General features: G+C 42.6%; 3 protein-coding genes across 6 annotated transcripts; 1 reads left to right on the forward strand and 2 right to left on the reverse strand.

The window, feature by feature from the left end:
- Positions 1–8,085: 8,085 nt before the first annotated feature.
- Positions 8,086–28,072, reverse strand: LOC132894693 (pantothenate kinase 1-like). Its single transcript, XM_060934835.1, has 7 exons — positions 28,020–28,072; positions 17,155–17,504; positions 16,818–17,071; positions 16,109–16,285; positions 15,834–15,957; positions 8,749–8,874; positions 8,086–8,181 (listed from the first exon to the last, which is right to left on the reverse strand). The coding sequence occupies exons 1-7, from the start codon at positions 28,045–28,047 to the stop codon at positions 8,086–8,088; spliced, it is 1,155 nt and encodes a 384-aa protein (XP_060790818.1). The 5' UTR covers positions 28,048–28,072.
- Positions 28,073–39,069: 10,997 nt separating this feature from the next.
- Positions 39,070–45,042, forward strand: LOC132893742 (5-hydroxytryptamine receptor 7-like). Its single transcript, XM_060932860.1, has 2 exons — positions 39,070–39,602; positions 44,268–45,042. Exons 1-2 carry the CDS (start codon positions 39,070–39,072, stop codon positions 45,040–45,042), a joined length of 1,308 nt encoding a protein of 435 aa, XP_060788843.1.
- Positions 45,043–63,554: 18,512 nt separating this feature from the next.
- kif20ba (kinesin family member 20Ba) lies at positions 63,555–110,237 on the reverse strand. Of its 4 annotated transcripts, none has more exons than XM_060933299.1 (35): positions 110,099–110,237; positions 109,744–109,855; positions 108,388–108,477; positions 108,087–108,206; positions 105,754–105,892; positions 105,378–105,562; positions 96,736–96,787; positions 96,419–96,628; positions 94,590–94,701; positions 93,764–93,835; positions 93,425–93,571; positions 93,136–93,295; positions 92,778–93,032; positions 92,532–92,671; positions 90,437–90,566; positions 89,977–90,202; positions 87,989–88,038; positions 83,921–84,025; positions 80,398–80,536; positions 79,616–79,690; positions 78,640–79,492; positions 75,293–75,431; positions 75,056–75,190; positions 74,920–74,980; positions 74,468–74,593; positions 74,223–74,353; positions 72,600–72,755; positions 72,319–72,495; positions 71,856–71,972; positions 71,498–71,590; positions 70,692–70,910; positions 65,895–65,972; positions 65,017–65,143; positions 64,039–64,160; positions 63,555–63,950 (listed from the first exon to the last, which is right to left on the reverse strand). In XM_060933299.1, the coding sequence occupies exons 2-35, from the start codon at positions 109,849–109,851 to the stop codon at positions 63,873–63,875; spliced, it is 5,127 nt and encodes a 1,708-aa protein (XP_060789282.1). In that variant the 5' UTR covers positions 109,852–109,855; positions 110,099–110,237; the 3' UTR covers positions 63,555–63,872. The 4 variants fall into 4 exon arrangements, with proteins under 4 accessions (XP_060789282.1, XP_060789285.1, XP_060789283.1 ...); XM_060933302.1 differs by having other exon boundaries at positions 63,556–63,950; positions 89,995–90,202; positions 93,136–93,292; positions 110,099–110,236; XM_060933300.1 differs by having other exon boundaries at positions 63,556–63,950; positions 93,136–93,292; positions 110,099–110,236.
- Between the last annotated feature and the right edge of the window lie 6,254 nt (positions 110,238–116,491).

Raw genomic sequence — 116,491 nt, forward strand, 5'->3', positions numbered from 1 at the left:
AGCCTGCTTTGACTTAGCCTGGGCCCGCCCATCCTAAGCGTGACGCAACACAAGGGCCTGTTGCAAGCTTAGTCTGGCCAAGCAAGCTATCTACAGCTCTTCCAAGCTCCCGAAAAATCGGGAGCCAATCAGCTTTGAGCATCTCCAACGGCCCTGGGTAGAGGCGTGTTCAAGGCACTGATGTAGTAGAACTGCGACCGGAAGCCATAGATTGTTTACAGAATCTATGCCGGAAGCGCTTCATTCACTAGAAACATTACGAACATGGAGCAAGTTCTCATTGAAAACGGAGCAAAGAGCAGCCCTGGAGGTATTTATTGAAAGGAAGGACGTTTTCGCCTTGCTCCCGACCGGCTTCGGTAAGAGTTTAATCTACCAGTTAGCCCCGTCGCGTCACATACGTCAGAGGAAAGAGTGATGTGATTGGTTTAAGCTTCGTCACAGCCTTTTCTGGCTTCGACCAGTAGCAAACTGAGGCATTTCAGGGAGGCGGGTCAACCACGCACTTTGGGAAACGGTTGGGCTTAATATCTTTGCCAGACCAAATGCTCGCAGAGCTTTGAAGTCGCGTTAGCCAGACTAGCTTTGACTGCACTGATTGGAGTGTTTTTGAGGCTGCAGCCTCAGACCTGCATGAACTGACTCAGTCAGTGCGTTTACATGCACATAGAGAGAATCGAATTTCTGCCGTTGCTCGACTGAAATCGAAGTTCAAAATGCCATGTATACACCTTAATTCGGCTGAAATTGAACCGAACTTGATTTCTCGGAATCGAGCTACACGACCTAGATTATGCGATTTCTGCCGAGCTACTTAGTGCATGTATACCCTATTGAGCTACGGAGTCGAGGTACTTACTTCAGCACTGCCCCTTCCGGAAGTGACGAGTGACGAGACCACAAGCGGGAAACACAACAGCCTCGGTCGGCATGACAACGAATCATGACAACGGCATGAATCTTTTCTTTTTGTGGCATTGTTTGCACTGTTAAAATTTAGCTCACTTACTGTATCACCAAATACATCTGTACAGCTGTTGCATAGCTGTGAATTGTGTACATAAACAAGGCATTGTATTTGTATGTGTGTGTGTGTGTGTGTCCAACATCTGAAGAATGTCAATAAAAACAAAACAATTGAACTTTTTGTGTGTTTATTAAGACATAAGTTAAATTGTAAGCAAAAAAAAAAAAAATTTTGTAAGCAAAAAATAGACTTTAGAAAAATATACAATTGTGCAAAATAAGTTGTCTTACAAAACAGTGGTCTGCGCAGGACAGTTTGTAGCCATACAGTCTGTTAGAGCAAGCCTAACAGCTTGAGCACGGAACTTGTGAGCACGGAACTTGTGAACACGGAACTGCCAGTGTTGCCAGATTGGGCGGTTTTAAGTGCATTTTGGTGGATTTGAACATGTTTTGGGCTGGAAAACGTCAGCAGTATCTGGCAACACTGCTGATAACTTTGTTTATACTCTTGAATAGCTCTTCTTCATGACGACAACTGGAAGTGTACCAACACGATGGGGCGTGTAGCGCCACCTGTGGCTCGGGTGCACAATGTACCTCACATAATAGCTCGATTTCCTTGTGTGCATGTAGGATTGGATTTCTCTGGCACCCCTGCTGGGACCCTTAGCTTGATTACCGACAGTAGTTCGATTTGGATGTGCATGTAAACGCACTGACTGATACTGTGACATCTTACATCAGTTTTTGTGAGGATGTGTGTGTGCCCACCAAGACCTTCCACACATACAATAACAACAAACCCTGGTTCGCCGCAAAACTCGACAGCTTCGCCAGGCCAAGGAGGAGGCCTACAGAAGTGGGGGCAGAGTCCTGTACAAACAGGCCAGAAACACACTGACAAAAGAGGTGTAATCAGCTAAGAGGAGCTACGCTGAAAGGATCAAAAACAGCCTTTCAGCCAACGATCTGGCATCAGTGTGGACAGGCCTGAAGAATATCACTAACTACAGGAGACCATCCCCCTACACTGCAGTGAACCATCAACTGGCTGACGAGTTGAATGTGTTCTACTCCAGATTCGACAAATTCACACCTCTCCCCCCCTCAGACATTAAAGACCCATTTACACCCCCTGCTATTCTGCCTCCTCTCGCCTCTGACCCCACACCAGCACTCAAGATCTGTGAAGATGATGTTTGTCAGCTTTTTCACAGACAGAAGATCAGGAAGGCACCTGGCCCGGATGGTGTGCCACCCTCCTGTCTGAAGGTCTGTGCTGATCAGCTGGCTCCCATCTTCACCCAGATCTTCAATAGATCCCTGGAGATGTGTGAAGTCCCCTTATGCTTCAAACGCTCCACAATAATCCCGGTTCCCAAGAAAACCACCATCACAGGACTGAATGACTATAGGCCTGTCGCTCTCACATCTGTAGTCATGAAGTCCTTCAAGAGACTGGTGTTATCACACCTGAAGGACATCACAGACCCCCTGCTGGACCCCCTGCAGTTTGCCTACTGGGCAAACAGGTCAGCGGATGATGCAATCAATATGGGACTGCACTACATCCTGCAACACCTTGACTCTGCAGGGACGTATGCCAGGATTCTGTTTGTGGACTTCAGTTCGGCATTCAGCACCATTGTTCCAGACACACTCCACACCAAGCTCACCCAGCTCACTGTGCACTCCTCCACCTGTCAGTGGATTACAAACTTCCTGACTGACAGGAAGCAGCAGGTGAGGATGGGGAGCATCATATCCAGCACTCGGACTATCAGCACTGGCACCCCCCAAGGGTGTGTGCTCTCCCCACTGCTCTTCTCCCTTTATACCAATGACTGCACCTCAAGAGACCCGTCTGTTAAACTCCTGAAATTTGCAGACGATACAACGGTCATCGGCCTCATCTGGGATGGTGACAAGTCTGCATACAGACGGAAGGTTGAACGGCTGGTCTGGTGGTGTGGTCAGAACAATCTGGAGCTGAACATGCTCAAAACTGTGGAGATGACAGTGGACTTTAGGAGGAACCCCCCCCACTATGCTGCCCATCACCATCACCAACAACACTGTGACTGCTGTTGAAAGCTTCAGGTTTCTGGGTTCCACAATCTCTCAGAACTTGAAGTGGGAGACCAACACAGTCACTATCATCAAAAAGGCTCAGCAGAGGTTGTACTTTCTGTGCCAGCTCAGGAAGCTCAACCTGCCTAAGGAGCTGCTGACACAATTCTACTCTGCCATCATTCAGTCTGTTCTTTGCTCTTCCATCACTGTTTGGTTTGGATCAGTCACCAAACAGGAGAAGAACAGACTGCAACGGACAATAAGGTCTGCAGAGAAAATCATTGGTGTCAACCTGCCCTCCATCCAAGACTTATACTTGTCCAGAGTCAGGAAACGGGCAGGTAACATCTCTGCGGACCCATCACACCCTGGTCACAATCTTTTTAATCTTCTCCCCTCAGGGAGGCGATATAGATCACTGTATGCAAAAACAACCAGACACAAGAACAGTTTCTTCCCTCAGGCTGTCTCTGTGATGAACAGCTAAAATCCACATTCATATCAGTAATATCACTTGCAAAATATCTGCACACTCATACTGTCATTCTGTGCTCACTGTTCCTTATTATATTTATACTTATTTAAATTTACTATTTCATCTTTGCACTATGCACCATATTGCACCAAAAGGGAAATCCTTTCTGTGATGAACAGCTAAAATCCAGATTCATATATCAGTAATATCACTTGTAAAATATCTGAACACTTATACCGTCATTCTGTGCACACTGTATACTTTATATTTATCTATTTCATGCTTGACTTACCTGGATTACTTTGCACTATGCACCTATTTTTGTTGTTTTGCTTGCTTGTTTGTTTTGTGTATACACTTTTTTTTTTAATCTGTTTTTGTACTATGAGAGCTAAGTGAACCGGAGTCAAATTCCTCGTGTGTGTCCACATACCTGGCAATAAAAGTGTTTCTGATTCTGATATTTCATGATATTACAACAGAATTGAACCAAATGTATTTAAATAAGAGGAATATTGAAACTAAACTCAGTAGTGTAAAAGTATTAATGTGTAAACAGAGTTTTAATGTCCCTTAAAAAGAAACAGAAGAGAGACGTTTTCTCAAAGTTACATAACGTTAATACTATTCACATTTATTAATGATAAACAAATTAGGAATTTTTTTCATTTTTTTATTGACTTCTAAGTGAAGTTTAAATTCAGAGAAAAATCTTGACACAGTCCTTTACTCACCTGTCGATTCTCTTCCGTGTCGCTAAACACGTGAAATGCCATAAAATAATAAAAAAATCATAAAATAATAAACTGACTTCTCTGGAACTCAGACTGTTTGTTGTTCATGATGCAGCATTTTTTTCCAAAGAGGAAAAACATAGACGTTCTGAAAAGCTGCATCAATTTATTCACCTTCTGTTATAATCTGAATAAAAGCTAATCAGGTATCGATTAAAACACACCACGTGGCAACAGTTAATTTTTTTTTTTTACTTAAATTTTGCTCCAGGGGTCACATTGTTGTGTGACTATTACACGTTTCATGGTTTAATTCACAAAATATTAACTGGAACCAAAAATATATTTGAAGAAAAAATCAATAAGGAAATTATACCCATGTGAAATGTTAAAAAGAAAAGTAATTAAAAAAACCCCCAGAAATGTCAGAAAAAAATCTGATGCAAAAAATGAGTTTTATTAATTTTGGGATCAACTGTGGAGATCTGTGAAAAGAAATAATTCAGGATTTTTAAATTATTTAAAATGTCATTTTTATAACAACACTACTATTACGAATAATAATAAATGTGGGGTATTTTTAATAACAGCAACGTAAATTTATCTGAATTTTTTTGGCTGGTTTTTTTGGGCTTTTTTTTGTCAAATGGTAAATCCTGTCGCTGATCAACAGAATTTTGTACAATTTTTGAAGAATTTTTCCAATAATTTGCCAAGTTCAGTTTTTAATCAGTTAGCAAATAAAAAATAAAGCTCATACTTTGAATATGAGATTTTAAAATGAATTTTCAGAGTTCTAGTTTTTTAAAAGGTAGACTGCCTTTCATTTAAGTGTAGGTCATAAAAATAATTTCTGACACCCAGTTATTTTTGTTTAGTGCTAAACAAAAGCTATTGAATTCGAATCACAGAATTCCAATTTTGATTTTTTTAAAAATAGAACAATTAATGAATTTATTTCCCCATGACCCGAAATTCTCCGCTATTTTTTCCTGCTTCACCGTGACCCAATTCAAGATACTACGTCATGCATGAGGTGGTGAGCTTTCCCCGTTCATGCTAGGCATTGTGGGATACAAATTTGAAACAGGAGAGAAAAATGGAGGATGAGTGTGTGAATGAAACGTGAAAGAGCAACTACAGTAATGGAAAGAAAGCAAAAAGAAAAGACGTTATGTTCTATACGAAGGAAAGGAAACGCAGGACCAAACTAATAAATATCGGTGCTCAGCGAGCACCTCGGTGTGATCAGCTGTTCGTTTAGCGACAGAATGATGGAACTGTCAGTGCACGCTCAAAGGGAAACCTGTAGATGGCAGTAATGCAACACTGTGGATGCCAGCTGCCGTAAAACCCAAAAGAAGAAGGTAAACCTGCGCATGCGCACACGGACTTCCTCTGTCTGCTCGACTGCACCAAGCGAGCGATTTCATGCACATTATTTGCTTTAATCCGCTCAAATTAAATAACTTCCCAGCCACGGAATAGCCTGATATTTTGTGAGATATTACAGAAATAAACAGATATCACAATGACAACATTTCAGAGCAAACTAAATTTCACCAATTTTATGAAATCGAAAGGCCGTCTAGCTTTAAGAAATGCAGCAAAAAAAAAAAGATACAACATTGTCAATAAAATGAAAAGATGAAATGCACACAATTTTATTCCACTACGTAATCAGATCCACTGTTTCCATGACAACAAAATATTTTTTCATTGTTCAGTCAAATATCACGGATCAGCGATCATACAAACAAACAAAGCATGAAAAACATTAAGATATTACAAAAACACAGGGGGCGGCGTGGTGGTGCAGTGGTTAGTGCTGTCACCTCACAGCAAGAAGGTCCGGGTTCGAGCCCCGTGGCCGGCGAGGGCCTTTCTGTGTGGAGTTTGCATGTTCTCCCCGTGTCCGCGTGGGTTTCCTCCAGGTGCTCCGGTTTCCCCCACAGTCCAAAGACATGCAGGTTAGGTTAACTGGTGACTCTAAATTGACCGTAGGTGTGAATGTGAATGGTTGTCTGTGTCTATGGTGGGGTTTACATTAGACCGTATCAGCGGATCATCAGATTAACATTTTTAAAACGATTAGTGTGCACACAGCAACGCCAATACACGATTCACCTGCACACAGCAACGCCAATACACGGATACGCTCGGCTCCGCAGGCATCCTGTGCTCCAAATCACTCCGCCCTGAACAGCGAGTTCCCTCTGGAGGGTGCGCACTCCGGCCCTGCGCAGCTCACAGAGCGCGCGAGTGAAGTGCACGAGCAGTGATTCGGGACTGAGCCGCTGTGTGTGTGATCTCAGTGCATGTCGGGCATGCGCGTCACTTACCACTTGCAAGTGGAAGGATGGCGAGCCTAAAGACAATCATAACTACACAATGGGCAGTATTTGCATCAGTATTTGCAGTATTTTCACACTTTTATACTCTTTAATGAAAGGTGATACAAGGCGGAAGTCCGCGCTGTTTTTCAGCAGTTGCGTCACATGACCAACGCCAGCGAATCAGGAAGGTGGATGTCACAGTGACATTGTCCAATGAGACGCCAGCTAGAGCTCAGCGTGGACGCTGGCGGATTCCCGTTTCCCGGCGTTTTAATGTAAACGGACAGTGCATCCGCGAAGAAAACGAGACAGATACGGTCTAATGTAAACTTGGCCTATGTGTCAGCCCTGTGATGACCTGGCGACTTGTCCAGGGTGTACCCCGCCTTTCGCCCGTAGTCAGCTGGGATAGGATCCAGCTCGCCTGCGACCCTGTAGAACAGGATAAAGCGGCTACAGATAATGAGACAAAAACACAGATATGAACAGCAAGACTTGCAAATATATTTCTTCCTAAAAGTGATATTTTATTCCTCCAGTTTTCACTTCAAAAAAGCTGAAAAAATCCTCGTCAAATAATTTACAATCTTACATTACAAAAAATAAAAATACATTTGGTGAGAAAATAACTTCCTGATTATGTCATGGAAAGTATACAGCATTTACAGTACACCTTTTTAAAAGGGAAAAAACAAACAGGAATAAAAAAAAAAATCATATTACAAGCTTCACTTTCAGATTCTGTACATAAAGTTTCAGAGTTTATATTATATATATATTTTTTAAATATTCAAATTTATAAAACTAAAAGATACACAGTGGACGTCTCATTTGTACATGAAGTAATTCAAAAGATGTTTTCAGATTTTTTTCCATGTCTAAACATGTTTTCTCTTAAACCATAGGAAAAAAAAAATTTATTGAAATTTTTTTTTACAATTTATTTTGTTCTTGTCCACCACACTTTCCAAACTTTTGAAGGTTTTAAGCTCCGCCCACTCCCCCCCACAAATATTCAAGAGCAAAAACTTCAGTTTGTAGATGAACTAAAACTGATCAAAATATTGTCCAAAAATTTATGGATTTAATATTAGATATTATACTGAAAAATGACAAAATAATTTAAATTGTTAAAATCTTCAGTGACATTAATTCTAGACATTTTTTGTTTTGTTTGATCAAGTATACAATTTTACGCAGTGAAATTTAATGAAAAACAAAGCCTCATTTGCATACATTTTGTTGTAAATTGCACGAATATCGGCGATAAACGGCACACATGGTGATACAATGTGATCTTTATGTTTTTTTATAAACATGGTCATCTGTAGTGTCCTTAAAAATACATTTAAAAAAAAATTTTTTTTTCTTCCTCAACAATAAACACACCCTTTATACAGGTTACAAAAACACTGTGTCAAAATTCTCACTCAGTCCGAGTGAGTTAGTGATTTTTAAAAAATGCATCTTTATCTTACATTAATAAAAGGTGTAAAGTTTACATGTTTACATCAGGCAGAGACGCGAGGCGTGTCTCAGGGTCCTCGGACGACTTTAAGAGCTCAAGGAAAGCACCGACTGCTCCGAAGTATCCCTACACACACACACACACACACACACACACATCACTCAGTATATCAGTATATTATGATGTCATATTTAGAAAGCTTGATCAAATGTCACTTAAGCTCCGCCCCTTTTGACACCATATATCCAGCATTATCAATAATAAATATGCTGCTCACACCACATTGACAGGTTTGTTGTGGGCGTGGCCTGTCCATCCAGTGTTCCATTTCTGATGAGAAAAGCTAGCAGCCAAATTGCATGCAGCAGCGCACGGCTTCTTTAAAATACTGCTATATTTTAATATTTCTAATATTTCCATTAAAACCTGGCTGGTTGATATGCGTCCTATACATGCCAAGCTATGCATTAGCTTCGCTAGCAGATTAGCAGCGCAAGCTAACTTTTGCTATGTATACTCGGACATCAATGACTCTGCTACGCTGTAACTCACTAAATTCTGGTGTGGGTCATGTGACAGTGCCTCCTAAAGGACATTCCGATTTCTAACGACATGCAGAACTTTACAAAATGGCTGTCTTTCCAAAAGTCGTATTCTAGGACATTTTACGTAAGACGAGTGAGACATTTTTACCTCGTGCTCGAGGAAAAGAGCCTTCAGTTGCCCTTGTGACCAGAAGTCCATGGCGTGGGCGAGCAGCTTCATCGACAGCGTGTTGATCCGCAAGAAATTCCCGACAAACACCACCCTGTCGATTTTCTGTTAAAAATAAATAAAAACAAAAATTCTTTATATTCCCTGAACCTTAGATACAGGCTCTGGAAGAACATTACACTCAATTAAAAGCGATTTTTCTTTACAATGTCACATAATCAAAGATATTTCAAGATATATATTATATAGTATTTAATTATTATTATTATTATTATTATTATAAAATACCTTGGACCCACAGCAATCGGTGAACGCTGTTGCAGTTACCCTGCCATACATATATCTATTTTTTTCTCCCTTCTTTAACTTGTAAAGATTTTTTTTTACTTATTTTGTTAATTTTAGGATTGATGGTGAAGCTAATAAAATAAAAAATTAAAAAAAGTATTTTTCTTGTGTGAAACCATCAGATCAGTTTTAACATTTTATAACGGTTTACACTGTATTAAGCGAGATAAATGCGTAGCTCAGTAAGCTAATAAATGTTCACATTCCTACTGAACACATGTACAAGCAAACATCAGTGACTTAACACGATTCAACACATTTTACACAAATACTTACACATTCAACATACACAAGTTCTTTACTTTCAGACTGGACGCTAATGTAGATAACCAAAAACACGTCGAATTCCAAATTTCCCTGTACAATAACTTCATAAATACACAACACACGCATGTAAATCACATTCATCTACAGTAATTTACTTTATGTGAGACTAATTTCCGTGCGTCAAAATAAAATTTTCATTTTTGCTTCTCAAAGTCTAAAAACCATCAGGTGGTGCAACTGTCAGACCCCACATGCAGATTAAACTCGAACTAATACACACTCGTGATTCTAAGGAGTGGAACCCAAATGTGCTCTTCTTTCTCCTGTTGCATGCTGAGATGCTTTTCTGCTCACCACAGATGTAAAGAGTGATTATATGAGTTACTATATCCTTCCTGGGGGGCTTGAACCACAAATCTGTCCATTTTCCTCTGATCTCTCTTATCAACAAGGTGTTTGTTTCCATCTATGGTACCCTTATCAAAAAGAAGTATACTTAAATAAAGTTAAATTATATTTCCTTAAGTACACTTTTGTGTACCAAGTATACTGATATCAATGTACTTACACTATACTTGTACATAAACTAATCAATACTTCTTGGGACTAAATTGGCCCACTTTTAGTTTATAAAAAGTATACTTTAAGTCTAAGAGAAGTAAACTTTGAGTATACAACTAGGATTTTTTATTATGTACTGCAAGTATACCACAAGTAAACTTATGCCGCTTTTCCACTACCAACGTGGCTGAGTTGGGCTGAGCCGTGCTGAGTTGGGCTGAGTCGGGCTGAGCGGGGCTGTTGGAGTTGCATTTCGACTACAACCGCGCTGAACCGTGCTGGCTGGAAGTGGGTGGACACATTGGGTGGAGTTAGCGAAAGTGGGTGGACGTCAGGTGATGTCGTTAGGTGGCGCAAACAGTGACATCAGTGACCTTTTAAGCGGTAGTCTCACGACCCGGATAGTAAACAATAAACATGGAGGACATGGAGTCGTTAGTGTTGCTGGTCTTGGTGCTGTGGCTTGTTGTCGCCGACAACGCCAACAGATACTGGCAAGAGCGTATAGATGAGGCGAGGCGCATAAGGCTTCATAATTCTCGTAATTCTCCTTCTTCCGGGTTTACGGTGTTTACAGATCCCAGCGTGCTCGCGGGGCGTGTGTGGGCGTGTGAGGACACTCCTCCTCACCAATCAGTGCACAGGGGAGTGTCTGCTCACGCCCCCAGCCTCACTCGGCTCGGTTTGGCTCGCTTCAGCCCCACTCCAAAACCGTGCGAGTTTTGGGGGCTGAGCAGGGCTGAAGCGAGCTGAGTCGTGCTGTTCTTAGATAGTCGAAACGCGAGCCGTGTCGGGCTGAAGTGAGCTGAAGCGAGCTGAAAAAGGGTAGTGGAAAAGGGCCATTATATACTAATAGTTTACTAGCTCTAGACTTGTAGTCCACTCTTTAGTTTACAAAAGCATACTTCATAGTATACTGGAAATATACTATGAGTTTACTTGTTTTATACTTCTAGTCCACGTTTTAGTTTATAAAATTATACTTTCTAGCTTATTGGAAATATAGTATTAGTTACTGGTTATATACATCTAGTCCACTTTTTAGTTTTGAAGTTTACTGCAATTACCCTTCTAGGTATACTATTAGTTTTCGAGCCCGAACCCTTACCTCATGCACACTACCAGGAGACAACTTAAGTGTTTTGTACTTGAAGTTACAATCAAGTTATAAAGGTAAGAATTCACAAAATAAGAACATATTCTCATCTCATCTCATTATCTGTAGCCGCTTTATCCTGTTCTACAGGGTCGCAGGCAAGCTGGAGCCTATCCCAGCTGACTACGGGCGAAAGGCGGGGTTCACCCTGGACAAGTCGCCAGGTCATCACAGGGCTGACACATAGACACAGACAACCATTCACACTCACATTCACACCTACGCTCAATTTAGAGTCACCAGTTAACCTAACCTGCATGTCTTTGGACTGTGGGGGAAACCGGAGCACCCGGAGGAAACCCACGCGGACACGGGGAGAACATGCAAACTCCGCACAGAAAGGCCCTCGCCGGCCACGGGGCTCGAACCCGGACCTTCTTGCTGTGAGGCGACAGCGCTAACCACTACACCACCGTGCCGCCCCCAAGTATATCTCTGATAAGTAAAATAAAAAGTAAACTGAAAGCATACTCTTATTTTTAGTTTAAAAAAAAAAGTACACTAGAAGCACACTTGAATAAACTTTTTTATAAGGGTACAGAACTATCGCTCACTCACTCAGTGTTTTTTGTTTTTCGCACCATTCTGTATAAACTCTAGAGACTGTTTGTGTGAAAACCCCAGGAAGGAGATCAGCAGGTTCTGAAATACTCAAACCAGCACCCGTACCACAGTGAAAGAAAGTCACACTTCACTGTGAGATCACAATTTTTCCCAGTTTGATGTACGAACATTAACTGAAGCTCTTGATTTATACCTGCGTGATTTTATGCTGTCAAGGGACTGACATCAAACAGCAGGTGGAAGGATGGGTGTTCCTAATAAAGTGGCCAGGGAGTGTATAATATATTTGGTCACTGTTTAAAAGCGGAGCTCCCAATGAGTGTAAGGTTTGTGTGCGTAAGTGGCGATCAGAGCTGTTAGTCATTAATTATTCATGTTGTGGGCGGAGCGGTCAGCCCAGGAAGCTGTATTTGTTCTCTAACAGACTCTCACTGCGGTGTTTATCTTCCCCATGTGCTGCAGTCGGAGGTTTAGCGCGGTGTGTTATAAAGCTTTGCTGAATATGTCGTTCATGTGTGCGCTGCTTATATTCGGTGCATTGGTTGAACTGTGGTTTAGGATGAGACTTTGAGCGCAGAGGCTAATGGGACACGTTTGGACCCTCGGTTGAGTGGAGTGAGGTGTGTAACGTTCAGAGCAGAGTCTGTAAACATCACTCTGCAAAACTGTATTTGTTTACAAGTATGCTACGTTAATTATTTTCGCTTTGTTTTCTTGTCACGGTGCTTGGTGTTTGATGTCTGGTGTTCGATGCTATACTCGTGTTCAAGAGGAATAAAACACATCTGCACCCGTCAGACTCTCCGCTATTGTTCTTAATGCCGAGGGTTGCTCCAGCATTAGTAAATAATCCCACATTATTTTTTAAAAATAAAAAGCAAATTAAAAGGAGAACTGAAGTCAATTTTAAACTTGCTTTATTTCTTAACATGTTATTCAATTACGTTTTCGGTTTTAGTAACCTTATATCGTGACTCGTATTGACAACTAATTGCAATTAAATATTATACTTATCGGCCTGTTCGGTTTTTATCCATGTTGAATTTAGTTCGTTTGGTCCACGGCAGGCGTCGCTTATCCGCGCGATCTTCACGAGACTTGTGCGAGACTTCAAAATGTGAAGTGTCAGCCAGGTGTCAGTGCCGCCATTTTTAAAACTGTTTTCCAAACGAAGTATTGCACAAAAACGAGTTTAAATGACGATTACTGCCTACTTTTTTCAAACTTTCCTGATTGCTATCAAAACAAACAAAACTTCCAGCTTAATTACATCAGCATTCGAAAGAGGGCGTGCGCGTCTTTTGACAACGTTGGCAGATGTTGGTTGCTTTGATTTCCGCTGTACGTTTTACTTCCGTCCTACGATGTCTCGCACAGGTCTCAACGAATCTCGTTTACGCCCATTGCTTTGACATACGGACTGATACATTACAGAGCATATTTCAAACACTCATAACTTGCTATAGCAGCGACAAAATAGCGATCAAAAATGCATTCCGATATTTAATAAAATGAGATAAATAGAATTTTTATAATGAAAAATTTGCCTTCAGTTCCCTTTAAAAATAAGCACTGGATAAAAACCCATCTATCTTATGGAACTAAAGATACAGATTTCATTGTCTGGTGGTCAAGTGTTTATGAGATACGTCACCTTGCATTATGGTCGAGTTCTCCGATCACAAAAGCCATCAAAAATCAGGCCGATACTTTACCATATTCTCTTAAGTATGGAGCTTCACATTCACCGCTATTAAAAAAGGCTCATTTAATCACATAAAACCTAAAATAAAATAGTCTGGCTTGACTCACCTCCATAAAATGTCGCAAAATAGGACAGCGCTAAAATTATTCAACTCATCAAAAAATATGTTTCTATAAATTCTGATTCCTTTAAACATTGCAGACGATTTTACACAAAATGTTTAAATAAAAACACCGGTCATTTTCGTGTCATGACTAGTCTGGTTCAGTTTACCGTGTCAGGTGAGACGACTGCAAGAAAACCATTCAAATGTGTTTATCATAACTATCTTTTTTTTTTTTAATTTTGTAATTTTCCATATAACTTATTTCAAGCACAAAGATTTATATGGGGGTCCAAGTAGATGTCTGTTTAATTAAAAAAAAAAAAAAAAAAGTGGTACAACGCTGAGTCAGATGGTGCGACCAGAAAAAGACACGAATCCAAAAACAGACAAATTTTATAATTAAAAAAAAAAATCTTGCAGTTAGATAAGAATTCATATACATGTTTGTGTTTTATATAATTTTTCTGCCATTTAATGAAAAACTCATTGTTGAAAATGGTTGAAATGTTGATGTTCAGTTCTGTCCAAAAGTCTTAAGCACATGTAAAGAAATGCTGTCGACCAAAAATGGCTTAAAAATAATGAAATAATGTTTCAACATTGAAAAAAAAAATACTATAAAAACCGTAAGCAGAAAGCCATAATAAATCAAAATAACAAAATCAATATTTGGTGTGAGATGAAATTTTTTTTTTGCTTTAAAAAAAAAATCCATCTCAGGTCCAGTGAGTGCAGTTTTATGTGGAAATGATCTGTAGGTTTTACTGAGCGTCTTACAGAACCAGCCACGGTTCTTCTGGACACTTTGACCGTCACACTCGCTTCTTCATTTTGCAGAAAAAAAGGTAGCCTTCATTATGTTTTCTTTTTTAATCTGAAAAGTGCTCTCTTATTACAACTCAATTTTGTATCACTGCTATGCGGATGACACCCAAATTTATTTTGCTCTATCACCTAATGATTATGCCCCCCTTGAATGTCTCTACCAGTGTATCGACCAAATCAACAACTGGATGTCACAAAATTTTCTTCAGCTGAACACAGATAAAACAGAAATAATTCTATTTGGGAAAAAAGATGAAAGACTCAGGATTACCACTATTCTTGACACAAAGGGGATTAAAACAAAAGACATGGTTAAAAATCTTGGTGTTTTCATTGACAGCGAGCTAAACTTTGACAGTCACATGAAAGCAATCACTAAATCGGCATTTTATCACCTAAAAAACATTTCCAAACTAAGAGGACTTATGTCAAAAAATGATCTGGAAAAACATACATGCCTTCATCTCTAGTAGGGTTGATTACTGCAATGGCCTTTTCACAGGCCTGCCAAAAAAGACCATCAAACGACTTCAGCTGGTTCAAAATGCAGCGGCGAGGGTTCTCACACGAACAAAAAGAACAGAGCACATTACTCCAATTCTAAGGTCCCTTCACTGGCTTCCAGTAAGCTACAGAACTGACTTTAAGGCATTGCTGCTGGTGTACAAATCTCTAAATGGTACAGGGCCCAATTACCTCTCTGATATGTTGCAGCGGCCTAACCCAATCAGATCTACCAGATCGCAGCAGCAAAATGTACTGGTAAACCTGTTGTTAAAACAAAGTGTGGTGAAGCAGCTTTTAGCTCCTCTGCAGTACAGCTATGGAACCAACTGCCAGAGGACATTAAAAACGCTCCTGCTGTTGGCAGCTTCAAATCTAGACTAAAGACCAAGCTGTTCTCAGATGCTTTCTGCTAACTGATAAATATCGTCATCTTTACGTTTTAAACTTTACTTAACTTTTACAGTCTTTGCATGTTTTACACTTTACTTAACTGTTATTCCATTTTATTCTGCCGTTTTTACTGAACTTTTACTTCATTTTATTATTGTATTTCTACTATCGTTTAATTCTTATTATTTTTTTCTCTCTTCCTCCCCCTTTATTTTATGTAATTTTATTTTCTATTGTTTACTGTTTTGCTTTTACCTCTGTAAAGCACATTGAACTGCCACCGTGTATGAAATGCGCTATAGAAATAAACTTGCCTTGCCTATGGAATATGCTGCTCAGATACAAACAACCTTTTTTCCTGTAACGTTTAATTTTGTGCTGGGGAAAAAAAAAAAAAAAAAACTTTTGGAACTCTAAAATATTTTTGTCACGTTTTGACTCGATAATGCAGAAGTTATAAAACAGAAATCTATAAAGTTTGTATGAAAAGAAATATAGGGGGCTAAGACTTTTGCACAGTACGGTACATGAAATTATTAAATAAGGTGTGCAATGTAGAGAATACAGAGAGTCGTTTAAACACATTTTTGTGATGTTCAATAACCCCACACACACACACACACCCCCGTACACACCTCGTTGACGGCACACATGCGTGCGATGGAGCCGATGTTGTTGGTGATGGTGAGCAGTGTGGCTCTGGCCAGGTCTTCTTTCGAGATGCTGTCCCTTTTCTCCTTACTCATCATGTGTCCAAAACTACACACACACACACACACACAAACTTTTAAAACTATTTCATATTAAAAGAGTGTAATCACACACGTTATAATTAATAATAACATAAAATTGCTATAACACATTTGCCATAATCTCTCTCTCTCTCTCTCTCTCTCTCACACTCACACACCTGGATGCCACAGTGGAGCCCTGCAGGCTGAAGCGTTGATAATCTCCTCCGTAAATATCCTTCACCAGTTTGTCTACATTGTTGCTGTCTCCTTTACTTGCCATCTCCAACGCTTCCTCAAACGTCTCGCAGCCCGTCAGCAAACAGCACAGACCCAGAAACGTCCCCCCGCCCAGACTGGAACACAAACCCATTACTGGTAATTAACAACAAGAAATAAAGGGTGGGAACTTATCAGGAAATTAATGAGCAGCAGATACTCAGACATCAGCAAGAATTAAAAAACAAAACAAAGCTTCATCTCATTATCTCTAGCCGCTTTATCCTGTTCTACAGGGTCACAGGCGAGCTGGAGCCTATCCCAGCTGAGTACGGGTGAAAGGCGGGGTACACCCTGGACAAGTCGCCAGGTCATCACAGGGCTGACACATAGACACAGACAACCATTCACACTCACATTCACACCTACGCTCAATTTAGAGTCACCAGTTAGCCTAACCTGCATGTCTTTGGACTGTGGGGGAAACCGGAACACCCGGAGGAAACCCACGCAGACACAGGGAGAACATGCAAACTCCACATAGAAAGGCCCTCGCCGGCCACGGGGCTCGAACCCGGACCTTCTTGCTGTGAGGCGATAGTGCTAACCACTACACCACCGTGCCGCCCATGCAAATAATCATGAAAACTTTTTTTTTTGCTAACTAACCTGGTACCAGTGATGCGTTTGTATTTCTTCTCGGAGTAAACGGCGAGGACGCTGACCCCCGACCCGATGTTGACCAGCAGCATGGGGAATGGGTTCTCCAAACAACATGGCTGCTTCACACAGTGTTGCGTATCGGTCGGGTTCTCAAAATAATAACACTCCGGTTTTCCGTTAAACCCAACCGAGTCCAAATAGAGCAATCCGCGGATCAGGCAGTCCAACTCATCCAGCTTCTCCAACTCCACACCCAACATCTACAGACAGACAGTGACACAGACAAACACGCTAGAACACCAACGGACATATGTGAATATCATAGATCATCTTTTCATCTCACCATCCTGAAGTCGTTCTCAAACTTGTATGCCCCGCCCCCGGTGGCGCAGATCATCCTGTGGAGTTTGCTGGTCGTTTTCTCTTGCACAGCAGTGAGGAATGGCGGGACATCGGCTGTTTGGAAGCGAATGAAGTGCAGCGTTCCGACTTGTCCACACACGCTCAGGTCACGTAGCTCCAGCTGAATGTCCTGGGCTGCGCACTTCCTGTACAGCGTGTTGGATCTGAGGTATGAGCAGATTGTCTGTAATCTTCCCAGCTCCTCTTCCTCCTCTGTCGTCATGTCATTTGGCTCGAAGTACACCAGCTTCACCAGAGAGCCTCCGATATCCAGACCAAACCAAGGGAATGCTGGGGGAAGCAGGACAGGGAAAGAGGGGTCAGACATGAACAGTGGTTCCTCAGCAGTTGAATCTTGGAAGCTTTGTAGGTTTACTGTTTATAAGAAGGGATGCCATGGCCTAATGGTGAGAGAAGCAGCTTTGGGACCAAAAGGTCACTGGTTTGATTCACTGGACCAACAAGATCCCTTGAGCAAGGCACCTAACCACCACCTGCTCCACAGGCTGCTCTAGGTATGTTGTCCGTTGCTCTGGATAAGAGCACCTGCTAAATGCCGGTAATGTAATGTAATGTTATGAAGGTCAGACAGTACGTTCTTCAATGAAGGTTCTTCAAGGGTTCCTAAAGAGCTATTGGATAGTTAAGGGTTCGAATAGGGAAACCTTTAAGCATCCCCTCAGATACCCCCTTTCAACCAATGTGGACTAGATGCTCGCGCTGGTTCAGAGTTGGTTCAACTTGCAAACCTTCTAAAAACCGGTTTGCTTTTCCACAGACCCACATCATGAAGTCACTGTACACATCTCCCATTTCTCAACAGTGCTAGTGTCAAGCACAACAAAAACCACAGTGGACTACAGGATTAGACAGACGAGATGATACAATCGGTCTTTTCTTTTAAATGGTGGTCACAAAGTTTTAGCTGGACCTGTTGTTTATGATCATCCAGTCCCTAGCCCCTGACATAAGCAGTTCTTGATTCTAGATCAGAAAAGCGTTGGAACCAGTTTTGCCAGTCCTTTAGTGGTTGAAACATAAAAAACTGGTTGGAGATTCGACTCCCGACTGGCGCTCAAACTGCCTCGATGGAAAAGACGTAAGACTGATGCATGGTCCAGTCTACAGATCTTCCAATGGAGAAAACAAAACAATCAGTTCTTTCCAAACAAAATTTAAATCTACAAGAAAACATTCTACTTATTGAACCTAATAGGTTCTTCATCCTGGATTTATATACACAGCCACACAAAACAAGCTTTTTTTTCCTCGTGTGTTTAGGTGCACGTGTTCAGATAAACGTCTTAAAGGAACAGTCCACCGTATTTCCATAATGAAATATGCTCTTATCTGAATTGAGACGAGCTGCTCCGTACCTATCCGAGCTTTGCGCGACCTCCCAGTCAGTCAGACGCAGTCAGACGCGCGGTCACTCCTGTTAGCAATGTAGCTAGGCTCAGTATGGCCAATGGTATTTTTTGGGGCTGTAGTTAGATGCGACCAAACTCTTCCGCGTTTTTCCTGTTTACATAGGTTTATATGACCAGTGATATGAAACAAGTTCAGTTACACAAATTGAAACGTAGCGATTTTCTATGCTATGGAAAGTCCGCACTATAATGACAGGCGTACTAACACCTTCTGCGCGCTTCGGCAGCGCATTGATATCTGAGCTCCGTATCAATGCGCTGCCGAAGCGCGCAGAAGGTGTTAGTACGCCTGTCATTATAGTGCGGACTTTCCATAGCATAGAAAATCGCTACGTTTCAATTTGTGTAACTGAACTTGTTTCATATCACTGGTCATATAAACCTATGTAAACAGGAAAAACGCGGAAGAGTTTGGTCGCATCTAACTACAGCCCCAAAAAATACCGTTGGCCATACTGAGCCTAGCTACAGTACATTGCTAACAGGAGTGACAGCGCGTCTGACTGCGTCTGACTGACTGGGAGGTCGCGCAAAGCTTGGATAGGTACGGAGCAGCTCGTCTCAATTCAGATAAGAGCATATTTCATTATGGAAATACGGTGGACTGTTCCTTTAAAGATGCAGGGAGCGTTTTCAAGCATCCTCATGGCAGCAGGAGGCGTAGTTTAGCAGCACTTTGTAACTGGAGAAAGGAATGAGTGATTTAATTAATTTAATAAGCATCAGGGACAGATCTACCCCAAGAATCTGACAGATGCACATTTACAGAAATATTTTCACAAATTTTATCAGATTGATATGAATTTTCACCGGGGCGTAGAGCACGCCAAGCCCTTTCCGAAGAGGGCAGCCATGGCCCACTACAACCATGGCTCGGCCCGCTATTCGCCCCCAAAGCACCGTGCAAGCGTGGCTTGATGAAAATAATATGAGCCCTGGCTCCAGCCACACGCGCACGCAGTGATTTAAAAATTCATAACTTGGCCACCAAAAGTCCTAGCCCTGCCAAACTTCACAGGCAGCTCCCCGACACCTTCCAAAATAGCCCAGGCACGGCCTGCTATGACCACGGCAAATTTCAAATTTCGGCCTCTTTCTGAAGCATTTTATTGGTTTGACCTAGATTCTTTGTGTCAGGTCACACTATACAAAGCGTCGTGGGAATACAGGAAATTAGGTCAGGTAAGCATCACTGCTGAGCACAGGTGGTCGGATCCTGAACCATTGGTCTGTTGGTTGAGCGTGGCTATAGCCCATGTAGCCAGCTAGCAGTAAAGTAAACAAACACCCCATGACCGATGCCAAATGTCATCTCATTATCTCTAGTCACTTTATCCTGTCCTACAGGGTTGCAGGCGAGCTGGAGCCTATCCCAGCTGACTATGGGCGAAAGGCAGGGTACACCCTGGACAAGTCGCCAGGTCATCACAGGGCTGACACATAGACACAGACAACCATTCACACTCACATTCACACCTACGCTCAATTTAGAGTCACCAGTTAACCTAACCTGCATGTCTTTGGACTGTGGGGGAAACCGGAGCACCCGGAGGAAACCCACGCGGACACAGGGAGAACATGCAAACTCTGCACAGAAAGGCCCTCGCCGGCCACGGGGCTTGAACCAGGACCTTCTTGCTGTGAGGCGACAGCGCTAACCACTATACCACCGTGCCGCCCCAATGTCAAATGGTGCACATATATTTCTGACCGATGCATGTGCATTGGTCTAGATCTGTCCCTGAGCATCCCCTGTATGTAATTAATCCGTATGAGAGCATGCTGAAAAGAAAAAGGTATTCTGTTTAAATGTAAGAATATTACAGTCCAGAAGCCTGTGCTGAAAAGCTGAGTGGGAAGTAATCCTCAAAAATAAGTTAACACCACTCTCTTTCACGCCTGCCTCCTGAGTCACCCGTTCTCTCAACCCCATCAGGGTGCCGAAAGCTGTGAAATCGGGCTTGATGCACTGCAATGGAGTCCTTGCAGAAATCATAACATTCCTAAAATCGGTTCCCTGGAGCAGAGGGGGTCAAGGGGATTTGAACCCAGATCCTTAACCACTGAGCCACTCATGGAGCCAAACACCAGTTAATAAACTTACCTTTATGCTGACTGTTTGTATGATGAGTTTCTGCTCAGGTGGCACGGTGGTATAGTGGTTCACACTGTTGCCTCACAGCAAGAAGGTCCTGGGTTCAAGCCCAGCGGTCAACAAGGGCCTTTCTGTGTGGAGTTTGCATGTTCTCCCCGTGTCTGTGTGGATTTCCTCCGGGTGCTCCGGTTTCCCCCACAGTCCAAAGACATGCAGGTTAGGCTAATTGGTGGCTCTAAATTGAGCGTAGGTGTGAATGTGAGTGTGAATGGTTGTCTGTGTCTATGTGTCAGCCCTGTGATGACCTGGTGACTTGTTCAGGGTGTACCCCGCCTCTCGCCCACAGTCAGCTGGGATAGGCTCCAGCTTGCCTGTGACCCTGTAGAAGGATAAAGCGGCTACAGATAATGGATGGATGGAGTTTCTGCTCAGACTCACTTCTACAAAATCTGCCTCACTGTTAAGTCCTCAAACAGTGTGATGATTTTCTAACTTGTTTTTCTAAGGTCAGAAGCATCTGGAAGTCTCTTTGACCTTCTTTTGGTTTACTGCATGATTTAATAGCTGAGAAGGCTGAAGAGTAGAAAAGTTGAAGGGAGAAAGATCCTCAGTTCTGGCATTTAATAAATGAATGTGAAATATGTATACAGTATAAAGGTCACTTGATGATGCAAGCAGTGTTACACAAGATGACAGACGTGGCTGTATTCAGACAAGGATGAAGAGAAGCAAAGTTCAAGCTAGACCTAAACCAGATGACCTGAAATAACCTCGCCATTATGCAGTTGCAATTTCATCAGTGTGGTGAAGTATATTACTCCAAGTTCATTCTTCATGTATACAAGTCCAGTAGACAAAATCACAGAGAACACTCATACTACTGAACTTTACACTTGCACGAGTGCATCTCAGACAATTAGAATATCATGAAAAAGTTGGATATTTTCCATCAGTTATTTAAGAAAAAAAGTTTAATATTTCTAGATTCAGTACACATGAACTAAAATGTTTCAAGCATTTTTCTACTTTAATTTTGATAATTATGACCTACGGTGCAAAGTAAAACAGTATAAATACCATGTATCTTTCAATATAATTCAGTACACGCAACTACAATCATGAGGAAGACTGCTGCCTTGACAGTTGTCCAGAAGATGATCATCGACACCCTCCACAAGAAGGGTAAGCCACAGAAGGTCATTGCTGAAAAAGGCTGGCTGGAAAAGGTGCACAAGCAACAGGGATGAGTGCAGCCTTGAGAGGATTGTCAAGGAAAGTCGATTCAAGAACTTAGGAGAGCTTCACAAGGAGTGGACCAAGGCTGGTGTCAGCGCATGAAGAGCCACCACACACAGACGTCTTCAGGAAAGGGGCTACAACTGTCACAGTCCTAATATCAAGCCACTCCTGAACCAGAGACAACATCAAAAGTGTCTCAGCTGGGCTAAGGAGAGAAAGAACTGGACTGTTGCTCAGGTGGTCCAAAGTCCTCTTTTCAGTAAATTTTGTGTTTCATTTGCAAATCGAGGTCCTAGAGTCTGGAGGAAGAGTGGAGAGGCACAGAATCTAAGGGGTTTGAAGTCCAGTGTGAAGTTTCCGCAGTCGGTGATGATTTGGGGTGCCATGTCATCTGCTGGTGTTGGTCCACTGTGTTTTATCAAGTCCAAAGTCAATGCAGGAGATTTTAGAGCACTTCATGCTTCCATCTGCTGACGGACTTTATGGAGATGCTGATTTCCTTTTCCAGCAGGACTTAGCACCTGCCCACAGTGACAAAATAAAACCAAATGGTTTCCTGTCCATGGTATTACTGTGCTTGATTGGCCAGCCAACTCGCGTGACCTGAACCCCAGACAGAAGCTATGGGCTGTTGTCAAGAGGAAGATGAGAAACACCCGACCCAAAAATACAGGCGAGCTGAAGGCCAACATCAAAGCAACCTGGGCTTCAGTAAGACCTCAACAATGCCACGGGCTGATCGCCTCCACACCACGCCCCACTGATGCAGTAATTCATGGTAAAGGAGCCACAACCAAGTACTGAGTGTATAAATGAACATACTTTTCAGAAATTGGACATTTCTGTATTGTAAATCCTTTTTTGATTGATCTTAAGAAGTATTCTAATAATTTGAGATACTGGATTTCTGATTTTCATGAACTATAAGCCATAATTATCAAAATTAAAACAAAAAAAGGCTTGAAATATTTCACTTTACACGTAATGAATATAGAAAACATGAAAGTTTATCTTTTTGAAATAAGTTATGAAAAAAAAAAACTTTCACGATTTTCTAATTGTTTGAAATGCACTAATAGTATTTTTTCCTTATAAATATGTTCTAATAAGTAGATTTACAACAATACTCATACTGGTATTAGATTTCGATCCGGTATTGTGATCATTTACACATACTCCCAAAACACATTCTCAGAAGCCAACTGATCTGATACGAGGTGAGCCTACATATTTCAATCCTAGTAGATCTCATAACGTCACAATATTAGCAGGAACTACAGTACCTGCCGACCTGAGTGGGTGTGGTCAGTAAAAATGAGTGCACAGTGCCCAGAATCGTGCGAGAGTACAGAGTAGCTGTCGCACATGACAGCGAGCACTTCACTTCAGCGAGCACGGATCCTGCATTTGCCATTGTCTAGAATTTCATGGCATGATTCACGGAACCTTTTAATGCCCAGGCTTGGTGCTATCGCTCTGTACACTCAGATCGGCCATCCACACGCTCGCCATTTTAAACACTGTAACATCGTAAAGATAAAACTCAGTATGACAAGTCCATCGCTAGCAGCATGTTTGAAAACAACCAACCAATCAAATTTTCCTCTATTTTCTGTTTCCGTTCCTTCTCACAACACTTAAAAGATGTTTATGGACTGAAGACACAAAGTGATGAAGTGTTTCAGGTGTCATTTTGTCCCGTTCTTCCTGTAAACAGGTCTTAAGGTGTGTAACAGCACGGGGTCATCACTGTCAATTTTCATTTCTAAATTCTCCACCCATTCTCTATTGGGGACAGAGGGGACACACCCTCTTCTTCCACAGCTATGCCACTGTAATGTGTCCAGAATGTGGTTTTGCATTGTCTTGTTGAAATCTCCCTGGAAAAGTTGTCATCTTGAAGGCAGCATATGTTGCTCCAAAAGCACAGTGTACTTTTCTGCAGAAGTGTAAGTAAGGCACAGTGTCCATTTCTTCCAAAAAAACACCTGGAGTACTGATTCGTCTGACCACAATACATGTTTCCACTGTGATGGTCCATCCCAGATGCCTCCAAGACCATAGAAGTCGACAGCGCTTCTGGACACCGTTAACATAAGGCTTCCTTTTTGGACAGTAAAGTTTTAACTGGTGTTTGTGGATGTAACTCTGTGTTGTAGCTTGATAAAGGTTTGTCAAAGTAATCCCAAGCCCATCAGCTATAGATGAATGACGGTTCTTGATGCAGTGAGGGATCGGAGATCACAGGGGTTCAGATTAGGCTTGAGCCCTATGCCCTTGACACACTGAAATTCCTCCAGGTTCCTTGAATCATTTAAATGATATTACGCACCGTAGAGGGTGAAATATCTAAACTGCTTCTTATCTTTCTTTGAAGAACATTGTTTTTTAAACATTTCAATCATTTTCTTGTTGACAAACTGAAGATCCTCAGCCCATCTTTGCTCCTCAAAGATTAGGCCTTTCCTGGATACTGATTTTGTCCCAAATCATGATTAGTCACCTGTTGACATCACTTGTTTCAAATCACATCATTATTTAATAGTTTTACGGTCATTATTCGCCCTAACTTGCCCCGTCCCAACTTTTTTTGGAATGTGTTGCAGGTCTGAAACGCAGGAATGGATGGATATTAAAGGGCATATCACGGGTAAATTCAGGAGCAAGATCAATGTAATTCTCCTATTTTATATTAAACTTTGGTCAGATATCTGTAACATTCTGCATTCTCTGCAATTTTTTTTTACCTTGCGCAATACCAGAAAAATTCAGTTGAAATCAAGTTATTTGAGGCGAATTGGTCCGCCTCTGAAAATTTTGCATTTGGATTTCCCGGGAAATATTGATTTTCGTGACGTCACGTGCGGGACGCCTCCTTCTGAATCCTACGTCAGCGCTGGTTTGTTTATAAGAAAACAACCTGGTAGTTTTCTGCAAATTTCTTCAACATTCTCGCGTAATTATTAAAATGGTTAACAGATGTATCGTAGGAGGGTGTAGCAACACCAATCTTGATGGGATTAGTACTCATCGTTTCCCAAAAGACCGGACAGTCACTACGTTTACATGCACATAGAGAGAATCGAATTTCTGCCGTTGCTCGACTGAAATCGAAGTTCAAAATGCCATGTATACACCTTAATTCGGCTGAAATTGAACCGAACTTGATTTCTCGGAATCGAGCTACACAACCTAGTTTATGCGATTTCTGCCGAGCTATTTTACGCATGTAAACCCTATCGAGCTAGTTGTCGAGCTACTTCCGGAAGTGACGAGACCACAAGCGGGAAACACAACAGCCTCGGTCGGCATGACAACGAATCATGACAACGGCATGAATCTTTTCTTTTTGTGGCATTGTTTGCACTTAAAATTTAGCTCACTTACTGTATCACCAAATACATCTGTACAGCTGTTGCATAGCTGTGAATTGTGTACATAAACAAGTCATTGTATTTGTGTGTATATATATATATATATATATATATATATATATATATATATATATATATATATATATATATATATATATATATATATATATACATATATATATATACATATATACATACACACACACACACACACACACACATATACACACACACATATATACACAACATCTGAAGAATGTCAATAAAAACAAAACAACTGAACTTTGTGTGTTTATTAAGATACAAATTAAATTGTAAGCAAAAAAAAAATATTTTTTTGTAAGCAAAAAATGGACTTTAGAAAAATATTATTGTGCAAAATAAGTTGTCTTACAAAACAGTGGTCTGCGCCAGACAGTTTGTAGCCATAGTCTGTTAGAGCAAGCCTAACAGCTTGAACACGGAACTGCTAGTGTTGCCAGATTGGGTGTTTTAAGTGCATTTTAGCGGATTTGAACACATTTTGGGCTGGAATACGTCAGCAGTATCTGGCAACACTATAGCTCTTCTTCATGACGACAACCGGAAGTGTACCAACACGATGGGGCGTGTAGCACCACGTGTGGCTCGGGTGCACAATGCACCTTGCACAATAGCCCGATTTCACTTGTGCATGTAGGATTGGATTTCTCTGGCACCCCTGCTGGGACCCTTTGCTCGATTACCAACAGCAGCTCGATTTGGACGTGCATGTAAACGTAGTCAGTAAGAGAGAAATGGGAGCGCTTGGTCTACACAGGCTGTGCACTGAAACCGTGCAAAGCTCTCGCAGCCTGCTGGTGCTTCCGCAGGTAACGTCACGAATCTGGCTCCAGACTCCCTTGGGATTTTTCCAGATACGTTTTGTTATTTTATTTTTCTGCTGTAGACAGATGGCCTTGTGCAAAATTACCCTTCTAGACGAGTATGTAAAGGGACAGATTTTCATACACTACCGTTCAAAAGTTTGGGGTCACTTTGAAATGTCCTTATTTTTGAAAGAAAAGCACTGTTCTTTTCAATGAAGATCACTTTAAACCAATCAGAAATCCACTCTATACATTGCTAATGTGGTAAATGACTATTCTAGCTGCAAATGTCTGGTTTTTGGTGCAATATCTCCATAGGTGTATAGAGGCCCATTTCCAGCAACTCTCACTCCAGTGTTCTAATGGTACAATGTGTTTGCTCATTGCCTCAGAAGGCTAATGGATGATTAGAAAACCCTTGTACAATCATGTTAGCACAGCTGAAAACAGTTGAGCTCTTTAGAGAAGCTATAAAACTGACCTTCCTTTGAGCAGATTGAGTTTCTGGAGCATCACATTTGTGGGGTCGATTAAATCCTCAAAATGGCCAGAAAAATGTCTCGACTATATTTTCTATTCATTTTACAACTTATGGTGGTAAATAAAAGTGTGACTTTTAATGGAAAACACAAAATTGTCTGGGTGACCCCAAACTTTTGAACGGTAGTGTAACGTCACGAATCTGGCTCCAGACTCCCTTGGGATTTTTCCAGACGCGTTTTATTTTATTTTTTTCTGCTGTAGACAGATGGCCTTGTGCAAAATTACCCTTCTGGAGGAGTGTGTAAAGGGACATTCTTTCATATTAAAAAAAAAAAACGAAATTGGTCCAGAATACACCCTTTAATAAATGAAATGAAGTTGACCAACAGAACATGAAATATCTTGGGTTCATTCTGCTTGCAATGAAACGCAAGTCAAAGTACATTTAGAAATCACTGCTTTCTTTCTTTCTTTCTCCATCTCGTCTCAACTTTTTCTGATTCAGGGTTGTAGAAATCTCATCTCATTATCTGTAGCCGCTTTATCCTTCTACAGGGTCGCAGGCAAGCTGGAGCCTATCCCAGCTGACTACGGGTGAAAGGCGGGGTACACCCTGGACAAGTCGCCAGGTCATCACAGGGCTGACACATAGACACAGACAACCATTCACACTCACATTCACACCTACGCTCAATTTAGAGTCACCAGTTAACCTAACCTGCATGTCTTTGGACTGTGGGGGAAACCGGAGCACCCGGAGGAAACCCACACGGACACGGGGAGAACATGCAAACTCCACACAGAAAGGCCCTCGCCGGCCACGGGGCTCGAACCCGGACCTTCTTGCTGTGAGGCGACAGCACTAACCACTACACCACCGTGCCGCCCAGACGGTTGTAGAAATATTCTGCCTATTGTTCAGATTTATTTTTGTATTTAATTACACACAGAGTGACATCCAAATTAAAAAAAGAAAGAAAAGAGAAGACCTTGATCTGATGATCACTCAAAGTTTCACTCAGTTAATCTATAACCACATAAAACCAATCTGAGATATTAATAAATAACACACACAGGCGAGGAGATATTATATACCTTTATATAAAGACACAAAACTGTTAAGTTTTTGTTAATCGTTAAATCTGAGCAACAACAACAAGTGTCATTAATTCAGGTATCACCATTCCTGTCTACTTCATTATATGAAATATAAATATACAGTATGTAGTGAATGTTTATATTGTCTGCATGTTACAAATAATATCTATAGTTATTTAGTAAATAAACATGAAAGATTAAAGGTGTTAGTGATACTTTGCGTCCCTCCTCCTCCTTACCTGCCTTCTTATTATTCTTCAGCTTCATCTTCCTGCTCGAATCTGGATTAAAAGAAAGCGATGACGGTGAGAAAGCGAAATTTTTCTCTTATTAAAACTTCACAAAACCCTGCGCGGAGTCTTTAACGGAGGACCCGCTGTGCTGTGGACATGCATACAGACACAGACGCCGGCCCTTTAAACACCTCGTGCGTACAAACCTCAACAGCTGATTGGTCCGACGTGTAGCCGTTTTGCATATTAGGAGGAGCGTGCGCACCAGACTCGAGCGCTGATTGGTCCAACTCGGGGCATTCAATGAGGAGAGAACCGGCAGCCTCGTGAACGGCAGAGTCGACGCTGATTGGTCATTTGAGTCAGGCGCGGCTTCCACGCACCGCCTGACTACACGCTGACCAATCAGAGCACAGAGACCTGACCAACCAATCGGCGCGCAGAGAGGCGGCTCGCGCTCAGGTCGTGAAGTTCAGTCAGTGGCAGAAGCAGCTCTTCAGATGATTACCTCAGGACAAGAATACACGCTCTTTAACATTCCACTTTATTTGTCTTATTTTATACACTACCGTTCAAAAGTTTGGGGTCACCCAGACAATTTTGTGTTTTCCATGAAAAGTCACACTTTTATTTACCACCATAAGTTGTAAAATGAATAGAAAATATAGTCAAGACATTTTTCTGGCCATTTTGAGCATTTAATCGACCCCACAAATGTGATGCTCCAGAAACTCAATTAGCCCAGGAGTAAAAGGGTTATTGAGGTATTTCACCTGACGTCACAGGGTCACGTGACGCCCCGGTGTCCGCCATTTTGGACGGCAAGCTAGCTAATGTCAACATCATAGTACCTAGTATGTTGCTGTAGCAATGTTTACGTTCAGACATTTGGATGACTGTTAAAACCTTTCAGTCTCAAGTTTTTCCTTTGCTGTATTTACTAGTTTACTGAGCCAGCCAGCCCCGGAGCGCTAGCTAGCGCCGGCCAGCCCCGGAGCGCTAGCTAGCCCCAGAGCGCTAGCTAGCGCCGGCCAGCCCCGGAGCGCTAGCTAGCGCCGGCCAGCCCCGGAGCGCCAGCTAGCCCCGGAGCGCTAGCTAGCGCCGGCCAGCCCCGGAGCGCTAGCTAGCGCCGGCCAGCCCCGGAGCGCTAGCTAGCCCCAGAGCGCTAGCTAGCGCCGGCCAGCCCCGGAGCGCTAGCTAGCGCCGGCCAGCCCCGGAGCGCTAGCTAGCCCTGGCCAGCCCCGGAGCGCTAGCTAGCCCTGGCCAGCCCCGGAGCGCTAGCTAGCTAGCCCGCCCCGGCCAGCCCCGGAGCGCGCTCAGTAAACTAGTAAATACAGTAAAGGAAAAACTTATAACGGGCCATGTCTCAACAGACTAAGAAGCTATTTCAGTGACATTTAATAACATTTTGTTTATCCTGAGGACCGAAAGTAAATGAAAATGTGAACAAATCTTAGCTGTCAGTGAACAGTCCTGGTGGAAGCAGGTAAACGTCGTTCTCTAAGCCTGCTAACCTCAATTTTTGCAAATACCTCTCCCTCTGCTCGCCCTGTAAATGCCCTACGTCGCTGGATAGTGAAGGTGTTTTCTGCATCTCGCTCCTTTTTCTTTTATGTTTTTCGTTTGTCGCCTTCCTCGCATTCAAACTGATTCGAGCCGTGCCGTCCAAAATGGCAGCATCACATGACTTGGTCACGTGAGTGAAATACCTCAATACCCGGAACAAATTAGTAACAAGCTGAAAATTTCAGAATATGTTCAGAATACCTTTAGGAATAACATACTAAAAGTCCCCGGAAATCCCCCTTGTGCTCTCTGAGAAATTCAAGATGGCGTCCAAAATGGCCACCAAATGGAGATCTGCCCATATCTCAGGCCCAAAACAAAATATTAATGCAATTAAAAGGTCAGAATATATGTTTTGTAGGGTAGGAGAGTAAATTCCAACATGTGTGTATTAATTACATTGTGTATTAACATTATATAATAACAATGTACACATTATTATAACAGTATATTTGTGTATAGTGTGGATCCATTGGTTACTCGTTCACTCCGTATCATCCTATTCTGTTCACAAAACAACAAACACAATTACTAGGGGTTGGAGCACTTATTTTCATTAATATTAAAGTAAACTGGTGGTGTAAAATGAAAAATGGCATGTTAAAAGGTCATGCTGAGTTCAGTCATTTTTAAAAGGTCATGCTGAGTTTAGTCATTTTTTGTCCGAACACACTGGCATTGCTAGTAGTAAAGACTGGCGCTAGAAACTCAAAGATTAATTTTTTTCCACCCTTAAACAAGCTTGAATAAATTCCCTACTTCATTGATGGTACAACAAAGGTCCAAGCATTACAACTGAGGCACTGAGAAGTGTTTAAGTCTACTCATTGTTTATAAGCAAGAGCTTTTATTGAGGCAGACCTTTTTGTCATGAAAGTCGCCGGAATGTTGAAGAAGTGTACTGAAACAGCTTGCCATTGTAGTTTTAGAAGATAGAGTTCTCAAATTTAATTTCCCTTTAATATTTTATCAAAGCTTAAAGATGCACTAAATATTAAGGAAATTGATGTCTAATTGTTGTCTTATATTATGTTCATGTATGTAGGTAGCCTACTAAGCTAATCTGTCAGTCATGTCAACCATCAAATTCCATGTAATTTCCACATTAATGACCTTGTAATCTTGGTTAATTTTAATTTTAACAGTGTGACATCGGTGAATTTGCATTGCTTGTATGAGAGAACATATAATTTAACATTTTAATTGCATTTATATTATGTTTTATCCCTGAGATATTGAAAAATCTCCAATCGGTGGCCATTTTGGATGCCATCTTGAATTTCTCAGACAGCACAAGGTGGATTCCCGGGGACTTTTCGTATGTTATTACTAAGGGTATTCTGAACATATTCTGAAAAATTCAGCTTGTTACTAATTTGTTCCGGGTTGAGCTAATGCTCTTGGGCTAAATCTGCTCAAAGGAAGGTCAGTTTTATAGCTTCTCTAAAGAGCTCAACTGTTTTCAGCTGTGCTAACATGATTGTACAAGGGTTTTCTAATCATCCATTAGCCTTCTGAGGCAATGAGCAAACACATTGTACCATTAGAACACTGGAGTGATAGTTGCTGGAAATGGGCCTCTATACACCTATGGAGATATTGCACCAAAAACCAGATATTTGCAGCTAGAATAGTCATTTACCACATTAGCAATGTATAGAGTGTATTTCTGATTAGTTTAAAGTGATCTTCATTGAAAAGAACAGTGCTTTTCTTTCAAAAATAAGGACATTTCAAAGTGACCCCAAACTTTTGAACGGTAGTGTACTTACTCATATTTCAACCTCAGTGTTTTTGTTCTGTCAGCATTATGAATGTCATTACATCACTCTTACACATAAAGCAGGGCTGCCAACTTTTCAAAATTCCTTGGAGTGAGATTTGTTTTTTTTGGGGGGGGGGGGGGGGGGGGGGGGGTCGACGACAAAATTTTTCTGCACACCATGCAGTAAGTGGGAATTTTGTATTCAGTTTGATATTCACTTGTCCCCCTGCATTCTGGTGTTTTGTTTGTGGGTCGTCCAGCTGGAGATGGACAATGGGGGGGGGGGGGGGGGGGGGTGAGATTTTGGATTTAGTAGATGTTCCTGCATTCTGGTGGATGTTTGGAGTGGCCTGCTGTGCCATACCTACATTCTTACACACCCTGACTTGCCAGGCCTTCAGCTTGTGGCCAACAAAAGCACCAAGTTTTGGCTTAAAAGCCCCCACACTAGAAAACTACAGATGACTGCCAATGTTCCTGTAGCCCTATAGACCTGCTCTTCTGTCTGCCCTGTTTGTTGCTCTTCTGTCTGTTGTTCTGTCTGTCCTGTCTGCCTTTTCTGGCTTGGCTGGACTGTCAAAATAAAATATTCCGCTTTTGTCCTGCCAGTGGTCTTACCCTTCGGGACATCTTACCTTTGAAAGAATTCAAATAGTCATGTTGGTTTAATAAATCTACGCAGTCACAACAACATGCCTTTTCCTGGAGGACAAGTTTCTTGTGTTTATTCTGAATCTTACCTGCTCTGAGTGGTAGGCAGGCCTATAGCAAAACGGTCAAGTTCTTTGATATTACAGGTGACCATGCTTTATTTACTTTAACTGAGCAATTACATACATCATAAGTAATTAAAAATAAATACCCTGTAAATAAACAATAGGTATAGTGGCTAATGGCTCTTCTTGCATTTGTAATATTGTCTCTTACTTGCTTTATTTTACAACATTTCCAGTATGGCTTCAAATAAAGTCATAAAGTATGATAACATACAGTAAACAAACTAAAAATGCGCCTTAATAAACGTGTGCTAAGGAATTGCTCTCCCGTGCTGCTTGTTGGGGAAGATAGAGGCTGTGGCACGGCACGAGGCCTCTAATGATTTAGCATGCCTAGTACACAGCTCTCGATATGGCATTAAATATTCTCACAATACACATAGGCTAAAACGATTCAGAAACTTTATATAAGTTCATAATTACGCCAGTAACGCCACACATTGGCGTGCATATGTACAAACCTGTCTGAGACACTCGTCTTCAACTCGGACACCTTCTTCTCCCTCCTCTTCCTCTAAATTGACGGTAGGCAATTATCCAACTTCTGGCGAGTGCAGCATCATTAGATGCGCCACCTACCATAGGGGAGTGTGTACAGAGGGAACACCTCTCTGCCTGTTTAGCCGTGCGTAAGGCGTAATTGATTAATCGCAAGTGGTTGGCGCGACGCAATGGGTAGCCTAGATCAGATAGATAAACTAGATTTTTTTCTTGCGTGAGAAATCGGAGGTATGGCATGTGAGCGTGTGAAGACAGTCAAATGCATGTGTCTCACGCTCACTGCGTGAGAGTTGGCAGCCCAGCATAAAGCCACATTATTCCAGTAATATCAGTGTTTATTAAAAGATTAGCTGTGTTCAAGTCCACACTTTTCCACACACTTTAAAGGGGCACTATGTAGAATTTAGTTGGATCCGTGAGCAGAAATGGAAGATAGTATTCATAAATTAGGGTTTCATTAGTTTAAAAATGACCTGTAACTACGAATCATTGCTGTCAGCCCTGCGATGACCTGGCGACTTGTCCAGGCCTATCGCCCGTAGTCAGCTGGGATAGGCTCCAGCTTGCCTGCGACCCTGTAGAACAAGATAAGCAGTTACAGATAATGGATGGATATGAATCATTGCGTTTTTGTAAAGTTAGAACAGGCCCTTTATATCTACACAGGGTGCGAGTCCACTTCCACCGAACCGCCATGTTATGCCACTACAGTAGCCCAGAACGGACAATCCTCTAAAGAATGCCTTCCATGTTTCATGTTTTTACAAGCGGCAGCATGAATCTGGAAGGAAGACAAAGAAGAAATAAAGGAAGAAGAGGAATCAGTGTTTGATGGTGCTCGCTAACAAGATTGAGAACCCAAATTTTGTAAAATGGAGGTTCATACTTATTAATTAGCAGACACTCTCAGAAAACAAAGTACATTATTGTACCTTTAGGTGTACAGTGGCTTGTCACTGGGACAGTACCCTCGAAATACTGCTTGGACCACGAGTTGGCCTTGTGGCTAGCGTGTCCACCTCTCGACTGGGAGATCATGAGTTCTACTTGCGGTTGGGTCATACCAAAGACCATCATAAAAATGGTACCTACTGCCATCTGGCAAGGCACACTGCAATACAGATGCAAGTAGGGAAGTCAAACTCTCACGGTTACCAAAGGACCAGCCCCCCACTGTAACCCTAGCTGTATAGGCGAGAGGCCGAGGGCTATGGAAAGGGAGATCGGCGCCGCACCCATACACCTCAAAAGAGCTGGTTAGTACTGGGACAAGAGACTGCCTGGGCAAACCAGATCCTTATGTGGAAGGGACTTTGACTTGATATACTGCTTGGGACCATATATGTACCTTTTTGGCCCTAAAAAGGTACACATAGTTAGCTTGAGGTATAATAAGGAGTTGTAAGGGGTACATTAGTGTAGATTGTACCTTGGGGGACAGAAATGGACTCCTACTGTACCCCTATTTCTGACAGTGCAGGAAAAAGCAAGGGAGAGTAATTGTAAGTATTAGCAGTATGCTACAGGCACCTGATGGCCACCATATGCGCTTGGAAAGGGAGGCATTGTTAGATTTTTCTCCTGTTGCTGTTGCTCTGTACTGATTGCATGAGTCGACTAAATGATGACAAAGTTAAGTCCTGATTGGCTGGATGCTCCACCACGCATCCATATTGGATTTTTTTTCCAGTTCAAAGAACTTCACAGCTTGTCACATTACCAAGGAACCATAAAGAAGTACAAACTCCTCTGTCCTGAAGATGTCAGAAAACTTACTTACAGCTTCACTTGTTCAAACTTTGTCGTTTCTTTAAAGTGTATATATCTACTTTGTGTTACTTTCATAGTTGCAGTATTCTTGACTAAAACACAGTTATATCAAATCAATAAGATGTGTTTTAGTGCTTTATTTTTACTCCGTTAAATTCTCACAAAACTACTACCATGACTACACCTAGAAGCACAGTAACACATCCGGCCGCTAGGAGGCGCGCGCGTGACTCTGCTGGGCTTCATGTTCTTTCCTGATATATATTCTATATTAGGATGCTATATTCCTGAAACATCAGTACACTTATTCCTGAAACATCCTGAAACATCAGTACACTTATTCCTGAAACATCCTGAAAGATCAGTACATTTATTCCTGAAACATCCTGAAACATCAGTACACTTATTCCTGAAAAATCAGTACAATTATTCCTGTAACATCCTGAAACATCAGTACACTTATTCCTGAAACATCCTGAAAGATCAGTACATTTATTCCTGAAACATCCTGAAACATCAGTACACTTATTCCTGAAACATCAGTACAATTATTCCTGTAACATCCAGAAACATCAGTACATTTATTCTTGAAACATCCTGAAACATCAGTACACTTATTCCTGAAACATTAGTACAATTATTCTTGAAACATCCTGAAAGATCAGTACATTTATTCCTGAAACATCAGTACAATTATTCCTGAAACATCAGTACAATTATTCCTGAAACATCCTGAAAAATCAGTACACTTATTCCTGAAACATCCTGAAAGATCAGTACATTTATTCCTGAAACATCCTGAAACATCAGTACACTTATTCCTGAAACATCAGTACAATTATTCCTGTAACATCCTGAAACATCAGTACACTTATTCCTGAAACATCCTGAAAGATCAGTACGTTTATTCCTGAAACATCCTGAAACATCAGTACACTTATTCCTGAAACATCAGTACAATTATTCCTGTAACATCCAGAAACATCAGTACATTTATTCTTGAAACATTAGTACAATTATTCTTGAAACATCCTGAAAGATCAGTACATTTATTCCTGAAACATCAGTACAATTATTCCTGAAACATCAGTACAATTATTCCTGAAACATCCTGAAAAATCAGTACACTTTTTCCTGAAACATCAGTACACTTATTCCTGAAACATCCTGAAACATCAGTACAATTATTCCTGAAACATCAGTACAATTATTCCTGTAACATCCAGAAACATCAGTACACTTATTCCTGAAACATCCTGAAACATCAGTGCATTTATTCTTGAAACATCCTGAAACATCAGTACACTTATTTCTGAAACATTAGTACAATTATTCTTGAAACATCCTGAAAGATCAGTACATTTATTCCTGAAACATCTCATCTCATTATCTCTAGCCGCTTTATCCTGTTCTACAGGGTCGCAGGCAAGCTGGAGCCTATCCCAGCTGACTATGGGCGAAAGGCGGGGTAGACCCTGGACAAGTCGCCAGGTCATCACAGGGCTGACACATAGACACAGACAACCACAACATCCTGAAACATCAGTACAATTATTCCTGAAACATCCTGAAACATCAGTACACTTATTCCTGAAACATCAGTACACTTATTCCTGAAACATCCTTAAACATCTCATCTCATCTCATCTCATTATCTCTAGCCGCTTTATCCTTCTACAGGGTCACAGGCAAGCTGGAGCCTATCCCAGCTGACTACGGGCGAAAGGCGGGGTACACCCTGGACAAGTCACCAGGTCATCACAGGGCTGACACATAGACACAGACAACCACAACATCCTGAAACATCAGTACAATTATTCCTGAAACATCCTGAAACATCTCATCTCATCTCATCATCTCTAGCCGCTTTATCCTTCTACAGGGTCGCAGGCAAGCTGGAGCCTATCCCAGCTGACTACGTTCTGTGCGGAGTTTGCATGTTCTCCCCGTGTCCGCGTGGGTTTCCTCTGGGTGCTCCGGTTTCCCCCACAGTCCAAAGACATGCAGGTTAGGTTAACTGGTGACTCTAAATTGAGCGTAGGTGTGAATGTGAGTGTGAATGGTTGTCTGTGTCTATGTGTCAGCCCTGTGATGACCTGGCGACATCCTGAAACATCAATACACTTATTCTTGAAACATCCTGAAACATCAGTACACTTATTCCTGAAACATCCTTAAACATCAGTACACTTATTCCTGAAACATCAGTACACTTATTCCTGAAACATCAGTACACTTATTCCTGAAACATCAGTACACTTATTCCTGAAACATCAGTACACTTATTCCTGAAACATCAGTACACTTATTCCTGAAACATCAGTACACTTATTCCTGAAACATCCTGAAACATCAGTACACTTATTCCTGAAACATCAGTACACTTATTCCTGAAACATCAGTACACTTATTCCTGAAACATCCTGAAACATCAGTACACTTATTCCTGAAACATCAGTACACTTATTCCTGAAACATCAGTACACTTATTCCTGAAACATCAGTACACTTATTCCTGAAACATCAGTACACTTATTCCTGAAACATCCTGAAACATCAGTACACTTATTCCTGAAACATCAGTACACTTATTCCTGAAACATCCTGAAACATCAGTACACTTATTCCTGAAACATCCTTAAACATCAGTACACTTATTCCTGAAACATCAGTACACTTATTCCTGAAACATCCTTAAACATCAGTACACTTATTTCTGAAACATCAGTACACTTATTCCTGAAACATCAGTGCACTTATTCCTGAAACATCCTGAAACATCAGTACACTTATTCCTGAAACATCAGTACACTTATTCCTGAAACATCAGTACACTTATTCCTGAAACATCAGTACACTTATTCCTGAAACATCAGTACACTTATTCCTGAAACATCAGTACACTTATTCCTGAAACATCAGTACAATTATTCCTGTAACATCCTGAAATATCAGTACACTTATTCCTGAAACATCAGTACACTTATTCCTGAAACATCAGTAGTACACTTATTCCTGAAACATCCTGACACATCAGTACATTTATTCCTGTAACATCCTGAAACATCAGTACACTTATTCCTGTAACATCCTGAAACATCAGTACACTTATTCCTGAAACATCCTGAAACGTCAGTAAATTTATTCCTGAAACATCAGTACATTTATTCCTGAAACATCAGAACACTTATTCTTGAAACATCCTGAAACATCAGTACATTTATTCCTGAAACATCAGTACACTTATTCTTGAAACATCCTGAAACATCAGTACATTTAGTCCTGAAACATCAGTACACTTATTCTTGAAACATCCTGAAACATCAGTACATTTATTCCTGAAACATCAGTACACTTATTCTTGAAACATCAGTACACGTATTCCTGAAACATCCTGAAACATCAGTACACTTATTCCTGAAACATCAATACAATTATTCTTGAAACATCCTTGTGGCAGCGGGGGCGTGGTCAATCGTCGGTCTGTGAATGGAGGGCGGAGTCAGGGAAGGTAAGTGGCAGAATCACTGCACCTGACTCCGCCCTCCATTCACAGACAGACACTTGACCACGCCACCGCTGCCACAATCCTGAAACATCAGTACACTTATTCTGGCTCTGCTGCTTCTCTGAAATATTCTGGTCAGATCTCATCACATTATTATGCACCAGCTTTCATTATAACTTAGATTTTTCCTTTAAACATGTTTTATTTGGCTTCCATCACTTCAAAAAGATATCGTCTATAACATCAATTTATTTTTTATTCACAATATGCTTTCTGCGCCAATGCCAGTATAATAATATCAGGCCCTTCTCTCTGTTCCTCAACCGTGTAAAGAACACAGTTCACACCTCAACAAACCCTAAAGCTCTAAACCGCTCCTCCTCCTAAACCCCTCCCACTCGGGCACTCACCTTCTGTGTCCGTCCGTCCGTGCTTTCTTTCTTTCTTTCTTTCTTTTTATTCCTATAAAAACTCCACGTTAACCCACCGGCACCGCGCTCTAAAAATAGCCCGGAGAACCCGGTCGGCCCCGCCTCTTCCCCCTGCGCGTGCGCTGTAGTGTCCGGTGAAGTTCTCGGATAAAAGGCGCGCGGGATGATGAAGAGACGGAGCCGCGCGCGACCGGAGCCGCGCGCCACACCGGATTTACGCATTGTTTTTCTTTTCCTTTACAGAAATTTACTTTTATTTCTCTTCAGTCAATTACACTAAAAAAATATATATATATATTAGTTTCTGTTTATTATTTTGTTGTTTTGTTATATTAGGATTTTTCCCTTAAATAATTTGTAATATTTGTTTCTCTATTACAGCAGCGTGCACGTGCATCATTAAACAGTCATTTATTATTATTATTATTATTATTATTATTATTATTATTACATATTTAATTTCACGATTTTATAATGGTCAGTCATTTAAATGTAATTTAAATAATAATATTCCGTTCACTGACATTACATTATTTATTTATTCATTTATTTATTACATAATATTTATTTGCGTTTTATGTCTATATTTTAGTTTAGTAGACTATTTTATAAAACTGTTCTTATTTGATATTTTATTTCTTCTTCCCGAATGCAAACTGTAACTCTAATGTGTTCTTTTTATAATTAATAATAATAATAATAATAATAATAATAATAATAATTAGTTTAACGCGTTCTGATGGTTGAGGCGCGCGCGGCGGGGCTGGACACCGGTGCTGCGTTGCTGCTCGCGCGGCTCTTCAGCGTGGCGCGTGACACGGGAGACACGAGCGTAGCGGGCTCGGGGTCCGAGTCCTGGGCGATGATGATGATGACGCAGCCCCCGCCTCCGTCCACCGGCCCACGGATTCCGCCCGAGGCGGGGAACCGGACGCGCTGCGCAGCGCACGTGCAGAGCTACGGCGGCGCGGAGCGCGCGCTGATCGGCGGCGTCCTGACGGCGCTGACGCTCGTGACGGCGTGCGGGAACCTGCTGGTGGTGGTGTCCGTGTGCTCGGTGAAGAAGCTGCGGCAGCCCTCCAACTACCTGATCGTGTCGCTCGCGCTAGCCGACCTGTCCGTGGCGCTCGCCGTCATGCCGTTCGTCAGCGTCACTGACCTCATCGGTGGCCGCTGGATCTTCGGCCAGTTCTTCTGCAACGTCTTTATCGCCATGGACGTCATGTGCTGCACGGCGTCCATCATGACCCTCTGCGTCATCAGCATCGACAGGTGAGCGCACGTGACGGCGCGCGGGACGTGTGCTGACTCTTTTCAGGGGCGAGCGTAGGAAATGCACGCGCAGAAAGAATACAAAGTCATCATCATCACCATCACATCCTCATCATCATCGCATCCTCATCATCACCATCCTCATCACCATCATCATCAAGACCACCATCACCATCCTCACCCCATCATCATCACCACCATCCCCATCATCATCACCACCATCACATCCTCATCATCACCACCACATCCTCACCATCCTCATCGCAACCATCACCACCATCATCATCCCCATCATCACCACCATCACATCACCATCAACACCACCATCATCACCATTGACACCACCATCATCATCACCACCAACACATCCTCATCACCATCATCATTATCAGCATCAACACCACAATCATCATCATCACCACCAACACATCATCATCAACATCCTCATCATCACCACCACCATCATCACCATCCTCACCCCATCATCATCACCACCATCACCATCACAACCTCATCATCACCATCACATCCTCACCATCCTCATCGCCACCATCACCACCATCATCATCCCCATCATCACCACCATCACATCACCATCAACACTACCATCATCACCATCGACACCACCATCATCAACACCATCATATCCTCATCGTCACCATCAACACCATCATCATAACCACCAACACACCCTCATCACCATCATCACCACCAACACATCCTCATCATCAACATCCTCATCATCACCACCACCATCATCACCATCACATCCTCATCATCACCATCCTCATCACCACCATCACATGTTCATCATCACATCACCAACATCACCACCATCATCATCACCATCCTCATCATCATCACATCCTCATCATCAACATCCTCATCACCATCATCATCATCACCATCACATTCTCATCACCATCCTCATCATCACCATCACATCCTCACCATACTCATCGCCATCATCACCTCATCATCACTATCACCATCATCACCATCACATCCTCATCATCACCATCATCACATCACCATCATCACCACCATCACATCCTCATCATCACCATCATCATCATCACAATCCTCATCACCACCATCACCATCCTCATTATCATCCTCATCACCATCACATCCTCACCATCCTCATTGCCATCATCACCCCATCATCATCACCACCATCACCACACCATCACATCCTCATCATCACCATCCTAATCACCATCACCTCCTCACCATCCTCACCCCATCATCCTCATCACCATCACATCATTACCATCATCACCCCATCATCATCGCCATCACATCCTCATCATCACCATCCTCATTGCCATCACATCCTCACCATCCTCATTGCCACCATCACCACCATTATCATCACCATCATCACCACCATCATATACTCACCATCCTCATCGCTACCATTGCCACCATCGCATCCTCACCATCCTCATCGCCACCATCACCACCATCATCATCACCATCATCACCACCAACACATCCTCATCATCACCATCAACACCACAATCATCACCACCATCACCACCAACACATCCTCATCATAACCATCCTCATCATCATCACCATCAACTCCACAATCATCATCACCACCATCACCACCAACACATCATCATTACCATCCTCATCATCATCATGATCAACACCACAATCATCACCATCATCACTACCAACTCATCATCATCACCATCATCACAACCAACACATCCTCATCAACATCCTCATCATCATCACATCATCATTATCATCACCACCATCATCATCATCACCATCACATCCTCATCATCACCAACATCACATCACCACCATCCTCATCATCATCACCATCATCACATCCTCATCATCACCATCCTCATCAATATCACCATCCTCACACCATCATCACCACCATCACCACACCATCACATCCTCATCATCACCACCACATCACCATCCTCATCATCACCACCATCACATCCTCATCACCATCACTTCATTACCATCATCACCCCATCATCATCGCCATCATCACCACCATCACTACCATCATATCCTCATCATCACCATCCTCATCACCATCATTTCCTCCCCATCATCATTGCCATCATCACCACCATCACATCCTCATCATCACCAACATCACCATCACCACCATCCTCATCATCACCATCATCACATCCTCATCATCACCATCCTCATCACCATCCTCATCCCATCATCATCACCACCATCACCATCATCACCACCATCATCACCACCATCATATCCTCACCATCCTCATCGCTACCATCACCACCATCACATCCTCACCATCCTCATTGCCACCATCACCACCATTATCATCACCATCATCACCACCAACACATCCTCATCATCACCATCAACACCACAATCATCATCACCACCAACACATCCTCATCATCACCATCCTCATCATCATCACCATCAACACCACAATCATCATCACCACCATCACCACCAACACATCCTCATCACCATCCTCCTCCTCCTTCTCCTCCTCATCACCATCATCACCACCAACACATCCTCATCATTACCATCATCATCACCATCATCATGACAACACATCCTCATCACCATCCTCATCATCATCACCATCATCACCATCCACACCATCATCATCATCATCATCATCATCACCATCACATCCTCATCATCACCATCCTCATCGCTATCATCACCACCATCACATCCTCATCATTACCATCCTCATCATCATGATCAACACCACAAGCATCACCATCATCACTACCATCACATCTTCATCATCAACATCCTCATCATCACCATCACCATCCTCACCCCATCATCATCACCACCATCACCATCATCACCATCCTCACCCCATCATCATCACCATCATCACCACCATCATATCCTCATCATCACCATCACATCCTCACCATCCTCATCGCCACCATCACCACCATCATCATCCCCATCATCACCACCATCACATCATCATCACCATCACCACCACCATCATCATCACCATCGACACCACCATCATCACCACCAACACATCCTCATCATCACCATCACCATCATCATCACCATCATCACCACCAACACATCCTCATCATCACATCAACATCATCATCACCATCATCACCACCAACACATCCTCATCATCAACATCCTTATCACAAGCCAAAGTTGAAGAAGAGCTAGACTCGAGTTTTAAAATAAGTAAAGCTCGACTACGTGAGATAACAAAGACCCCTCCTATTAAGGAAGTCTATTACGAACAACAACTTAAATATACTGGACACATTTGTAGAATGGATAATAGTGAACTGCTTAAACAAACTTCGTTTGACATCAGATAGACGTCACAGGTGATGTGGAAGAGGTTTGAGAATCAGTTGGGAGAAGACGCCCAAAAGATCAGAAGTATGACGTCTAAATCAGAATTCTGAATTTCAGACAGTAGCTCCCCAGGATACAAGTGATCAAAGTGGGGAAAACGATGGTGATGATGATGATTGGTCATTATGAGTAACGGTGACCAGTGATTGGTTGATGTTAATAATTGCTCAGAAAGTCACTAGATTTGTCACTCAGCTCTCTTTTGAGTCGCAAATTGTTGGGTAAATTCTGAAACCACACTGAACATAAAACCTGGGAATGTGTTTTCAATTTAAATCAGCAAAGTTTTAGAATTTTGTAAAATGTGAAACAAAAAATGGAAATACTTATTTATATCTTCAATATCTTGATGATTTAGTCGTGAAGATTCTGCTGTACTATTTTGAGGTCATGAGTTAATTTAAAGCAAATGTGTGATATTGATCATCTTAACTCCTTTGTACAAAAGGTCAGATTTTCCTTCTTGAGCCTTTTCCTTTCCACTGAAGCAGGTGTCCAGACGACATGTTTTACACAAACCTGTGGCATCTCGAGCTCGAGTCCATGCTGCCTTTAAAGCAAAAGGGGGTTGTACCAAAATACTGATAAACTCTTAAATTCACACTGCAATACTTTTTAGAATCAAGTTATCACCTTTAAAAGAATTTGGAATGAAACATTTTATTTTAAATTAGACAAGAATGCAAATTAGAAGACAGACATTTGGACCCCACTGTATCTTAAATCTGGAAATGTGGATGAATGCAGACCTTTAAAAAGCTCCATGTGCTCCTATTGACATGCTGGAGTTAATTTATTCTGTCATTCATGTGTCTGTTGACACATCATGTCGGTTTCATGTAGAGAAATGTGAACTGACTGATCCTGTGTTAACAGTCACAAAGGAACATGCGAGCGTGTCATTTCCTGTGAAAGTTCATGACTCAGAGCTGCAATTCTGGTGACACTGACAACGAGACTGAAGCTGTGATTTTCTGCATTTTGTGGAAATTAATTGACGACATGTTAAAGTGTCTGACTCCAGGAAGTTCCTCGAATATAACCATGATTTCATCTCCGCTTGGTTTTGTAAGGAATGAACCACTCCATGTAGTGCTGTTATTGGAAACTAACCAACAGCTGGAGTTACTGTTTTAGAAAATTAATCAACACCTTCTAACCAATCAGAATTCAGTGATGCGGTATGGTTACACAGCCAGCTACTAATTTAAATACGCAGTGTGTCAGGTCAGGGGAATTTATGCAACCAAATGTAACCATGAGTATAACTTTTTATTTCAGGTACCTGGGCATCACGAGGCCTTTAACGTACCCGGTGCGTCAGAACGGATGGTGCATGGCCAGGATGGTTCTGTCGGTGTGGTTGCTCTCGGCCTCCATCACATTGCCTCCGCTCTTCGGTTGGGCTCAGAATGTCAATGATGATAACCAGTGTCTGATCAGCCAGGACTTCGGCTACACTATCTACTCCACCGCCGTGGCCTTCTACATCCCCATGAGCGTCATGCTGGTCATGTACCGCCGAATTTACCGTGCCGCCAAGCTCAGCGCTGCCAAACATGCTATCTCAGGCTTCCCGCGGCCAAGTGACGAAGGTGACGACGATGACAGAAACAGCCGAGATGATGACAGTGACTGTATGACGGCAGCTATGAAAATGCACCGGCTCAGAGGAGCGAAGTGGAACGAAGCTGAGCGCAAAAGCGCCTCCATTTTCAAGCGGGAACAGAAAGCAGCAGCCACACTGGGCCTGGTGTTGGGTGCGTTTACTTTCTGCTGGCTGCCATTCTTTGTGCTGTCGACACTGCGTCCGTTCGTGTGCGGCGTGCGCTGCAGCTGCGTGCCTCTATGGATCGAGAGAACGCTGCTGTGGCTCGGCTACGCCAACTCGCTCATCAACCCGTTTATCTATGCCTTCTCCAACCGTGACCTGCGCACCGCCTACCGCAGCCTGCTCGCCTGCCGCTACCGCAACATCAACCGCAGGCTCTCCGCTGCCGGCGTGCATGAAGCGCTAAGACTCGGCCCGAGGTCAGAGGTCACGCTGTCTGTGTGACCAACGTTTAACTACCCTCATCACGGGCAATTATATCTGAGTGTAAAGGATAAGGATGTGAATGGCACTCAACGACCACGCTCCTGTGACCCTGCCTGAGGTCAAAGGTCATAGAAGGTCATAAGAAACTCTAAAGGGTGGCACCAAGGTGACCTTGGACTATCAGAATCACCCTGAACTGTTAAATTGGACTCTATGTATGAGTGTATGAATAACAAACGATTGTTAAACATGTCCAGGGGTCAAAGGTCACCAAGTTAGGATGTCCTTCAAAAACGGAGGACAAGCAGCATTGAAAAATTCAGAACTTAAGATTTTTAAAAAGCTAAAAATTATCTCGCGTCACTGAAAAAAAAAATTGTGAAAAATGTTAAAAAATAATCCTTTAGCAAAATGTTAATAAAAAAAAAAAGTGTTAAAATGCTGTAACGGAAGTTGAGTTCACTGACAGTACAGCCCTAATGGGCGTGGTCTAATATTCTAATGAGTAGGTTGATTGATAGCCCTCTGTCTCCGCAACAAACAACAAAACATAAGCTTTCACTCGCTAGTTTTCTTTTTCTAGATTATCTTTCACTCTCTAGATTAGATTTAGTTCACGAGGTTTGTTCAGTCTTAAAGAGATTGTTTACAGTAATTTTAATGGAACCTGTGTGGGCGGGACTTCTAGCATCATCTTTCCTCAAGGTAAGCCCCTCCGACTTTACGCTGAAAGACGAGCGCTTGATGTATTTTTATTGCAGATTGTAAGGCTGAATAACTGTCGGCTGTTTATTTGTTTTTGGCATCGGTGGGACTAAAATTGTTCCGACCGAACCAGAACCAGAACCAGGTTAAAGCATTAATATTGTGTTTCAAAGTGATCTCAGACTGTGGAATATCTGCTTTCGGGGCTACGCAGTTGGATTTCACATGAACAAAGTAACAGGAACAGGAACATGCAACCACACATAAATATAAATGTCGTAAAATGTATATTAAATACCGCAACGATTTTATCGCAGTTTATGATATTATCGCGATATTTAAAGAAGGACTCCACGGTAGTCTCGTCACGCAACGTTTAACAGTAAAGTAAACGTTATATAACGGTCTAATATTTCATTACACTTGTCTAGTAAACTCAATCTTGAGTGTGGTTTTTTTTAGACACGTGATGCTTCTTTGAAATAATCTACATTCACACTACTAGTGAGTGGAAAGCAGCAGGTGATCGTGTTTCTCCTCATGTGTCGACACGAAGCCTGATATTTCAGCGACAGTGAAATTTTTTGCTCAATTCAGTTCAAATTAAGTACCAAACCTACACAATTGGCTGAAATGATTCCTTGGATTAATTCTGACGTTTTTTCAGTTCCCCACTCGAAACCCGCAGTTTGTTCCCATTTACTGTTTAACGTAAAAAGCAGAAGATAATCTTACAAGCGCGGTTTCGTCTTCTCCTGTTATATACGAGCTCTCGTTAAATGTGTACAGAGACGTTTGGAAGAAAAATAAAGCTTGGAAGGAAGTTGCAGAGATCCTTAGTGCCTCTGGTGAGTGTATGTACGTAGCTAGAACAGCTAGCTCGCATTGCTAATCTAATCTGAGAAGTTACTAATCTGGCACGTTAACTAACACTGATTTGTTAGCATTAGTAGCTATCTGATGGATAAATACAACTGTTTCACATTCACACCGTCACTTAAAATATTAAATTCTAGACAGGCCACGCCCACAAGCAACGAACTAGGGGCATAAAGGACTTGCTAGTGTGAGTGTAACATTAAATGACGTCTGTCTTCTTGGATTTTATCTCAGGAGCACATCATCCTGAATAAAACAGCGCCATCTTGTATAAATAAAGACAGCGATAACGGATTTTCCGTACGCACTTAAAGACGCGTTCTTTATACCAGCAATATTTGATACAGTATTTATCAAGTTTTCTGATTTTTCTGCGTTTTATAACATTTATTTTGTAAATCAAATGTATGTACTGTATGCATCTGTTTATATAATATTATTAATCCTATTTAACCATGCTGATGATTACACTCTGTATCTATTGTGCAAAAAAAACTACCTGAAATTAAACAGCAGGAGATTAATAATTCATCATATTGTTAATGATTAATGTCGTTTTTGTAAAAATGAGAACAGAAACGTTCAGTGCCACTGAGTTGTACTGCATTTCTGTACATCATTAAAAATCTATTTATATACAGAAGCTTTCAGTGAATCGGTTCATTTGACTCGACTCACTAATAATAGTTGACTCTTCCAACTCAGTGAGTGGGACAGTGCATGGTTCACATTCTGTTTCATCTCATCTCATCTCATTATCTCTAGCCGCTTTATCCTTCTACAGGGTCGCAGGCAAGCTGGAGCCTATCCCAGCTGACTACGGGCGAAAGGCGGGGTACACCCTGGACAAGTCGCCAGGTCATCACAGGGCTGACACATAGACACAGACAACCATTCACACTCACACCTACACTCAATTTAGAGTCACCAGTTAACCTAACCTGCATGTCTTTGGACTGTGGGGGAAACCGGAGCACCCGGAGGAAACCCACGCGGACATGGGGAGAACATGCAAACTCCACACAGAAAGGCCCTCGCCGGCCCCGGGGCTCGAACCCAGGACCTTCTTGCTGTGAGGCGACAGCGCTAACCACTACACCACCGTGCCGCCACATTCTGTTTCATCCAAAAAAAAAAAAAATATATATATATATATATATATATATATATATATATATATATATATATATATATATATATATATATATATATATATATATATATATCCAGGGACAATAAATACAAATCATTATTAGCTCATCCAGCCATAGGCTTATATGCAATCACACGGTGTCCATGCACAATTTACAAAAATCACTACTCCTCTTACAGGAGTGATCGAATTTCCATTAAACTCACATACAATGTTCGCCAGATGGGTGTGCATAAAATTTGTCAAGACGGTAGCACCACCTGTCATATTTACAATTTTATGGGTGTCTGAAATTTTGGGGTGACTCGTCACGTTAAACACTACTCTTCGTAAACTGCTGGGACGTTTTCACTGAAACTCAACCAAAAGACTCTAAAGACACATTCCAACAAGAAGTGTTCACCAGGTTTGCGCCACCTGCTGCGGATGTGGCTACGCAGGAGTCATATTACATTTTTACTTATTACACATGTTTCATGATGATAACATTTTTGTAAACATCAGTAAAGTTCTGCTTTATTTTTACATTTACACCCATCAGTGACTGGACCGCTGACACTCAGTAAGTAATACACACTCTGTGTATGTTACAGCAAAATACTTGAGTCATTGTGTGGTGTGATGAAGCAGCGTTACTGTTCCCACTCTAACAGCACGTCCCAAAGTGTTTTATTCATCTTACACCACAGTGGTTTATTAAAGAATGAGACAGCATCATTTTTATCCATTTATAGTTATATCTAATGTTGGGAAATGAATTAATTCATTACATTACAGGCGTTTACCAGACAATCTTATCCAGAGCGACATACAACATACCCAGAGCAGCCTGGGGAGCAGTTCGGGGTTGGGCGCCTTGCTCAAGCGCACTTCAGCCATTCCTGCTGGTCCAGGGAATCAAACTGGCAACCTTTTGGTCCCGAAGCTGCTTCTCTAACCTTTAGGTCATGGCTTCCCCTTGTCATCAGTTACATTATAGCAGCTATAAACAGTCATTCCCTCACCAGTCTCTCGTTATTCTCTCTCTGGAAGCTAATAAGACAAAAAACAAACAAACAAACAAAAAACGCAGCTTGTTACTTCACCCGGGACGGAGTCCACCAGCAGGTGAGGTATTGTTTTCGGTCGGGTTTCTTTGTTTCTTTTGTTAACGATGTTATTGGAAAACAGCTGGACCAATCTTCATGAAACTTTCAGGACAGATGGGCATTGGTCTCAAATAGAACTGCCAACATTTTGAGGTCAAGGTCACCAAAAAGGTCAAAATCGTTTTTGTTGTGGCTCCTGCCTCATATAGAGGCGCCAGCCACTACATCATCATGCTGTAAGAATGTAAGAGTGTCACAGTCGCACACTACGCATGTGCATACACATGTTCTGATTAAAATGGCTGGTGAGTGTATACAATTCGGTTCACCGTTCGAAATAAATGGACTAAAGAAATCGCTTTCAGACATGTTTATGCTTATTACAGAGGGAAAGTGCGCTCCACTGAGCTCTAGCACCGGGCCATTTCCGGGAAATAAGAGTTTGGGTCATGGCGACAGCGTGTGTATGTCAGCCTCGGTTCGGAGGTTTCAGTTTCGAAAGCTGTAAGAGGTAAGAGTAGAATAATATAAAGTTATAAACACACGGTATTTTTTCTCATCTCATCTCATTATCTGTAGCCACTTTATCCTGTTCTACAGGGTCGCAGGCAAGCTGGAGCCTATCCCAGCTGACTACGGGTGAAAGGCGGGGTTCACCCTGGACAAGTCGCCAGGTCATCACAGGGCTGACACATAGACACAGACAACCATTCACACTCACATTCACACCTACGGTCAATTTAGAGTCACCAGTTAACCTAACCTGCATGTCTTTGGACTGTGGGGGAAACCGGAGCACCCGGAGGAAACCCACGCGGACACGGGGAGAACATGCAAACTCCACACAGAAAGGCCCTCGCCAGCCACGCGGCTCGAACCCGGACCTTCTTGCTGTGAGGCGACAGCGCTAACCACTACACCACCCTGCTGCCCCTTGGTATATTTTACTTCTGTGATTTTTAAATTGTTCATTTTTGGATTTGGCTTCATTTTTGTGGCTACTGCCTCATAGGGTAAATATATATGCGATATTTACTGTATGGACACGGGATCAGAAAACTATTTTATTTATAAGCAGCAGCCACATTGAGCCATAGGGGACTAATTTTTTTCACGATATCTTCCTTCATATTCATCATAAGTGCGACCGGGTGAGGTTTGTTTTGCCTGGAAACACGTTGTATTTTGTTACCAAGAAACCGCAAAGAAGCGTAAACCAATCTGCCCTGAAGATATTGGAAAATTTTCAGGAAAAGTTGCAACTTTACATCTGACTGTTACAAAGCACTGACACTGGAGACTCCTTCCAGAAATGCTCCAAAAACATCTCCTTACCCTGGAGAAAACTTCACCGTATCATCTAGGATAATAAATCTGTTCTTTGTACTTTTGTCAGTTAAATAAAGGTTCACATGAATTAACAAATCACAAATTTTAGTTTTTATTGCATTTTGGAAAATATCCCAACTTTTCTGGAGACAGGATCTTATTGAATCTTATTATAACGCTTCATTTATACTTCACACACTTGCTATAAATCACACACATTTTTCTTATCTTCTTTTATCATTTGCTTTCTTCTTTATTTTCATCTTTCTTTCGGCTCAAGACGGATTTTAATTTTAATGTTGCAGTCTTTCACTCGGTTTCTTTCTGCCGTTAAATCTATCTCACTGTTGTGGATTCCTCGTGTTTCTTTCTGCATCTTTTTTAAAATAAATAACACGTTGTTCTTCCTTTCCTTCGGTCTTATCTGTCCTTTATCTCTCCTCTGTTCGTCCGTTTCTTCTCTTATTTACGTGTTGTTTTCTCTCTCACTCGGTTTACAACGATGCTGACGGCTCTTACGGCGCTGACAATTTTATTGATCTGTTAAATGTTCTGGCTTGAAAACAATAACAATAACGAGGACAAACGTCTGTGATGGAGAGATAAGGCATGCCACAGGAGGAAGAGGAGGAGAAAAACAAGACATCTCTTTAAAGTTTAAAGTCACTTTCAAACAGCTGTTCGAAGTTAACTTTTGGGTTTTTTGGATTAGCAGAAAGACGACACGCTGAACGAGACGGAATAATCCTCACCGCAGACTTCATGCTGTTTGGTTTTGCAATTTAAATTTAAATAAAGTTTATTTAAATAAAGAATATCCTCGTGATGTTTGAGTGCTCAAGGAAACCAGATGGTCATTGGATTAATTTAGAAAATGACTGTTGTGTTAATGAGGGATGTGAGCGAGAGTGTCAGTGACACAGGAAACATTTAGAGTTCAATCTCTGGAGAATTTGATCAATTTAAGATTTGTGTTGAACTTCAGAAAGCTCTTTTAATGATGATGATGATCATCTGATCTTCTAGAACTCTCAATCGTTTTCAGCTTAGCCAATGGAAATTGAAATCAGTATCAAAGCAGTTGAGTCTGAGCCACGCCCCTAAAGAGCTCAGCGTTAAATCATTTGCACTACATCATTTAGCTACGGGTTACACACAGGAGTGTGTGTGTGTGTGTGTGTGTTCTGTCACTAATGAACTCTACTCACGAGACAGCTCACAGAACATGGCCTCCCTGTGAAAATATAGATGGAAAAACTCGCTTTCATTACCATAAAATATCACCATGGCAACAAATTAAAACTAGTGATCAGTGATTGTTCATTATGCACAATAGTGATGAGTGATTGGTTTTTGGGAACAATAGTGGCATGGGTGATCAGTGGTTGGTTGTTATGAACAGTAATGATCCGTGATTAGTCTCTATGAACAACGGTATTCCGTAGTTGGTCGTTATAAAAATAGTGATTAGTGGTTATGAACAACAGCGGTCAGTGATTGGTCATTACGAACAATAATGATCAGAGATTAGTCACTATGAACAATAGTGACCAGTGATTGGTTGTTATGAACAATGATGATCAATGAGTAGTCTTTAAGAACAACGGTGATCAGTGATTGGTCGTTATAAAAATAGTGATCAGTTGTTGGTTGTTATGAACAACAATTATCAGTGATTAGTCATTATAAACAATATTGATCAGTGATTGGTCAGTATGAACAATAATGATTAGCTATTAGTCTTTATGAACAAGACTGAACAGTTAGCCTGGCAAGCCAGACTAAATGTGAATATTTAGTCTGGCCTCGATCCGTAGACATTTCCGAAGTGGGTAGGAGGAACAAACCGCTGTCTTTCAAACTGTCTCTGTGCGTATAGGCCAACGCTCTGACCAATCAGCGCAACAGTGACTGTGACGTAGTCAGAGCGACAGAAAGCAGTGGGGGAGGCCTTGAAATAAATAATTTTTCAAAATGCGTATTAATTAATAAACAGGTTCTAGATATTAAGAAGTTTGGAGATAATGACCACAAGTTTGGAGTCTGTACCACATACACATTTTTTCCAAGTGTTTTTCAAGGGTTTGCTTAAACTGTTTTTCAGAGTTTTTATTTAGTGGTGTTTGGGGAAATAATTTCCCTTAAATTTAAAATAACGGGAAAATAAGAAACTATCAAAAAGTAATGTTTCAAAGCTGTTTATTAATTCTTCGTACTGCACAAACTAGCCCCATCCTTTTGGCTACGAGCGGAGCCAGCTGGTAGATCAGACTTTTGCCATAGCCGGTCGGCAAAATAGCAAAAACGTCCTTCATGAAAAGGAATGAGCGGAGAGCCTCTTCCTGCTCGTTTCAACCAAAACTCCAAGTCTAATTCTTCTAAAACTGATTCCAAAGCGGAGTCAAACACGCGCTGTTCACTAGCCCGTAGCCATCTTCCCTGTTGCGCTTTCTCCAGCGTCGCGCAGCTTTGTCGTCACTCCTGCAAAAGCCCGCCCAAAGAATCCAAACAAAAACCTTGCATTGTGATTGGCGGGCACGATTTGATGCCCGGGGTGTTTTTGTTTATATGGTGCGAGGCTAGACCCACTCGCTAGGCAAAAAATATTTTTGGCCGCTAGGCGGGTGGGTCTAGTTTACTAGGCTAGTGAACAGTGATTAGTGGTTGTGAACAATAATGACCAGTGATTGGTCAATACGAACGATAATGAACAGTGATTAGTCAGTATGAACAATAATGATAAGTGATATGTTGTGAACATTAATGATCAGTGAATAGTTGTTGTGAACAGTAATGATAATTGATTAGTCAGCATGAACAACAATAATCAATGATTAGTCAGCATGAATAATGTTGATCAGTGATTAGTCAATACGAATGGTGTTGATCAGTGATTAGTTGTTATTCATAACGGTGGTAAGCGATTAGTTGTTGCGAGCATTAATTATCAGCGATTAGTTAACATGATTGACGGTGACCAGTGATTAGTTGATATGAACAATAGTGATAAATGATTAGTTGTTGTGAACAGTGATGGTCAGTGATTAGTTGTTGCGAACAATAGTGATCAGTCATTAGTCAGTATGAACAATAGTGCTCAGTGATTGGTCATTATGAGCACCACTGATAATTTATTGGTTTTTAGGAACAACAGTAATCACTGATTTCTCAAAGATCATTAGATCTGTTGCTAAAATCTTTTTAAAATGAAAAAGCGACAAAGTTCCAAACTTGGCTATATTTCTCAGACGGCTCGGCCCTTTTCCACTACAGACTCTGACTACAGGTTATGAAAAAATGTCGAACACGCCACACCTTATTTCTCTGTTTCTATGTATAACGTGTGTATTAATGGTGCATTGGAGCTCACGGTGTGATCACATGACTGCACTGAAAGTTCACAAAACTCGAAATGTTTTAAAGCTGATTGATAACCGATGGAATAAAATCAGTTCCTGCTTTTGCACTCAGACATTCAGACACTGGAGTCAGTCAGTTAGGTTTAAATTCTGTGTGTGTGTGTGTGTGTGTGTGTGTGTCTATTTTTTATTTTTATTTTTTTTTACAGAAAAACAAACCCTAATGATCAGAACAGAGGTTTACTGTGATGTTTGTGATCGGTCAAGCATGGTTTATATGACAAAACTATGAGCTTTAAACCCAAGGCAACAATAAAACTCAGCTGAGAAAGAAAAACATTAAACCACTAATGAAGGAAGAATAAAACAGGGGATTAAAACCTTATTCACAATAATGGAAAATGAAATGTGTGAGAATTATTACTGTCTGGAAATAAACGGTCGCAGGCATAAATGATAAACGTTTCACAGATGAAAGGTTTAAAGGCTGTGGAGAGAATCTGTCATTTCAATTATAACATTACACCAACACACACACACACACACACACACACACACACACACACACACACACACACACACACACTTTAATTGCTCAAAGGGCTAATGGGTGTTTGTGTTGATTCTCGGCCAAATCAGCTTTTTATAAATTGTAAAATCCAGATTACGTCTTTGCGGTGAGAGAATAAAACCTAAAAAAAAATTAATGAACGAATACAAAAGCATATTTTGACAGAATCAGACTGAGATGAACGTTCAGACATCAGCAGCATCTCGCGCATGCTTTCACAAAGCTCATTTCACCCTTACCCATAATCCTCCTCTTTCATTGTGTTCTTCAGCGGTAATAAACTATCAGCAACACCAATAAAGATGTCTACACATGCAATAAAGATGCTATTAATGTTCTTCTTCTCAATGATTAAATATAATACACTGTTACAGCTTGTTGATAGTTTCTCTCATTTGTTATATAGATACAACCCCAAATACATCCACCCCTGCGTTTCCGCCCTGCAACACATTCCAAAAAAAGTTGGGACGGGGGAAATATAAAGCGAGTAATGAGGTAAAACAATTAAATAATGATGTGATTTGAAACAGGTGACCGTAATCATGATTTGGGGGAAAAAAATCAGTCTCCAGGAAAGGCCTCGTCTTTGAGGAGTAAAGATGGGCCGAGGATCTCCAGTTTGTCAACAAATGTGTGAGAAAATTATTGAAATGTTTAAAACCAATGTTCCTTAAAGAAAGATAGGAAGGGATTTAGATATTTCACCCTCTACTGTGTATAATGTCATTAAACCATTCAAGGAATCTGGAGGAATTTCAGTGTGTAAAGGGCAAAGGGGGGCGGCACGGTGGTGTAGTGGTTAGTGCTGTCGCCTCACAGCAAGAAGGTCCTGGGTTCGAGCCCCGGGGCCGGCGAGGGCCTTTCTGTGTGGAGTTTGCATGTTCTCCCCGTGTCCGCGTGGGTTTCCTCCGGGTGCTCCGGTTTCCCCCACAGTCCAAAGACATGCAGGTTAGGTTAACTGGTGACTCTAAATTGAGCGTAGGTGTGAATGTGAGTGTGAATGGTTGTCTGTGTCTATGTGTCGGCCCTGTGATGACCTGGCGACTTGTCCAGGGTGTACCCCGCCTTTCGCCCGTAGTCAGCTGGGATAGGCTCCAGCTTGCCTGCGACCCTGTAGAAGGATAAAGCGGCTAGAGATAATGAGATGAGATGAGATGAGAAAGGGCAAAGGGCTCAAGCCTAATCTGAACCCCCGTGATCTCCGATCCCTCACTGCACCAAGAACCGTCATTCATCTACAGCTGATAGAACCACATGGGTTCGGGGTTACTTTGGCAAACCTTTATCAAGGTCACTAAGTGTCATTCTGTATCTCTTCCCATTCCGGATCTATAGGGTACCGTGACCAGACATCCTGGTTTGTAACAGCGAGAGCAAATTACTGTGACTTTAGTCACAGTCTCTGTCTGGTTCTTCTTCTTCTTCTTCTTCAAGACTTGGCCATTTTTGAGGTGGTTCCCATGGGCGAAACCTCATGAAATTTGGTACACACTTCAGTCCTGGCCAGTGCTACTCAGGGATCAAGCCTTGGACCCGGGTGTGTCTGCGGGACTCCATAGTGCCCCCATATGTCATTAAAACTTTTGCCCGGTATATAGTTTCACCTATCCGTGTCAGATTTGATAGGTGTGTGGTGTGGCCCAAAACAAACAAAACTGTAATATACATTGCATCAGCCATACTCAACAGGAAGTGAGTTAGTTTTGGTTTAGTGCATTTTGACACGTGTTACATTTTGACGTTCTCCTCCTAGGCAGTTTGTTGGATTCATGACAGATTTGGTATGCTGGAGGTGCTTGGGCCCTTCATCACTGCTTGTGGCTATGTGTATTTATACAACCCTGATTCCAAAAAAGTTGGGACAAAGTACAAATTGTAAATAAAAACGGAATGCAATGATGTGGAAGTTTCAAAATTCCATATTTTATTCAGAATAGAACATAGATGACATATCAAATGTTTAAACTGAGAAAACGTATCATTTAAAGAGAAAAATTAGGTGATTTTTAAATTTCATGACAACAACACATCTCAAAAAAGTTGGGACAAGGCCATGTTTACCACTGTGAGACATCCCCTTTTCTCTTTACAACAGTCTGTAAACGTCTGGGGACTGAGGAGACAAGTTGCTCAAGTTTAGGGATAGGAATGTTAACCCATTCTTGTCTAATGTAGGATTCTAGTTGCTCAACTGTCTTAGGTCTTTTTTGTCGTATCTTCCGTTTTATGATGCGCCAAATGTTTTCTATGGGTGAAAGATCTGGACTGCAGGCTGGCCAGTTCAGTACCCGGACCCTTCTTCTACGCAGCCGTGATGCTGTAATTGATGCAGTATGTGGTTTGGCATTGTCATGTTGGAAAATGCAAGGTCTTCCCTGAAAGAGACGTCGTCTGGATGGGAGCATATGTTGCTCTAGAACCTGGATATACCTTTCAGCACTGATGGTGTCTTTCCAGATGTGTAAGCTGCCCATGCCACACGCACTAATGCAACCCCATACCATCAGAGATGCAGGCTTCTGAACTGAGCGCTGATAACAACTCGGGTCGTCCTTCTCCTCTTTAGTCCGAATGACACGGCGTCCCTGATTTCCATAAAGAACTTCAAATTTTGATTCGTCTGACCACAGAACAGTTTTCCACTTTGCCACAGTCCATTTTAAATGAGCCTTGGCCCAGAGAAGACGTCTGCGCTTCTGGATCGTGTTTAGATACGGCTTCTTCTTTGAACTATAGAGTTTTAGCTGGCAACGGCGGATGGCACGGTGAATTGTGTTCACAGATAATGTTCTCTGGAAATATTCCTGAGTCCATTTTGTGATTTCCAATACAGAAGCATGCCTGTATGTGATGCAGTGCCGTCTAAGGGCCCGAAGATCACGGGCACCCAGTATGGTTTTCCGGCCTTGACCCTTATGCACAGAGATTCTTCCAGATTCTCTGAGTCTTTTGATGATATTATGCACTGTAGATGACGATATTTTCAAACTTTTTGCAATTTTACACTGTCGAACTCCTTTCTGATATTGCTCCACTATTTGTCGGTGCAGAATTAGGGGGATTGGTGATCCTCTTCCCATCTTTACTTCCGAGAGCCGCTGCCACTCCAAGATGCTCTTTTTATACCCAGTCATGTTAATGACCTATTGCCAATTGACCGAATGAGTTGCAATTTGGTCCTCCAGCTGTTCCTTTTTTGTACCTTTAACTTTTCCAGCCTCTTATTGCCCCGTCCCAACTTTTTTGAGATGTGTTGCTGTCATGAAATTTCAAATGAGCCAATATTTGGCATGAAATTTCAAAATGTCTCACTTTCGACATTTGATATGTTGTCTATGTTCTATTGTGAATACAATATCAGTTTTTGAGATTTGTAAATTATTGCATTCCGTTTTTATTTACAATTTGCACTTTGTCCCAACTTTTTTGGAATCGGAGTTGTACTAAAAAGTAAAATACAGGCCGTGTGCACAAGAGAAAAACTACAGACAACTTATCTATCCATCTACCCACCCATACCTCGGCATGTTTTTGTCTTCTTTCAGTTTAACACATGAAGCAGAAGCAACATCTTTCCTTTCTCCATCCCCTTCATCTCTCATTCCATCTCTCCATGTGTGCTCGATGATGAAGGGATGAAAGGATGTTTATCTGTCCTTTAGCTCGTCTGTGACTCGGCACTCAGAGAGGAGGTGTGATGAAAAGATGAAGGAAAAAAAGACAAGTGATCTGTTGGGATATTAATCATGTGACACAATCTGGCAGAAGTACATTGTGTCACCTTACAAATGAGTACACACACACACACACACACACACACAGGCTCTCCATTTCACACTGACAAGATTGAATGGAAATCTCACACAGCTCCTGATAGCTGTAATTATGACGTCAGTAAGTCACATGGTAACAAAAACCCGCAAACACACACACAGCTGGGCCTAGTTAGGTTTGTATACCTCTCTGTATGCAAGTTTTCTTTTTTATTTTCTTTGCTTTTCTCACAACAGCTGTCCTTCATCCTCCTTTCAGAACACACACACACAGATCTCGTGCCTCCATTTTGTCCTTGTCGCCCGACCCCACACTTCTGGCGCACTTTAGAGCTCGTGAGTCATCTCGCCTCACTTCCTGTTGTCCACTGTAACAATTACTTCTTCATTACTTTCATAATCTATCCATCTCTGATGTGTTTATCCTCCAAGCACTGAGCTTTAATCCAACATAATCAACTGCACCTCGTTTTTTTTTTTTAAGAGTCAGATCTCTCTTCATCTCTGTCCTGTTAATCTCGGCGCTGACATGAATGACGACTTGATTATTAACAAATTCTCAACAAACAGAATAAAAAATGTGCATCAGATAAACACTTTTATTGATGTCATAGACAAAAATGATGAACACAAACCTTAGGATACGGTCACACTACAGTTTGCGATGCAGTATCGATGAAACTGAGGCGTTTTGGTGGCGATGTGTATTTCGGACAGGCGAGCAAAAGTTGTGGTCACACAAAAGGCGAACACTTGGGCCTTTTCTTTTGAGGAGATCTACCTGGTGGTTTTCCTGCATGAGGGTTTTGTATGATCACCGATGCCTCGCTCAATAGATTTTAACAATGTGTGACATTGGCGCCCATAGACATATAAACATAGACACCGCATTCTGCGTAGAATCATACGTCATCCTCGCCGCCATATTGGATGTGCCAAAGTGGAGATTCTTCAACCGTCTCTGGTATAGCGTCTAGACAGTAGCCGAGAATAAAGATGCCTCATTCATGTGCTGCGTTTAACTGTACCAACAGGTTTACCATCCAAACGAGATCACATGGGATTACCTTTCACAGGTGAGACTGGAAAAATACTTTTCAATACTGTTCCTTCAGTCTTCAGTTTCCCAGCTCATCTCCACCGGGGGGGTGTAGAGTTATAAGCAGTGAGAATTAGAGAATACAGTGCCACACTATGGTTAGCGCTGTTGCCTCACAGCAAGAAGGTCCTGGGTTCGAGCCCCGGGGCCGGCGAGGGCCTTTCTGTGTGGAGTTTGCATGTTCTCCCCGTGTCCGCGTGGGTTTCCTCCGGGTGCTCCGGTTTCCCCCACAGTCCAAAGACATGCAGGTTAGGTCAACCGGTGACTCTAAATTGAGCGTAGGTGTGAATGTGAGTGTGAATGGTTGTCTGTGTCTATGTGTCAGCCCTGTGATGACCTGGTGACTTGTCCAGGGTGTACCCCGCCTTTCGCCCGTAGTCAGCTGGGATAGGCTCCAGCTCGCCTGCGACCCTGTAGAAGGATAAAGTGGCTAGAGATAATGAGATGAGATGAGTGCCACACTATGATGAACGTTTTTAACCTTTCTGAATGTGAAGGAATCCGTGATGTATTTTGTTTTGGTATGACGTTAGAACCTGGCCGAACTCAGTTTGGCGGTTATTCAGCTCACTTTATTCAACGAGAGTAGGTCTGTGTGGTGACTCAATAAATAAAACAGTACATTTTTATTTTCATTCACTATTTCCAGTTTTTCCACTATTTCCATCATTTATCATATTCAGTCTTGTAGGTTGGTTATTGTGGCCTCAGGTTTTGGTAGCTTGCTACGGTATGCTGACTGATTAGCTTACCTGAGCTATCTATCGCGGATCTGTCGCTAGTTTGCAGTGTACAGGGTATTTCGCACACTATTTATAACCATCACATTAAAAGTTATATATGTTGTTTTGATGCCTGTTTGTTTCCCAAATATATACGTGTGTGTCTTAATGGGTGAATAAAAGGCATCGAGTTAAATATTATTGCAGAAAGGGGCTTTATGAAGTTCAGTCCATTTACTTGCATTGGTTTACGGGGAAGATTTGCCACATCCAATATGGCGGACACTCTGACGTATCCCAGCAACGGGGCCACCAGCTCAATGCGGCATCTATGTTTATATGTCTATGTTGGCGCCAACCAATCAGCGACGATCACAAATGCGTCATCTGACCATCACTAAACATATGCTGAATATTCATGAACCCTTTGCCCAACCATCGCAAGTTGGCCTGGTGGTTAGCGTGTCCGCCTCTCAATCGAGAGTTCTACTTACGGTCGGGTCATACCAAAGACCATGATAAAAATGGTACCTACTACCGTCTGGCAAGGCACGCTGCAATACAGATGTCAGTAGGGAAGTCAAACTCTTGCGGTTACCAGAGGACCCGTCCCCTACTGTAACCTTAGCCATATAGGCGAGAGGCCAAGGGCTATGGAAACTGAGATCAGCGCTGCACCCATAGTACTGGGACAGGAGACTGCCTGGGAAGACCATATCCTGGTGTGGAAGGGACTTTGACTTGACCCAACCAATTATGAACCTCGGTGAAGGATCCCCAAATGCAAATGCACTTTTTAAATCTCAGTGAAGGTTAGATTATACCTTGTTGCTGTGTTGCCAAGGCTCCCATGAGCATCGGGAACATGAATTCAAGACAAATACATCTCAAGAGGCTCGGCAAAGGTTTCTCGAGCTTCAAAAACTATTCCCAAACCCATCTGCAAGTAGTTTGCTGACGAAAATATCCCCACCTAATTTCAATGCATGCATTGAAATTTTTTGCAATGTTTTTGGCCACTCGTGAGGTGGAGACACACCAAAAAAACAACTCGCGAAGCTTGACGAACATTCGCCGTAAATCATACGATTGGTGATATGGCGAATTTTTCGTCGCCAAGTATTCGCGAACCCATCGCGAGCTGGAGCGTGACCAGGGCCTTAAATGAAACTGCAGCGTTGTTTTGTAATAATGATTAGGAGAAAAATAGTTTGAATTTAAACACCTTACCTTTTACAGTTTCCTTATCATCTGCAGTGTTTTACATTGTGTTATAGTGAAGGCCACCTAAATCGAGACCAAGTCATGATCAAGGCCAGAGAGTATCGAGATTGAGACAAGACCAAGACTTTGAGATCAAATCAAGACCAAGACAGGGTGAGACCGAGTCAAGACCAGGACCAGACTAGTGTGTGTGTAAAAAGGGTGGGGGAGGGGTGACAGCCGTTAACAGGAAGTAAATTTTTGAAATCGCAATGTCACATTATTGGTCGGATTTGAAGCAGGAAGTTTTACATTCAATCACAGCAAATAAATCAGACAATTTAGTGAACTCCCCCCCCACAGTCGTGGTCTTGACCAGTCTTGAAATAAAATCCTGAGTCCTCTTTGTCCAAGACTGAGACAAGACCGAGTAAAAATGCGTTTGATTCCAAGACCTTCAAAAAGTGGTCTTGACCCTGGTCTTATTCCACATTCACTGGATATGAGCAAACACGCACTCTGATTGGCTACTCTACTACTAAGATATCAGCTCATATTACTGGGTTTCAGTCATGTGACTTTTCTTAGCGGTTTTACCGGAAGTGAAATAGCTGGTGGTCTAAACGGCTGCCGTAGTGCAAACAACTAGCAATATCAGAGTACGCTCGTAATCTAGATGCCACTGCTGACTTTAGATCTATTCAGAAGATTGCTATGTGCAATGGAATCGACCCCGACAGTCTGGGAAAGAAGGATTTGTCATACGATCTCGAAAACTACCCTTCAGTCGAGTTCCCCGACATCTCGAACTATCTGGTGTTGCAGACGTCCTTCTACACCGCAAAACAGATGAAAGCGTGAAAGAGTACGGAGGCTTACAACTTTTTTGTATGTGGCTGGGTAAAGGACCTCGGGATCAAGTCGCTGCCCAATGAATCCTGTATTGTTTTTGCCCGTGTAAGGATGTTTTTTTTTAAAGCTTTTCGTTCACGTCTTTACAACGAAGCGCTGCAAGTTGAAGTGTAAACAAACAACAGTTGGCTTGATTCTCACTTGCGTTGGCTCTTATCTCTCAGCTAAATCATTCACAAAGATAATCAGAAACCCCTTTAAAGACCTGGATCTGAGTTAAACAAGACGGAGAAGTGATCACGGCGCATTGTAACTGTACGGCTGGGGAAGAATTTTGTCGCGACCTTCATGCATATGGACTTTGTGAGGCGTGAGGAGTAAACAAAGAAACAGCTGGGGACTTTAGTGCTTCATGACTAAAAAAAAGTCCCGTAAAATAACGACACATAGCAAGAAAAGTCCTTGGAAAACACTAAGGACAGAGCTGAGAGGGAAATACAAACCTTTCACCAAGTGAAACTCGAGCATGCTTCGACTCGGCTCCCTTCGATTTCAGTCAGAGGTTCAAAAGCCACCTTTCTCCACGTCTTTTTGTGAAATCCTGTGTTCGTTCACCCTTTTTTATTAGTTCACGGGGAACCCTGAAGAAACTTTTATCAGTTTCACGGTTTGAACGATTTGAACAACCTAAAACAACGCAAGCGTGAGGCATTTTTCATGCGAGCAATGCACCTTCTCCGTACAAACACTTTGTCGACTGAGCTTTGGTAGACCACCAGCTAAAGTTCTGAATAACTAATGAGGTGGATGTGACGTCACGTGAAACCCGGCAATACCGTGAGCAGAGAAAAATAAAATGGCGGAGCGTGTTGCTGAACCAACAGAGGACGAAATAAAAACTCTACTCGAAAACAAAACCTCAAAAAAAAACCAACAAAATATGGAAAGTATTTCATGAGAAGAACGTATCGTTTTTTATTTTTCAAGAATTATTATTATTATTATCATCGCATTTTTCACAAATTGCTCCTGTCATTTCGCCAGTTTGTTTACGTTCTAAGCGGAAATGATTTTGTCGGATCTTTTATATAAAGATTTTATTTATCGAATTTGCAAAAAAAAAAAAATGCTCTGTTTCTCAAAATCCAGTGAATGTGGATAGAATAAAACAGTTATTCCACTCAATCTCGTTGTACATGGATTATAGAAAACTCGGTGCTACGCACCTCATCGGCTGTCAGCTCATGTACGACTTGATTTTGTGGAATAACCATTAAACATTACAAAAAGGAACCGTGCTGGACAAACAGCCAACACATTTAATACGTTTAAGTTAAATTATCGGACAATTTCATTATTGTTATTGATGAAGTGTATATCGATGATGCATATCGCTATCGTTTTATCGCCCAGGCCGACATTTATAGCTACATTTAACGTTCAGTGAAATATTATCACTTACGTTACAGCAGCTCTAAATGGTTGTTCTCTCACCAGTGTGTCTTTATTCTCTCTAGAACTTAAACTACAAAGCGCAGAAACTGTAAAGGAGTGTAAACTCATCTGTCCTGAAGACGTCGGAAAGCGTACAGCTTCGCCTCGGAGTGTAACATCGCCCCGACACTGGAGACGATTATACACTCCGTTTATGTGAAGCTTCCGATGTACAAGTCCATGTGAAGGAGCTCTTTACTGTAAATATTTGATTCGCAGCTGCAGGATAAAAAATTTTTAAAACCCGAATCGACACCTTCTCAACCAATCAGAATCCAGAGTCAGGTTTGTGGAATTTACATTTATTTAACCAGATAGACTGAATAAACACCGTCCTAATTATTCATTAGTGTTATAGTGAATAATCTAAAATAGAACAAAAAATAAACTCTTATTAAAGTCAGTCTGCTATTACACTGTAAAATATACTACAGTATAAAACAAAAACGTAATGAAAGATTTTTTTTAAAAAAGGTGTGAACTAAAAACAGGAAGTAAAAGTGCTGGTGAGAGGAGAGGACGACAGAGGACACAGGGACACTGTGCGAGGACGGATGGAAGGAAAACAGCTGTAGTGATGATGATGATGATGACATCGTTGTCGTGGTGATGAAGCTTCTACTTGGGAGTTTTGTTGCGAAGCCGTTTCTTGATGTTCGTCTGATCGTCTCTCTCCTCTGCGTCTCGGCTGATGATCTGTAGTTAAGTGTTCAGTGCATTTCAGTGTAATTTAATTTCACGTGCACTGAGGGAACACCACGTGTGTGTGTGTGTGTGTGTGTACCTGATTAGCGGAGATGTTCATGGGGGACGAGATGTTGATCTTTTGTTTGGAGCGTTTCAGACTCAGAGACGAGCCGCCTTCATCCGGAGACCTTCCACTCATCAATCCCATAATTCTCTTAGCTACAGAGAGAGAGAGAGAAAGAGAGGCAGACAGAGTGAGAGAGAGAAAGAGAGGCAGACAGAGTGAGAGAGAGAAAGACAGACAGACATACAGGCAGGCAGACAGACAGAAAGAGAGGTAGAGCAAGTGACAGACAGACAGAAAAAGGGAGAGACAGAGACAAAGACAGGCAGAGAGAAACAGAGAGAGACATACAGAAAGAGATTTTCAAAGACAGGCAGAGAGAGAGGAAAAAATAGAGATTGAGAGACAGAAAATCAGACAGAGAAAGAGAGAGCGCGCGAGAGAGAGAGAGACAGTGAGAGAGAGATGTGTGATATATCAAGTTAATGAAGTCAATGCCCTGCACTCACTCACTCTCTGTGTCTCTCTCTCTCACTGCGTCTCTGTCTCTCTCTCACTGTGTCTGTGTCTCTCTCTCCCTGTCTCTCTCTCACTCTCTCTCACTGTCTGTCTCTCTCTCTCTCTCTCACTGTCTGTGTCTGTCTCTCTCTCACTGTGTCTCTGTCTCTCTCACTGTGTCTCTGTCTCTCTCACTGTCGGTGTCTGTCTCTCTCTCCCTGTCGGTCTCTCTCTGTCTCTCACACTCTCTCTCACTGTCTGTGTCTCTCTCTCTCACTGTCTGTCTCTCTCTCTCACTGTCTGTGTCTCTCTCTCTCACTGTCTGTGTCTCTCTCTCTCACTGTCTGTGTCTCTCTCTCTCTCACTGTCTGTCTCTCACTGTCTGTCTGTCTCTCTCTCTCTCACTGTCTGTCTGTCTCTCTCTCTCGCTCACTGTCTGTCTGTCTCTCTCTCTCGCTCACTGTCTGTCTGTCTCTCTCTCACTGTCTGTGTCATTTTCTCTCTCTGTCTCACCTTTACTGCTCAGGAACGTCGGGGAGCTGTTCAGGAAATCTCCAATCTTCTGCAACTTTCCCTCCTTTTTCCCTCGAAGACTCGACTGGGAATCATGGGAACTTTTCCCAAACAGCACAGGAGACGTCTGAGTGGGAGTAAAATAAAATAACAAAATCACACAGGTGAAACCTGGAGCACTGCACTCTCGCAGGGTTCTCTGGATCATGAAGGCTTCTTTGCTTAAAAAAAAAAAAAGAAAAAAAAAAGATTCAAAAGTTGTTGCAGCGTTCTCTATAGAACCTTTAAAGGTCCCCTGAGGGTCTAATTGTTATGATCAGATTTTATCAGTGTTTTGTGCACTTTTACTTTTTCTCTCTTCCATTTTACTGTTTCTGCGGTACACAAAGAGACGACATTTAAACTCTAATCTTTAGAAACCTTTTAAAAAGGATTTCACTTGAAGAAATAAAAATATATTTGGATACAAAATAATACAAATTTAATCAGGAATGCATTTGAACGTTAAAAATAATGTAGAAATAATTTCAGATTTAAAAATGCATCTCTCTCACATCTCCGTCTTTACGGGACGTTCTTCAAGTACACATCTAGTTTGTTTTTATTACAATAATGAAATTTTTTTTAAATTAATGCCAAAATGTATTTATGATTTGAATGTTGAAGTATAAAAAGTTACAACAAATATTTTGAAACCTCTCAGGTAGCATAGTTTCATTTAGTTTGATAGTACTTTCGTTTATTATTATTCTAGTCCATTTTTCCTTCAGAGATGTTGCTCGGATTGATTGTTTTTCTGAGCGTGTAAATTGATTTTATGTTGATTCTAACTTTGCTCTCTGTATTTTTATTTGTATTAAGTGGAACGTTTTTCTCACCTCCTCCTCTTGGTGCGCAGGGAGACTGGGAGCTTTCTTACACCTCATATTCCTCCTGTTCTCACTCTCCACGCCGTCCTGAGAGAGAGAGAGAGAGAGAGAGAGAGAGAAGTATGTGTGTGTAAATATACAACCCCAATTCCAAAAAAGTTGGGACAAAGTACAAATTGTAAATAAAAACAGAATGCAATGATGTGGAAGTTTCAAAATTCCATATTTTATTCAGAATAGAACATAGATGAGATATCAAATGTTTAAACTGAGGAAATGTATCATTTAAAGAGAAAAATTAGGTGATTTTAAATTTCATGACAACAACACATCTCAAAAAAGATGGGACAAGGCCATGTTTCCCACTGTGAGACATCCCCTTTTCTCTTTACAACAGTCTGTAAACGTCTGGGGACTGAGGAGACAAGTTGCTCAAGTTTAGGGATAGGAATGTTAACCCATTCTTGTCTAATGTAGGATTCTAGTTGCTCAACTGTCTTAGGTCTTTTTTGTCGTATCTTCCGTTTTATGATGCGCCAAATGTTTTCTATGGGTGAAAGATCTGGACTGCAGGCTGGCCAGTTCAGTACCCGGACCCTTCTTCTACGCAGCCATGATGCTGTAATTGATGCAGTATGTGGTTTGGCATTGTCATGTTGGAAAATGCAAGGTCTTCCCTGAAAGAAATGCCGTCTGGATGGGAGCATATGTTGCTCTAGAACCTGGATATACCTTTCAGCATTGATGGTGTCTTTCCAGATGTGTAAGCTGCCCATGCCACACGCACTAATGCAACCCCATACCATCAGAGATGCAGGCTTCTGAACTGAGCACTGATAACAACTTGGGTCGTCCTTCTCCTCTTTAGTCCGAATGACACGGCGTCCCTGATTTCCATAAAGAACTTCAAATTTTGATTCGTCTGACCACAGAACAGTTTTCCACTTTGCCACAGTCCATTTTAAACGAGCCTTGGCCCAGAGAAGATGTCTGCGCTTCTGGATCATGTTTAGATACGACTTCTTCTTTGAACTATAGAGTTTTAGCTGGCAACGGCGGATGGCACGGTGAATTGTGTTCACAGATAATGTTCTCTGGAAATATTCCTGAGCCCATTTTGTGATTTCCAATACAGAAGCATGCCTGTATGTGATGCAGTGCCGTCTAAGGGCCCGAAGATCACGGGCACCCAGTATGGTTTTCCGGCCTTGACCCTTACGCACAGAGATTCTTCCAGATTCTCTGAATCTTTTGATGATATTATGCACTGTAGATGATGATCTGTTCAAACTCTTTGCAATTTTACACTGTCGAACTCCTTTCTGATATCGCTCCACTATTTGTCGGCGCAGAATTAGGGGGATTGGTGATCCTCTTCCCATCTTTACTTCTGAGAGCCGCTGCCACTCCAAGATGCTCTTTTTATACCCAGTCATGTTAATGACCTATTGCCAATTGACCTAATGAGTTGCAATTTGGTCCTCCAGCTGTTCCTTTTTTGTACCTTTAACTTTTCCAGCCTCTTATTGCCCCTGTCCCAACTTTTTTGAGATGTGTTGCTGTCATGAAATTTCAAATGAGCCAATATTTGGCATGAAATTTCAAAATGTCTCACTTTCGACATTTGATATGTTGTCTATGTTCTATTGTAAATACAATATCAGTTTTTGAGATTTGTAAATTATTGCATTCTGTTTTTATTTACAATTTGTACTTTGTCCCAACTTTTTTGGAATCAGGGTTGTACACACAGTCATGGGAAATAGAAAGTACACCCTCCTTGTAAAGAAGAGTCGACTAAAAGTTCTCTAAAACGATGCAAGAAACTGAAACTCCATCAGAAACATCCACTTCAAGTGATTGTTGCTGAAAGTGGTTCTCCATGTTACTGAATTAAAGTTTACTTATTTCTCTGCACCTGGTTTCTGTAGGTTGGTTTACATTTTGGGAAAAAAAAAAGGCTAACTATTGTGTTTTTGTTGTCACCGGAGATTATTTGTTTATTTACAGAAGTTGATGAAGTCCACACAATTGTTATTTAGGCCGTGATGAATAAAAACGGAATTGATGGAGGGTGCATTTTCTTTTTCCCATAACTGTACATGTGTGAAGTTTTGGTAGTGTATTAATGATGAATGACAGAATGAATGATGGAGAGATTTATGTTGATTTTTTGTTTAATCATAAATATAGTTGAGCTGAAAAGAAAAAAGGCTTTCACGATTTCAAAGTCAACCCCACCATCCATCCATCCAGACCTCTATCCATTGTTTAAACCATCCACCCATCCAACTTCAGACCCTCTGATCATCCTTCAAACCCTTCACCCACACAACAAACTCTCCATTCATCTCCAAAACACTTTATCCACCCACCAAACCCTCCATCCATCTCCAAAACACTTCATTCACCCATCAAACCAGTCAACACTTCATCCACCCATCAAACCAGTCAATTCATCTACCGAACACTTCATCCATCCGTCAAACCCTCCATCCATCTCCAAACCACTCCATCCACCTCCAAAACACTCCATCCACCCATTAAACCCTCCGTCCATCTCCGAAACACTCCATCCACCCATCAAACCAGTCAATCCATCTACCAAACACTTCATCCACCCATCAAAACCTCCATCCATCTCCAAAACACTTCATCCACCCATCAAACCCCTCCATCCATCCACAAAACACTTCATCCACCCTTCAAACATACAACAAACTCTCCATCCACCCTTCAGACCATCTGATCATCCTTCAAACCCTTCACCCACCCAACAATCTCTCCATTCATCAAACCCCTCCATCCATCTACTGAACACTTCGTCCATCTCCAGTATCAAACCCACCATCCATCCACCAACGTATGAAACCCTCTATCCATCCAACAAACTCTCCATCAAACCCTCTACCTACTGATTAAAGTCTCCGTTCTGACATCCTGAGATCCCTCCAGCCCTCAAACCTTCTTGAAAACCATCCATCCAAATTGCTTCACAATAAATATGGAAAAAAAAAACTCCAAACAAACTGAATTTTGTTTAAAGATGACATTAATCGCACAGCAGAATTTTTCGACCCGACATTAAATTAAAACCCAACACGAATTTTTTTTCCAAACGGAAGTTAATTTCAATTTATAAAAACATCATGCGTGTTTGTAATGTGAAAATAAACTTGATCAAACCAAACCCAAATCAGATTCTCCTACTAATCACAGATTAAAAAGATATAAAATTACCTCGGATTTAAAAAAAAAAAGCCGATGATGAGTGAGTGATGAATTCTGGGACGGAGGAGTAATCTCTCCCGAGTGCTCAGCAGTTTGCAGATTATTTTTATTTGTGTATTCTAGCCAACTTAGCGTTGGTGTCGGTTCAGATCCATTAGAGTCACATGAACTGTTTTCAACTGTGTATCACGAGTCATGTTTAAATTCGACTGAATGCAGTTTGTATAGATGGACGCGCTGAACACAGGGCTGGAACAGGTCTTCTTTTGCCTCTAGGGGGCGCTGCAACACACCGTAATGTGTCGATTTGCTAAAATTCAGATAGCTTTGGATGAATTTATTTTTTTGTTAACTAGCTAGAGTTGACGAAAAACAAAAGCGCTGTTTGTATTTAAGTTGAGAAGGAAAGACGTGGAGGTTAAATTACATTTAATTGGAACAAATTTAGCAATATTGTGATAAATGATCATTTTACGAAAACCAGCTAAGCTGAATAATAATAATAATAATAAATAGGGTAGAATTTACTATTATTATTATTATTATTACTGTGTCGGAGGTTTTTGTGTAGGATCCTGAAAGCTGCTGTACACTTCAGGATAAATCGCTCCAGGAGATGTTTAAAAGCCGATCGGATACCTGAGGAGCTGTACTGGGTCTCGCTTTGCTCTTTCTGTTGCTCCATCGCTTCTTAAAGAACACAAAGCAAACACACGCGCACACACTGAATCATCTTCTTAGTTGCTGAGGCGAGCACATTGTGGAGGAGGTGAAATAACTCGCCATATATTCAGTAAACGCCTGCGACTCCCACAACAAGAATCAGCACGGACACACTGAAGGGCCTAAAGGACCTGAGTGTGTGTGTGTGTGTGTGTGTGGTGTAAGAGTCAATACACTGATCATACTAATAACATGCACCATGTTATCCATCGCTGGGGCACTGTTATCATGATACAATCAACTTTCTACAATACTGACACCACCAAGAACGAAATATGCAAATGAGCCCTTTTAGCCCCTCCCTAAATCATTTATCATGCACTTAATTTGATTCTGATAAACAGATATGCAAATGATCTCAGCAATCCCTCCATTTGTGCGTAATATGTATGCAATATGCAAATGACCAATTATCTGAAACACGTTAGCGTCCTATAATCCTCCTCATCGATATGCAAATGAGCATTCCATTGAATAAAGCCCTCAGATCCAATATGCAAATGTGCACAAGAGCCGTATAAACACCAGTGTTATCGTGCGTGCTGACATGATTCTTATTAAAATGCAAAGATGCAATATGCAAATGAGTTTTCAAACCAATACATCATCTGTGCTGTAAGAATTCTGACCGATATGCAAAATATACAGATGCAAATGAGCTGAATAAATAACCACATGTTTATTATATAACTGAGAACAGCTTCATGAGCTGTGTGTGTGTGTGTGTGTGTGAGAGAGAGAGAGAGAGAGCGCATGTCCTAACCATCTTCACCTTGCTGCTGTTCCTCTGTGCTGAGTGTGTGTGTGTGTGTGTGTGTGTGTGTGTGTGTGTGTGCGCGTGCATATCTTCACCCTCTCCATCTCGCTGCTCTTCCTCTTGCGTGTGTTGTGTGTGTGTGAGACGTTGACCGTGATCTCTCCAGTGTCTCCGGGGCGTTTCAGTAGGAAGCGTTCGGGATGAAGGGAACTGAATGAGATCTCCAGCTCAGGCCGCGGGAACCGAGAACACCGTCCCGTTTCTGTGGAGATGACCGACGAGTCCAACACGGACGGACCGCTGGTGCAAGAACCCTGAGGAAGAACATCATCATCATCATCCAAACCTATACAATGTGTTTTACTTTCCCATAAAGCTTTAATGTTACAAATTCCATTAACACATCGTGTTCCGGTTTCCCCCACAGTCCAAAGACATGCAGGTTAGGTTAACTGGTGACTCTAAATTGAGCGTAGGTGTGAATGTGAGTGTGAATGGTTGTCTGTGTCTATGTGTCAGCCCTGTGATGACCTGGCGACTTGTCCAGGGTGTACCCCGCCTTTCGCCCGTAGTCAGCTGGGATAGGCTCCAGCTCACCTGCGACCCTGTAGAACAGGATAAAGCGGCTAGAGATAATGAGATGAGACGAGATGAGACATCACCACCATCGTTGCTCCTCGGTCTCTGTGGTTACCGTTGCCAACAAACCATCAATCCCAGCATGTCAACTTTCAACAAGGGTGGGAAATTTTATCTCTTCGAATACAATTCCATCTTAAAATACATCTCCAGGGTGCATTTAAAGCCTCCAGCCACGACATCACAACATTTCTATGAGCTATGAGTGAAAATGAATATGCAAATTTATGCAAATCCATAAAACTCCCTTGTAAAGTTTTACCTGGCTGGTGATGGATGCTCGAGTTGGGCCTGTGTGTTTCAGAGTGCTGCAGTCCACCCGCCGCTCAGACACACACTCCTCCACCAACACAGTCTAACACACACACACATCAATCAGAAACTCTAACAACCCTAATGAGTGAGCAAACACCAATTATCATACTAAGATGAAGCTACTAATCCTCTTTTAATAATTTAGTTTTAAACTGGTGCTTTAATGAGCAATAAAAGATGCTGACCAACGGGGTGTTACGGTGGGTGATGTAATAACAGGCAGTGTGCATGGTATACTTCATGTTTAGAAAGTGTAAACACTTGTCAGTGCTGTGTAGGGTCACAGAAGTGTGTGTGTGTGAGACCTGTGTAGACGACTCTGTAGTGGTGTGTGTGTGTGTTGTCTCTCTGAGCTGCTCTTTCAGTCGTTTAAGCTCCGCCTCCTTCTCCATCAGCTGCTCCATCACTCTATTGTCACACACCTGAAACATCATCAATATACAGTGAAGGGGTGTGGCTTATGAAAGAGGTGTGTCCATCAGGCCCAGTAAAGGGGTGTGGCCTTGGACTCTTCCAAGCACAAACACACAAACTGAATCACAACTTTTTAAAGTTCTAAACTTTCATTTTTATCTCTTTAAATGTATCTACAAAAGACAAAAAATTATTTTTCCTCCACGTATTATAATATCTTAAACCTTTACAGTTTAAAACAACATCCCAGGGCAGAGCGAGAGTTGAAGTAGACAAGGGCGCATGTAGGGCGCATGTAGGGCGCTCAGCTATACTGGGAAGTGGGGTAATAATGTTAAAATGTGCTGTAGTGACCTCTGGTGGCTGAAGTGTGTCGGCGTGCTTCAGCTCTCTGATCTGCTCGTCTTTCTCTGTGATGGTGGAGACGAGTTTCTTCAGCTGGACCTCCAGGGCAGAGACGAGTGTGTCTCTCTCCTTCCTCCACTCGTCCATCTCCTGCTCACGCTCAGCCAGACGGGCCTTCAGCGACTCCTGAGTACAAACACACACATAGGCAGTGCACCACAGCGTTGTGACTACTTGTTAAAGAAAAAACAGCTACACACACACAGGAAGTGGAACTAATGAGTGTGTACCATCTCAGTGTGCTGGCGGGTGTGTCTCTCTCTGTCCTCAGCGAATCGTTTCATGTCCTGGTACCTCCTCTCCTCTGCATCCTTTGCCTGAGCGATCAGGACCAGTTTTTCCTCCTTCCACTTCCTGCGCTCAGCCTGATATTTCTCACTGGCGGTCTACACACACACACACACGATACGCCCACAGCAGACAAATAAATGTTATCTATGTAGTGAATAGGGAGAGTGCATTAGGATGTGCCCACAGTGGACTTACGACAGTAAGTGCCCTATATAGTGAATAGGGTTGGTGGTTTGGGACACGCCCACAATGGACTGATGGTGTGCTTGTGCCTTATTGTGTGATTTGGGACATGACTCTTCAGTCTCTCTTCAGGTGAAATTATCATGTGATGCATGACATCAGGTGCAAGGAGTCTATATAGTGAATAAAGTTTGTGTGATTTGGGACACACCCACAATAGACTAATAATGGGGTTTACTTGTGAGTTATAGTGAAAATGGTTTATGGATTGGGACATGCCCATTGTTGACTGATGATGGTGTTTATGTGTCCTATATAGTGAATAGGGTTTGTGTGGTTTGGGACACACCCACAATGAGCTGATTATGGTGTGTGCCCCATATAGTGAATAAGGTTTGTGTGGTTTGGAACACACCCACAATGGACTGTTTATGTCAGTTATAGTGAAAATGGTTTGTGGATTGGGACACGCCCACTGTTGAGTAATGATTGTGTTTATATGCCCTATATAATGAGCAGGGTTGGTGGTTTGGGACACACCCACAAGGGACTGATAATGGTGTGCATGTGCCCTATATAGTGAATAGGGTTGGTGGTTTGGGACACACCCACAAGGGACTGATAATGGTGTGCATGTGCCCTATATAGTGAATAGGGTTGGTGGTTTAGGACACACCCACAAGGGACTGATAATGGTGTGCATGTGCCCTATATAGTGAATAGGGTTGGTGGTTTAGGACACACCCACAAGGGACTGATAATGGTGTGCATGTGCCCTATATAGTGAATAGGGTTGGTGGTTTGGGACACACCCACAAGGGACTGATAATGGTGTGCATGTGCCCTATATAGTGAATAGGGTTGGTGGTTTAGGACACACCCACAAGGGACTGATAATGGTGTGCATGTGCCCTATATAGTGAATAGGGTTGGTGGTTTAGGACACACCCACAAGGGACTGATAATGGTGTGCATGTGCCCTATATAGTGAATAGGGTTGGTGGTTTGGGACACACCCACAAGGGACTGATAATGGTGTGCATGTGCCCTATATAGTGAATAGGGTTGGTGGTTTAGGACACACCCACAAGGGACTGATAATGGTGTGCATGCGCCCTATATAGTGAATAAGGTGTGTGATTCGGGACATGACTCTTCAGTCGACAGTACAGGTACACAAACCCTGGGCCTGGAGAACCTACTTCACTCAGGAGGAGCTGTTAATCAGCCAATTAGCTGAATCCGGTGTGTCGGAGGCAGGGAACACGCTAAAATCTGTACGCCAGGGGGCGGGGCACTCCAGGACCAGAATTGGAAACCTGTGTTCTAGCGTCTAGTGAACACAGTCATTTAGAACACCATGACTCAAATAATCTCACCTTCAGGTTGTCCTGAGCCTGCGCCACTTCCTCTTTGGCCCGTGTGATGTCATCATTGTGCGCCTGTTCATGATGATGGAACTGTTTACTGTTCCTTTGTTTCAGGAGAAGCTCTTTCAGGTTCTCCAGCTCTACACAAACACACACTTTATGTAAGCATAAGACTGAAACGCGCACGTGTGTGTGTGTGATTAAATAATAAAACATGGCAGCTTGGTGTGCGTAGCGTGTGTTTAGTGTGTTACCCTGCATGAGCTGATGGATCTGAGTTTCTCTGTTTTCCAGCTCCAGCTCCATCTGAGTCTGAGTCTCTTCCTGCTCACTGAGAACCAAACGCATTTCCTCCATCACGGCCTGACGCTCCTTCAGATCTACACACACAAGCAAACAAGAACGTCAATAAGACAGTCATAATTATGAAAAAAAAAATTCTTTAAGTATTAATAAAGCAGAAATCAGAGAACAGAATGCACTTTCCTTTCTGGATAAACTACAGCCAAAACTCAGAACAGGAAAAATTATTTATAATTAAAGCGAAATTATCTAATAAAACAGCAGAATGTTCCTGAGTACTGTTTTAGTTGAGTGGAACCAGGACGTCGTGTACCTTGTCCAACAGATCATGCTAACCATATGTTGCCATAGTAACTGATGAAACTGAAGTGCGCACGAGCCACGTGTGAATAACGGACTGTACCTTTAAGAGCTTTTTCGTAAAGATGGGCGTGATCCTCTGTCTTCGAATCTGATGAACGAGACTGGAAATAAAACACATTATTGTATTCTTCTTTCACTTTCATCTGATTCTCTAAAGAAGAAAGACAGACACTCACATCAGTATTTGCACTCCTGAGCTGCTGGATGGTGCGATCTCGGTTCGAGAGTTCGTTCTGTAGCTGGGATTTCATCTTCTCCACATCACTCAGTTTCTGTTTTAGAGATTTTTCTCCATCACGCAGGGAGCAGATCTGAGCAAACACACATTACACACACACAAAAATACTGAAACATGACCCAAACACCTGTACCAGTTTCTGACGGTTCATAAAACAACTCTATAAACAACTCACCTCCCTCTGCACCTGCTGAATCTGTTTCTTCGAGTCGGCGAGTTTCTCCCTCAGATCGGACGTCTCTTCCTCTCTCCTCTGCGCGTCCACCGAGAGACTCGACAACTTTCCACTACTGCACTTCATCTCCTCCTTTAGCCTTCAAATACACAGAGAAAATATTACAACACTGGAATTTATTACAAATCAGTCAACATTATGAAATACGCTGAGAGGATAAGAACATTTACCCTCAGGTATGCAGTTTCCCAGGCACTTTTCCCCCCAGGTACAGTCATGAGGAAAAAAGTACACCTTCCTTGGGTTCGATGTTTTTTTTTAAATCAGGGCTTAAATAACAATTGCATGTTCCTCCTCAACTACACAAATAAATAACCACAGGTGACCAGAAAAACACCCACAACTGATTTCATTATGGAGTCATTTATTCCCGAAAATGAACCAACATTCAGAAACCAGGTGGGAATAAATAAGTACACCCTTCCTACTTCCACAATCATTAAAAGAGAGATTAGCTGCTAGGTGTTAAGGCCCGGTCCCACTGCACTTATGGATGCAAAGAGGATGTAAAACGTAAAAAAATCTTTGCCATCCGTTGGAAAACGCTTTGCATCCGTTGTGTACTCATTGCATACGTGCTTCATACGCTCTATCCATTGAGCATCCGTCCACTGTGATTTCATCTGCGCAAAAAGTTTTGAGCTGCACAAAACTTTTAGAACGGATGAACTTTCTGCCGTGTACGATGTAAATCCGCGACATATACGAGCAACAAACTTTCTATGTCCGTTATCATCCGTTAAACGTCTGCTGTATCCTCTCTGCATCCTCTGGGCATCCTCGCAACTCTCATCCGCTGACGGCGTGCGTGCTGCATCCCTTTATATCCGCGGAGCAGACGCAATTCATACCCCCTGCATGCGCAGTGAACGGTCTGCATCCGATATACATCCGTGCAACATCCCCTTTGTTTCCGTTAGGCGTACGTGATGCATCCCCTTCATCCGCTATGCATCCGCTCTTTTTGCTATGCGTCCGCTTCTCAGTTATCACCGGTAACCCCTTCGGAGCTGTCATCCACTTCCATCCGCTAGGCTTCCTATGAACATGCGTTTAACATCCCCGCTATATACTACCCACGTCCGTTCTTTTTTCGCAAATTTTCGCCAATTTTGTCCATTTCTGGAGCGGATGAAAACGGATAGAGCCACCCCCGAAATTTTGCTCGTCCGCTGTGTCCTTTTTGCATACGTTTTGTGTCCATCGGCCAGGGGGACCGGGCCTTTACGAATGAAATACACAAGATTAGGCACCTTTACTCTCAGGTACATCTTGTCCCATGTACATCCTGCCCCAGGTATCTTTACTCTCTGGCACATCCTGCCCTGGCACCTTTACTCTCGGGTACATCTTGCCTCAGGCACCTTTAGTCCCAGGTACATCTTGCTCCAGACACATTTACTTTCAGATAGATATTGCCCCGGGCACCTTTACTCTCGGGTGCATCTTGCCCCGGGCCCCTTTAGTCTCGGGTGCATCTTGCCCCGGGCCCCTTTAGTCTCGGGTGCATCTTGCCCCGGGCCCCTTTAGTCTCGGGTGCATCTTGCCCCGGGCACCTTTAGTCTCAGCTAGATCTTGCCCCAGACACGTTTACTTTCAGACAGATCTTGCCCCGGGCCCCTTTAGTCTTGGGTGCACCCTGCCCCGGGCCCCTTTACTCTCGGATGCACCCTGCCCTGGGCCCCTTTACTCTCGGATGCACCCTGCCCCGGGCCCCTTTATTCTCGGGTGCACCCTTGCCCCGGGCACCTGTACTCTCGGGTGCACTCTGCCCCAGGCACCTTTACTCTTGGGTGCACCCTGCCCCGGGCACCTGTACTCTCGGGTGCACCCTGCCCCGGGCACCTTTACTCTCGGGTGCACCCTGCCCCGGGCACCTGTACTCTCGGGTGCACCCTGCCCCGGGCACCTTTACTCTCGGGTGCACCATGCCCCGGGCACCTGTACTCTCGGGTGCACCCTGCCCTGGGCACCTTTACTCTCGGGTGCACAATGCCCCGGGCACCTGTACTCTCGGGTGCACCCTGCCCCGGGCACCTTTACTCTCGGGTGCACCCTGCCCCGGGCACCTTTACTCTCGGGTGCATCTTGCCCCGGGCCCCTTTAGTCTCGGGTGCATCTTGCCCCGGGCCCCTTTAGTCTCGGGTGCATCTTGCCCCGGGCACCTTTAGTCTCAGCTAGATCTTGCCCCAGACACGTTTACTTTCAGACAGATCTTGCCCCGGGCCCCTTTAGTCTCGGGTGCACCCTGCCCCGGGCCCCTTTACTCTCGGATGCACCCTGCCCTGGGCCCCTTTACTCTCGGATGCACCCTGCCCCGGGCCCCTTTATTCTCGGGTGCACCCCTGCCCCGGGCACCTGTACTCTCGGGTGCACTCTGCCCCAGGCACCTTTACTCTTGGGTGCACCCTGCCCCGGGCACCTTTACTCTCGGGTGCACCCTGCCCCGGGCACCTTTACTCTCGGGTGCATCTTGCCCCGGGCCCCTTTAGTCTCGGGTGCATCTTGCCCCGGGCCCCTTTAGTCTCGGGTGCATCTTGCCCCGGGCACCTTTAGTCTCAGCTAGATCTTGCCCCAGACACGTTTACTTTCAGACAGATCTTGCCCCGGGCCCCTTTAGTCTCGGGTGCACCCTGCCCCGGGCCCCTTTACTCTCGGATGCACCCTGCCCTGGGCCCCTTTACTCTCGGATGCACCCTGCCCCGGGCCCCTTTATTCTCGGGTGCACCCCTGCCCCGGGCACCTGTACTCTCGGGTGCACCCTGCCCCGGGCACCTTTACTCTCGGGTGCACCATGCCCCGGGCACCTGTACTCTCGGGTGCACCCTGCCCCGGGCACCTGTACTCTCGGGTGCACCCTGCCCCGGGCACCTGTACTCTCGGGTGCACCCTGCCCCGGGCACCTTTACTCTCGGGTGCACCATGCCCCGGGCACCTGTACTCTCGGGTGCACCCTGCCCTGGGCACCTTTACTCTCGGGTGCACCCTGCCCCGGGCACCTGTACTCTCGGGTGCACCCTGCCCCGGGCACCTGTACTCTCGGGTGCATCCTGCCCCGGGCACCTTTACTCTCGGGTGCATCTTTCCTGAGGTATCTTTACTCTCAGGTGGATCTAATATTAGATCAGACTTGCTACAGGTCCCTTGACTCACAGGGAAGTTGTGATAAATACTTTTGGCTGTATGTACAGCTTGGCTGGTATATTTTACCTCTTCAGGCTGCGCTATACTGATTTACTTTAACCACCAGGTAAGTTAATCTCAGGTATAACTCCGCTAAGACTCACCTGGTGATTTCTGCCTCTCGTTTTTGAAGTTCTGCATCTTTCTGAGTGATGGCCTCCTCAGCTACAGCCAGCAGCTCTCTCCTCCTCTCCACCTCTCTCTTTCGTGCCTCCTGTTGGACAGCAGAAAGCTCCGCCTCTTTCACAGCAAGCTCCGCCTCCCTCTTGGTTAGCTGGGCCTCTTTATTGGACAGCTCTGTGTCCGTCTTCTCTTTTTGCTTTAGCATGCTCTCCTTCACTAAAAGTTCTGCCTTCTTCTCTAATTCCTTGATGACACCTTTCAGGTTTGTGACCTCAGCCTGGAGGTCAAAGTTCTCTCTCTGGAGGTTGTCATGAATGTTTTTGTTTTCTAGCTGCTGTTGTTCCAGGGTTTTTACTCTTTCACCTTTACTCTCGTTCTCCTTCTGTAACCTGGAGACTTCATCGCACAAATGTTCAGCTTCCTGTTTGAGCCGAGTCGCTTCCTGTTCTAGATTTTTGATGAATGAGTTTTGGTGCTCGATCTCACGTCCCTGCTCCTCCATTTTAGACTTTCTTAAGATGGCACAGTTTTTCTCGGCAGTGCCGAGTTTCTCCTCCATCTCGTTCATCCTGGTGATGATGTTGTGAAACTTTTGCTGCTGCTCCTCTTCGAACTTCTGCTCAGTTTCTTGCATAATTCTGGCACGGGATCGTGTCTCTTCTCCCAGTGCTGATTTCAGCTCCTGGATGCAGAACTCCAGAGTCTGGCGTTCCCGTTCCAGGTCTGTGATCCGTTCATCTTTCTGATGCAATTCGGTTTGAAGACGATTAACCTGACCTTTGATGTCAGTCATAGAGGAGTCGTTATCGCAGATGCTAAAGACGCCCAGAGACCCTAGAGACGGAAGATTAGTTATGTTCAATGTATGTAATGTTGAAAAGGAATCATATTTTATTTCAGATATGAGTAATATAAGAGTAAAGGCAAGCGTTATAGATGGTGCATACTCAAGCTGACCTTTGACCTCAGCTGCAGGTGGCTTATCATCCTTCTCCACAGGCTTTTCTTTGATAGTCATGTCCTTAAGAGTCCCTAGAGTGAAAATAGTGTCAGATCAATAGTCTTACACTCAATGTTAATGTATGCTTATTTATACGTATAGACACCTTTATGCATTTAGACAATGGTTAGGATGACCTTTGACCTTAGTTGTATATTGTGATAAATATTTTATTATAATGATCTGTTATTCGTTACTGATGATGATGATGATAGGCACAAGTTTGTTAATATTGTAGAAGAAATTTATTAGTGAAACAGTCTAAAATCTTCCCTCATTCGGGGATGCTCATTTTAATAAAATAAATTTCTAAAAATATAAAATAATTACCGGTAATTAGTAATGCAAGAACAAAAATGAAGTTGATATTCATATCCTAAAAACGCTTTTTATTGCAACTAACAAACATAAATAAAAGAACAATAGGTGGTCATGGGTTGCCACGCTCACACGCCAGAATCCCCCATCATCCAACTTTAATATTTTTAAAATGTTAAAATAATTTTTATTTTGTGAAATGTTCTTTATTCACATCAAGACATCGTAGAAAATCAAAAACAGACACATGCTCTATGGAAGCTGGGGCAACGCGACGTCACCCGTCTTTACTTCTTTACAGACGAAAGTCTTTTTCTGCCTTGGAGGAAGCGTCGCCCTTTGACCCGATTCTCTTTCCCCAGCGCTCTGGTCGAAACAGAAGCTGGTGGGATTGTTTCGGCAGAGGAGGTGGAGCTAGTACCTTTCTTTAAAGGGGGTTGTCCGTGGATGTCCTCCAGCACTGCCCCTTCCTGTCTGCGCTTCCTGGTTTCAGGGTGTGTTTGTCGTTCTGAGCATGTGCAGTTGCGTTTGTGTTGGAGAAGGTCCTTAATCAGAGCGCTCTGAAAAACAAGCAGAGCACAGAATGATGCACGACCCCCCACTCTATATATAAAAAACATCCTGCTAGTTTAGTTAACTAGCACCTAGTCATTACTTCCAAACATCCTAGAAATACTTCGTCTTTGTACCAGATGCCATTTGATTTTTTTAAATTAGAATATTGCTTATTTATAATACATTTACAACCCCGATTCCAAAAAAGTTCAGACAAAGTACAAATTATAAATAAAAACGGAATGCAATAATTTACAAATCTCAAAAACTGATATTGTATTCACAGTAGAACATAGACAACATATCAAATGTCGAAAGTGAGACATTTTGAAATTTCATGCCAAATATTGGCTCATTTGAAATTTCATGACAGCAACACATCTCAAAAAAGTTGGGACAGGGGCAATAAGAGGCTGGAAAAGTTAAAGGTACAAAAAAGGAACAGCTGGAGGACCAAATTGCAACTCATTAGGTCAATTGGCAATAGGTCATTAACATGACTGGGTATAAAAAGAGCATCTTGGAGTGGCAGCGGCTCTCAGAAGTAAAGATGGGAAGAGGATCACCAATCCCCCTAATTCTGCACCGACAAATAGTGGAGCAATATCAGAAAGGAGTTCGACAGTGTAAAATTGCAAAGAGTTTGAACATATCATCATCTACAGTGCATAATATCATCAAAAGATTCAGAGAATCTGGAAGAATCTCTGTGCGTAAGGGTCAAGGCCGGAAAACCATACTGGGTGCCCGTGATCTTCGGGCCCTTAGACGGCACTGCATCACATACAGGCATGCTTCTGTATTGGAAATCACAAAATGGGCTCAGGAATATTTCCAGAGAACATTATCTGTGAACACAATTCACCGTGCCATCCGCTGTTGCCAGCTAAAACTCTATAGTTCAAAGAAGAAGCCGTATCTAAACATGATCCAGAAGCGCAGACGTCTTCTCTGGGCCAAGGCTCATTTAAAATGGACTGTGGCAAAGTGGAAAACTGTTCTGTGGTCAGACAAATCAAAATGTGAAGTTCTTTATGGAAATCAGGGACGCTGTGTCATTCGGACTAAAGAGGAGAAGGACGACCCGAGTTATCATCAGCGCTCAGTTCAGAAGCCTGCATCTCTGATGGTATGGGGTTGCATTAGTGCGTGTGGCATGGGCAGCTTACACATCTGGAAAGACACCATCAATGCTGAAAGGTATATCCAGGTTCTAGAGCAACATATGCTCCCATCCAGACGACGTCTCTTTCAGGGAAGACCTTGCATTTTCCAACATGACAATGCCAAACCACATACTGCATCAATTACAGCATCATGGCTGCGTAGAAGAAGGGTCTGGGTACTGAAGTGGCCAGCCTGCAGTCCAGATCTTTCACCCATAGAAAACATTGGGCGCATCATAAAACGGAAGATACGACAAAAAAACGCCCAAGACAGTTGAGCAACTAGAATCCTACATTAGACAAGAATGGGTTAACATTCCTATCCCTAAACTTGAGCAACTTGTCTCCTCAGTCCCCAGACGTTTACAGACTGTTGTAAAGAGAAAAGGGGATGTCTCACAGTGGGAAACATGGCCTTGTCCCAACTTTTTTGAGATGTGTTGTTGTCATGAAATTTAAAAAATCACCTAATTTTTCTCTTTAAATGATACATTTTCTCAGTTTAAACATTTGATATGTCATCTATGTTCTATTCTGAATAAAATATGGAATTTTGAAACTTCCACATCATTGCATTCCGTTTTTATTTACAATTTGTACTTTGTTCCAACTTTTTTGGAATCGGGGTTGTATTAAAATTGGAATGATAACTTGAATAGTTCAAGACAAATTCATCCGTCCCCCCCAACCCCGAGACTAATTTGTACCACCTTTTATATTGTTCACGAATCATCAAAATCACTTTAGGCAGCTGGGCCATAGAAGGTTCACGCTGCACGCTGCATGCTGCACACTACACGCGTGTAAAGAAAAGTGGACAAACGTAGCATGACTTGCTCTGGGCCATAGAACAGCGTTCACGTTGCACGCTGCACACTTCACGCGTGAAGCGTGAAATGAACATGCACACTTTTTTCTAGGCGTGAAGATGGAAATTCCAGTCAATGCATGCGGTCACCGCCGCGCCAGCCAATCAGAACGGGTCTAGGGAGATAACTATGCTTTCAGGGGAAAACTTCAGAAAAAATATAATTGAATGGTATAATTGAAAAATAGTTCTTCATCGGGATTGTCAAGCAGATTATAGAATGTTCGGTGAAATTCACCACGGGTTTCTCTCAGAAGGAAGTGTTCTCGGCTCCAAATTCTGTTCCTTTTTCTCTTCCTCTGTCTCAGTAAAAGCAGAATGAGGCAATCGTCGTCATCCGAAGAGTCCGTATTGTTGGTTACTCGGTCAAAGTAGAACAGACGCAACACGTGAACATCCAAGCATGAAGTTTAATGGCCCAGGGTCCGGTTCTTCACGTGAACGTGTAGCGTGTAGCGTGCAGCATGCAGCGTGAACCTTCTATGGCCCAGCAGCCTTAGACATGTGTGTTTCTGGCAATTTTTTTTAAATCGATGTGCAATCAATTCCTCCAGAGCCCCTGAAGAGATTTATATTAAAAAAAAAAAAACAAACACCCAAATTTGTTTTCATATATTTTTTTTTTTTACTTGCTGGTTTTCTTTCAGGAAAAATGTTCTGGGAGGGGGAAAATAAATAAAATGTAAAAAATAAAACTAACTAACTAACTAACTAACTAACTAACTAGCTGTATGGGCACAAAATTTTTCACAAGATTTTTTTTTAGCATGCATGTGGGACTATTTATAATTATTAAAAAAAGAAAAAAAAATTCAAAAAGGCAACATTTAGGAGGCGTGGCACAGACATACCAAAAAAACAAAACAAAACACCCCATTCTCTTAAAATTAAATACAATTTTTAGCTTTGACTTATGCAAAAATTATCAAAAATATTACATAACACATATACACACACACACACACACATATATATATATATATATATATATATATATATATATATATATATATATATATATATGTGTGTGTATTTTATATATATATATATATATATATATATATATATATATATATATATATATATATATATATATATATATATATATATACACATACTTTTTTTTTTTAAAGAAAGAGGTTTTGTACGTAGAAAGTTCAGAAATTGGAAAAACTCTCCAGTGCATTCACAGATATTTAATGAGCCTAGAATCTGAACAGTTAGATCATGTTCAGAAATAAATCATTACTCAGGGGGTCTGTTATGGGGTCCAAGGCTGTCACCCCCCCCCCCCCCCCCCCCAAAAAAAAGGGGGGGGGGAGAACAACAACCACCACCACCTCGTCCCTACTCACGTTCTTGGTGCCGTCCAGCGCTGCCTGAATATTTGCGATCATGTCGTCTTTCTCCACACACATCGCCATCAGATCACTCAGTCTCTGCTCACGGCTCTGCAGCGTCTACACACACACACACACACAGCTCCTTGTTTGTAGCTAGCCAAGTTTTGCCAATTTACACCAAAAAGTATGTGCTCCCCCCAACAATCAAACCCACATGTCCTTGTTGAACATCTCATTCCAGATTTATTCCCTTTTCCTCTTATTATAAGCTCCGCTCTTCTACGAAGGCTTTCCATTAGATTTTGGGGTGTGGCTGCGGGGTGTGCGTGTTCATTCAACTATAAGAGCATGTTGGGATGTCGAGGAGGCCTCGCTAGTGATCAGTGACCTGGCTTTAGAAAGTGTGCAGTATGTTTATAGTAGAATGTCTCGTCAGTGCAGGAAACCATGTGGGCGATTTCAGCCAATAGGAATTAAGCTAACGCAACAGGCTGGAGAGTCCCTGACTGGCTGATGCAGGATTATATCAGTATGTTTAGAGGACAGGAGGGAGGAGGTCCATGAAGCCATTTGGGTGGAAAAGGGATTACAAAATAATATGTTGCTTTTTATAGTATATAGAGATGAAAGTGGAGCAAAGAAAAAAAAAAAATCCTGAACTTTTGAAAGGTCAAACTAAGATGGGTCGGGGGGCAACGTCCCCCGAAAAAAATTTTAATAACACGCAAACCCCTGCATTCTAGTTAGTCTGGTTAACACCAGACCATATCACAAGTGAAATATGATCTGGAATCCGCCTACTGAATTTCTCGTAGGGGAGGTGTGGTTTACGATTGTCAACGGCCGTTTATTGGACGTTGCGAATGTCTATCATTTGGCGTATACATAGCCCATGGCCAATCATGGCAGTTGTACCCGGTGACGTAGTTAGAGCGACGAAGAAAGACTGTAACGCCAAACGCTGTTCTTTTTTTAAAACAAACTTTCGCTCTAAACTATTCAGAACAGTGTCTAAAGCTTGATCGAAAGTTTGGTTCGTATCGCTCGCCGCCATGTTAAATGTGATCCGTAAACAGTCCCAAATAAACTACAAGCTTCCGTTTGTCGAGTAGTACGCGTCACCGTCTTTCCACCCCTCCCCACTCTCTGATTGGCTCCCTAACTCAGGCGAGCCTTTAGACCATAGTTTCCATGCTGTCTTTTCAGATCGGAACGATTGTGCAAAGCAGCATGGGATTTCCCAGGCTACATTTTAGTACTTATTTTCACTAAAACAAGTTATAACTTTTAAGCCTTTTCCTTTCATGTACATTAATGATTAACATGTCAAAAATATCAAATTTAATTCCCCTAGTTAATGAGTCATTTTCAGGAGTGCGTTTAGAAAACGCGGTGATTTTCCTGCTACACAGTTCATTACTTTGAAAAAAAAAAAAAAATCAGACAGTTGAAGGTCAACTCAGCAAAATCCCAAAACAGTGCTGTTAAAAAGTAAAGGTCTGTTAGAGTTTCGAAAGCTTTCAGGTTTCAGTCAGTGCGTTTACATGCACATAGAGAAAATCGAATTTCTGCCGTTGCTCGACTGAAATCGAAGTTCTAAATGCCACACCTTAGCTCGGCTGAAATCGAACCGAACTGGATTTCTCATAATCGAGCTACGTGACCTAGATTATGCGATTGTAGCCGAGCTACTTAGTGCATGTAAACCCTATCGAGCTACGTAGTCGAGCTACTTACTTCAGCACTGCCCCTTCCGGAAGTGACGAGACCACAAGCGGGAAACACGACAGCCTCGGTCGGCACGACACTTCACCTTAGCCGCCACTTTATTATGAACACTTGTGCCTGGGCATGTACGCACCCATTTCCAATTAGTTGGTAAGTTATTAGCAGGCTAACAGTTAATATGTTCACCATTACAGATCAACTTCAACTTAGTGGCCATTTTATTAGGAACACTTCTGTTCATACATACAAACACTCTTCTTGTGAACACGGAACTGATAACTTTGTTTACACTCTTGAATAGCTCTTCTTCATGACGACAACCGGAAGTGTACCAACCAGGGCTTTGAACCAGAATTTTTTTCCTATTGGTTCGTTCCAAACAGAAACGGAATTTTAACGTTTCCGGTTTTGGGTTCCACCATTAAATAGACGTTCCCGAACCGGTTAGAACAAAAAAAAATTTCGTTCCCGGAACGGTTAATTACGTTCCCTGTCAGCTGTTTAACAAATGGCTATAAAATTATGTCTCTGTCTCATCCAGCTTAAGCCAAATGTAGGCTAATTCTATTACAACCTTCATTAAATAAGACAAGAAATAATTCAAAACAATTATTATTTCAAATGTTGGCGATTTGGATTCTCAGTATGTCTTCCCATCGACACAAACAGAAAAAGTGCCAAAAATGAAAGATAATTCGTTTAGTGTGTTACCAAAGGCTAGTCAGGCCCTATGCATTGATAGGCTAACAGAGGTTAACGTCATTTAATGTTCGCGAGCCTCTCATTAACGTGGACAAATATATTGATATCGTGTTTGAAATTGACGTTTTTGAATAACGATAGACTGCAATATTTACCTCTTATTTAAGACGTGGAGACGTGATAGTAGTCCACCCTCCCGCTCTCTCCATTCAGTCAGCGAACGTCACACAGGAAGTGAACCCCAGCGGGTCATAGAAACTTGCGCAGGAGAAGAATGACTTTTATTTGTAGGCTACGGAAACTTTGAGGAACGAAATAAAAACCGGTATTAACCGGTTACCATTATTTTTAATAAGCGTTTCTGTTCCGGAACATAAAAAATAATAAAGTTTCTGGTTTCGTTTCTGTTCCATGTGAAATAGAAAAAGTTCCCGGTTTTCGTTTTCGTTCCTTGAACCGGTTCAAAGCCCTGGTACCAACACGATGTGGCGTGTAGCGCCACCTGTGGCTCAGGTGCACAATGTACCTCACACAATAGCTCGATTTCCTTGTGTGCATGTAGGATTGGATTTCTCTGGCACCCCTGCTGGGACCCTTAGCTCGATTACCGACAGCAGCTCGATTTGGATGTGCATGTAAACGCACTGAGTGTTGGGGACATTGAGCCTCGTTTATCAATCTTTTAGTAGAGTTGTGCATTTGCAGAAGCTAAAGTGAACTAAACATTTCCAATTCAGATTTATGCGAGTTGAAGCCAATTGTTTACATTAGTTCGTATTGTCTGTAAATTTAAACACCAATGAAAACCAAATTTCTCATGTAAATCAGGGGCGTCACTAGGATTTTTCAGGGTGTGCGTGTGTGTGTGTGTGTGTGTGTGACACACTGACTGGCAGCCTGAGTGCATTATGTAACAAAAAATTAATTCCCATTCCTAGTTTTAGGCAGCTTAGAAACCGGCTCTTCCATTATTGCTGTTTCTTCCACGTTTTCTTGATGTTGCGTTCTAGAAACGGCACTAAAACTTAGCTTCGAAACCACAAAATGCAACTTTGATGGAAAAAATATATATATAATAAACTGCTTACTTCTCTTCACGTCGAAAGAAGGAGGAAAAAGTTTCACTTGTTTTGATATGGCGAATTATTAACACGAGAGAAAATACTCATAATTCACAACTAAAAAGACCGCAGCTACACTGGCAGCTTGAACATGCTTTCTAGTGCGATCGTGTTGCGCTTGCGCAGAACGGTGTCAGTCCTGCGCACCTTGGGCGCTCGCGCCTAACGAGCTCCGGCACGCGCGCTGTTAACAAAGAACACCTGTCTTTAACCAATGAACTATGTTTGGGCTATTTAAGGACCGCGCCCATGCAAGGACAATGCGAAGTATTACGCCGCGTCTAGGAACGCGAAAAATCCGAAAAATAAATTTCTCCATTCGGAAAACCGGAGATTTTCAAGAGTTTTGTCAAATATCCAGATTTCCGGGTAAATCCGGAAGACTTTCATCTATAAGTATATGAAGTCATAATATTCAAAGATAAATTATTTCGTCATTCCAGCGAGTACTGGGGGTGGGTGGGGGTGTTTTCTATTTTCCAAACTGTATGTGTGGTAGACGGTGGATGATGAATGACATGTGCTTTACCTTCCTCATGTCCTCCAGCTCCTTCACCAGACTGCTCCGAGCGTCCAACTCTGACAAATAATGTTTAAAAAAAAAGAGACATAAGTACGTCGTAAATTACTGGTCATAAGCACTAGAAGTGGGGCGCAAAAAAACAAACAAACAAAAAAACAACCAAACAAACAAACAAAACCCAGCCCACATGACAAAACATACCATGATACTTTTCTGCAACACGATATACAGTTTTGATAAACTAATTAGTGCTGCATTAAAATGAATTAAACACACGAATATACACATCTGTCCACATTCACTGCACATGAGCAATCGCGTGCTCTGATTGGTTACTCTGCTGCTAGGAGATATCAGCTCATATACCACGAGTAGAGAAAAACAAAATGGCAGAGCACATCACTTTATCATCTAGTATTTAAAAGAAACAAAAAACAGCTAAAGGAATATAAACTTATTTAAAAGAATATCGTTTTGTTCCCCCTAATATTGCCTGTTCCACACTCCAGCCCAGTCGGTGGCGCCAAACCACCAAAAGAAGAAGAAAATGGCGGAGCGCGTTATTGAACCAACCGAGGATGAAAAAAACTGTACTTGAAAACAGAACCAAAAAACTCCAAAAGTATTTGATGGTAAGAATCTTTTTTTTTTTTCAAGAATCATTGCATTTTTCACAAACTGCTCCTGTCGTTTCAGCGGGTTGTTTACGTTCTAAACAGAAATGATTTTGTCGGAAGTTTTTATTTATCGAATTTCTCATTCTCATTATCTCTAGCCGCTTTATCCTTCTACAGGGTCGCAGGCAAGCTGGAGCCTATCCCAGCTGACTATGGGCGAAAGGCGGGGTACACCCTGGACAAGTCGCCAGGTCATCACAGGGCTGACACATAGACACAGACAACCATTCACACTCACATTCACACCTACGCTCAATTTAGAGTCACCAGTTAACCTAACCTGCATGTCTTTGGACTGTGGGGGAAACCGGAGCACCCGGAGGAAACCCACGCGGACACGGGGAGAACATGCAAACTCCGCACAGAAAGGCCCTCGCCGGCCACGGGGCTCGAACCCGGACCTTCTTGCTGTGAGGCGACAGCGCTAACCACTACACCACCGTGCCACCCCTTTATCGAATTTACAAAAAATAAAAATGCTCCGTTTCTCAAAATCCAGTGAATGTGGATAGAATAAAACAATTATTCCACTCAATCTGGTTGTACATGAATTATACGCCATCAGCTCATGTACCGCATGACTCGATTTCATGGAACACGATTTCAAACTTCATAAAAAAGTAAACTTTGTTCATCAGAGTTATTAAATGTCAGTTGTAATTGAATAAGAAATTAGTACTGTGACAGGATTCAGAATGATATTAATATCGCGTTGTATTGCCCGACCCTACACAGTAAAAGTAACCCATGTTTACTCGAGCTAGGTGACAAGTCGCTCATGTCTGTAGTGGGCGTGGCTTGTCCAGCATCTTTTATGTTCCAAAGAGAGAAAGCAGGAGCAAAAATAACCCTGATTAATTCACATCCCCTTTGTGTAAAATGTATTTAAATTTGATTTACGTGTTACGCGCTCAGCTTCGTTCTCGGATCAGATTAGCAAAGTCAGCTAACTGTACGAGCTACATACGCTCACGATCTCTGCTAACTCCTTCTAAGCTTTATTTCATCTCCGAATGGGTCTGTACATATTTCAGGAGATGAAACCGCACTCAAGATTATCTCACGTTTTTGCAGGAAATAATTGCAGGTAGGAACCAAGTTAATTAGCGAGCGGGGACCTGAAGAAACGTCGCACCACATGACGACAACCATCATGCTGCTGACGTCACAGCTCCGTGTCGGAGATGCATGTAGGAAATGAACCTGTCTCCAAGTCTTTAGCTAACGTGAATGCAAGGTAAGTCTCTCTCTCTCCTCACACACACACACACACACACACACACACACACACACACACACACACACACACACACACACCCCATGCAGTGCACGGACCCTGAGTTCTGCTCTCCAACTCTTTCTGTGTTTCACTGAGCTTCTCCGTCAGTTCCGTGACCTTTTTCTCAAGGTCACGCAACGTCACTGGGGGTTCGCCGTCACGGGTCACCAGGCAAGACTGAGCCGCCTCGGCGTCCTTCCTGATCCCGGCCAGATCAGTGGAAATGGAGGTGAGCATGCCATCTAGAGATGGAGGCTCTCGCGCCTGTAACACACACACGAGAAACCGTGAAGAAGTGTAAACGTCTCGATCCTGAAAACCTGGTTACAGATTTACTTTTGACTGTTAAAGCACCGACACTGGAGACTCCTTCCATACGTTACACAATCAACACCTTCTGACCAATCACACTACAGAATAATAACAACGACAATAATACAAAAACAACTTAAACATTTTTGATTCTGGCCCAAACAAAAGGAGTCTTGAGATAATCACCTGTGCTTTAGCAGGACCTTCATCATCGCTGCCCGTTTCTCCAGTGGTTTTCTCAACCAGCTGTTTGAAAATCTCGAGCCGGCGCTCACATCTCTCCTCCACCAACTCTCGCTCTTTACTGATACGCTCACTGAGAGAGAGAGAGAGCGAGAGAGAGAGAGAGAGAGACACCCCTTTACAATTTGCCTCTTACTTTATGCAGACATCATCTATACAGAGAGCACAGTGAGGACGGAGCGAGTATGAAGAGTTTATACAGTGATTACACTGAGAATAGTGAAAATAGAGTGAGAGTATAGAGAGAGTACGGAGAGAACCGAGCGAGGATACAGGGAGTATAGTGAACATAGGCAGAACTGAGCGAGGATACAGGGAGTATAGTGAACATAGACAGAACTGAGCGAGGATACAGGGAGTATAGTGAACATAGACAGAACTGAGCGAGGATACAGGGAGTATAGTGAACATAGACAGAACTGAGCGAGGATACAGGGAGTATAGTGAGTACAGCAAGCATGGATCATGTCCACAGAGAGTATAGTGAACACAGACAGAACAGAGCGAGGATACAGAGAGGCGTACAAAGAGCAGAGCAGGGATACAGAGGGTATAGTGAGTACGGTCAGTAAACAGAGAGAGTATACAGAGAGTACAGTGAGCACAGAGCGAGTATAGCAAGCACGGATTGTGTATACAGAGAGCAGCGAGTACACAAAGCGAGTACAGAGAGAACAGGGCGAGTACACAGAGTATAGTGAGCACACATCGTATATACAGAGAGTAGCGAGTACACAAAGCACTGTATAGTGAGCACAGATCATGTATACAGAGAGTAGGGAGTACACAAAGCGAGCACACAGTGAGCACAGATCATGTATACAGAGAGTAGGGAGTACACAAAGTGAGCACACAGAGTATAGTGAGCACAGATCGTGTATACAGAGCGTACAGTGAGCACACAGAGTGAGTATAGAGAGTATAGTGAGCACAGATCATGTATACAGAGTGTATAGTGAGCACACAGTATAGTGAGCACAGATCGTGTATACAGAGCGTATAGTGAGCACACGGAGCGAGTATAGAGAGTATAGTGAGCACAGATCATGTATACAGAGCGTATAGTGAGCACACAGAGTGAGTATAGAGAGTATAGTGAGCACAGATTGTGTATACAGAGCGTATAGTGAGCACACAGAGTGAGTATAGAGAGTATAGTGATCACAGATCGTGTATAGAGTGTATAGTGAGCACACAGAGTATAGTGAGCACAGATCGTGTATACAGAGCGTACAGTGAGCACACAGAGTATACTGAGCACAGATCGTGTATACAGAGCGTACAGTGAGCACACAGAGCGAGTATAGAGAGTACAGTGAGCACACAGAGCGAGTATACTGTAGAGAGTATAGTGAGCACAGATCGTGTATAGAGTGTATAGTGAGCACAGAGTATAGTGAGCACAGATCGTGTATACAGAGCGTATAGTGAGCACACAGAGTGAGTATAGAGAGTATAGTGAGCACAGATCGTGTATAGAGTGTATAGTGAGCACACAGAGCGAGTATAGAGAGTATAGTGAGCACGCAGAGTGAGTATACTGTAGAGAGTATAGTGAGCGCAGATCGTGTATACAGAGCATACAGTGAGCACACAGAGCAAGTATAGAGAGTATAGTGAGCACGCAGAGTGAGTATACTGTAGAGAGTATAGTGAGCACAGATCGTGTATACAGAGCGTACAGTGAGGACACAGAGCGAGTATAGAGAGTATAGCGAGCACGCAGAGTGAGTATACTGTAGAGAGTATAGTGAGCGCAGATCGTGTATACAGAGCATACAGTGAGCACACAGAGCGAGTATAGAGAGTACAGTGAGCACGCAGAGTGAGTATACTGTAGAGAGTATAGTGAGCACAGATCGTGTATACAGAGCGTACAGTGAGGACACAGAGCGAGTATAGAGAGTATAGTGAGCACACAGAGTGAGTATACTGTAGAGAGTATAGTGAGCACAGATTGTGTATACAGAGCGTATAGTGAGCACACAGAGCGAGTATAGCGAGTATAGTGAGCGAGTGAGGGGGGAAAAAGACGCACTTGTAGTCATTCTGCATCTGAGTGAAGAGCTCAGAGAATTCTTTGGTCACTTCCTCTCGGATTCGACTCTCCACAGCTACAGTCTCCGCCTTCGCCGTCCTCAACTGTTCCTGCAGCTCCTCTAACTGCAGCAACTGACTCTACACACACACACACACACACACACACACACACACACACACACACATTATCCACACAGTAAACAAACAGGAATAATAAAAAAGAAGGTCATGACCCTTTGCTGACCTCATACACCTCTTTGTCCAGCAGCACTGTCTCCTTCCCTTCTTCCTCCTGTAGCGTGTCCTCAAGCAGGCTCTCCTCATCCTCATCCTCCTCAGACGCCTCGTCCTGGTCCACATCCCCTCGGCCGGTCTCCCATCGCACCAGAGACGTGCGCCGCGCCTCCTGCTGAGTCGCCTTGTTAATGATGAAGGACACCTCCCTCGCACTCCTCTTCACCACCAACGGGAGCACGCAGGGGACGCTAAGGACCACCACCTGAGGAAGCCCCACCGAGAGAAAAAAAAAAAAAAAAAACCTGTCAAATTCTGGATTCTGATTGGGTCAGAAAGGGTTGATTAAATTATATATTCGCACACACCTTCTGTGCCACGGCAGAGAACTTGAGGACAGCGAGCGTCTCGTCGTACATGGAGGCACACTGGTTGATGTTGACGATCATGGCGGCTCTCCCTCGGCCCGTGAAGAATCCCTGCAGGTAGTGCGTGAGTTTACTCTCTCTGAACGGCACGTGCTGCCTGCTGACAGAGAACCAGGATGACAAGAGGGGGAGGGGAAGTTTGTTTTATTGGAACGTAGGGACGAAGACTCAAATGTGATGAAGTGGAGGAGATGCTGAAGGACAGACAGACAGAGAGAGAGAGAGAGACCTGGGCTGCTGGCTGCCTTTCAGAGCGCTGATGCATTTCCCCAGACTGAGCAGAGACGTGTTGATGTTTCCTGCCTCCTTCAGTCGATCTCCTTTATTCTGAGTTTTACCACATCGCTCTGATCCAGCCAGGTCACACAGCGACAGCCTAACACACACACACACACACTATATGATTTGAGTATTCCGGCTGTAGTTATTAATTCGGCAGTAAATTCTCATGACCAGGTTTGAGCTACAGATAAAGCTCTGTACTTCATGACCATTATTTATTTATGGTTTTATTATTTATTAATGGTTTAAAAGGGCGTTGTGTGCAGTTTAGTGAACAGACACTCACTCACTGACAGACTGAACACTGAGTGAGGCAACGTCCTCAATCCTCAAAATCCTCACCGTGAAGATACTGTGACTGTGAGAGAGAGAGACACACACACACACACACACACACACATTACTGAGAGTGTGTACAATTCATATATTTAACAGTTATATAGCTCTCACTCCTTGGGTGTGTATGAGTGTGCGAGTAGGAGGTGTGTGAAAATCTACACTACTGTTCAAAAGTTTGGGGTCACCCAGACAATTTTGTGTTTTCCATGAAAAGTCACACTTTTATTTACCACCATAAGTTGTAAAATGAATAGAAAATATAGTCGAGACATTTTTCTGGCCATTTTGAGCATTTAATCGACCCCACAAATGTGATGCTCCAGAAACTCAATCTGCTCAAAGGAAGGTCAGTTTTATAGCTTCTCTAAAGAGCTCAACTGTTTTCAGCTGTGCTAACATGATTGTACAAGGGTTTTCTAATCATCCATTAGCCTTCTGAGGCAATGAGCAAACACATTGTACCATTAGAACACTGGAGTGAGAGTTGCTGGAAATGGGCCTCTATACACCTATGGAGATATTGCACCAAAAACCAGACATTTGCAGCTAGAATAGTCATTTACCACATTAGCAATGTATAGAGTGGATTTCTGATTAGTTTAAAGTGATCTGCATTGAAAAGAACAGTGCTTTTCTTTCAAAAATAAGGACATTTCAAAGTGACCCCAAACTTTTGAACGGTAGTGTATGTGCGCAAGAGTGAGTCAGTGTGCATGTATAGTACAAGTATGAGGGGTGTGTGTGCGTGAAGGCATACGTGTATGAGTTCTCACCTCCTGCTGGACAGCTGATTGAGTTTAGTGGATGAAATGCTCTGGTTCTTTTTGCCCAGTTTCATGACTTTAAACGCTTCATCAGAGCTGTTCACCTGAACCCAACGCAGATCTGACACACACACACACACAAAAAAAAAAAAAAAAAATCACTCCCTACTCACTATATAGTGAGGACGCCATTTTGTAGTGCTGTCCGAAACCTTAGTGAGGATTATTTACACCCTATATAGCGCACTCAAAGTATCCCACAATGCATCACGAAAAGTAGTTTACAACGATGGTCACTAACCAAAGCAATATATCCCATCATGCATTGCGGTCGAGCTGAAAGAAATCAAATTAAAAAGTCTCAAATGTGATTTAATAAAAGGCAGCGGCGAAGAAGAAAGAAAGTATTCAGCCTTGATTTAAAAGAACTGAAAGCTGCAGGTACTCTGTATTGATTACTGTGGGAAATGCGCTCAGTATAATATGGATTTATCACAAAAACACACGCATGTATTTATTATTTTGAAACCCACCAGCCGACTGGTCTGGCACGTTTTAATTGCGCGACAGTATTGACGTAAATACCAGCGCGACGGAGTAGTGTCCGAAAGCGGTTTTTCATTTTACCAATGAGCTCATTATATAGTAATTCCCTATGTAGGGAGTAGGGAGTAGTGAACAAGTGAGTGATTTCGGACACAGGGACAGTGTAGAAAGGTACATGTTACTCATGGAGTGTTTGAGGAACGTACTCCAGTGGAGTTAATATTTATATATAATTATCTGAACACTAGTGTTTTACTGGGAAATACGCCACTCGTATTCATCCGAGCTCCATCCGGGACATGGAGAACCAAAACCGGGACGTAAATCTCTATACGTCACTCATGAGGAAATCGATGATAAATTCATCTCATTATCTCTAGCCGCTTTATCCTGTTCTACAGGGTCGCAGGCAAGCTGGAGCCTATCCCAGCTGACTACGGGCGAAAGGCGGGGTACACCCTGGACAAGTCGCCAGGTCATCACAGGGCTGACACATAGACACAGACAACCATTCACACTCACATTCACACCTACGGTCAATTTAGAGTCACCAGTTAACCTAACCTGCATGTCTTTGGACTGTGGGGGAAACCGGAGCACCCGGAGGAAACCCACGTGGACACGGGGAGAACATGCAAACTCCACACAGAAAGGCCCTCGCCGGCCACGGGGCTCGAACCCAGGACCTTCTTGCTGTGAGGCAACAGCGCTAAGAATCACTACACCACCGTGCCGCCTGTTCAAATATCAGAAAGGGAAAAATTGTGATCTCGCAGTGAAGTGTGACTTTCTTTCTTTCTTTCACTGTGGTACGGGTGCTGGTTTGAGTATTTCAGAAACTGCTGATCTCCTTCCTGGGGTTTTCACACACAACAGTCTGTAGAGTTTACACAGAATGGTGCGGAAAACAAAACAAAAAAAACACATCATCGAGTGAGTGGAAACAAACACTTTGTGGATGAGAGGGGCAGAGATCAGAAAATGGACAGAATGAGCAGTTTGAGCTTTTTTCCCCTCCAGGAACGATACAAGAACTCATATAATCACTCTTTACAACCGTGGTGAGCAGAAAAGTATCTCAGCATGCAACAGGACAAAGAACAACACAGTGGGTTCCACTCCGGCAGCCAAGAACAGGTTCCTGTTAAAGTGGCCGGGGAGTGTATGATTTATAGCGCTGTATAAATCAGCTGTAATGTGTAAATATACCGTACATTGCTGTAGAGTACTCCAGCGCCACTGAGCAGTCAGTGGGAGTTGAGTGAGTACCGTACTGTACTGTAGTGTAGTACCCTTAATGAAGGAGTTCCCCTTGGTGTCCTGACAGAGGCGCAGGTTGGCCCGGCGTGTTCCGGTACTACTCGGCTGCTCCAGTAAATCGTGGATGTTCTCGTTGTAGATCTCGCAGAACGACACCCACACGGAGAACCTGGTGTGGAGATCCACGTCCACGCTGAAGGTCCTGTCAGACGCCGAGCTGTCAGGATCGGCCAGATCCGAACCTGTGGGTTACGCTCACGGTTACAGACTGGCGATACGATGTATTGATATCGTGATAAATTGTGACACGATACAAATCTTTAAAAGGTATCAAGATATAAACTTCTACCTTCAGATCTGGAGTTCGAGTTCAGACTGTTTGTATTTTTCTGAGTGTCATTCTGAGAGAGAGAGAAATAAATAACTTCACAAAGACGTCAGAGTTAACGCTGGACAGGAAGCAAAACACAAAATCTTTCTGTAACACCGTAAAATCAACACGTGATCATTTTACTGCCGTCACTCTGACTTCAGGTAGAGATTTCTAAAAATACTCCGACACATCGGGTTCTTCAGACATCACTTAATAAATTAAAAGCAAAACCCTTATTAATTACCGTCAGACTAATTCGGTTCTTCAAAATGCACCTGAGGTCCGGACTGAGTTAGCGGAGAGAACGCGCTCCTGTTCTGCCCTTTCTTCTTGTACATGGAAGCTAGCTAGCTAGCTAACGTAAAACCTCGACCTGATGGACTTCAGATCGTATAATCTGTACGGATTACTGCACTTTAATATCTGGAACATTCCACAGACTTTAAACTGTTCATCTTTATTATGTTTAGCCGACACCCTTATCCCGAGAGATTTCTAGAAGAGGGTCTCGATCATAAAAATCCTCATGCTAGTAAGTTCACTTGGTGAGGGACAAATAAGAGAACCATCCAGTGAGAACATTTAGTGAAAACCAGTCGCTTTATTTTATTGGCTGGAATTGAAGATATAAAAAATAAAGGCGAGTCCAGACACGCCCATAAATCAAGACGAATAAAACAAATTCAGTTATAATTAAAGTAGGACGGCCTTTCGATTTCAGAAAATCGGTGAAATTTAGTTCCGTCTGAAATGTGGTGATTGTGATGTGTTTATTTCTGTAATATCTCAAAATATATCAGGCCATTCTGTGGCTGGGAAGTTAGTTAATTTGAGGGGATTAAAGCAAACGATGTGCATGAAATCGCACAGTCAAGCAGACCGAGGAAGTCCATGTGTGTGTGCGCATGCGCAGGTTTCCCTTTGAGCGTGCACTGACAGTTCCATCATTTGGTCTCTAAATGAACAGCTGATCACACCGAGGTGCTCGCTGAGCGCCGAAATCTATTAGTTTGGTCCTGCGTTTCCTTTCCTTCGTATACAACACAACGTCTTATTTTTTTCACGGAACGGTTTCCATCAAATCCTGCGCTCTGATTGGCTGGCGAGCAGGTCTGTATCCTACGGTACGGACCCCGGTTACGGACCTCTGGCGACTCGCTCGTTCACAACAAAAAACATTAGTAGCAATTTTTTTTAACATTTATAAGATTTATTTATAAGATTATCAAAAATCTGATAAATGTTTGCCAGCATTTCTCAGGAGAACAGCATTAATTTTACAGCATGGATAGCGATAACGACAGTGTTCACAGCGAAAGCGAGTTTTACTGCCCTGAGGAAGAAGAAATAAAAGAAACATTTCAGCTAGGGCTGTAACGATACACCCAACTCACGATTCGATTCGTATCATGATTTTTGACCCACGAGTCGATACACCCACGATTTTTTTAAAATGTTTTTTTAAAGTAGTAAATTTGACTTATTAACATTTACTTACTTACATTAACTATTTAATAACAAATAATTCAGACCACTGCAGAGAATGAGTAACATGTATGCAAAAATGAACAAATGTATATCCAAAGATTGTTTTATTTCTCAAAATAATACTGTTGAGCCGGAAGCTCTGGTTTTTTCGGTTCTGAAAAAGTCATTTTTCCAAATCGTGTAAATCCGTTAAGATTTTTTTTTTTTTGGGGGGTGGCTCTCTCACTGTCTCACTCTCATAGGGCCAATGATTTTCTGTGATCGCGGAAAACAGATGGAAATTACGGAATTTTTATAGTGAAACATTGCTCGCGTGTCAAAGTGTAACTGCCGCAGAAGGCTTCTGCGTAACTGCCACTAACGCCCAAGCAGACATGCCTTTCCGGTCAAGGCAGCTTTGTCGGTGATCGTGATTGGCTTGTGGCACACCTAGCCAGCCAATGAGCTGCTTGTTTACAGATTCGCTCCCCGCGTCGCAACCAGAATGGCGACCGCTTAAAAGAAACGAATGCTCTGGTGGCCAAGGACGCCATATGGTTGCCAGTGGCGAGTGTGGGCGTTGCGTGACTCGCAGAAGATTGTCGCAGGTCGGCGAAAAAACGACTTACTAATAGATATAAAAAATAAAAGTAATTTAAGTAAGTTTAAAATGTAATTTAAATAAAAAGTAAAGTATTCATAAATTGAAGTTTGGAAGCGCCTCTGTTTTTGGGCTGAGGAGAAGTTTGAAAGGGTGTACCGCGATTCTGCCTTCTTGTATCGCGACACGGATCGTGGCTCTGCGTATCGCGATTTCGATACGCATATTGTTACAGCCCTAATTTCAGGAGAAAGCTAAAAACCTGTAACTGTTGCTAACGCCGAGCAAAAACATGGCTGAATCCTGAATGACTCCTATTTGTATAAATAGGGGACGACATAGGCGGCAAAATGTAGTGTTTTTTCCTGCCATGGAAGTGCACTTGTATACCGAGGAGGAAGCCATTTGCATTACAGCCGTGAATGAGGATTCAAAATGGCGGCTCGGCTCGGTTTTCCCTTTCGGGCGCTCTCGTTTTCTGTTAGAATTTGGTAAAGAAAAAAATAAATATATTATTTACCAGCTTAAGGTCGGTCCGTATGGTGAAATACTGTGACCTCGGCCTTGAATACTGACCTCGGCCTGGCGTACTTTTAAGACCTCGGTCACGGTATTTCACCATACGGACCTCCCAGCTGCTAAATAACATTTCTTCTCGCTTTCCGTTACTGTAGTCACTCTTTCACGTTTCATTCGCACACTCATGTCCTCCATTTTTCTCTCCTGTTTCAAATTTGTATCCCACAATGCATTGTGCGAACAGGGAAAGCCCACCACGTGATGTGATGCATGACGTAGTACCTTGAATTGGGTCATGCTGAAGCAGGAAAAGAATAGCAGAGAGAGTTTACGGCCACGTGGTGATAAATTCAGTAAAATCTGAAAGGCAGTATAGCTTTAAAGAAGCGAAGGCGTATAAACAGAGGACGGGTCTGTCTGTCTGTCCGCGCAGAGACATAAAACCATAAACAAACCTCACTTGAAGGATTTAGTGCTTAATTAATTATTACTGGTACAGAAGTTCACTTCCACTTTTGTATTGCAGTCTTTACCCTGATCGCTCATTTCATTTCTATGCACTTTACCTTTTATGGAGTTCAGTGGGCGTAACTATATGCAAATGAGCTGTGCTGTGTTAGGAACAGGAATTCGTTTTGCAGCTGATCAACACATGCACACGAATACAAATAAAATCTAAAAATTAGTGGTTCGGAATTGTTTTTTTTTTAAATCCGGTTTGGTTTATGCCAAAAACGTAAGCGTCTTCTGCAACGTCGCAGCGTCAGGATCTCACAACTCCTGCGCAGGACCTCGTTATGGAACTGCGGCTCATTTTTGCGTTTTGGTTTTTCTGATGATGCTGCTGCGAGTGACCGTAACGTCGTCCTTCACATCTCCGTGCTCACACTAATTCAAAACGTCTGTGTGGAGACACGAGACGCCGTGAACACTATTTAAAAAGACACGTTTGGAAGATTTCTCCAAGTGAAGAAGATCTCGAAAGGTTAAGCAGGTCTCCTTAAACCCGCTGCCTGACTTCAAGCTATATTATTGGGCTACTGGATTGCGCTCCATTGTACACTGCAGGGATCCCAGCAGTAATTGAAAAAAATAGAGGAATGTAAGAAACTCTCAGCAGGGGTCAAGGGGGCTGCAAGCCTCCTGAAGCTGTTGAGATTTTAACATTTAAAGATGCTATAGAACACATTTTTTACATAGATTTAACATAGAAAAGCAACAGAATTGAACAATAATGTGTATCTATTTCATGCCATATTTTGTAATCAATGACATAAGTGGCAAAAAAAATTGTTATTTATAAAAATTAGATGAAAATGTAGCTTTGAAGAATATACTTCTTCTAACCCGGACACTGTTCCGCTATCTCTTTTATGGACGATATCTTTTTTCCACGACATATTGAATGAAGTTCAACACATTAGAAACAAAAGCACGAACGGAGTTAAAACACATTTTCTAGCAAATGGGCGCAGCCATATTGTTTTCTCGTTCTATCGCGTACAGTCTCGTGGTATTTACTGTACATCAATTTAACTTCCGAGTGTTCCCGAATGTCAACGATAACAAACGAAGCTGACAAAAACAACGCTAAACAAGCAAACCAAATCAGAACGTATTCTGCTGGTCATTTTACTTAAACATATTTTTAACGGATATACAAGAGATTTAAAAAAAAAAAAAAAAACCACCATTTTGGCTAGAAAAATAGCGGAATTCCGCTAAATAGCGGACGTCTGGGATCCCTGACACTGGCTAGACGATGCCCCTTCACCGTTTAGTGGGACGGAGATGGAACGGGAAGACTGTCTACCATACTCAATAAGAACGGTTATACTAGCACCTGCGAAGATCAACAGATCATGTTATAAAAACAATCCTATCACACATGATGCTATTAGGGTATGGAAGCAACTAAAAAAAGTATTTCAACCTCAGTGCACTGTCTTCTTTATTGCCAATAGCCGCCAACCCTACCTCCATCCCCTCCACTGTGGACAGAACATTTAGTGTATGGAAGGAGATGGTGATAGGTAACATCGGAGACCTGTACATTAAGGGCACCTTTGCTTCTTTTCAGCAACTCCAGCAGAAATTTAGCTTACCACAGACTCATTTTTTCAGATATCTTCAGATGAGGAATTATGTCAAAACACATCTTCCTAATTTTGAGGTGGTAGCGCCAGATACTTTGGAGATCTCCATGAAAATATCTGCCAACTCTCGTTTCATAATCTCTCTGCTATATCACACACTGCTGACCAACCCAGAACGAGCACTTTAAAGGACAAATGGGAAAGCTTGGAATTCCAATACCACAATATGTGTGGAAGGAGTGTTTAGAATACATACGTGAATGTTCCATTAATACTCGACATTAGGGATGTCCCGATCCGATCACGTGATCGGAAATCGGGCCCGATCACGTGGTTTCAGACTCGATCGGAATCGGGCATTACCTCCCGATCAGAGATCGGATATATATCTATATAATATATTCTCATTTTTAACACATCAATAACTATGCGTTGGCACAGAGTGAGACCAGACCTCTTGTCTCAAGACAGCAACATCAACGCGTGTGGCATGACATCACTTTGTAGCAGAGACACTATTGGTTATTGGCTGCCCGTTGCCGGCAAAGTTGAACACGGAAGCAGTTCGAAGTGGAAAGCAAAGCATGTCTGCGGTGTGGCAGTATTTCAAAGTTGATGACAACATTGCCATAGCAAACTGTGAAATATGTAAAGTTGGAATTTCAAGGGGTGGACAGGAAAGGGCCGCATTTAATACAACAAACCTGATACGGCGCCTGAAAAACAAACACCCGACACAATACAGCGAGTTTTTAGTGCTGTTGCAAACGTGTTGGATGACAAAAACAGGCTCAAACCTGAAAGGGTAGAAATGCTTGTTTTCATCAAGAAAAACGTTCATTTCCTTAATTGAAATTACTGTATACCACTGTGAGATTCGTTCTTAAAAGCAAATTACTGGCACTGTGGCAGTTTTATTTTATTTTATTTTTTATTTGTTTACATTCCTGCTAGGTATTTTAAGGTTATGTTTTTAATTTATGTTATTTATTGTTCAAACTACTTCACGTAAGTGCTCTGTTTGCTAACGGAGTTGTTGGATGTTAAAATAAGGTGTTAAATAAAAAAATGAGGAACATCCTGGATCCATTTCTTTCCTCGTCTTTATTATTTTTTTATGGATTATAAGAAGTATCGGATCGGGACTCGGTATCGGCAGATACTCAAAATCAAATGATCGGTATCAGATCGGAGGGCAAAAAAACCTGATCGGGACATCCCTACTCGACATCGCTTGATACAATTCAAAATTCTACACAGATTACATTACTCCAAGGCCAAGTTGCATAAGATATTCCCGGACGTCTCACCAATATGTGAGAAATGTGAATGCACAGAGGCTACCTGATCACACAGTTATGCCTTATGTCATAAATTATAAGAATACTGGTGTGACATATTTCATTTCCTGTCTAGGATTCTTGAAATCCAAATAACTCCGGATTCTGTTTTGATTATTCTGGGAATATCTGATGAGCTCTTGAAGCTTAATGTAGCACAACAGCGTCTTCTGTCATATGGTGTTATAACTGCCAAAAAATTGATTCTTTTATATTGGAAGAAAAAAAGAGGTACCCTCATTCAAACACTGGCTATCAGATTTGACAGATACTCTCCACCTGGAGAGAATCAGATTCATCCTAAAAGACAAGTTAAGGCAATTTGAAAAAATCTGGGAACCTTTGGTCTCTTACAACCCTGATTCCAAAAAAGTTGGGACAAAGTACAAATTGTAAATAAAAACGGAATGCAATGATGTGGAAGTTTCAAAATTCCATATTTTATTCAGAATAGAACATAGATGACATATCAAATGTTTAAACTGAGAAAATGTATCATTTAAAGAGAAAAATTAGGTGATTTTAAATTTCATGACAACAACACATCTCAAAAAAGTTGGGACAAGGCCATGTTTCCCACTGTGAGACATCCCCTTTTCTCTTTACAACAGTCTGTAAACGTCTGGGGACTGAGGAGACAAGTTGCTCAAGTTTAGGGATAGGAATGTTAACCCATTCTTGTCTAATGTAGGATTCTAGTTGCTCAACTGTCTTAGGTCTTTTTTTGTCGTATCTTCCGTTTTATGATGCGCCAAATGTTTTCTAAGGGTGAAAGATCTGGACTAGAGGCTGGCCACTTCAGTACCCGGACCCTTCTTCTACGCAGCCATGATGCTGTAATTGATGCAGTATGTGGTTTGGCATTGTCATGTTGGAAAATGCAAGGTCTTCCCTGAAAGAGACGTCGTCTGGATGGGAGCATATGTTGCTCTAGAACCTGGATATACCTTTCAGCATTGATGGTGTCTTTCCAGATGTGTAAGCTGCCCATGCCACACGCACTAATGCAACCCCGTACCATCAGAGATGCAGGCTTCTGAACTGAGCACTGATAACAACTCGGGTCGTCCTTCTCCTCTTTAGTCCGAATGACACGGCGTCCCTGATTTCCATAAAGAACTTCAAATTTTGATTCGTCTGACCACAGAACAGTTTTCCACTTTGCCACAGTCCATTTTAAATGAGCCTCGGCCCAGAGAAGACGTCTGCGCTTCTGGATCATGTTTAGATACGGCTTCTTCTTTGAACTATAGAGTTTTAGCTGGCAACGGCGGATGGCACGGTGAATTGTGTTCACAGATAATGTTCTCTGGAAATATTCCTGAGCCCATTTTGTGATTTCCAATACAGAAGCATGCCTGTATGTGATGCAGTGCCGTCTAAGGGCCCGAAGATCACGGGCACCCAGTATGGTTTTCCGGCCTTGACCCTTACGCACAGAGATTCTTCCAGATTCTCTGAATCTTTTGATGATATTATGCACTGTAGATGACGATATGTTCAAACTCTTTGCAATTTTACACTGTCGAACTCCTTTCTGATATTGCTCCACTATTTGTCGGCGCAGAATTAGGGGGATTGGTGATCCTCTTCCCATCTTTACTTCTGAGAGCCGCTGCCACTCCAAGATGCTCTTTTTATACCCAGTCATGTTAATGACCTATTGCCAATTGACCTAATGAGTTGCAATTTGGTCCTCCAGCTGTTCCTTTTTTGTACCTTTAACTTTTCCAGCCTCTTATTGCCCCGTCCCAACTTTTTTGAGATGTGTTGCTGTCATGAAATTTCAAATGAGCTAATATTTGGCATGAAATTTCAAAATGTCTCACTTTCGACATTTGATATGTTGTCTATGTTCTATTGTGAATACAATATCAGTTTTTGAGATTTGTAAATTATTGCATTCTGTTTTTATTTACATTGGAATCGGGGTTGTACCTTGATAAGGCAACTGATTAGGACGGCCAATAACTTCACATTGCACTCCTGGGGAGTGTGGGATATTCACGGGTTATTGGGGGGGGGTTTGATGTCCTGTAGGTCTTGTATTTTACACCCTATTTACAGTGTATTGCAGTTATTTTTATTGTTTATTTTTCTTGTGCCTTAATTATTATTGTTCTCGTCAGTAATCTGTGTATGTATGGGCATTTCCTTGCAGTTTGTTTGTGTGTAAGTTTTTCTTAAAAGAAACATGTGAATGTCAGTCGAAGTGCCTTGTGGAAAGAAATGTTTCACAATAAACATATTTGAAAGCAGGTCTCCTGAAACCACAACTGAATGAAAAAGTGGAAAGGAAGAGTCGGGTCATCCAGTCGGGGGTGGGTTTCCCAAAAGCCTCTTAACACCAAGAGCATCCTAACTAGGAGAGAGAAAGCGAGATGATTGTGATGCTCGCTCTACCGTTTAACGATGATCTTTGCGCTACGATGCTTTTGGGAAACCCGCCCCGAACGTAAAGCTTCAGAAGAACAGACTCTTTATAAATAAGAAGCACACGGAGGAGAGATGAAACCTTGAGGATTATGAGTCCAATCTCACAGAGAAGGAGGATTCTCTGTCCTCCAACACCAGCGTGAGTGTGTCCTTGCTCACCTCTCGGAGGAGTCTGAGAAGATTGCGTTTGCTGATGTTCTCCTCCACCTGCTGCTCCTTACTGAGCTTCAGGACATCCAGGCAACGGTGAGGCTTCACACTGGTCTGGGTGAAGATCCGACCCTCCAGAGTGCTGAAGATCATGTTTAAGGAGCGCGGTAGAACACCGACGTCATGTTCCGGGCCTGAAACAAAAACACACACACGTCAACCTCTGTTACACAATCTAAATCAGAAGTGAAGCTGTAACCAAGCTTTCCGACATCTTCAGGACAGCCGTGTCTGTGATTTTTCCAGGACTCGAACCCATGACCTTCTGGGTTATAATAAAAAACACTTCCAGACGTGCTGTTTGAGGAAAATAATCACCACAAACCTGAAAAAGTGAAGGTCTTCCCTGCGTTTGTGACTCCGTACGTAAACACCAGCGAGTTTTTCCCTTCCAGGACGTCTCGGACCAGATTTCTCACTGTGCCTTCAAACAGGCCCTTCTGCGATGTGTCGGCTCCGAAAACCTAAAAACACGCACAGCGCGGTACGTTATTACACCGTGAACACCGACCCGACAACCTTCACACATCACATCCGCGTCTTTTTCTACTCAATTCTCTTTTCGTTCTCTTTCTCCTTCCTTCGCTCCTCAAATCTAACACTTCTCATCCACGATGGTTACAATATACATGTATTTTTGGCTCATCAGCTCGTTTAAAGCTCTAGCCAGGACCGGGTCAGAACCTCCTGGCAGAGGCGACCTGCTTTTGGGTCGAATTATTTTCACAGTCTGAATCTTCGTGCGTTACGTGCATTTCATCCAGTCGCCTTTTTTTTTTTAAAGAAGGGTGCCAATAATTATGGAAAGCACTGTCATATCCCTGTGGGCTTTTTAAAATTGTCTTAAATTCCTTATCATTTCCTCTCAGTCCATGAAATATAAAAACATCTTACATTTCAATAAATTATGGTTTAAAAAAAATAAATTAATTAACATTAATGGAGGAATAAACATGATACATTAAAATATCACTTTATAAGACACTTAAAAGAAAGGCTATTAAATTATTTACAAACTGTTTAATAAATACATTTTTGCACACATTGTGCTGTTTATTATTATTGTTTTTTTCCCTCCGTGCTCCCACGGAAGGCGGTCGCATCTCTGCTGTCCTCTCCTTTTATTTTTCCTGCTTGTGCTCTTTGTTTCGTCTCGTCTGCCTATACTTTTTTTTTTTTGAGAGACTCTCTCTGCATTGAATTTCTAAACTAAAAAAGCATGGATTTGATAAACTGGTCTCCTAACGAAATTGACACAGTTTCTGGGTTCGGGGGAACCCACCTGTCCTGCCGGAACGTCTGTGGAGGACATTGAAGATATCTACCTATTCGGAACCATGATTACAGGACTTTTGCTGATTGGATTAGGCATTGCCCTGGTATATCGAGGAAATCAGACAACGGTGACAGCTGTTCAAAGCCCCACAAAGCTGCCCGATATGATTGAGCGGTGGGCAAAGCTGTCGGCACTCAGACTGTGGACATTCAGAACTTTAACCATAAAATGGTTCTTATCTCGGAGCAGCTTTCAGCTTTGCAAGGAATAAGTATTTCGGAAACCAAATGGAATCGAACAGAATGGACAGATATTGACAAGTGGTGTGGACGTGTAAAGACTGCGTCTGTTCGAAAGACCAAACAATCTCTATCTTATCGACATTCGGCTCCCTGAACAGCACTGGCCTCGATCAAGGCCGTTGCTGGGGCAACATTTCCCCCAGAAGGTCACTGCTGGGAGACACTCTCGCATTCCTTCCCCAATTTTCCGCGGTCGCCGTTTTTCACCCCCAGTGTGACAAGCGGGTGCGTGACCAGCGCCGTTTGCATGGCTGCAGGAGCGGACGGCTGCTTGCTTGTGCTGGGTTACCTCTACCTCCTCCCCTCCCCTCCTACCCCCTTACCCCTGATTGCCCCCTCCTTCCCCCCCTCAAGTCCCATGTTTTAAAGTGTACTTGTGTAATTGTGTGCTTGTGCGGAGGTTTTTAAATGCTCCCACACTGTACTCCTGACAGGAGCATGGGGGGGGGCAGTGTTCTTTTTTCCTCATGTTACTACTGTGTTTCTTTTTCTTTTATCCCTGTCTTCCTGTCCTGTTCCCCCTCTGTAAGGACAGGTTGATGGTCAATTTCACTGGTAACAGTGACAATAAAGGGTTCATTCATTCATTATAATCATTAAATAACTGATTCGTAATCAATCCAAACGATCTGATCTTTACACTTAGGAGTCATTTTAGCAAATCTGAATCATAAAATTGATTCTTTTGCCATTTGACTGAGACTGGATTCAAACTGTACAAAGTGAAATGACTCAAAAATGTTTTTTTTTTTTAAATAATTTTTTTAGCTGTGGGGGGGGGTGGAAAGATCCTCTCTATTCGTTGGTCGGGGGAAACACAGACATCCATCACTCAATAAAGAAAGAGAGTTGTGTTATTTGACTTGAGAAATAATTCGTTTAAAATGTTGTGTGTCTCTCATTGTGCATCTATTCTCCCTTTTCATTTGTTTATCCAATTCTCCAGAGCACACGGCGTTGGCTCAATCAGAGTCGATTCGATTCGATTCAAAGTTGAATCACTTTCTCACCAGAGTTCATGTGGAAATTGTTCTTGAGGGGTTTTTTTTGTTTTGTTTTAAAAAATTTATTACAAAATACCTGAGAGAACTGAAAGCGCTGCGCCGTTTGTGGAACTGATTTATCACTCGCTCGGGCTGAGAGAGACGACCTCGGGGCCTTGAGGAGAACCGTGTCGGGAGGATGGATGGTGATGCAGTCCTTCAAAGAAATATCATTAAGATAGGAAAAATAACTCCATTAAAAAGTGTGTGTGGAATCTAGGAGCTGGTACATACATTAATACACACCGACCTTTAGGTTTCATCACTTGTTCGGAGAAAATCAGGAACACATTGTGGAAGTGATTCCCAGTACAGAGCGACGATGCCTTCAAACTCACCTGTGATTCTCCGTTTTCGAGTTCAGCCTGAGAGAATGGCTTTATCCTGAGGTACACCTGTAAAAACTCTCTGTCCGAGCAGCTGGAATCCTGCACACAAGCAAAAACACAAACTAAACCGAAAAAAAACATCTATATGACGTCTGAATTATATACCAGAGCAAACAGTCCCAGGCGCGTGAGAGACAGAGATCTCGCAGGTGCGTGCGCGTGAGAGACAGAGATCTCGCAGGTGCGTGCGCGTGAGAGACAGAGATCTCGCAGGTGCGTGCGCGTGAGAGACAGAGATCTCGCAGGTGCGTGCGCGTGAGAGACAGAGATCTCGCAGGTGCGTGCGCGTGAGAGACAGAGATCTCGCAGGTGCGTGCGCGTGAGAGACAGAGATCTCGCAGGTGTGTGCGCGTGAGAGACAGAGATCTCGCAGGTGCGTGCGCGTGAGAGACAGAGATCTCGCAGGTGCGTGCGCGTGAGAGACAGAGATCTCGCAGGTGCGTGCGCGTGAGAGACAGAGATCTCGCAGGTGCGTGCGCGTGAGAGACAGAGATCTCGCAGGTGCGTGCGCGTGAGAGACAGAGATCTCGCAGGTGCGTGCGCGTGAGAGACAGAGATCTCGCAGGTGCGTGCGCGTGAGAGACAGAGATCTCGCAGGTGCGTGTGTGAGAGACAGAGATCTCGCAGGTGCGTGTGTGAGAGACAGAGATCTCGCAGGTGCGTGTGTGAGAGACAGAGATCTCGCAGGTGCGTGTGTGAGAGACAGAGATCTCGCAGGTGCGTGCGCGTGAGAGACAGAGATCTCGCAGGTGCGTGCGCGTGAGAGACAGAGATCTCGCAGGTGCGTGCGCGTGAGAGACAGAGATCTCGCAGGTGCGTGCGCGTGAGAGACAGAGATCTCGCAGGTGCGTGCGCGTGAGAGACAGAGATCTCGCAGGTGCGTGCGCGTGAGAGACAGAGATCTCGCAGGTGCGTGCGCGTGAGAGACAGAGATCTCGCAGGTGCGTGCGCGTGAGAGACAGAGATCTCGCAGGTGCGTGCGCGAGAGACAGAGATCTCGCAGGTGCGTGCGCGAGAGACAGAGATCTCGCAGGTGCGTGCGCGAGAGACAGAGATCTCGCAGGTGCGTGCGTGAGAGACAGAGATCTCGCAGGTGCGTGCGTGAGAGACAGAGATCTCGCAGGTGCGTGTGTGAGACAGAGATCTCGCAGGTGTGTGTGTGTGTGAGTGAGAGAGATCTCGCAGGTGCGTGTGTGAGACAGAGATCTCGCAGGTGTGTGTGTGTGTGTGAGTGAGAGAGAGAGAGAGAGAGAGAGAGAGAGATCTCGCAGGTGCATGTGTGAGAGATTGCAGGTGAGGTCTCACATGAGCCTCTGCGATTTCGGTCAGATCGGAGTGGAGGTCTCTCCTCAGGTCTTCTACCAGAATGGATTCAGCCCTGGGCACCTTTTCATTAAGGCAGGACTCCATCATGGTGCTGAAATTAAAAGGGGAAAAAAAGGGGCAAAAAATTTGTTTTTATACTTTCACATGACCTCAAAGTGACACCTTTACCTGTCACAGCAGAACTTTCTAAAAAAAAACCCAAACCCTAATAATAAGCTGATTGACATGTTAACAAGTCATTGTTTATGTTTAATTCTCCTGTCTGTGTCACTTCCGGTTTATATTCCTCCTGGTCTCAGCTCCCTGTTCTGAAGGTGCTGCAGAAGGAACTCACCTGGACGCCGGTTCCAGTCCTGCAGCGACTAAACCGCAGCTCGACACTCGCTAATGATCAGAGGAACCAACTGAGGATCCGCCGCATCAACACTTCCGCCGAGCTTCAGCTCTCTGTCTCTCAACCAACCGACTTCCGGAAACCAACCCTGGCGCGCGGGCTTCTATTCAAATCTGACCATTCAGCGAGAAGAGAGCAGGCACGCGCAGAATGCGTGTTCTTTAGGATCACAACTGCGCACGCTTTGCGCAATACACAGCGCAACATTTGCGCAATGCTAAAGCAGAAACTGGTTTAAATCAGAGTATTTATATTTGTTTTACTTTCTATTTTTTTTCTTCCTCTGTATTATAAATCATTTTTAAGAATATTATTTAGGTCGTAATTTATGGATAATAAAAGTTTCTCATTAAACACAGAAAAAGGATAGGGATATTTTTCCACACTTAAATTGCATATTGAATATTGTGATACTTGTTCTATTTGAATCCAATTTATTTAAGCTGTGTGTGTGTGTGTGTGTGTGTGTGTGTGTGTGTGTGTGTGTGCTACATGTAAGCAATTTACCTCATAGTTACCTCACCATAAACATTTCATGCTGTGTCTATAATAAATATAATTAATTCGAGACTTCAGTAAAAGGATAAGTACCCAGAGAATAAAATCACTGAAAAGAAAGTGAATTCTGAATTAAAACAGACATCTGTCAATCACCAATGTTCAGTGAGGGGAGGGCAGGAAGACTTGGGACAAGTATGGAATATTTCATGTAGAATCACGTACAGAATCATGTATCTCAGATGTAATCATGTATATAGAGGATATTACACAGAAGTGCGAAGATATGGAGTTTATCTTCGAGTGGTGAATAGATATATCACAAGTGAGTGAAGTGATAAACTTCATATCTTCGCACCACCGTGTAATATTCTTTATATTATATGGGCACATCCACAAAAAGAAAAAAACACAAGTTAATCATCTCATCTCATTATCTGTAGCTGCTTTATCCTGTTCTACAGGGTCGCAGGGTGAGCTGGATCCTATCCCAGCTGACTACGGGCGAAAGGCGGGGTACACCCTGGACAAGTCGCCAGGTCATCACAGGGCTGACACATAGACACAGACAACCATTCACACTCACATTCACACCTACGCTCAATTTAGAGTCACCAGTTAACCTAACCTGCATGTCTTTGGACTGTGGGGGAAACCGGAGCACCCGGAGGAAACCCACGCGGACACGGGGAGAACATGCAAACTCCGCACAGAAAGGCCCTCGCCGGCCACGGGGCTCGAACCCGGACCTTCTTGCTGTGAGGGGACAGCGCTAACCACTACACCACCGTGCCACCCCAAGTTAATCAAAAGAATTAAAATTTTGAACTGGTTCGCCATTTTGACAACGCGCAGGAAAACACTGGGAGTCACGTCATTGGAGTGAAATATCGGGAATTATTATCCATACAGGACACTTTTTTCATGGAATAAAAACGTGTTCTATTCCCTTCTAGTGGGTTTCATTCATTTGATTAGATAGCATTCAATATTGTTAGCATATCGCTTATTCTAGGTGTATTACGTCACTCTACCCAATGCAGAATGAGCGTTGAATATGGTTTACGATATTGCACGGTTGTCAAGACAACACGATGTCACACATCAGAGCTGATGTGAATATTCAATGAGAAGATTTTCCACACTGCAGGTCTCTCAACTTCAGCTTATAGGTTTACCAATATTAACTATGATTTTATATTATATGGATACGAGTGTTTTACTGGGAAATACTTCTTCTTTCGGCTGCTCCCATTAGGGATCGCCACAGCAGATCTATTCCACATAGGTTTTTATACCGGATGCCCTTCCTGACGCAACCCTCCCCAGTCTGTCCGGGTTTGAGATCAGCACTAAGTATGCACTGGCTGGGTATTTTAGCTAATCTGCATGTCTTTGGGGGAAACCGGAGCACCCGGAGGAAACCCACACAGACACAGGGAGAACACGAAAACTCCACACAGAAAGGCTCCCGTCAGCTGTGAGGTTCGAACCCAGAACCTTCTTGCTGTGAAGTGACAGTGTTAACCACTACACCACCATCTCTTATGATTGTAAATTAATTTGAATTCTTCTTTTCTTTTCAAACTTTGTGTTTATATTTTGAGCTTATATCTTGAATGAGCAAATAATTTTAAGGTCCTTAAAAACATGTTGATAGTTCTTTCATAAGACTAAAAGACAGGGTATTATATTATATTTTATTATTTTCGTGGTCCGGTTTCCATCAAATCCTGCGTTCTGATTGGCTGGCGAGCGGGTCCGCATCCTACGATACGGACCCCAGTTACGGACCCCGGTTACGGACCTCTGGCGACTCGCTTGTTCACAACAACAAGAAACATGGTAGCATTTTTTGTCAACATTTCTCTTTTTTTAAAATAAGATTTATTTATAAGATTATCAAAAATCTTATAAATTTTTGCCAGCATTTCTCAGGAGAATAGCATTAATTTTACAGCATGGATAGCGATAATGACAGTGTTCACAGCGAAAGCGAGTTTTACTCCCCTGAGGAAGAAGAAATAAAAGAAAACATTTCAGGAGAAAGCTAAAAACCTCTGTTGCTAACGCTGAGCAAAAACATGTCTGAATCCTGAATGACTCCTATTTGTATAAATAGGGGACCACATAGGCGGCAAAATGTAGTTTTTTTCCTGCCATGGAAGTGCACTTGTATACCAAGGAGGAAGCCATTTGCATTACAGGCATGAATGAGGATTCAAAATGTGGGCTCGGCTCGGTTTTCCCTTTCGGGCGCTCTCGTTTTCTGTTAGAATTTGGTAAAGAAAAAAATAAATATATTATTTACCAGCTTAAGGTCGGTCCGTATGGTGAAATACCGTGACCTCGGCCTTGAATACTGACCTCGGCCCAGAGGGCCTCGCTCAGTACTTTCAAGACCTCGGTCACGGCATTTCACCATACGGACCTCCCAGCTGGTAAATAACATGATATATATATATATGATGGATACTAGAACTGAAATCTGTATAACCAGAAAATGCAAGACTAATTTTAACTCATGGTGTATGGGAAGTGGTTTAATCTTTGAATGGAAAGTGCAATCTTTTGTTGTTGTTGTTGTTGTTTTGGATTCTAGAATATGAGAGACACCAATGGGTCACTGTGGTAACACAGGCCAAGCTTTAACATGGAGTTTAGGTCAATGCTGTACACCTAGTTATAAAAATGGTTAAAATCAATCACGCCTCAACAACAGCGACTAGCTGACACCACCTAATAACGTTTCCTGTAGAGCTGAGAAAAAAAAGTACAAATCCACCAAGTGTAAAGAAAGCCCATCAGTGCTGCTGTATCTGCAACAGGGAAGCAATAGATGTTATTACCAGTAGGGGGCAGTGTTCTCTGGTAAACTCTGTCCTGTACAGCTGAAAAGAACAGGACGAGGCTTTATTTCTCACACAAAGAAGAAAAATGAACAATTCCAGAAAATTTTGGGGGGAGTTTTAATTCAAATCCAGCCAGAAATGTTGCTGAGACCTGAGATGGTAGCTATCTGATAGCCGTTAATCGCAGAGATGGATGGTAATGAAGTACATTTACTTGAGTACTGTACTTAAGTACACTTTTTGAGTATCTGTACTTTGAGTACAGATACTCAAAAAGTGTACTTACTTGAAAGATATTTGTCTTTCAAAAGTCCTACATTTGAAAGACAAATATCGTACTTTCACTCCACTACATTTCTATCAAGCTCCTCGTTACTCGTTACTATGAAGCAGCTTTGAAAGTGGATGTTTTTTTCTTTTCTAAAATGTGATTGATTTTTTCGCAGAGGACACTGAGACAGCCGATCAGTAATCACTAGGGTCACGTCACGTCCATAGACTGGATAAAATCAAGATCAATGATTTCTCCGCAGCGTTATTTAACACGATCAGTTGATGGCAGAATGGAAGGAGGCGGTTCTTCTGGGGAACGCACGCACTCATGGCTCTACCGAGAACCCATATTTCAGTTTCCTGAACGGATTAAAGATTCATTTCGTTTTAAATGTTTGCTTTGTTTGCTGAAAACGAACCACATCACGGCCTACAAAAACTCGCCGTCCAACCTGCGGAAGCATATCGAGGTCTGTAAACGTTTTATTCCAAGAGAAAGCTTGCAGTGAAGCTGTCTGTGCTTTTAGAGCTAGTGATAACATTGCAATAGCTATACAGTCTGGTTAGTCAAATGACTTTCTATGGATTTGTCCGCCAAGTTGCCATCGCCTTGTCCACGGCTAACGTTAACACGTAGCTAGTTAACTTGGACAGTTAGCATGTAAACACAGAGTTACGCTAACATGAATAATGTTAACTTATCTGAAGTCCTTTCAAAATATGCTTTAGCATAATCTTGCCAAATAAACAATGTAGAAATCTTTCTTTTCTAGAAGAGTTAGCGACACAATATGATTTCGAGTTTGAAAAGAGTTCGCTAGCATGTCAGGTAGAGTTTCACTGACTAGCTAGCTTAACGTTAAAGGTCCCATGGCATGAAATTTTCACTTTCTGAGGTTTTTTAACATTAAAATGAGTTCCTCTGACCTTCTTAAGTCACCCCAGTGGCTAGAAATTTCATAATGTGTAAACCAAACTATGCCCAACATTTGAGAATGGCGCGTCAAAACGGCGCGTTGATAAACTCTTCCCTTTACTACATCAGCAAGGGAGATGATCCCCATGCCCCCCCTCTGGATTCCCACCCACTGTATGGATTGCCCCGCCCAGTTGTAGTGAGGAGACCATAGAGGACACAGCAACATGGCATCACCTAAGCGAGCGAAACATGGAAATTGCGCTGTACATGGATGTGACAACACAGAAAAGAGTCTGTTTTTACTGCCGACGGGAGAGCCCCTGAAGACGCAGTGGCTTAATTTTATTTACTCCAATAATACGCCGTCGAGTCTACCTAAGACGGTGTATGTTTGTCGGAAGCATTTTCCTGAGGAATGTTTCCACAACTTGGGACAGTACAGGGCAGGTTTTGCACATCAACTGTCACTGAAGCCTGGGTCCGTACCAAGCATCCCTGCCGCATCAGCCACAAACACCGAACAAGTAAGTGTATAACTGTTAAGTCGTTTTGCCCTGTTTTAAAATCGGTGCCACGTTAGCCTTGCAATGGCTACATTAGCTGTGCAGCTAACCGCTTCCTGCAGTTAGCCAGGTACTCTGCGCTACAAAACCAAAAAGCATGCAGCATGCTCTGTTATAATAGCCAATCAAAACAGTTTTTACAAAGACACCCACATTCTTTTTTTTTAAGTCACTCGTTCATTTTATTTGTTTGTTTGTTCAGTAAAAACCCAAACATTTGTTGAATTTATTTTATTTCCTCACGTCGCACCTTACTGACGTCAGCGCGCGGTATTTTTCCCTTCACGGTTTGTTCCTTCTCTCTCGCCATAGTAAGACACCCACATCCGCTTGTTCTGACCCACTGGAGGTAGCGTCACAGTGCTGTTAGCCAATCAGAGGTAACACGTTTACATGTCATGAATATTAATGATAAGACCCGCCCCCACCCTATACCCTTCCCCGCCTCCATGCTTCTCATTAGCAAAACGACGCACTGGGAAAAGCGCTGAAATGGGGCTTTCTCCCAGGAGGCTATATCTACGTGCCGAGGGTTAATTTCGAGAAAGGCTGCGGATATAACATCCGGAAACCTCCACGAGCCCGTTTAAAGCATCAACAAACCACCATGCCATGGGACCTTTAAACCACCGTGATGCACAGTATGCGTTCATTTTCTGAATTCACAAAATAATCCAGTTGGTCACTTCAGAGGCATGAGGTACTTAAGTAAAAATTAGACTGGAAAGCTTTCACGTGTATCAGAGTAACATTTGACCAGCGGGATCTGTACTTTGACTTAAGTAATGAAGTTGGGTTCTTTGTCCACCTCTGGTTAATCGAAGGACGACTGTCAATAGAAATGAGGCGCAAGTGTCAGAAATGTCAACAACTAGAACAACAAAATAAAACTACACTGTAATTTAATTTCGCATTGATCGTGAACAGATATTATTCCGAAAATGAATAGCAAATCGTGTATTTCCCCAAATACTTACAATATGTATTACGATGTAATAATTTACGAATTAATTTAAACGTACATGCTGTAAACAGGGCGGCACGGTGGTGTAGTGGTTAGCGCTGTCGCCTCACAGCAAGAAGGTCTGGGTTCGAGCCCCGTGGCCGGCGAGGGCCTTTCTGTGTGGAGTTTGCATGTTCTCCCCGTGTCCGCGTGGGTTTCCTCCGGGTGCTCCGGTTTCCCCCACAGTCCAAAGACATGCAGGTTAGGTTAACTGGTGACTCTAAA

This window comes from Neoarius graeffei, chromosome 11, assembly GCF_027579695.1.
Source record: "Neoarius graeffei isolate fNeoGra1 chromosome 11, fNeoGra1.pri, whole genome shotgun sequence".
Classification (NCBI taxonomy): Eukaryota; Metazoa; Chordata; class Actinopteri; order Siluriformes; family Ariidae; genus Neoarius; species Neoarius graeffei.

What these genes read in the sequence shown, in the direction of transcription:
- LOC132894693 (XM_060934835.1), bottom strand. Translation starts at nt 28,047, where the DNA reads ATGAAGCTGAAGAATAATAAGAAGGCAG. An exon ending in GGCTCCACTGTGGCATCCAG is followed by an intron (nt 15,958 to 16,108) that starts GTGTGTGAGTGT and finishes GTGTGTGTGTAG; the next exon opens with TTTTGGACACATGATGAGTA. An exon ending in GCATGTGTGCCGTCAACGAG is followed by an intron (nt 8,875 to 15,833) that starts GTGTGTACGGGG and finishes TATTTTTAACAG; the next exon opens with AAAATCGACAGGGTGGTGTT.
- LOC132893742 (XM_060932860.1), top strand. Translation starts at nt 39,070, where the DNA reads ATGGTTGAGGCGCGCGCGGCGGGGCTGGACACCGGTGCTGCGTTGCTG. An exon ending in TGCGTCATCAGCATCGACAG is followed by an intron (nt 39,603 to 44,267) that starts GTGAGCGCACGT and finishes TTTTTATTTCAG; the next exon opens with GTACCTGGGCATCACGAGGC.
- kif20ba (XM_060933299.1), bottom strand. Translation starts at nt 109,851, where the DNA reads ATGATGGAGTCCTGCCTTAATGAAAAGGTGCCCAGGGCTGAATCCATT. An exon ending in AGTGTTCAGTCTGTCAGTGA is followed by an intron (nt 93,572 to 93,763) that starts GTGAGTGTCTGT and finishes TGTGTGTGTTAG; the next exon opens with GCTGTCGCTGTGTGACCTGG. An exon ending in GAGCATCCATCACCAGCCAG is followed by an intron (nt 70,911 to 71,497) that starts GTAAAACTTTAC and finishes GTTCTTCCTCAG; the next exon opens with GGTTCTTGCACCAGCGGTCC.